General features: G+C 32.0%; 2 protein-coding genes across 2 annotated transcripts; one reads left to right on the forward strand and one right to left on the reverse strand.

The window, feature by feature from the left end:
* Positions 1–5473: 5473 nt before the first annotated feature.
* LOC131849291 (arf-GAP with Rho-GAP domain, ANK repeat and PH domain-containing protein 2) lies at positions 5474–79803 on the reverse strand. The gene is made up of 11 exons (XM_059199331.1): positions 78072–79803; positions 63860–64055; positions 29879–29999; positions 17413–17534; positions 14783–14906; positions 13884–14096; positions 12133–12323; positions 11151–11384; positions 9182–9538; positions 8178–8302; positions 5474–7790 (listed from the first exon to the last, which is right to left on the reverse strand). Exons 1-11 carry the CDS (start codon positions 79532–79534, stop codon positions 7655–7657), a joined length of 3282 nt encoding a protein of 1093 aa, XP_059055314.1. The 5' UTR covers positions 79535–79803; the 3' UTR covers positions 5474–7654.
* Positions 79804–86374: 6571 nt separating this feature from the next.
* LOC131849131 (uncharacterized) lies at positions 86375–89191 on the forward strand. Its single transcript, XM_059199125.1, has 2 exons — positions 86375–87126; positions 89008–89191. Exons 1-2 carry the CDS (start codon positions 86375–86377, stop codon positions 89189–89191), a joined length of 936 nt encoding a protein of 311 aa, XP_059055108.1.
* Positions 89192–101692: the final 12501 nt, after the last annotated feature.

Consider the following 101692-nt stretch of genomic DNA (forward strand, 5'->3'; position numbering starts at 1 on the left):
TTAAAGGTATAAAAACTTTGAGTATAGAAAAAGATTAATGTATTTAATTATAAAACAGAACTGTACAATTTAAATAGATATATCGACACTGTGCCATTTTGTTTTCTATATTTCGTTTTTGATTTATATTCAATTCAGAGTTAAACGAGACGAATATATTTCCTAAAGTTTTGAATTTAGTTAGACAAGTTAAACAAGTTGTCGTGAATCCCTAAAATATTGTGTAAAAATAACACATGTTTGGTGCAGGTATGAGCTAGGAGATATATTTATAAGGTATTTCTCAAGGTTCTTCGTAATGTTGACAATGATTTTTATCTAACGTTCAAGGTTTAACTTAGAAATGGTAACCTAAGTACCTAACTCATCGAAATTTTATATAAGACCCAGTAGCCGCCCTGATGTCGTTATGGGTTTCATATATATTTAGATAATATAATACTAGATCTATTTCAGTCTGGTATCAGGAAGAAATTCGTTAACCCATTGAATGGTACCTTGGTACAGTACAGTGAATGATGAATCTTTATGAATAATAATATCTGCTATATATTTATTAGTTTATATATTATTTATAGTTATTTCTACCACAACTCCACTATTCATTTTCATTTCTATATTACTGAAGTGTGCATTTTAGTATTCATATTTTATTTCAGTTTTCAAACCGATAATGAATGAAGCGTCAAACATTTCATAAATCTTTAAATGATACACGATATATAGGTCCTATATTGCAAGATCCTTTATTTGATATTATTATTAGTCAACTTAACTACAATTGAATTATATTTAGCTGAATTAATTTTAATTAAACTTGTGCAGCATGAATTACGTTCCTCTACTACCTACGCCCTGTGAGATATGACCAGAAGTTTCATATATATCTATCAGTGAACCTTCACTGTTTGTCTAACAGATTTGCATTTATCAACTTTACTGCCAAATATTTTAATGGAACTAAAATACTAAATGATTTGATTTCTTCATTGTTAGTTGTGACCGTTATCTATATACCTACCTGAAGAGCAACATAGATTTTTTTATAGTAGACAATGTAATGGTGCTCCCGCTTGCGCAAAAGGTTTCCGCTGGCATTAGTAAGATGAGCATGAGGTCAGGTTAGTTGGTCCACCGTAACAAATTTACCAAGAATTTATCAGGGGGAACCGTGTGACCTCTACACGGTTCCCCCTGATAAATTCTTGGTAAATTTGTTACGGTGCAGCTCAACCTGACATGGTACATTGCTAGCAATAAGATCATCAATCCACATTACTAACAATCCCCTTTCCCCCATAACACAGACATTATGCTGTCGTTACAAGGTAGGTACACTGAAGCTGAAAGAGAGTTGTCCACGCACTTTATAAAAATCAATCTCGGAATTATTAAAAGGTGACAATTTTAATATACTTTTCTACCGTCTTGTGCAAGTGTACCTATTTATTTCTGTTTGAATGGCGAGATTGTAGTCATTACTACTGAGGCATTTAATTAAATTATTTGCGAAATATTGGTAGGTACAGTAGATAAGTTGGTACGTAAAAGTTAACTTACAGGAATTTAGAATAAGAGTATATGAATCTACATCACCACCACCTTTAATTACTAGAAGTCTATATTTAAAACCAATTCCGATCAATTGACATTGATTGAATCAAGCCATGTCGTCTCGTCGTTTAATAACTCTCTAATTGTACACTATTATTCGTGTTAGTTGCACATTTGTTGATCATTTGAAATAGCCGATATTGTATGCGATATATTTAATTTATTTTTAATTTCAACAACAAGAACATATAGTTATCTCTTCTATCCGTACGGGGTAGTCAGAGTAATTGTGCCTAAATAGATACTTTTTGTATAGTGGTACTGAACTATGTAACTGTATCATATTTATTTAAAAATTCCATTTCGATATACTTAAAATATGATTTGTAAACCAGGTAAACAATATCTCTATCTATCTAAATCGATATTTAGATTACATTCGGAAACAGGACTACAGAAAGTTGTAAGAGGTTGCTACTAAAATATACTACGGGAGCAAAGAAACTAGTGCCACAGAATAAATCTTATACGGACAAATAATATTACTTTACTTTTGCAAATACTAAAGAGGCGTAACTACAAATAGAAGCATACACCAAGGTCAATAGATATTTATAGTATGACACATTTTCTTCTTTTTTCTTCACATTTTTTAAATTGTATCCGGAATGGCAAACAAACTGACAGCCTACCTGATGGTAAGCAGTAACCGTCGTCTATAGAATTGAACATTACCATGTGACACCCGCGATACCAAAATGAGTTGCCATTCTAGAGGACTAAGATAACATGCTTTTTATCCTGTAATTTCACTGTCTACCTTTACCTACCTACAATCAAAACTCAGCTTAAAAAGCAAGCTGCTTAAAATGAGACTGACAGTGGAGTATGTAGGCTAATTTTTATAATCTACTATAGGAATGAGTCTTCCCTTTTTGTTATTCTACACTTTCAAGACTAAAGGAAATATTTCGTAAATATACAGACTTATATAACCTTCAGAGTATAACAGTTGATTTGGAAGTGATATATTAAACAGGTTTAATGGGTCATATATATGATATCATATATACGGCGTTAGTGACATAGGTTGACAGGAATTTTTTATATCTTGTACCTATTTTGTCACTAACGCCGTCTAGTGTTATGAATTATTAAGAATTTCGCCGTTTTGCGGACAATTTAAGAATACTTAATAGTAATAATGGAGTTTTGCAATTGTTACTGAACATGTGTATTAATTAGTATAATTAAGGTTATAAGTTATGTTAAGCAATTAAGAATATATAGAATAAATATAGGTATATGGGTACCCATATAGTATTTTATAAATAATACACTTTGCCGCCAACAAAGGTTTATGTAAAACGACATCTACCATATATATTTTACAAAAAAAAGTATTATATTGAAAACCTCTAGGTATATACCTACTATTACAATCTCAAGCTTCTTCATTACCTATTGATATTTCTTCTCACACTCTCATTTTATTTCATTATAACTTTCAACAAAACTATAATTAATTGTATTTGACTGTTTTTTTGAGATAATGTAAATATATTTATTTTGAGAGGAGAAAATTTAAGATTTTTAATTATCGAATCGCAAGCGTCTAATTACTTGTTAATCTATCCCATGCATTTCTATTTCTGTTTGCTTTATACATCTTTTTAGATAGCTATCTACCTACTTAAAATTTATATAAAGTGATAAATTAAAGATTATTTTGTATATTATGTAATTCTTATTCTTAAAGGTACATATCTAGTTATGTATGAGATAATAACAGTTTCATACTGAACCAACGATACTAAGCGTTTCTATATCCTGATATACCTATGCATTCTATAAATGACAAAGATAATTCAACAACGAATAAAATATACCACTATATGTGTGCGTGTCAAGACGTATGGCGTGACATCAGATAATACGAGGAGCACTCGTATTCGACCGTCAACTGTCTACGAATGCGCCACTAGCTACCTACCCACTTACCCGGCTAATCTCCTCTTCAGTCAGTTGCTTAGACATTTTGCCTTCCAAACAAAACTACTACAAACTTATAATGATGCAATTAACTTAATGATAATGTCAAAACACCACAAAATTAATTAGACATATCTAGAAACTAATTGTAAAGGCAACCGAAAAAAAAGTCAGCCGGTGTGCTATGGAGGTAAAAAACAACTGGTACACAATTTACGGGGACGTTTTCCTGAGGTTTATTAAAAGAAGCAGAAAGTGAAGGCAAATTAGAGCAATATGGTTTATTAATGTTAAAAGTAATTTTGTTCGGATGCGGGGGACAGGCCCGTAGTGGCGTGCGGTCACGCGCGCCCGCGACGGCGCGCAGTGGCACCGCGCCACTCACATCGATTCTATGCATTGTCTTATTATTATATTGCCAATGTTTTGTATGATCTCGTCGGGAACCATATTATTATACACATCCTTATCATTTCAACCCGTAACGGCCACTGGTAAACAAAGGCCTCCCACAAAAATCTCCACAAGAATCGGTCCTACGCTTCTCGCATCCCACACTTTGCAGCGATTTTGACCAGATCGATGGTCCACTTAGTTGGGAGGCCTACCCACGTATTGTCACACTACGCAATCCATATAAGATACCATATCCATATGAAATTTGCTATATTTTTACTGCAATGATTAAATGAGGAACTATTAACATAGACGGCGTTAATGGTTTATGCTGGCGGGACACCACTGGACATCCTCCTGTGGTGTCCCACCATGTGATGAGGATGAGGTCGGATCATCGTGCCAAATTAACCAGGAACTTATCACAATGGTTTCCTGGGGGAACCGCGTGGAGGTCGAGCAAGCAAGGATACTGATAGCAATGGGGACCTTAACCCACATTACTAATAAGACAATTCCCCTCCAAAAATTACTGTTAGCCAAAAATAATATGAAGTGAGAATATTTATCACATTGTGGCGAATTCGCCAGGAATTCAATATTTGACGGCCTCGGTGATCAAGCGTTTTAGTACACCGCTTTTATTCTAATGGTCGCAGGATCGATTTCTCTCACGGTACAAACATTTGTATTCATGTATATGTAGGTATGATTGTTTGTAACAGTCTGGGTGTTTATTATGTATGAATTTACAAAAATAAAATTGATAAGGGGGACTAGTAGTAGTATTACTATTACTTATTCAGTGCTACAGAATTGTTGTGAAAATAGTTAGGCTTCTGTAACTTGCTGTAGTTGTATGTCATCTACATATGGTTGTATAAGTAGTGCTGTGCTGGCTAAAAACTAATTTATTTCTGTTAAGTGATTAGTGCAGCCACAGATAAAAAAACTAAGTCACTTTCAATTTATATTAGTTTGGATATGGCCATTTATTTTCTAAATATTACTTATTTAGAGGGGTGCTCGAATTAATAAAACAACATACACTCTCATCAATATATTATATAATATTACAATTGTCTAATCTACAATAATCATACAATAAACTATACCTGTTATTTTTGTATTATCGAGATAAATTTCTAAACATCACAAAACAACACTGTATAATATATTAAAATTATGCATTGTAAACTTTGGTAATATTTACGTATCACATTGTTTAATAATTAGACACAATAATTACCATTTTCAATTTTGTTACACATGCAAAAGGACTCGTAGATAGGTTTTTTAATATTTTTTAAAGTCTATCACAAAACTCGTGAACAGATATCAATTTAATTTAATCACATAAAATATGGTCGTTTGTAAATCTTACACATTTGAGCACTGTTATTAGGAAAACATTATTTTCTTGCAGTCTAATGATAGCACCTAATAAAACAATGGTACAAAACAAATTATGAGCAATGTAATATAATAATAAAGCAATATTATATAGTCATAAAAGTTATAACGGAAGGTTCTGAAATACAGTGTTAGTATTCATGACCTCATATGGCCGACATAGACAAAGGCGAGAAGAAAACATTAATGACAAAGAAACATAAAACAAGTTATGTTTAAACATCAAATTACATACTTAACGTGACCATTTATTTTTATCAGGACGGTACACTTGCGGTATAAAATAATTAAAAAAAAATAGGATTCATGCCCCTTTGCATCATTGTGATGCACATAAGAATGTAGATAAAATATATTTTTCATTCTTTTAATTTTTAATATTACAGAATATTAATACGCTGTAAAACTTTACATGTTGTAATCATGTAACTAAACATGTAAATCTTTTCGTGTCAAAAAAGTTTATAATATTCTTGCTATACTTTTCTTTGTCTATCGTAAGCGTCTCAATCCTATGTTAGTTAGAACTAAGACGTTTCATTGATATAATTTATATAGATTGGTTACATATATTATCAATATATCTAAAGTTTCCTCCGGCTGAAGACAACGGGACAGTCAGTCTAAAGCAGGTGACATGGTCACGTCAAGCACACTACAATTGTCACCACTCATGCTAATAAAACATGGCAAGTAAAACATACACACTTCAGTGCGAAATCCTTAATATACCTGGGCAAGACTATTGAGTAACAATGAAATTTAGACTGGGATTTATTTATAAATACTTATTTGATCTTTGTAAATAATGCTGAGAGGAACTATATGTTTTTGTGTCGAATTATATTTAAAATTAGCACCAATTCAGACTTAATTCAAATTTTGACATAACTTATTGTAACTTAATTCCTATATCGTGTCAACATGAGAGTGTGGAATGTATATTTTAATTCATTAATTGATAGTTAAGACATTAATATAGAATAATAGATTTATAGTTAAATATAGATTTAAACATTGGCAAGTTATACTTGTTATTTTTCAAATAGTTCATGTTTCATTCTCCATTAGTAAATATCCAACAGTAGGTAGAAGTTTTCTTAAATTTTATACTAGTTGTTAATAATATCTTATTTAGCTCGGTGTTGCACAATAGTATAGCTACGAAATCTAATATTGTCTATAACATATAAAAACAAACATAGCAGCACGAAAGATAATTTCGGTTTGAACTTTTTTCACTGTTGTATAGAATTGTACGCGTTATACATATATATAATGACCATTTGATTTTGATATTATTTAAGAGTTCCTGTTATATCGCCGCTGTTACAAATGACCACTACAGTCGACCCGTGACCTGGAGCTCTTGAATAATATTAACATGGGTAATATCCCATTTGAATAATGTTGTACATTAACATATCACTTATAAAACACTTGTTAAAAGCATCATGAACTTTGAAAACTTGTATTAATGATCATAATGAATGACAATTCGTATATACGATTCAACTCATATTAGCAAATTATTTTTCGCTATTTATGGAATCCCCTAAATTAGAAAAGCGTCAAAAGCTTTCGCTTTTTATAAACATTATGAATATATATTGATAATATGGATTATTACATGTATATTAAAAATAAGTTTTACATCACTCGATGATTTGACAAGGTTACATCAAGACACGACTAAATGCCATATCTACTGACAATAATACCGTTGTAGTTGTTATAAACTACTGGGGACCACGGCTGGTGTCTTCTAACCAAGTCAAAACGTCAAGAATGTAAATATATTAATTACATTATTGATTAGTAATAACATTCGATATGTCATATAATTTTATTTAATTCGCTACGTTTAAAACTCTTATAATTATTATTTGTACGCTCATAAGGCAACTGATTTTTTATTAAATTCATAATATAAAGTCAGTGTATAGTATATATATGATATATTTAATTACTAAAAATTATAAATTTTATATAAATGACTCTATACTCCCGTATATATTAATTAGTAAATGTCTTTCAGTTTATTAATGTTATAATAAACATATAAATTTATAATAAAAAAAATCTTTTCACAATTGTATTTTACGAATACCGTTTACAAAATAACGTATAAAGCGAAGCTTAATTTTCTAATCATTTCTTTCATATTGATTATTATAAATGTCACTTAGTCGTAGGTTCGACCTTTTTATTATTTATCCATCAAAATATCATATGATAAATAAAACGCTGCTTACTCTGCCTAGACGATGTTTCGATTCTAAGATAAAAATGAAACAATTTATTGTGTGTCGATTAATCGAGGTATCGGCATAATATTAGAGTGTTCCGCAAACGTTATAGCAGCCAACCATTTCAAGTCATTTTTGGCCACTTGGCTTGATATCGTGATGCCGAACCATGGTCTCTCTTTACTTCTGCAATGGAAAAAATAATATTATTCAACCTTCATTCAATTCACAAATAAAAATAGGCAAAGCGACATAATATATCCGTTTGAATATATTATGTCGCTTTGTCTATTTTTATATCCGATAGGTTTTGAAACATTAGGTTCTTATTGTTTTATTAAGATACAGTAATTAAGGAATACATTTAATATATTACGAAAATAGTGGTTTGTATGTTCTACAACGTCAACCAACAGCTAGATGATTAATAAATATGACGTTGGTCTATAAAGAGTATCTATTATACCACATTACTCCCTCCCAATGGAAACAAAACTTATGACTCTAGTCTTTATGAACCTCATCGTTCTGGTAGTTTCCGCTAATTTATGAATTTGAATTTGGAATACTTACCGTTTCGGTTTGTTGTTTTTGGGTATAAAGGTTATAGCCCACAGTCCTTGAGGATTGCGCTTCGGCTCATGACCGAGGTACCACAGGTGATCTTTAATTTTCCACTCCTCTGCTTTCATTATACCCTGAAATATGGGATTTCTCTTAAAATATATAACAATTTTAAGGCTAGTTTAATTTTCAAGCTTGCCAAAGAGTATTAGATAAAAGTATAGCAGTCTTGTAGCATTTGCTTGTGCACTTAATTCATTGGAGTTTATTTTAACTAGTTAATTTTCTTTAAATAATATGTATTTATTCAACATAGATTAGTAGTGAATGCTATGCTAAAATGTATCATATAAATAAACATGTAAAATTTGTTTTCAGCAAATATTACAAGATTTAATACAACCGTTCTGAGAACCAATACGAGTTAGAATTCTTTCAATAAATAAAGGTCATAAAGATCGGTATATAAATCGTAAAAAATAGACCGTATTATAACAATATTAAACAAGATAAATGTCCAACTAGAATACACCAGTGGTGTATTTTTATTTTAAGAGTATTATTTTTATTACACCAAAACATTACTTTTTAACGATTTTGTACCAAAAGTTAGATTACAAGGATAATTGTGACGAAATTAGTATCTGCAGAATTGACAAATATAGTATTTATTTCTTGAGAAAAATTATGGAAAACAGTTTAGTATTAGACAAGTGGTGAACTAGTTTATCGTGTGGATCCGTATCGGATCCCAAATAGAGAAAATCGCACTTGATGTTACAGCATTTAACAATGCAATATACCATGTTAATGCGACCACCATGTGGTCCGGAAAGACCAATAGTTAGACGACCTACTGTTACTAGTAGATAGTAGTATCTACTACTCGACTCACTTTCATTCAATCGTCCTCTACAGGTGCCCCGTCAGCGCATGCCGTTAGCGTAGGCGAGTAAACCATCCATTATCTCCTACTATAATATTTCTATTATTTAAGATGTTCGAAAACTTACTTGTTTATCCTTAAAATAACACAAGTTAGTTCCGTGTACACCAAATACGTGAGACTTGAATGTTTTCGTGGTTTCGTTAGCAAACTTGAGAGTTGCATTTAGCTGTGGAGCCTTCTTGTTAGCCTCTATGTCATGTAGCATTGTGTTTTTGGTCAGCAATAGATAATTCTCTTTTCTATCCTCCTCGTCCCAGTAGCTCCATCTTAGTACTACATCTAGAACTACTTCGTTTATGTGGATTATTCTTCGCATAGCATTGCCGCAAACAACCTCTTCCAACATCAGAAGGTGAGAGTATGTATTCGCTTTTTCGGCTAATTCTATACACACGTCCGCACTTGTTTTGTTTGGGGTGAGCTGTGGATAAATAGAATATTGACATGTTTAAAATAGTATAAAATTGTATAGGAGTTATCTTCACTAATACAATTAAATAATACGTCTCATGTAAAGTCAGCATTACATGCATGACGTGGAATTGAACTTTATTTTTCTAAAATAAAACTAGCCTAATTTACACCTTATACGTCAGCTACCTGCCAATAAAAAACCGTCAAAATCGGTCCAGCCATTACAGAGATTAGCCGGAACGAACAGACAGACAGATAAAAATTTTAAAATGTTATTTTGTTGTATGTACCGTATTTATATTCATATGCATGTAATAAAAAACGGTTATTTTAATATTACAAACAGACACTCCAATTTTATTTATATGTATAGATGATAACTGGTTTAAGGTGTTGGTGTGTGTGAATGGTGGAATATATACGTAAATAATTAGTATCCATTTATTTACAGACACATATTAATCTATTGCCATAATATGAGTAAAACCAATGTTACACATACCACTACACGCTAAAAATTATGAATTAAATTATATAATTGCCTGACTATCTACGATGTATAATAAAACGTTTTCTAACTTTGATCCATTTGTAGGATCTAAATAAATTTAGAATTTGATAAGGCGTCATATTTCCAAGTTTTAACAGCACGTGTGAACTTCAGTATTATGATGCTGGCAGTATTTTTTATATTATAAATCAAGAACCGTTTCATTTTAAGTTTTTCCCTTCCACTAGTACAATGGTAACATCTTTGTTATTAATAATAATGAAGGTAATATATATTACTGATTAGGTATAATCTGTATTTATTATTTTAATTGTAGTCGGTGTTAGTGGGGTACACCTCATTCAATTGATATATCCAACCATAATATATTTTTAATGTTACAATATTTTTTCTATAAAAAGTAATGTCTCCTTCAAAACTATACCTGAATAATAGTAATTGGCTTTTAAAATTATTATTTAAAACATATTGTACAATGTTACAGCACTTGTAACTGATCCATAATGAATTAAAGTTTAAGTAATCTGTTTGTAACATAACCATAATATGTCACTTATATGAATACACATATTGTGTATATCTTGACAGAATGTGCGAATTTGTTAGAAAATGCAAATACTTTTAGAATTATGCAATTCAAATGAAAATATGTACTTTATTAATATAAAATATAATTATTTTTCTTAACTTTATTTATTTTATAATAATTTTTTTAATGGCTTAAGAACAATTTTAAAGGCTTGTTTTAAAATTTGATTTACAATGTCAATTGAGACGAAATAATTAGCTACAGAATTAAAAAAAACTACAATTTATTTTTTTGCAAAACGAATCATGAAATACGTTGTAGTGTTAAAGAAACTGCACAGTTAAATTAACAAACCCCATTTTAGCAATCAATTAAAAGATTATACAGAATTAATACGCGTAAACATATTGTCTATGGTAACTGTCGCCTATACAAACGCCTCATATAACTGTTTTAAGGGGGAATAACTCTTATAATATTAAATGTTGTATAATAATCTTTAAGTAATTATTTACCTTAAGAGTATCTCAAGAAAAATAATGGTAACCAATTTAAGATATTAAAATGAACTGGGCTCACCGCCACATGGTAGCACGTGGACTTATCATTGATATAGACCCACGCTCGGAGATCTCCAGCCGCCTTCGGAGCGACCGAGATCTGTGATCCGTAGACCTTCACCAGCACCCTCCTGATGGCAGCCTCTCGGAGCTTCTCAGCGTCAGTGGGCTCCCAGATCGCTTCGAAGTTCACAATCAGATCTTTAATCACGTACAAGCATGTCGTCCACGTTTTCTGGTTTGGGTCGCTAGTCTGTAAAAAATAAATACACATTAAATAAAAAATACGTCACATCCCGGCCTCGGTCTAGTGGTTTAACACATCTCTTTATTTCAAACAGTTGGGGCTTCGATCCCTCGCATAGTACGAACATTTTGTAGACATGAGTATGATTGTTTGTATCGGTCTGAGTGTTTGTATATAATGTATGTATTTACAAAATATATTAGATGGCGTCATGTGTGAATTAAAGATTTTATATGTATTACATATTACATTGTTCTGTTATTTGTCTCTTATTTTCATTCTATGTATATTTAAAACTATATACAATTTGGTAAGTAGTATTATCTTATTAATCATAAGCATGATTAAATAAATAATTATAGCACACATGAGCAGCTAAAATGTGCGCTACAATTATATTGTAAAAATATTGAATTTCATACATATATTTAAGAATATATTAATATAAAAATGTAATCTGTACATAAATATTCATTGGTATAGGTGGAGCGACGACATACGTAGGGTTGCGGGTAAAAAATGGAAGAGAAGGGCTGAAGATCGTGCCCAGTGGCGTGCCTTGGGAGAGGCCTATGTCCAGCAGTGGACTGCAGTGGGCTGATGATGTTGATTAAAAATTAAAGATGCACTGTAAATTCCTTATTTTTTAAATATATACCTAATATTATCAGTATATAAATATTAATAATGTCTACGAAACGCAAAAGTTTATAACAACTAGAATTAAGAAGAACATTATTCAACTTCAACTTACAGTGGCCTGCGGCATTACAGTGGGTGCCCAGACCGCCGCCAAATTCTCCGCTCCCATCTTGTTCGCGTACATCATTGAATGCACAAAGTTTAGGTGTGCAAACAGCTTCCTAGCTGTATTGGATGCCACCAGTGGGAAGGAAGCGAATATTCGTCTATACGTTTGGTGTCGCTCCAACGCGTTCGGTATACCTGGAATTATTATTTTTTAATGTTTATTCTTATAGTAATTACTTATACAGTATCTTATTAGAAGTCAAAAACACGATACAATAAGAGAATTTGTATGAAAATTAATAAACAAAAACCGAAATCAAAATGGGCTATTTAAAGAAGTCCACTGCATATCAACAGAATTACGTATTTTGAACCCTAACACAGCACGTCGAAGTTAATATTAAGGCGTGAATATACAATATTCTCCACTAGTGTGGTTTGAGTAAAAAACTCTATACTTTTTCTTAACTGTGTAAACTCAATACACCGTTCATTTGTTACATTTCATTTACGTATATGTATTTTATTTATGATTATGTACCTTTAGTATTTGTATGTATATGCATTTAGTATTCATTTATTATCTTTTTATAATGCGCCACCTACCTTTCCCTAGCACAATACTTCTATTTCCCAGGTTGTCTGTAAGAGATTGCTTTGAGCGATAATGCCGTCTTTGGTTTCTTCTTTGTAATTATTTCTTTTTTTATGTACAATGAAGAGTTTTATTATTATTATTAATTGTTTTTAACATTATCAGTCTGAGAACTGTCGCTTTATTTGCTGTAAAATAGGAATGGCACCTGTATATAATATAGTCCCGTAACGGCTGCCTTATTAAGGTCTTTTACCTCTTATATATAAAATATTACTGCCATTCGTTACAATGTAACGACACGGTAATAACACTCTGGGATGGATGCTTCCAATATCGCATGTGATTATTAGTGCTCAATTAGCTCTCAATTTGTGTAGAGAGATGTTTATGATACGTAAGAATTTAAAGTACATGACAAATTTACTAACTAAATATTATTGGAATAAAGAAGCATTTTAGTTTTAAAAATATCTGGCAGATGGAGCTATTTGAATTCTAATTTTTAGTACTAAATCTAGACTACGAGAATACAGCGATACGAACCCCTGTAGTAAAATAAATACGAGAGAGTTGAGATGAGGTGGTAGTTCATAGTGACGCTAGATGGCAGGTATAATATTTTTACCCAATAAAGACTTCTCGATACTTCTGCGTTCCTAGTACTCAAATCGAATGTAAAGCGAACAAAAGGGCTTCAATATAAAAAACTAAATGATTATATATTAGATGATTGATATAAGAAATGTATTTGACACATTTATTATAAATTTAAATATTTTAATAATTAAATTAATATTTTACATGACTCTATTCTTAATTGATGAAAGAATATTCTATTCTATTTTTTTCGCTGAGACTGTCTGTATGAAACTTTGAACCTGCACGTAGGATACCTATATAAAAGTTATCCTACGAGTACGTACTCGTGAGGATAACTTTCATAATTTGACAGTAAGATTATTCAGCCGTTTATTCGTGAAAACGGTCAGACAGACCAACTTTCGAATATATTTATATTACAAGTAAGTATTGAAAAGTAGATCCTATACTTGATGGCTCCTAGAATATTTTGTTAGGGTATGACAAGTTGTGTATCTATTATTCTCGCCTTTGAACACCACAATAAAATTAAAAATTCGGGTAACAATATTCCTTACGTAGAGTGTCGATGAGTTCGCCATGTTTATTTTGGGGTATAAGTGATTCTGGTAGTTCCCTAAAGAACCTCTTGAGTGCTCCAGCGACGTCGTGCTCTGAGTGTTGGCCGTGGCAGAGCTGCACTGACCACGCGTCCCGCCGAAACCTTGAGAGCAGGTCGGATATCATGGAGTTGGAGCCCGCACGACGGTATATACCCTCCGAGAGACTGCCTGGAAAATTAAATGGAAAAATATGTATCTTTTTATTAATATTATAAATGCGGAAATATGGATGTTTGTAAGTATGGGTGTTTGTTACTCCTTCACGCAAAAAGTACTAAATGGATTTTGATAAAACTGTACAGTAATATAGCTTATGCATCAAAATTTTCAATACATGAATTAAAAAAAATATAGCCTATGTGTTAGGCTATATTTTTTATTATATATTATATTTATATTTCAAATTTACCGCGGGCGAAAAAAAAATCTTAAAAGTAACAGTTGTAATTAAATTATTATATATAGGTATATATATATATATATATATGCATACTCTTAGTAATCAGATAAAATGAAAATCTATATTTTTTTATACAAAAAAAATAACCACTGTTTACAAAACAAAAAAATATCGGTTAAAAATACTATATTATTTCTTAGAAATGCACATGGGAGTTTAAAACCTGCATATTCGTTAATATGCTCTCATCGGCTCTCATGTCTGAGCTTACTCTATTTTGCACATATGATCATTCACGTCCTCTTCTTCCTTTTATAACATTACATTCATCCCCGTTCATTTTAAGCACTTCTTTAAGACATGTACCTCGCTCCGCATGATATGCCCTATATGTTGTCTGTTGTCTGTTGCCACGTCACAATATATATATATATATATATATATACATACGTACCATGTGCGTACACAAAGCTGAGACATTTGTCGACCACTACTGGCACGTCGTCCTTGGTGAGCTGCTGGTGGTGCAGATATGTGCCGTTGTTATGAGCTGCCAGTCGGATCATGAACTGCCAACTCTGTGACACCAAAGTTAACATTAAGTACAATTTATAATATTATACTACACAGACTATGACTGATTTATTTTTGTAACTCAACTATTTTATTAACCCACTTCAAAAAACAGCAGGTTGTTTGTTTGATTGCAATGTATTATTTTATATATATTCATCGACATCCTAGTTAAACGTAAACCATCGGTCTATAATTTACTAAAATGAAATACAACAAAAAATTTGATAGTTGTATGAAAATTAATTTATTTTGAAAGATATAATTCCTGAAGTGGTTCCGTTGTTACCGAATAAGGATCTGATAAATGGATCCTAAGATAATTAAAAGAAATATTCAAATTCTAGTTAAGTTGTTGCGGTATTTACATCCAGGAATGTCCATGCATAAATCGTTAACAGGTTTTTCGTGATTTGAACATGCGTATAATAGTGATATTTGTTACTTTGTTTCACACAAAACATGGAATCGATATAAATGTACTACATACATGTATGTCCCTATTATATGAAAATAGCATCAGCCTAAGTTCTTTTTCATTTTTTTTCGTTAAATCAGCAAAACCAACCGTAGCAGACTAAAAAAAATACTATTCTAAAACCTTAATTTCTCACCTTAATTTCAAGAAAAATGTATTTCTATAACAGAAAACGAGTTACAGAAGTCGGCGCTCCGATGATTGCTCCTAGAAATATCTTTTCTATTACTAACTTCGTATTGCAGCCACTTTGCAATGCTCTTAGGGTGTATATTAGATATTACGGTGGAAATATTTCTTGTGATATTTTCATATATATAGATCAAAATGTCAAAACTATTGAACGGATTTCAATTGACTTTGTACATTAACAGATGTTTGAGAAAAGGTTTAGGTGTTTGTCTCTTTAAGATCTTTGTAAATTAATTAACATATCTGTACGACGACGTTGTGGTTCGCAAGTTATATATAAAACTTGATATTGAACGCGAGTTACACTACATTTAAAATGTAGATTTAGGATCTTCTATTAGGGCACTTTGTCTAATTAAACTAATTAAATATATACTAATATTATATAAAGGGGTAAAGTTTGGAAAATTAGGGTAGTCTCCAGTACTAATGATTCGATTATGAAAATTCTATTTCATTGAACAGCCCATTGATTGAGAAAGGTTATCCGCTACGATCAATAAGAGCGGAACTGCAATAAAATATACTGCAGAATCTGGCAAAATATGGGGCAGACCTAGTGACCGAGGTCAGTTATAAATTCTCTTAGACATACAAACATGTTTAAACTATACAAAAATTATAGAAATGAAAGGACCAAGATTGGTAAGTTTCAATTTGAATTTTGATTGGTTGAAGCTATAAATGCATATTTAATATATTACTTATCAATTACCTGTCTCCCATTATGACACGCAGAACAATAGATCGTCAAAGGCTCTATTTCAATAATATTACATACTGCATTCACGTTTATTTCCAACAATGGATTCAATTAATTTACTGTACATTTGAGTAATTAAAATTTTGAACAAAGTATAGATGTACTCATATAACAGACACGACCCGTATTGCATCGGCGATCGATTTAGACGTTTCAATTAGCTAGAGGCTGCGTTCGGACTTTTCAAGGACATACAGAGTAAAAGGGGACTGTTTTGTTTTTAATGGTTTATAATGGAACGTTGTAAAAGCGTGGACTGACGTTATACAAGGTATGTAGTAGTCTGGCGGTTTAGCACATCGTACAAGAAATCGAACCCGTGACGTATGGTGGTCGGGAGCTCGATTCGATGCAAGGTTATTCAATAGATGCAAACATTTGTATTTATTTATATTTGTATATTTGTATTGATATGGGTCTTTCTGTTTACATTATGAATGTATTTAAAATATCATGTACATTAAAGTATGATAAAATAAGTTTTCGTCATGTATTGAACAAGTTCAAGTAATAAACCATATTAACTACACGGTATCAAAATGCTTCTTATATTAAACTATACCGTAAAATATGCAAAAAAAAAAACTAATATAAAAATTAAAATCTCATTGCAATAATAAGAGAAAGTTTTGTACTGACGCACTTATCTTAAGTGTATTTGTAATTATAACTTATGACTTCATTTGTTTCGTTACTAATATGGCTACCAGACTACGCTCTATATCTACCTCTCATTAAAACAGTTTCAGTACAAAGAATGAAGTTACAAAGTCCGACTTTAATCTATTTTCCTTTCAAGCCGGTAATAAAAAATCTAATAACGGCGATGCGATGTCAAAAGCATTATACCCACTTTGGACCAAAGGCCGTATTATTGATGATGCTACAGCTGAGTATAGCGTCCAGTCAACGACGACGAAATAAAAAGTGATCATCACGACTGCGTATACCTATGTGTGCGAAGTACCTATTAGCAACGAACGCGGGGTCTAGTTTCCGAAAAACAACTAAATCGTGTCTACGATACTAAAAGCGTCGTATGTATTCAAAACTCTAAGGTATAGGTCATAAGGTTTACCTTAAGCTCTCGGTCATGAGCAAAGTGCAGGTATAATGTGGCTAGTGGATAATCCAGCAACAGATTGTCGGAGCATTCAGACTGACAGGACTTTTTCGTTTCTTCCTCTGTTTCTTGGGAGGCTGATAACAAAACATATAGATAATTTAAAGTTGTGTTCTAAATACAAGTAATATATCATCTAAATTAATAGCTATCGTGTACAATATATATTGTATAATAGTAACCGCATAAAAATACATTTAGTTGTATAAACAAGTGAAAACTTAACAGTATTATGGATATCACAATAGACAGACGGCAGACATCCTTTATAATTCTCATAAAAAAACCTAATAGAACGTGAATGAACTATTTTGGTATAAAGATTATTTTCAAGAGTAATATCATGAACATCTTCTATTTCCCTTCAAATAACCCCTTTCAAAATGCATAAATATTAAAGCGCTCTACAAATGCATGTTAACTATTACTGCAAACTTGTCACTTTTATTAAGAAATAGCTAAGAAGAAAATACTTAAATAGCTTCATAAGTCGTCTGGCATTTTTATAAATAGATAGATCAAATATTTAAAGAAATTCGATACAAATATCACTCTGTCGATACCTTTGTGCTCGGAACAATGAGCCTTTGTTCTACTTTTATTAAATCTTTCATCAGTATTTTCTAGAATTTCATTATCATGTTCATATAATGCAACACGTTGTCTTCATACAATTTTAATGTAACATGACTGTATTGAAATGTATTATGTTACGTTAAATCAGCAATGATATTATAGTCCAGTCATATTAGGCAGAAAAGGGGTCAACCTCTGAATGAAAGACAACAAGGTAAATATTTATATGAACCTTTATGTTGTCATTGTAAATGAAGTCTCAAATATTTTTGTGTCTGCCCTTATATATTCAACGTGATTTCGACATATTAGAGCTTGTTCAGTCTGATCACATCGCCGCGCGGTATGTTCCTTAAATAAATATATACCTAAATGATCGCACAATATGATCACTTAGGAACACGAACTTAAACATAATTTATTTGATTCTATTGAATTCAATTCAGTACTTTCTTTGCATAAACATGGGTACAAATTGGTTATTACAACAGAATATTTCGAACACCATATTTTACCTAGTACCCATGCAAATATATTTACTATAGCACCGGATAAAGCTTAGCAAAAAAATCGCGTCACATATAATATTTAATTATTCGGATTCAAAATAGGTAACTCGTAGAAATAAATCTAAAAACAGACATGACTGACATATTGAAAAACGGTAAGCTCTTTCAAAAAAGAACAAAAGGAAAAAATAGTGGAACGGGAATGGTGGAATAGAATTTTGTTGCTTTGTAATTTTCAGCACCCGTTCATATTGACAGGTCAAAGCTAAAACTTGAACTGCAACATAGTTTTTCAACTACGTCCAAATTATTGAAGCATCAAACAAAAGCGAGTTATATTGAAAAATGTAATAAACTGGCCAATCGAATGTTGGACATGGCAAAGGAACGCCTGCAAAAAGGTTACTTGTGCTGCAAAGCTATTCGCTTTGACTACACAGAGCACAGGTGACATTCGATATTTAGAGATGTGACACTATACTGCACCCTTTCAATGCACCCTATATTGTTGCAGTCCTAAACTATACCTATAATATACTCGGTACTATTAGAACATGTGAAAGTGTCGTTTTTTCAGAGTCAAAGTCAAAATAATTTATTCATACAGAACACTTTGAGCCATTATGCATATTCTAATTTTTTTTCAACTTCTGTTCTTCTGTTAGACGTTTTCAATGGCTGAACGGATCTTAATGAAATTTGACGTGAAAATACATTACGAGAACGGATATAAGAAGCAGACGAAGTCGCGAAGAGGTAGTCAGTAGCGTACGCTAAATTGTTAACTCACTTAAATTTTAATGTTTTCAATAATAAATTTTTTGACAGAACAAATTTGATTTTAATTATTAAATTTAGTATTTGTTGCCTTAAAGAAAGATTATTATTAGAATGAGAGCGCCGTGGCCTAGTAGTTTTCTTTGAATGATTAGCCGGTATCGGTAACACTAAATTCAACAGTAAACTAAATTTATAAGAGAGACGGCGGTAGGGTCGGCTACTAATACGTGAGACTAAAATTTTATAAAATAGTTATACAAATTTGCGGCTTGCGACAAATATATAAATTTATTTCTACATCAATTTTATGCTTCGATATAAAAATAAATGCCAATTGCATATAAATATTATTCACGCAAACTAATTTGTTTGATGACAATAAGACCTTTATATAATAATGAGTATACGCGTCCTTATATTGTTACATCGATAATTTTTTTTTTAATAATAATTAAATTTATTTTTTGAGTTCAAACTATTTTAGTAATTTAAAAGTTTACATCGTGTCTGTGTGACATTGTTATGGCGATATTCGATCTTAGATCGTCTTTTTAATAAGTTGAGTCACCTGTAGTATGTCTGAATATAGTATAAATGCCGACTATAGTACTTTAAAAAGAGCTACGCTGTAATTATTTAGTCTAACTGGCAACGATAATGTTCACAAGAAGTAGCAACTCACAAAATATCGATTTACAAAAACAAATGTTTTTGTGTCTACGTTGAATGTTATTCGATACCTCTGAGTACTTATTCAGAGAACATCCCACTCACAGCCCACGCTATAAGCAGACGCAGACGAGGCAAATTTCTCGCTCGGATTTGACTGTCAATTCAAATTACACTGCGCAACGCACACTAGTCTATAATAATCCTTATAAAACTTTGATAAAATACCACTTACAATTGTGAATTTTAAAGCTCCCTCATATCATTCTTGAATACAAATGTTTCTATCTGTGAGGAATCGAACTAGCGACCATCGGAAATAAGGTGATGTATTTTACCGCTAGACTACCGAAGACCGACCGTCATATCTTAATAGTCTTAATATACAGGTACAGGGTAGGCAGAGACAATGAAAAACCAAATGCTGCTATTTAATCACACCTACTTAGCACCCTATTTATCATCAATACATTCCCGCCAGGTTGTAGGTTACGAGTAGGTACTTTTTACTTGCCCCTTTTACGTTACTTGTTTGGTGGACGTGCATTGCGTCTGTCTAGGGTGGCCCCTACTAATAAATCCACTCATTCTCGCTCAATAAATCATTTCATTACTATTAGTTCGAAAGGATTACGACGAAAGCACGATGTGTAAAATTACGATGTCTAAAGATTTCATCGTTTTGTTTAATTATTATCAATGTAATCGTAATTCCTAAAAATTACTATCGTTTTCTATTTTATATATATACATACCACCTTTTAAAACTTGTGAAGCAAATAAATCAATAATTCCATCTCTTTAACACTGTAGCGAACTTCTTGTAACGTAATTGTATTTATTTTTTACAAATTCTATTACTTACGAGTATTATATTTTCGTCGTAAAATATCGCTCTTACTGATTTTCTTAGAAAACTTCACAAACCTCTTAATTTATTTATTTACAACCTCCACTTGAAATATTTCTTACGATACATTTAATAGATTTGTTTATTTTTGAAAAGGTATATTGTATATGTATGAGTAAATATAGGGAAATACAGTATATACACAGAGAAGGAAACTCTCATAGATATAGTACCTACCTAGATAGTCACTAGCCTGGAAAATATTTTATCAGTTCAAGTACTGTTTATTTCTAAGAATATGAAAATAATAATTATAAAAATTTATTACTATCACTATGCTGTTAATAAAAACAAAAACTGGCCGCTAGAGACAAAAGTAGGTATTCAATAATTATTGCATATTCTGAATTCTGTTTTAGGGAGTCCGTTGACCTTCAATACGCCGTCTTTAAGTCTAGACGTTTAAGTGAACATGACATGTTCAAGGTACACAAAAACGACAGAATAATAACAACTTCTAGTGTTATTATTATTCTAAAATTATGATAATAGGTATCAAGTTGTATCTAAACCTTATCAAAATACAGACATTTTATTCTAAAATGAGGCAACACTGCGGCGTTGAGGGACGGGTACATAAAACATGTTTGAATACAATAATGTCTGGTTCATTTGTCATGTCAACGGGTGCTACTTATAGAAATAGATCCTGCTTATTTTTTTTTTTCAGTTACTATGACTATTTACTTTGTTGTATTTCTAATTGTGTGCAATGGGAGAGGAGGAACTTATTATTGATAACTAGTGACTTATTAGTCATCTATGGTAACCAAGGTTACCATAGATTCGTGGTGAATTCGCCACGATGGACTAATGGGCCTGACTTCATGGTCAACTTATCATCCTGCACAATCGATGCGCCACTGTTAGAGCGTTACTTATTCTTGTCTACAAATATGTTTTAAAATATCTTGAAATTTAACATTATATTATAAGTTATTTGCTATATATATTTATTTATATATATATATATATATATATATATATATATATATATATGACTGTACTAAGTAGGAGACCTAGAAGTAATAAACGGTACTGTTTCTATGACAATAATTTTAATAATAATTGGCAGATAAAAGAAAAATAAATATTTCTAGACAGACAAATACGATTTTTATGATATATTAAAATTAAAAAAGACCACTACTCTACAGGTGTGTTAGTTTATAATCACACGAAATCATAAATATGAATAAAATAATGAAGATAAAGATTGATAAAATTGAAAACTGCACTAGTCGAGTTTCTCGCTTGGTTCTCCCGAGCTTAATCTGTATGCTGAAAGTAATCAGAATTTTCTAGGATTCGCCGCTAGTCTTCGACAACTAGCAGAAGTACAGTTTTAGATTAACAAGATGAACGTAAAATAACAATAATTTTGCGACCGGACCTTTCATACTTACTGTAAATATTTATTTATTCTTTAGAATTACCAGCATCCGTTACAACAATAAGAATTAGCTATATTCAATTTAGTGCCAACATGCACCACATGTTAAATGTAGTATAATATAGGATACTTTTTTCTATAATTCACTTATAGAAAAAATACCGTGATATATCCAACACACACTAGTAGTCCAACCTGACTTTATTCTGGTGAATATAATTTTGTGAGTCTGATATATATATATATATTTAAAATATTAATTATTTCAACGTAACATATGCTATATATATAAATATTTTCTCAAATCAGAGCAGTGCTTTTGGAGTATTTTTTCGCCTTATCAAAATCTACTCTACTTTATAATATTAGTGCAGCTTTCTTTGGATAAGTCAGCAGTTTACAATGATTAATCCCTCTGCCAGCTAGATATGGAAACTGGCGTAAATGATGAAACATTTTAAATATATCGTGCCTATGATAATACATTATCCTTTTAATATTAGTGTAAATACGGCACGTACATGTTGGGATAATTTTAATATTACATACATTAATATTACATATATCTTTACTACTACGTTGATGTGAATTTAACACTTGACATTTTGCTGTGGAATATTTGAATCCAATATGACAACACCGGACAACGAAGTTGACAAGTTCACTCAGATTAATTTGTTTTAATATCAATACTTCCATCGTCGGAGTGTTAACTATATTCGAATCACGATATTTGGGTCAATAAGAAGGGATTAATAAACAACTCGGTCACGATGCTTTCATTTATTATTTTATAATACAGATTTATAGAATAAATTATTCGATACCGATAATAGACATGTTGTTTATCGTCTAGACAGTGTAGGCTGAAATTAGTACGCAAGGGTCGACGGTTACCTAGAGTCGAGCAGACATATCAACAACGCTTGACAAAAGAATTTGGACATAATTCAAGAGTTTATTTAACAAGAAAATACTTGAAATCTTGATCAATTTAATATTAGGTCAATACTAAACTAAAACTATATTGATAATATAAGAATAGATTAACATACTAACAGTTTTTAAGTTATCGAATTACGATGCGTTCGTTGAATAGATTAATTTGATAATAACTGAAAAGTAGTTTCCTTTTTATAACAAACATATACGTCATTTCTTGTTTGGTATTACATGTAATTGACATATTACTTAATGAAAATTAACTGTATCGTATCAATATCATGTGTATATTTAACTTGTAACCGCAATTTACCACATTTCATCATGTGCGTAGGTAAAAGAAAATGAAGCGCATCTATATAAAAACAGTTTGTACCTCCTTAGTATTTCGAAAACTTATTTAATTACCGTTGTATTTGTATACGTAACCCGCGGCGCTGCAAGTGTTCGATTTCGTTTGATGTACAATGCAGTGGAAAGTTATATGCTTTATTGGCTTCACTGCACAGTGATTGAACTTGTTGTTGGTTAAACACTAGCCATTGTTTACATTATTTCAATATTTACACAGATAACTGGACTGAATCTAGAGATATAATGATTTTCATCAGAAACTAGTGAACATTGTTCTCTAACAAGTTTAAGGTATTCCATTATTTCTGAGACAAATCTCTAATTGTAATGTACATAATATTACAATTAGAGATATGCTAAACATATTTTAAGTTCAGAACTGATAATAAAGTTTTTTTACGGCACATTTTGACAAAAGAAATCAAGCATTTATTATAATATCCACTATTTGTGCCAAAAAAGAGTTGATATATAAACAAAGAAAACCATACACCTTGATACATATTATTAAAAAATAATAATCTCCAGATTTGACGAAAATAGACAATATTTTCTCGACTACCCTGTACTTTTTATTTTATTTTTAAAGTAAAAGCTGTATTTAGGCTAATTGTATTATAAACTAATTGCCTCGCCTACCTACGTCAGAGAGGAATTAATTGGCTTTAGTGATTTAAAAAGCTTTCTAAAAAAATCTATTAATATCTTACAGCCATAAAAAAGTATAATGATCACCCCCATAAAATGTTCCATTAAAAACAATGAAATTTTTCCAAAACTCAGTAAATTACGGAAAATTATGTTCGAAACAAAATAATTCGAGCGCGAGTAATGTAACATGCGCTATTTAGTCTACGCCCAAATGTATTTTCAATGTGTATTCATTTGTGGTAAACATTAATATTTCCTGTTTAATGAGCTCGGATCAAGTTTGTACGCAATATATCATTGTGCACGTAAAATTGCTCATCACTATTTAATATCAAATTCTATTAATATGTGAATGTATTTTCCGGTGAATCAAGTTTTCAATTAATTATCGGGAGCCCACCTCCTGTTCAAAATCCATAACAGATTATTATAGAGAGCGCTAAAATTGTATACGGCTAATTATATTCTTTACATGTTTTTGTCAGGGTCATGATGAGTCGTTTGTTTATAATAACTAATTTACTACCCCAAAGGTCTTTAGCCGACACCGATAAACTTTGTGCCTCGATTCAGACTAACATTCCCGTGATGAAAAATCCATAACAAATCAAATTAATCCGAGAGACGGCGGCTCCCCTCGTCACTGACTACCCTACCTGGGACAAGTCTTCTATATAATATATATATATCATTTATATATGGAATGTGACTTATATAAATACTATGTACTTTGCACTGCACTAATACTGTAAATATTCTCATAATGCATGTTATTACATATATTCCAAACGATTATATTGAACGTTATTATTTTAAAACAGTTTTGTGCACTGAACCTTCAACACAACTGTCTATTTGTTTTTTAGGTTCCCTACGTATGCGTTTAGTGAAAAAACGATTTTCGATACGAACGATATTCCTATGGTAACTCCTATGCTACTTTATTCGCTGAAACCAAGAGGGGTGGTTTCTGGGAACAAAGTATCAATAGTATGAAAGTAAATTTTGCAATATTGGTGTCTTTAATATACTATTATAATATAATTTATAGTGTATAGGAAAATATCGATAAGTAATGATAAAAGCTAAGGAACTGTAAATTAAAGCACTTGTTTAGACCATTTACAATCAGTATTGCATGTTGTATAGAATTCCTTATAATTATTATAAGCTATTATAAACATTCTACGGTTTGGCACAAGGATATTAACTCGAATGAAAAGATAAGTCGTTTGTTATATCGAGGCAGCTTATTTAGAGGTTTTCTTCTATTGCGTGCGACTCGATGAACAATGGACAAATACACCGGGGATGAAAGGTGTTACACCTAACACCTTGTATTTGTACTTTGTCACCACACCAAGATATCTTCCTTATAACGTTGTATTTATGCTACACTAATAAAAGATACCTATTTTCAGAAAAATGTTAGCGATATTTTTTACGAACTCGAGTATAAGAGACGGCGAGACAGATACTTTTAATACAATTTTTTACATCATGGAACTCGTGTTTTTCTAACGGCGACTTAATGTAATTGCCACAGAGTAGGTACTTTGTGTTATATTAAATGTAATATGATTTCGTTTTTTGATCTCTTGTACGAAATAAGTTAGTATGAGTTTGTTTTTATTCAGTTTATTAATTGATACGTACTCGTATAGAATATATTGAAATGTCAGAAACATACGTAAAATTTTAGTCTAGGTTTTTTTGTGTTAGTAAAATTGGTAAAACGGGCTGTAGGTTGACTGAAAAATTTGACACAATGTTGCATTCCAATACGTGCGTGTTTTTAGAGTAAATTGAAATGCATTTTATTTACTTTTTCCATTTGTTTCATACTATTCTGCGCTACCGCGAAGCTTTGTTAGGTTTAGCTGGTAAATTGAATTGTGTTATTTATTCATAAAACTGAATGTAGGAATTTTTATATCAAATTTTTGCTTTTCACACCCGACTAAAATAAGACGGTAGCATATTTTTACGGCAAGTTTTATGATCATTTATTAATCAAAGTAAAACATAAACCCCATATATAGTCAAAATTTAAGTAATTTTTTTGATTGTACAATATAATGAATTTTATTCAATTCCTTTCTGCTTCTTTGACTAAACATATCATCTATAATTCTTAACTATAATCCCAAAGAATTGTAAACACTTCTAAGTCGCACCTAGCACATTTCGTTACGTACGTGTCTCTCACTATCTTGTCTCTTGTATTGAAATACGATATATTGGAAATAAAAACCCTCACCTAGGTATAATATATACCTGTATATACCTGTATACTCACTTATATCTGCTGTCGAACAGCGTGCTTTATAAGTTGCGTTCCGATTTTAAGGATGAGATGGAAAGTAAATGTATTTACTTAAATTCAAAACTCACGGGCGTTACAAGACGACGATGATGGTCTTGGTGCTATTTATGTATGTATGTATATAGACGATAACAACAGCATTCCGCCATTCCCGTTATATTAAAGAATAATTCTCGTTATATTAAAAAACGAACACTACACTTTTCTTTTGTTTCTTTTACACAGTAATATCAGTTCAGAATAAAAATATGTATATATTGCGGTGTTATAATTTGTATACACAGTGTAATTTGAAGGAAATGAGAACTTCGATACCTCTATATATTATTTATATAAATTATTATATATAATAAAACATTGTGGCTTGAACATCAACCCTGTATTAAACGTTGCCTAGTGGAATACTACTCTGAATTACTTCCAAGAGGTCCTAAGCTCAAATTTGGCAGACACCAAAAATTATTTAGTATGTCAATTTATATATCTGACTGACTCCCCGGTAAAAGATACACTGTTATCAAACTTAAAATTGATCCGATGGTTGTGGTTAATGATATACGTCGGATTTCAATATACGCAGCTAATTTTGGGCATGTCAAGTGTTCCGTTCAGCACATTGACAGTTGACAATGCCTGTTACTACTCTATGTAGAATAACAGTCGTGATGATATGCCTTGAGTTTAGACTTTCTTTATACATATTAGAAACAAAACCAACATTCAAATTATGTATTTAAAACAAAGCTTTTGTCCCAGGGGTCCGAGAAATCGGATAGCATTGACGGTGTACATGTAAGTTAGAACGATTCCCGGGATCGCCGAGGGCTCGGACATGTCTAGCACAGAGTTGTGTTAATGAGATCATGTAAACTGTACACAGGCATACTTTTGGCCTTCCCTAACGAATTAACAGGGGCCGGCGTCTGTGTTATTTGAACGTAAGCCCCCGTTTATAGCATTTAAGGGTCAGTTATAACTAAATTGTTTCAGTTACTAGTCAATAAAATCGATTAATAATTAAGATTCTATTTCATATTTAATAGAACTTAAATGAAAGAATCTTATTGAAATAAATATGTACCTAAATTTTATTCTACAAAAACGAATCCAATCGCGTGGAAAAAATATGATATCAACTGTAAAAGTAACATAAAAAAACGTTTAGTATAGACGAACACACTGTGTAACATATACACGAATACAGTTGAATTAACAAACTTTGAATGTCGCTTGAAAATAAAACACTGTGGCTTGAACATCAACCCTGTTTTCAACGTTGCTTCCAAAACAAGCGCCCGGGGCAGCGTCTGATGACTTTGTATGAAAATCAATGAAACGATTTTTTATCAAGTACTGCCTTTTACAAAAACGATCACATACAATATTCAGAGTAAAGCGAAACGGCCGAGCGACCCTGCCGCTTTAAAATGTAGATGCGCTTCTCTTGGTTTCATATTGCACATTTCGTATAGAACAATATATTGATACCCAATATACGAGGGTGCGTATTTTAATTATTCGTACATCAAGGTCATTAGTCATATGTACGTCAGGCACTTATCTGAGTTGTTACAAGTTAAGTAACTCTTTATTTATTTACTTAAGAGCATAAACAGGTATACAATTAGAATACTTGTAACTATTTTAAATTAACTCATCATTATCTGCTTCTCCCTTATTCCGTTTATTTGTGATTGGGATGGAATTTAAAAAAACACTATTTTAAACTAACTATGTAATATGTGGTTATAAAATCCAACATTATATTTAAGTATTGAAATATGTGGATTTTATATATTAAGTTACTTTAATCAAACGCGTATAAAGTAATATACGATGTACTTATAACTATGATTAGTAAAAGTAATATCTGTTTGGTTGAATCAGGAAAAGGGTATATGATATTACAATAGGACGATGATTAGTATAAAATCTAAGTTTTATGATAACAGTCATAAAGTAGTGTAGTAATATGCAAGAAAAAATCGCAATGTAATAAAGATATTTACCAAACCAGTAATCTAAATTATACTGGAAGAGACGTCGTCCGTTTACGAAGAGTCCGTGATACCGTAGGTCTGTATGTCGTAAGCGGAGCATACGACGCTTTTATTTTATAGTAAAAAGAAGCCATAACAGAAAAATAGAAAAAGGAAAATTGACAAAAGGCGCCTGTTCATAAGAACCGTGCTCCGATGAGTACCCTGTAGCCTGTAGCTTGAAGTGGGCTTTGAAACATTAGCTCACACACCTTACTATCCTATGTCTCCCTGGGATTATTATCTATTCAAACTTGAAAAAAGAATTATATGGTGGGAATACATTTTTAAATGAAGAAATAAACGGAGTGCTGTTTTTTCGTGTTTTTCAGAAAAAGAAAAACATTTTTCTGACAGTAAAATTAGTACATACTAATTTAATTGTCATTAAAAATGTTTTTCTTTCAGGCTAGCTGGCGAATATACTGAAAAGGAAAATTTAATTTGTATTATTTCCAATTCTTTCCCCACATATCTCTAACCTAAAAACGCAGATATAAGGCCACAGATTTTATGACAGCAATAATTATGTTTAAGCAGAGCTTGTACTATTACAACAGAAAAGGAATGTATGTATAAATCAAATAAAAACAGACCAACTCAAAAAACCCATAAATATTCATTTATGGGTTTTATGAAAATCGAACCGCAAGTATTGGAAGCTGAGCTTTTTGCTAAGTCATTACAGGGACTTGTACTTACAGGGATTACCAATGTGTATAAAATATAATTATTTTTAAGTTCGGAGAAATTACAGCATTTAGGCTGTATAAAGAAGAAGGATCTACTGTACATCCAATACTATCCGTATTGTATCTTCCCTAAAAATTCAGTAAAAAGTTCTACCCTCCACGTAGTGTATAGCTATACACATGGCTATAAGTAGGGCGAATATGGCATAATGATATGCAGGAAAATATTATTTTTTTAATTACATGTCTAAAAATAAATTATTAACTACAAAGAAATTATAACGAAGGTAAAATATAGAATAAAATTTTTAATATTGTATGATCCCTAGTTTGAAAGTACTTCTGTAGTGTGTAGTAAATAAGTAGTATAGTGTATAAGTAATTAAGGTAACAAGGCAGGAATAATATCCAGGAATAGTTATTATTATTAAAAAAAACTACTTCTGTAATAAAAACTAAGCTCCTGCTGAATAAATGAAGTAAATTTCAATGGAATGGACTTCACTTATCGATTATGTTGTTAGACTTTACTTTCATGTAACAAAAGTACGCAGGTATATAAATGTCCTAATGAACTTACCAACACATCTGGTCTTCCTCAGATCGACAGTGCACACGGTAGTATCTCGGGTGGTGTAATAAGCCAATACGCGACGATGTAGTATTAACCAAGCGCCTCTCCATTCTCCTGACACTCCTTCCTGTAGATGATTGATATCAAATAAGATATAATAACATTATTTCATCACGCAACATTGCTAATAATGTAACAAAATATTTAAGATTATCATAAATATAATATACTGTAAATTTTCTCTCGTCATTGGTTGTCATATAACTAATTTTTAAACATGACATAATTAAACATTTGTTGTATGTATAATTAGCAGCGGTTGGAGTTGGGCTGATTTTTGTAATGATATTTTTGCACAGACGCAAGCACCATGCAAATATTTGTATTTATGTATGTAAGTGCTTGTATTAGTCGGGCCGTTTTTATGCGTATAAAAAATATAGTATTTATATGAGTTATTTAGTACCCATGGGACTAGATGGCGCTGTGTTAATTGTCCAAGTTCATTATTATTACTGGAGTATTGCCGACCGCACAAACTTGAAAATCTTAAGTCACTATATTCTGATATGACAGTAACATATGATAATTAACATAAACTCAATAATATGGAATATTGTAGTATGATAACAATAAAATGGTAAGAAATGGAATTATAACGAGATGACTGCGAACAGGGATGAATGGAAGAGAAAAAGATATTACGCGGACCCCAAATAAATGGGATAAGGAAGAAGCAGATGATAAACTCAATAAAAAACATAATCAACACATGATAATCTTTCGGCAAAAAATTCCCAATTAAATTTAAAAACGTGTGTGGCCCACAGTATTCTACAGTCAAGCTATTTCTAATTAGGAAAACCAGAGGATCACATATAGTGAAAGGCACTGGGGATCAAACAAAAAGGTATACAGGCAGCTTTGCTTTGTATAAAATATTCCGTTTGATTCAGGTTTGGCACTGATTTTGTTGATCGATACACTAAAGTTCTATGTATGGCTCTCTATGAAGAGTAAGATAATCTAAATATAGAACTAAAAACGAATATTTTTAATTTTACAAATTTTAATCTACATTGTATTCTTTTATGAACACTTATTGTACATGAGGATGTAATTTAAGTAATGGATGCCATTCTCTATACGTATACTAGTTTCATTTCATTTAAAAATCATAAGTACACTCTAATATTTGCCATATAGTTATGACTTCTGAAACAATACATGATTCATAGTTAATTCACAGAATCAATCTGCCAAACCACTTTAGTAATACTATAGGAGTGAGCTAGTCAAATGCTTGCTCTAGTGTACACTATTTAGCAAGATCATTGGATTAGAGTGACAAACGGAATACATGATAAGGACGTGGAATGGCATAGCTGCAGATCCGAAACCAAGCGTAACCTATAATGTAGGTTTAGTACCACAAAAACTACAAATACACAATAAAATTCATTTCAATAACAATCAAAGTTGACTGAATAATAAGATGGAATAGAAGTAGAAGCTAGATTATGTACTAATAAATTATGTTCATTATGAAACCCGTAAATTCAACACTTCAAAAAATAAATTACTACGTGGGCGATTTAACGAAGATATTTACTTAAAATATATATAACATAATAATACTGACTGAGCAGAGAAACATTTTAATACCGAGAACTGACATGAAACTCAATTAATACCATTCCAAAATCAGACTATTCATCAATACATAATGGATTTCGGTGTAAAAATATAAGTAAGAACTGACAGGAAAATTATTTATTAAACATCTCTGTATTTGTAGAGACATTTAATATAAGGTTAAATTGTTTCAGTTTATTAATTTTATATTCATAAACTTATGCTTATGAATATAAAACTAAAACTTATTAATTCACTTATTTTACTAGACGGAATAACGGTTAATATAGGCAGGTAACAATATTTACACATCAATGAGCGCGACTGTCATATATAGCACTTGAAGCCTAGCGTCGCGTCGGACGCATCGATTCGGAAAACATTATTAATGAGAATCATACTTCACATTACATTATGCCAATACAACTACATTATATTAGAATTGTGGCTAAAAATTTAAAGGAACTAGTTGTTCACTATTGTTCAAAGTTATAAAACACGGTAAAGTAAATTGCTTTACAGATGTTGTTCCCACGAGAGTAATGTTATTATGTTCATTGTTTAATTTCCATTTCATATTATAAGCAGCTTATTGAATCAGATAATGAAAATTTAATATTGACTGTTACATGTTCGGTTGGTTATTTTTATGAAGTTTTAAAATTAACATTTTTACTTGGTTAGTATTTTATTCATCGCTGATTATTATAGACTTTAATTATTGCTTTTTGATGATTCATGCGATAGTAGTATATTAACTTTGTGTATATTGTAGTTTTTTTTTTTTCGGTTTTATTAACCGTTACTACATTTTTTGTTATATTTTTACAAAATTTGATCATCTGCTTTACAAGGATTATTCAATGATGATTCATGAATTATATAAATGGATTCATTGAGAGCGTTGGATTGAAAGTAAATTCCGTTAATAAAATCCTATTCAGATATTTAATATTAAATAAATCCCATACAGATATTCAATACATTTATTAACCTGCTTCTAGCAGGTTAATAAATGTACTGAATATCTGATTATTGATTAACATTGACTGAAAAACCTTACACTGTGTTAAGATCGTTTAATATTTTATTTATCATATCTAGCATAAATATATTAAATTAATTTAGAGCCGTGTGAGTTTTTAGAAAATATATACATCCATACATTACCCAGGTGAGAAATAATCTCTGTATGTTTTTTCATCCCTCGCATAGAGCAATAAGCCCCTGGATTTCAAACAAAATGGACTTTTGTGTTGAGGATAGGGAGGAACCATTTCAATATTACTCGCGTCAGACTATCTTTAAAACAAAATATTTCAAAGATAGTTAGAGATATATTAAGTTTATTAAATTATTTGATTCTATACTGTAGAGAGAGACAGAGAGAGAGAGTGAAACCACAAACCTGTGTTGTGGATAATAGTGATTGTACAAACTTCGTTGTATTTAATTATATTAATATACTTCTATCATAATTGTGTAGTACTTAGCTTTGTGATTCAAGACAAAAGGTATTGGAACTAAAGGTGAATACGATTGAAATTTGAGAAACATATGTACATATATATGTAAATAGAGGCTTTTGTCATTCGACTACAGTAACAAACCTGCAAGTTATTTATTACGAATATGTAATATAGGTGTACCATAACTAGTGGTCGAAAATTTTGCCACATTATTAAATTAAAAAATCGTTATTGCATTTTTAGAGGTAGCAATGTTAACAACCTGACTAATTTGTCTTATATTCTATACAGGGAATTGACCTTTAAAATTTTCTTCACACATTACTCTACAACATATTACATTTATAAATCGTTATTACATCGTCACGACTGCTATCTTGGTTGGGGTAGTTTAATTATCGATGTCATAGTAAACACAACACTTGACATGCACATATCTTGTTAGATATATACAACATAACTGGGGGTGAACCTACCATCGACTATTGATTTTATTTTTGGCTTTGTTATCGGTGTATCAGAGAGTAAGTTTAAAATATAAATTAACACACAAAGTTTTTATTTGGAGTCGACTAGAGTTGAACTTACGACCTTTTTGGTATCGGTGTAGTACGTCCCCGGCCACGTCGCTCTCATTAAATGAAATAGCCAACCAAAAATACACGTGAATTCATTTCTACGAAATTAAAGCCACAACTCACGTACAAAATAAATTGAATATTATCAGCTAATATCAGGTGTCAATCTCTATTGTATTAAAATATTATAAAATTATTTCAACAAAATATTGCTACTTTATCGAAATAATTTTATGGTGAATTAATCGGCACTAGGATGTGTTGCCTAGGTTACTGTGAGCGTGAAAAGGTTTCATATTCATTAAATGATTATTATTTTTGAAATTTTGCCTATTGACCACAGATTTATTATGCAATTTATACTATACTTTATTTCTTTTTTTAATCTTATACTTGCTGTGGTCTAGTATTTAGTATTCCTTAGTAGACGTATAACACAAAGCTATGTATCAGTTCTATAGACTTGGCTGTTTTCGATGTGTATTGATATTAAGTTACGGGTTTTAGTGCGATTTTGTTGTACTTCATCACTTATATTATAATTGATTATTACATACCAAATACATTTATAGTTATAAAAAATATGTTTTACGATCAACTAGCAGTACTTCTCGTCTTTTCCTTTATTGAACAATTACATGGTATATATATATATATATATAACTTATTAGTGGGGTCATACTTTGCTGAATAGGTGTAATTTATATAGCAGTTAGAAAGAGAGTTGCAGATTAGTAAAGGTAAAACTATTCGTCAACACAATCAAAGTGCTGTCAGGACCACAGTCACTTGCTGATGAATTTGTCATGAAGGACTAATTAAATTAACTTCAATGACCTCCCATCGTCTAGTACTGATGTCCCTCTAATGTAAACTATTAGCGTTGGCGAGTCCATTACTAGGTTATTCATCCTAGAATATATTTGCTGTGATTTGGAGACGCTCTACATATACGCATATATTAGTATAGGTTTGTTTGAAAGTGTATTTATTAGTTTTGGAATGGAAATATAAGACCTTTGTCTGGATACTTTACCAACACAAGTATTTTGCTGACTTTATTTAATTTGATGTAATTTAGTGTAATTATATGAATGTTGTAACGTTACAATAAGTAATCTAGTCTATATGACCACATGCACAACTGTTAAATGAGATGAAAAAATGCGGATAATAGAGTATTTCGGCGACTTGATATTTATAAACTGTTTTTTTTATGTCAAGTTTTTTATAAATTTCACTTATTTGTGTTAATATATTATACTATCCAAATCTACGTGTCCTATCCTTTAGACACCAATATAGCCTACTGATCCGTTACAGACCCCAATATATACAAAACATCTCTTTATGATTCTATATCTTCCTAAGCTTCTACTGGTGAGTTCATCTGCTTTATTTTGAGATAAAAGATAGCCAATGTCCGTTCTCGTGATATGAATCTATTTGCGCGTCAGACGGCACTCTTTCACATTTATAATATGAGTAGGGAAGTATTGGGGCTATTTAAGGTCTACTTTTTTAAAATAAATAATGCTTTTTCCTCAACCTGTTCGTTTTAGGTCTGAACTTTGGTAGCCAAAAATGTGAGTATTGTTAACGAACTCAAGGAGTCAAAATATTTTTAAAACATATACTTTTTTTGTTTAGACACAGCAATGATTAAATATTAAGGGGATTATAAAGGAGTTTAAACAATGATGATGATGATTTAATGAAGATATAAGGTTTTTTACAAAATCTAAATATTTAATCACCAATTAAAACACGATTTTAAATATATATATATGACGATTTACAACTTCACTTTATAATGGTGATGCTTACCTACCTATTTACAAATTACGTACCTGAGTTCACATATTTACATATAGCTTTTAGTTATATTGGCAAATGAAACATTCCCCTCAAAGAGAGTACGGCATTAGCGTGATGTTCGCATTCGATAATATATCAAATTAGTTGTTTAGTTTAGTTGGCAAATAATGTTTGTACGTATCTAAAAGCTAAATGCATACTCGCAAATAAACTACAAACTGTTCCCGTGATCGCGTCCGCTATTTTTAGTAAAATATAGTCTAAACCCATTCCCATATTATTATCAGTTAGTTTTCTAAAATAATGTATAAGCTATCATTTATAAAAAAAAAACAGTCGTGGGTAAAAGGGATTGAAATACAGCAATTTACGTAGTTTTAACATACCTATTGATACGTATATTTTTGTGATACCACGCAAAAAAAATATCACGTAATTCGTCGTAAGTAATGATAATAATGTGAAATTAATTTACTTACGCTTTCACGTCTCAAATGCTTCACTAATGATAACGAAATTTTTAAAAATAGCCTACTGCCCCTAATTTGATCCTTCTGTATGTAACACAAGGATCAAATTAGAGGCAGTAGGCTATTTTTAAACCGACTTTAATAAAAGGAGGAGGTAAAGCAATTTAACTGTATTTTTCTAGTTGTGTCAGCATTTCTTCCATATGAAATGATTATAACTTTGAAAGTAGGTATATGCTTCTATTGTCGTCTCAAATATTTTTTTATCAAAGTTAGACCCGTAGTTTTTGAATAATGATTAATAATATAACGGAACTCGCTATTATCGTGACATGATAACGTGTAATTATATGCTAGTATAGTACTAGTTAAATATTATTATTTTGTAGATAATACTCACAATAAGATAATTCTATCGGTATTTCATAAAAGCTGAAAGAGATATCTCTTTCAGCTTTTATGAAAGTATCGTCGTTTCACGCAAAGGGACATGACTATCATTAGATTGACCCCAAACTGAATTCAGATGGGTGCAACTCAAAAGCTCTAATTCAATAGACCGGACGTTCGTTCAGCCGTAACTAAATCAAGTTCAATATTTATCCCCTGTAACACAAAACCGCTTCGATTTTTAACTACCCCCTATGCAACGTCGCAACAGCTGCAAATTGGCTGCCAATCCGCGACGTATGCAATTAAAAAAATTGAAACATTTGGAATATTTTACTGTTCCATGCAGTGGTATATAGTCATACAGTCCTATATACTAAAATGTCAAACATTTATTTTTACAATCGGATAAAAGTAGACAGATTGATGGCTTGTTTATTCTGATTTAACAATCAAACTGCCGTGGAGTGTTGGAAAGTATTACAACCCTGTGGTACGAAAATACTAAATCTCGTTGCAATTTCGTGACTTCGACTTAATACTGAATGCGATGCAAGTTGATGCAACAGAAAGTTGAGAGCAAATTCTTGATTGTTAAGCAACAATTCGAAAGCAAACATTGTATTCGTGATACTGTATAAATAGCTGGAGAGTTAATGTTTCGATCGCTTCGAGGATAGCAATTGAACCGCCTCACTTGTGATGATCGCAGGATAAATTCCACGCATGACACAAACATTTGTATTCAGGAGCACTGGCGCCGATACTCTAGATACTTTTTATATACACACCTATTACTTTTTTATTATTGACATCTTATACAAACAATTTGTTGCTACTAATATCTGATTTATATGGTGTGAGTCGTTTATATTTTTCGTTGATCGTTTATATTAAACGCTTATTGAAAATATCCGTAACACGTGCGTCATATTTAATTTAATTAAATATGTATCAGATTAACTATTAAGCCTAATTGAAACAGTGGGTGTTCTATAATTTGAAATATAAAACAGTAAATACCTTTATATGTACTTACTGAGCGCCCGCGTCCATGTACAACTTTTTTGTTTGTCAACCGATTGAAAAACATAATTCAAAATTTTAAGTGAACTACCTACCATACATTGTTGAAAATCGTATCCAATTTTGGTAAATTATTTCTAAGAATTGTGCGTTTGTGTGACAACGCACAGACAGACAAAAAGATAGTAAAATATTGTTTTGGGTTTAAATATCTATACTAATATAATAAATGCCTGTCTGTTTATTTTCTTTTCACTGAAAAACGTCTGAATGTGTGTAAGAATATTGTGGTAGCGGTGTGGTACAATGGTCTCCGGTTTAGCACATCGCTTTATTTCGTATGGTCGCGGGTTCGATTTCTCGCACGATGCATACATTTTCATTCATTATTGTTTCCATTATTATAGTATTGGTATTTTCAATGTATATTATGTATTTACAACAAAATGTATTTAAGTATTTATATCAATTGTCTTGTACCAATAACACAATCTCTGTTTAGCTCAATATGTATTCAACACGGGGAACAGATAGTATTTTATATTTTTAAATATTACAAATACATTAACTAGCCCCGACGTAAACATAAATCTTGTATAGGACTGATCATAGCATTAAAATGGTTATTCAAACTTTTCCAGTATCTTTAAACAGTTTGAATTCGTCTATTTAATGACCATAGAACGATCAGAATATGCCGATGGCGCAGAAAGTAAAATAATACGATCTGATTTGTTTAATGTTTTACAGAAATTCTACGGCGCATTTGTTATAGATGTCACGACAGTCAAGTGACGCGCGTACTAGCGACTGGGTAAAAAGCGGTGCCTTTATCGTAGCTGATTATTGAACAGGAAAAGACGTGAAGGCAAAAGGCGTGAGATTGTGAATCTGTCTTTGGCATTTAAGCTCCCAACCGTATGACGTAATTTAAATGCAGTTTTTTAAAAAACTAAAAAGAATTGCGTTTTCAAAGCTTTTTTCATTATCTGTATTTATCACTGTCTTATTTAATATAAACGCAAACAGAACTTATATGAACTTATTTAAACTCGTTTCAGACATTTGCATCGAGCGTCTTCAGAATTGCTTATTGATTACTTACTTAAGTTTCCATTGTACGAGGTGTGTTTTAATCCGAGTGAAATTTCAAACAACATAAAATAAATACGATCTCGATAAACTAGCTATTTAGTACATCGCCTTACTTTTCTGATGGTCGCGGGTTAGATAACTGGCAAGGTGCAAACATTTATGAGTACGTTTGTTTGTAGGTCTACATATTTTATATACAAAACTTATTTAAGTATTTATATCAGTTGTTCCGTACCCATAACAGAAGCTGTTTTTAGCTTGGGCTTGATCCACACAGGCCCATCAGGGCCTGTGTGGATTGTCCATTATTATTACTAACTTGTAAATTCTGCTACTTTTTTAATATCTCGGGTTAGAAACGGGTGTGTTCCAGTTGACTCAGTATGCCACAATACCATAATCGTATAATACATATTGACGTCGACTTAATATATTGATGCCATGAATTATTGTTTGGTTGTAATGAAATAAAACTTAACAATTCACACATCGTATTCTAATCCGAAACTAAGGTTGAATATCATGGACAATTCATACAAATACTGAAATACGTTTTTTGTAAAATAATACTTAAAATACATAGGATGACGGAATCCGCGGCTATCGGTAAGTAATGCGGTGTGCGGTGGTAATGAAGTGGATTGTTCTCAGGGCCAATTCTCATTCCAATATGCTATCTTAGAGATCAGTGCGCATCATCCGTTCATCGGTTCCTTTGTTCTCTAGTATGTTCGTATTCAGTTAGAATTTCCAGTGGCTTATGTTATTGATTGCAGCACTGGCGCTGGTAAGCTTCCCTGAGGGCGTAGTCGACACAAAGGGACTTGATGCAATTTAGGTCACTCAAACAGTACTTGCGCCGTAGAACTAGGGCATTCAAACTAGCGTGGGTATAGCTGTGCCCGGGCACGAGCTGGGTTTGCTGCGTCATAAGTATGTACTTACGGTGCGCACGTTCAATATCTTAGAATTAATATGGACCTAAACAATATCAGCATGTATCTATTGAATGTAAACTATGAATGAAAACAACGAATCCATGTTACATTTTCTTTATCATGATTTTGCCTTTGTTTGAATTTTATCTTTATTCAATCCATACTCCATTTATTTGTCGTATCAACTACTAAAAGATTTGATGGGAGATCGTAGAAGGTGCGGAGGCAACATTGACAAGAGCGCAGCTCTTAAATTATAAATGAATAAATCAATTTTACACAACTTTAGGCTGAAATTGGAACTACCAATTTTTTTTTTGCTTCGGCAAACAAGCACGCAGCCTATCTGATGCCAAATGGTTACCGTAGCCTATGGACGCCTGAAATACCAGAAGAGTCACGTGCGCGTTGCCAACCCCTACGATACCTCAATATATCCTTCTTGACGAAACTCGTATGGCGAGAAAATCTCGGCAGGTAGTTCATTTGACAATCTAAATGTGCGAGGGAAGAAGCTCCTCTGAAATCACACTGTCCGAGACCACTTAGGTTCCAGCGTGTAGGGAAATGAATTGCCGAGATTTTCTAGACATATTTCTGGTATATTGAGGTTTCTTAAGGGTTGGCAACGCACACATGACACCTCTGGTCTTTCAGGCGTTCATAGGCTACAGTAACCATTTACCATCAGATGGCCAGAGTGCATATTTGCCAGCTATGTAGTAAAAAACAGATCATATCCCATCGACATGCCCATTTATGTTATAACTATATATTACCCATTCCTTTTTTTATAACGTTTAATACATCACACGTAATAAAAAAAGGAGTTGAACAAACAGTTATATTGGCGTCAATATTGGTCCAAGTAATCAGAGATATATCGCCACATATTACACTTTGTTTCCCGTAGCCGAAATTAACTTCAGCATACAGTAACTACTACGATAATGGGTAATGATGAGGACAAAGAACAATAGGTATTCTACGAACGAGTAAATAAAATACAATTGTATTATTTAGGATATGATAAGGGGTCAATATATGACATGTTTGCATATTTTTTATGCATATTGATCTACAGGAAAGTGGATTACAAAGAACAAAGAACATCCAGGCCAACACCCATGTAACTGTAACTGCATTTACAGTGGGTGGGGTATGCCATAGGTCGATCTAGGCTTTCCCGGGAAACTAGGTCAGTATGACGATGACGCAAAACGTCGATTGCCCGCCCTTTTGTTGGGGGTGTGTGGTGGAGGCGTGGCTTTGGGTGTGTCTTGAAAGAAGCGGCACGCCCACCGTATATTGTTAACTAAGCCCTATATACATGTACATATATACTTTACAACATCCAACAATATTAAATTTAGTTGGAGCAGCCTTTGTGCATATACAACTTTGTATGTTGGTACCCAGGAATATGTTATATAATGCAAAATTGCAATATTCCGCAACATGCAATTTAGATTAAGTTACCTCTATAAGCAAGTTTTGTGCTAGTTCGACTGAGCTATGATTAATCAGTTACAATCTTAGTTAGATATTAAATTTGAGATTGAGTTTATAACTTTGTTTGTTTATTTGTCTCCACGGTCTTTACAGCCACTATATATGTACTAAATGCAAAAATGGTATACATACATATATATATATATATATATATATATATATATATATATATATAGTAAATACCTCAGAAGACTGCAAAATGTAGAACATTTGCTGATTCAGAGATTAAAAGAATCTCTGAATCAGCAAACACGTGTCAGCGAATGCCCACGAGTGATTTAATCAGGAATCCAATTTATAAGCCGTATCACAAATAGACCCGCAATATAATATGACTAAGTTAATATGTGTTTAAGAAATAATCCCAAAAAAAAAACAATTCACTTCATGTTCAAAATTTATGGGACTACTCAGGAATGAGTCCTGCCGACTGCAAATAAGTGTCATCAGAAAAGATTGATAAAGAATCGATATTCTATCGCAACTTAACACTAATAAAAAATACAATCACATTAAAATAAATATTCGCTTCCGTTATTAAGTCGGTTGTGAATTCCTACCTATAAACCTAAAGTTATAACAACTTCGTTGATCTGATTAAGGTACAGAACATGAAAAAGAAATCGTATTAGTCTATTTTGTTTTATTCTAATTTAAACCATTTTGTACTTAATATGTACATATAGATTATACACTAATTTAGAAAAATAAGTTAACCAATGACACGACACTGCATTATATTGATATCAGCGGTTATGCAACATTAATTTAAATTTATTTTAATTTCGGTGATGCTAAATCGCGCTGGATGTTCTTCGCTAGCAATAATAATTAGATATAAATAATAAATTGCCAAAAGAACAAGAAAAATATTCGCTGGAAAAATATAAAATCGTAGTAGTTAACTGCCAATTCGCCTGATTTTTTTGGTTAAAACGATGATGCCTATGTCCGTCCTCTTGATGCAAACTGAAGAAGATATCGTTAAGGCGTGAAAGGGTGACAAACATATAGATTTAGAAAGATAAATCTAAATGTCGCCAAGCAAAATCAATCGAAGGGAACGCAAAAAAACGCAAGCAGTAAAAATACACAATTGCATTTTACAAGAAATAAATATATATAATAATAATAAGTTGAGAAAACAAAACACACCAATAATAATAATAAAGTAAATAAAAAGCTAAAAATTCGCATAGTACGCGAAAAATAAATAAAATCGTAGACAATGAAGTCTACACTTCCAACGCAATTTTTATTCATATTAAATTACATTATTATTATTTATTACATAATTTATGTAGAAATTTAAAATATATATTAGCGTAAGTAAATGTAATTAAGGTTCAAAGAAAATAAATATGTACACAGACTGTGCTACCTACGCATATTTTATATAAAAAAAACAGGTCCCAGACAACCTCGAAAACGGCTAAAACTAATTACTGAAATTTCTACTTTTATATTTTACATTTCAAGTATTCAAATTCACGCTCAATTCCCTGGAAAATCGTATTAATAATTTCGAAGGCGCCTATAACTATTTAACGAAGGTTGTACTTCTGTAATGTTTTACCTTTCAAGTATTCATATTTCTCATAATTATAGTTCACTACCCTGGAAAATCGAATTTGTACAAAAAAATAATCGTAGGAAATATTATTAGTCTAGGTTCATTGCTGTTAAAGTAGATCAGACCTTACATGTTACAGTCGTAGGTACGACGAAACAGTAATTAATTAAGGGAGACTAATAACTAAACCCGCGCCGTGTTCCGCTCTATATACCTAACTTGATACACTAAACAAGGGTGCAAAGCCGCAGTCGCACATAGTTCTGAAGACCTAGCAAAATACAGTTCGCCACAACTTGAATAGAACCATAGACAATGCAGCTAGCGCAGTAAATTCTGTCCGTAAAATTATTAATTAGGGTGCATGTTATACTGTATATAACAATACTTTATTTGCCAGTATCCGCATTTATACAATACAATACGCAAAAATAGCGATCCGCCCCAGCTTCGTGTACTTTCAGATTTCCAATGTTATATTTAAATTAATTAAAGCACTAGCTGCTGAAAATGTAGCTCTGCATAAATGAAATATGTTTAAAATCCATTCATTATCTTTGAGTTTACCATTAAAAATAAATAATTCAAAATTTTCCTAGTCCTAATATTAGTGTTTAGATAAAAAAATATTCTGGTAAATTTATATGAACAAGTGACGCGTAAATACAATTTATTTACTAAAACAGGACACCCTAAATAATCAAGGTCTCTGTGTCAATAGCGACACAGACGCACAATGGCTTCGATATATACATAGCTACTCATAACCTAGTCGGGGGCCTGTCACCAGCAACCGCGCGTAATCGCTGCGACACCTTCGCCCACGATTAAATATTGTGTATCGCTAGTCAGTCCTGTAGTATGTACTTACTCAAACCACACTATACATTAGGGATTAAAGCAAATCAAACACTATAACATTTCGAATGTGAATTAACTAAATAACTTATGCAAAACAAAGTATCAAGTATTAATTACAAGGTTGAGAGGTTGCTATGCAAACAGCGTTTGTAGTATCAATTCTGAGGCAAATAGTTCATTGATAGTTTCGGCGTTCGTCTAAAATACTACGTCTAATTAGTGCACAGACGCCCTATTACTAGGTAACATAGTGCTGATAAATTAATCCCAAGTAATTAGCCATGTGAGTGATTCGCATTCAACAATTTCTATCCTCGATAATAGAGGCATACAATTGCAATTTCAATTAGGTATACCATATACTGAAAGCTATGTACACAAAGTTAAGTTGCTCATATATATGAAACGCATTAAAGCATTTTCTGCATAAGCAAATATTGAACGACAAGAATAACAAAAAGTAAACAAAGAATATATCAAATGTGTACACGAATTAGCAATATCATTAAACCGTATTGAATTCACGAATAAAATAGCCTAAAAGAAAACATTTCCATTGTCCATAAACTTTTAGATAAATAACTTCGATCTTAATTTTCAGATTGTTAAAAATCCCTGTTATAAAATATGTGTCCGTTGGTAGCACAGTAGGATTTGTAGTAACTAATTGATTCTAACTTGCAGCAACAGTTATTTAACTTGCTACGTTCGTGCAGCATTCCGTCCGTACACAGTGCCTTTCCAGTTCAAAATTTATAATCAATTCCTGAGAACTCAATAATCCAATTAAGCTAAAGTTCAGCATACCTTGTGTAACTTCTTATAACAACTGATTCTGTGACAGTACTGTGGTCTGTGTCTACTGTTGGGGCCGGAACGTGGTCCTAAGAACTTCGTAATAAAACAATGCAACTTCGCCAAGTTTGCTTTTGTTTAATTTGTATCAAAGAGTATTGGTTTACAGATATTAACTAGTCTCTAGTCATATCCTGAAGATTTACACAAATCTAACATTGTATACATATATATATATATATATATATATATATATATATATTATTTTTCTGAAGCAACAACTACTTTTTGACCTGAAATAAAATATAAAAGAAAAATGACTGAACAATTCAAGCATAACAGACAGCTTTAACGCGAATGCCATCTCTACATGATAACCTTTATTGTATGATTTTAGGTTAGAGTTTGTAAGTTGAAATAAGCATACCTAAGCTAAAAATAAACTTAAATAAGACAGATATACTGTAGTGAGTAATGTTTATCATGTAAGTATATTTAATTACGTATAAATGTAAACGAATACCATTACTCACTTAAAAAAATCATTTCAAACACAAACGCGTACAAAATTACGCCTAATATTTATTTAAATGCTGTTTTTAAATAGTTTCTTAACTGTTGATTTTTTATTGTGACGGAAGTCGGAGGTCGCTTGTTTCGAGAACTCATTACAACTTTCATTTGTACCTAAGTCACTAACGGAAACTTAAATCTACAGATGGTTTTTGTTTCCAGTCAAAGTGCTTTTAATTAAGAAAAGATTATTATTTCATTTCTGAGTTACAATGCCTATTTACTTGAGTATAAAAAATATACTTAATGAATTGAGATAGTTGAAGGTAGGAAAATATGTGAAAAGATTAAAGATATTTTATATAGATATAGATTAAAATAGATAGTATAATATATACTATCTATTTAACTAGATTCAAGAAGGGCAAATTAAAGTTTCAGGCGTTCATAGGCTACGGTAACCATTAACCATCAGATGGGCCGTATGTTTGATTACCATCATCGTAGTATAATAAAAAAGATAAACGGCAAGTTAAAAAAATGTATATATAGCATAAAACGATAGTGTATATGATAATTAATCTTTGTATCCAATGCGTTAAAAGTCTCTGTATCTCATTCACAATCAATATTTCAATTTATAGAACGTGCAAGAAACGTACGAAATAACCTTAAATGATTGTAAAATATCCTAAAAATTGCGGTATGAAGCAAGAAAGACGTAACACCTTTTTGAAATCTATTGCAAATCAATACACAATTAAATAACATGTCCTGCTAATATTTTCAAATAAACATACAGTCTACATTAGAACATCGTTTTTCCCGCTTTCAGATTAATTGAAAATAAAAATCCAAGCGTCGAGACGACTATCGTCTACAAAGAAATATGTTTCTGTCGCAAGTTTTTCCATCTAGAGAGAAGCCAATTAACTTCTGTTGCATTTATTACTTCGAAGTAGCGCTTTTACGCATTTCACAAATATTATTTTATTACTAAGTACTATAACTTTGAAATGAGTATGCTGAAAACTACCTTAATAAACATAATAGCCATATTACATAGCACTGTGCGAATCACATTCACAAATAATTGTTATGGATAAGTACTACATACAAGCCGTCCAGTAGTTCTTGCTTGAACAAACATCTATGCATCCACATAAAAAAAGGAAAATCCTAAAAAAAAGTTATATTGTAGACGTAAACCGTTTTACGATATTACAATATTATTAGACGTTTCCTTTATTTTGTTGTAATATAAAACGTATTGCTCATCATTACATAAAAAATAAACGTAACGAAGATACTCTTTTTAATCTGCTCTCACTTCAAACATACTGCCCTCTGCAGACTGTTTTATAAAAGCACACCCTAAATGGCTAGTGTTAAAGCCCAGACATTTTGAATATAGGTTCCATGACGAAAGCATCCATTAGGCAAGTATTTCTCGATATTTTCACGGAAACAGGAAATAACACGTTCGATGCTTTGATGGTATTAAAAATGTATAAACATTTACATAATACTTTTGCAATTGATGCGATACTCAGTAGTATTAACTTATCATTTATTTTCATGACTGGTATCAATAAAACTGGTATTTTCACACCCAAGCAGCCACAGATATTTTCGCTATGACATGAACATTTATTAATGTCGACAATTTTACTTGAATACAGTGAATTCAACTATACAGGTAGTTTTTAATAAGTTATCCTTTTTTATTATTTTTCTTTTTATATCAATACTGGTACACATTAAACAAGTTATGAAAATTATAGTTATTATCCTTAAACAATGTTTGGTAATCGGATATTCATATTTTAGGGTGCTAACTAAAAGTTAAATAGAAAAGAACCCTTACTACCCGGACCTTTGTTTCTTGCAGATTAATGAGCGTTGATATAACCTTTTATTCTGCTTCCGTTTTTTATATGTGTATAGTCAACTATTTACAGTTATTATATATACATACCATAAAGATTATTGTATCGACTAATATTATATATATTTTTGTTTATATTAGACATACTTAAATGTAGTTAATTCATTTTAAAAGCTACTACTGCTTTCGATGATGGAAAGCAACATTATCGTCGACTTATAATAAGAACTAATATTATGCTTAAACCTGTTTTAACCTGTGTGAATAATATTAACTCAGGACAATTCACACATCGCCACCTAGTCCCACGCATAGCAGAGTGGTAATTGTCTAGTTAGTATTCATAACACAAGTATAAATACTAGACAATTAGTGATGAATTTTTAGATATATTTTATGTGTAAATACATACATAATACATATATCTTCTAGACCAATATAAACAAGCTCATTCATGAATATTAATATTGATTATATTTGCATCGTGCCAAGAATCGAACTCGTGACCATGAGTAGAGACAGCGACTCGGAAGTAAAGCGGGGTGCTAAACCTCTAAATCACCGAGTTGCATCAAATCCAAGATGGGTCACAGTAGAGAAAGTTACTGCATCAAATGCACTCGTCATCTTTACTTCGCCTGATCATAATATCATTCGCAATAAATTTTATACTAATAACATACATACACTCACACGCATGCACTCATACACGTACACACACACACTAGTACATAATAAGCATAATCATACTTAAAAACAGTTAATTTAATTTTTTTTTATTTAATTATTTATATAACTTTCGTGTATTATTTTGCATTCCGTGTTTGCCTATAAATAATTGTGCAATTAGATCATAACCCATTACATATAATTAAATAAATCGTATGATTGTAACATTCGTTGGTGATCTTATATAAAATAAAAATAAATAAATAAAATAGGACAAATAATTTACTAGTGAACTGTTAAGTAACCAAGCATAAAAATAAAAGTAATAAAGAACTGAGGCTGACTATTTGTACATTAAAACTGATAATACGAGGTAATAATCTAATCAAGCGGAGATATAGTATTATCTTATTTTATAATCTATAAGTATATATTATATGGAGATAAGTCCACGTTGACTGACTAATCATTTATTTTGCCGACCTTGGTCAATTTAATACACTGCCCCACATTCCGATGGCGGGTTCGATCCCCAGCGATACATACCTTACATTTGTATAACTGTTCGTATTGGTTTATGTGTCTTACCAAAACCATATTTAAAAAATATTAAATAATTAGAAATAGAACTGATAACATAAATAAATAGTGACAAATAATCTGGTTGGAAATTATCAATACTTTATAGATTTTAACTAAAACTATTGTAAAGTAAACTGCTAAATAGAACTGAGTGAGTGAGTCTAATTCACTTTGTTGATGATAAACATCATTAACAATTGAAATTAACCTGACAGAAACAATGGGCTGGGGCGGCGGGACTGTAAAGCTGGTATAATGTAGGGTGGTGGTAAGTGGTGCAAACCCCCTGTATTACGTTGACAAGATTGGATTTAAAATAGCGAGATATGAGCTTGTAGAGTACGTTATAGTACCTATATTGTAGTACTAAGCTCACCCCAACAAAAATCGATTATTGCGTCTGGCTATCCCATCTAGAATTACAGTACCTAGTTGGTATAATCAATCATACAATCTGGACATGTCTATCTACCTACAAACAGTGTATAAAACGAACAAATATTAGCAATGAAGCTTTTAAAATTATTACTTTCGTAAATATCAATTTGCTTCTGTACATTATTACTTTGATATAATAATATACAGATGCAACTTGATATTGTACAACCAAGAACCTAAAATTAAAAAGCTTAAAAAAATATATAATATGATGACTAAAATATATTATTAAAAGCGTTCCCTCTTAATAGAATAGCTAGACTAATTCTTTGTCCAAGGTAGCTGCCAGCTCTTCGGTGTTCTGTGATTACTTGATATTTATAAATACAACATACAATTTTAATAATCTGGTCTTACAATATTAAAAACAATATTTAAAATATATTCACTTGATAAAACCGTTTCAAAATTGCTCAAGTACGGAGTCGACTGGACCAATTAATTAGTCCACATTTAACATTATTGGAAAATATGAACGCAAACACAATTGTCAGCGAGTGATACGCAAATTCCATTCTCATTCATGGGCCACTCAATTTTGTGATGATAATGTTCATAAACCCACATCAAAAGCATTCCATTGCTTTAAAAGTGCTTCCCAAATGCATGACAAATTTAATAATACGATAATACAATTATAGCCTTAATTATATTATACAGAGTATAAAATATTTCACATTCTGCAGATATATGTGTATTAAAACAGAGATTACATTAACAACAAGACCAGCTATTATAATTTTTACTTTTACGGTTTTATAATCTTTTCTTATTTTCTCTCAATTATCAATATAATAAAGTAATCTAATAAATAAAATAATAGTTGAAGATTTAATAGTTAAATATTACATTCCTACATATGATTTTATTTCAACATACAAAAACTACCTTTCCTCGCGCACGGATTTCGAAAGCAAGGAATTTAGCTTAATATTTCCACACTCGCCAGACACCTTGATATAGGGTTTCGTTCTACAACGAAGAATGTAATAGGTGTTACACAGTAGGATTGAAATGTCCTTTACCTTGCATCAGAATATTTATGTTTATTCCCCTATTCGCTTCTTAAAAGAGACTTGCGGAAAAATAATAAACGTACTACTTATAATTTAAGTTTAAAATGCCTCTTACATATACAAGTATAAAAGTACCATACATTTATACTTGTAAAATTACAGTATAACAGGCATGAAATCTTAGTGCTCTGAACGAGTGGTGTTACGAATGGTACATAATAATGTAATGTAATGGTACATAATAATAAGTTTATTCTCTAAAAAATATATAATATTGATTTTCGTTGCATGGTTGTAAATGTGGTATATTGTGTCAATGTCCATATGTAATACTACATTATATACTATGATTGACGCATTATTTTGGGATAACAGAAATAGTGATATGTATAATGTAATGTTTTATTAAAATGGCGGATGATGTAATTTTATGTTTTATTAAAGAATATCTTGTTGTTAATGTCAATATGTATAGTGACTTGATTAAAAGAAATAAACACCGTATCTATCGGACGAATATTTTCAAATATTTTATTGGTACATTGAAAGAAGCAGTAAAAAAGTATAAAATACTAAAAATTGTATACGTGACTGTCAATAAATTTAGAAAAATAGATTTCCTGAAAGAATTGGTGCCATTATAACATTCAGTATGTACTGAATATTTATTATTTTTTTATACCATTATTCGATACCATAAAATTCTTCAATATAATTTAATAACAACCTAAAAATAAAATGCGAGAGTAAAACCACCTTTTAAAGACTGTAAATAGTTACTCTTTTAAAAGCTTTACTAACGATTCCTTTAAAAGGTTTATTTTTCAGATATTACAGAATTTGGGCCGAAAGCTTTATATACTAAAAACTTACCTGTTATTTTCTTTACTTATTTTTTATAGCACTGCCCGAGCAGAAAATATTGTCTCCCTTTTTTGTAGATATTTCCATATCGCCTTTCTCAGTACTCAATAAGATCTTGTTAGTAACTTTTATAGAAAGTTCTACGTTTTTATACTTTGCCGCTTTCTTTGTATAAAGCACATATTCAGTTTCTCATTTTATAATTGACTTACAATTTTAAATTAGTGTTTTACCAAATTAAGATCATATTAAGACTTTCTTAATACACAATAGTAACGTATACTTTCAGAATTTTTGGCACTAGCAGTGTTTAGTGTTCTGAATATCAAGATATAGGTTCGAGATAATTTATTACGAGACTAATTGTTCGACGTTTCTGTTATAATTTCTACATTTTTTAAATATTTTATCAAGATGTTATAAATGTATTCAAATATGCTTTCACACGTTTCTGCGAAATATGTTTTGTTGGAATAAAAGGAGTATTTATCGAAAAAAATATTTTATGGATTCTGTAGCTAGGTGTACATACTACTAATATCCGGTACGCCAATAGCTATGGCCTGTGTGAACGGGATCTTGTACTCCACATCGTTCATACACTCATGACTCATACAATGGGAAACAGCTACTCAACTGCAATCATAACATCAGTTGGCTCGTACATTCACACTCGCAATAGTATGTAATGTAAACACTTTAATACCTACTGGGCCCCAATTCGACTCATTTACAGAGTTTTTTATACGACTTGATTACAAACAAGCTAACAACCCACTGACATGACAATCGTGGTACCACCCTACAGTGCTATGTATAATACTAATATCATGAGACCATAATGTAGAATTTCAGTTCTATATGCTTAAAATACAAAGCAGAAACTAAACAAAAAAGATAAAAAGTAATATAATAAACTGACATATGTGCATGCACTGTAAAATGTTCTATGAATTAATGCTTTAGAGCTGGTGTTTGAGTTGGAACATATCTCACAATGCAGTTGCTGGCGGCAAAAATAAGTTGAGACGGAGTACAGATAACAAACAGATGCACCACAAATATGAATACCAATTATATATAAATGTATATATAATAATAATAATTATAATAAAATATAAATGTACGTAATCACATTTCTTTGCTAGTCAATACTTGTTCTAGCGGCACACTATACTAAAATTTGTATAATACGTTGGTAAACTGTCCTAAAAATCAAGGTCTACCTACTATTAATAATATAATTTATACTTAGTCATAATTTTATTCTAATAAATAAACTTTGAAAATAAATGGATATCTTCATTAGAAGTTAAGAATGTAAGAAACTTAAATTGACACTAGTAAGTTTAGGTACTATTACGACCGAAACGAACCCTATGGTCGTTTTCGGTCGCTCACTCGGTTTGTCATGCTGAGATATTAGAATTATGTCGGCCTGACTACACTCTCGAGACCCAATAAATTAGCGTCAATAGCGAGACCCGATGGTACTTTTGCACAGTATTGCCACAAATTGAATTAATATTGAGTGGGCGGTTCGATGCAACGTTGCCGAGCGTTAGTTGCAAAATTCTGTAGTGGCACTTTAAAACACCTACATTAATATTACATACATATACAGAAGGCCTGTTTTCTTTTATATAAGGTAAATCTCGGTGATGTTCTGAATTAAAATAAAATAAATATTTTATATGTATAAAATATTTTTCTTTGTCATTATTTGCGTTGCACAAGCTGATATGTACAGTGGCTACCGCATCAATGAACAAATAAATAAATTTCCTTTTACCGATTTACATGAAAGCTGATGCAAAAAACTACATTTGCTTATGCAGCATAAGCAAACTTAGTTGGTTTGTCCATAAAACCCCATATTTACATTGTGCGTTCATAAAAGCGAAATATCAAACGTGCCTCGTCCGTATGTACAAATATTGTTTATTTGAATAGTGGAAATATGTTCGATATTTCTCTATATTTACTGGACCGAATTTTGCGAATACCAATCTCGCTAATATTGTAAACTAGGTATTGCCGCGATTTCGCCTGAATGAATCTGAAAGGATTCGGAACGTTAAAAATACCGTATATCATTCTCTCCAAATACTTCCTAGGAAAGGAGATGACAGGATTTGGATGGAAAACAACAATGAAATAGATCCGACTTAAACTTGTTATTGTCATATGAAATTGAAACTGTGAACAAAATAGGAAGTTGTTTCCAACAGTCGGGGCTTACAGGAATGATTTTAAATCCCTAAAGGCTAGAGTGTATGAGAAATAAACTATATTATATAAAAAGAAGATTATTACTAGGTTCTAACATGGTGGCGGCAATACTGTTTGCGAACGAACGATACAATAGCTGTAACGTCATAAATCCGATTAAATTGAAATAACTGTGCAAGTAGGTGCACGGGCGACGGACGACGGGCTACATACGGAAATCTGTGTTTGTTTAGAACAAATATTTTGTTGGTTACGAATACGTGAATTAATATTTAGGAACAGCTTAAATTAATTATTACATTGAGGTACAATGGAATTATTTTAACAGTGTATGGATTTTACGTCGGTTTGCTTGCATATGGAATATAAAAGCGAATTTTAAGTCACTTATACAACAATGAATAACGAATTAAGTCTCTATAAAATTATTCATAGTTTTCAAATAGTTTCGCCGCCCATGTTTTTAATAACTACAAATATCAACCACCGTGAATATATGTAGTTGTCGACATATTAAACTTTTGTGGACGTTATTAATTATTCATACGAATTTATTACGTAGGAGTACGTTCATAAAACGGAGAATTAGTAATAATCATCTGTCTGAACTTCCTCTGTCTTAACTTCCTAAGTGTGCTATCAAAAGCTTTCTTTGATAGCTGTAATCGGGTTCAAAGCAAAACAACAGCATACAAGACATCTATATTCTCAGTCGTACTTATTCCTGCGAATATAGATCTCTTATCTATATTCCCAGGAATAAGTACGACTGTAAGTTACGAACCATGTTAAGAATATATTTTGTGATGACCCACATTCCATCAAGTATACTGACAGCATAACCAGTAATTAAATAAGAGTTAAATTTATAAACATTTTATACACAAACATACAAATAATACATTATTATTATCATATTTTTGTTTCCTATTACAAAATAGAGCCATAAAACATTTTTCCTAGTAACTACATATAAAATCAATATTTGAAATTCTGTATTAGAATATAGTGAAAATGTAACAACCCTGGGGCTTAATATCTAGGATGTAGCAACACAAAGCTGCTGCTAGATGCTAGATATTAAGCCCCGGGCGGTTCGCTATTTTCAGGAGCGAAAATCAGGGTACAGGTCGCTTACAATCTAGGTCAGACCAGCTCTCAAAGGGCTGCCTGGCCGGGATCTAGATCAATCAGGGCGCATGCGTAATAACATTCGATTAATAATCACTACAGCACAAGCTCTTTTACGCAGGTCTATCAGAATACCGGAACGTTCTTTGTTCTTGCCCGCTCTCTCCGAAAAGGAACATAAATAAAAAATATAGCTTAACACAAACTTTATTTTATTTAGGTCGTTCTTTTAATAGTAGGAAATCATTTTATAGTCTTGAATATCTTTAGAAATTGGATCAATAGTTAATTGTTATGTTATACGTCAAGATGTATAGATTTATTATAGATGCAATAAAGCTAGGTCTAACAAAGAAAACCAATTTCCTTTGTTCTCTCCTCAATTCTTTATTTATGATAGTTTTTAAAAATATTTTTCAGGCTTTCTTAATAACATTCTTTAGATGCTTGAGACTGAATTTAGGAAATAAGTTGTTATTGTTTCTATTGTCAACAAAACTATTTTGTTCTAACTACGATAGATTGAAACGACCGGTAAGCTATCCGATACTCATATCGGAAGTACCTCAACACTTTTCCAATTATATCTCTAGCTCCCGTGACGTTATTAGTTACAATCAACTTTTAAAACCTCAATTAATAAAGTCAATGTGGTTACGAACCTATTTGATTTAAACATTAGGGTTTATTTAGAAGTTTAACGGCCTTATTACAAAAAGATAAACCTGGTTTAGCACTAGTAATAAACCATTCACCAATGTATTCCTTATTACAAAATGAAGTTTATCTCTAAATCGTGATTCGTCTATGGTCTAAAGTTAGACCTGCGATGCCCCTAGTTTAACAGTGGTCTAAAGGCAAAATATACTAATATAATACAAACTCCATTTTAAAAATTCTATTGTAAGTTGTAGTTGTAAGACCACGTTTCGTCCGAGTTTTAACAGATATTTTGTAATAAGACCGTAAAAGTTTAAAGAAGTTCTAAGAACATTGTTCTAAAATAAGTAATAATGTATAAGGTTTACATAATAATCAAAATATATTTATACATTCAAGTTTGAACTTGCACGTTTAACATAAGATGGAATTTAATATAAGACGGAACTCCGTCTTATATTTTTTTCAATTTTATTAAACATATGTAATGAAATGAAACTTGTCACACTTTGACTTTGAATTTGACAAACAATCATAGATAAATGGTGAAAGTTTATAAAAAAGGTACAAATTAGGGAGATGAATCGGTATAGAACAAAAGCTAAGATTCTCCGAATAATACGAGGCGAGTCAACAGATGTACGCGAATATAATAGTACCTACATAACATATCAATAGTAGTAAGTACAGATATAGGAGAACACAATAAAATTAAAGAATACAATTTCAACACTCCTTTTTATCCGAATCAGATTTTCATGAAATGTGCGGAATCAAATATCAAGTGAAACACACATAAAAGATTTGAGTGTGCATGTACACACTTAAATCGTTGGCCAGCGAAGTAACAGTAATCTAATATTTTACTTAAAACAATACCTATATAAAATAACAGGTCAGCACACAAATTAAAACTTCATTAATTTAATTTGTACTTTGTACATATTATAGTAGTACTTGCACAATATATTGTAAGTATATTAGAAACTAGCTGACCCCGCGAACTTCGTACCTAATAAATAATATGTCAAAATTGACATAATTGTTTCTTGTCTAATGTACAGTGTGTTCAGAAATGTATTAGTACAATATAATAGTAAATAGTATAATAGAAAATAATAGTAAAAATGTATGTCTTGATAATAGTTAATACATGTCTTCATAACCTTGGAATTCCACAAATATTTATAAATAAAAATTAGCCAAATCGGTCCAGCAGTTTCAGAGTTTTAGCGAGACTAACAAAGGTCATTTAATTTGTATATATATAGATAGCAATGAAGAGGAGTATTTGATCTGATCAGTCACAAAGGTCAACATAGAAAAGGCTTTCTGTTTTACGTACTGCACCCATAAGGAATGCCTTACGGGCACTAATTGTGGTGTAAAAAAATCACTCGAGCGTATCCTCGACGATTCAGGTTTATTCGTTTTGTGCTTATTCAAAAACGAACATTGTGAAATAAACGAGAGGAGGAAAGTATTACGCTATTCTATAGAATAGCATTATACGTAACAGGGAGGTAATGATGTATGATTCATCTTTTTATTTTATTAAACATGAAGCATTGCTTGGTTTTATTTTAAAACATTTATGGAAATATTTTTATACGAGTTCTTATTAACATTATGTGAGCATGTCAATATAGTTATATTATCAATATATTACTTAATATGGTAAACTGAATATTATTCATACAATTATTAACCCTGACTAACATATAGTTATCACAATATACACATAGCTTCGAATCGTTTATAGTAGTTGGTATATAATTATGATATTTTTACAATACTTCCTTGTAATGTAAATTTTGAGAAATTATTTAAATTTCTTCCCCCATAAATAAATTTGGATATTGAAACATAAGTAACGGCCTAGATTATCATATAACAAAAGAAGAAATTTCTAATTAGGGTGTTGAAAGTATAAGAAACCCCTATTTATTCATCTGGGACTGTCACAGACACAGATGAATAAATAGATGTTAATATGAGTAGAATGCAAAATGTACAATACAACATCAATTTATAACAAATTAGATTTGATATGAATTCAACTTACACAAATAATATTGTGGTTATTTGCTCTTATGAACAATGCTGGTAATGGAAATAGGAAACTAAATGCATTCATGCAATGCATTTAGTTTCCTATTTCTCCTCCCCTTATACAAATAATATATATTAGTATATTATATTTATAATATTTCAGCTGCGACATTTGTCGTAGTCGTATCGTATCGTCGAATATCTAAAAAGGTACAGGTTATTATTTAACTGGTGTTGCCCTCGTTTTCATCTGCGTATACTTTTTATAGGCTAGATGTAAATAAATCATTAAACGATCAACGCCATCTATTAATTTTCTATAAACTAATTAATGCCGATGAAGTCACAAGAAATAACAAGAAAGTTATCCTAAATCCTAGTATGGCATGGGTTAATTTTTCTTAATATCGTCGTTTCCTTCACCAGAGAGTCGGTCATAAATATAAATTGATACACAAAGATTGTTGGTCTTCCTTATTGAACTCACGACATCTTGGATATGAATTAGGGTAGTAATCTACTGGATTACGATGTTGTCTAATTCTATAAATAACTTCTATAAATAAATTTATTACAGTATTTACAATTACAAAGACAGCTATAAGCTAATAACTGTTTAACGTGTCAAAATAGTGATGCGACGTAATAATAAGCTTCGTATGGGGCAAACTAACTCCATTTTGTTATTAATTATCAGTCAGTAATTAAATTCGATTGTTTTCCACATGTTAGAGGCTGCGTATGCCTGCAGCCATGAATTTGAATACCATAATAACCGTAGTGCAAGAGAATAATAAATGAGCGAACACGTACGATTGATGGATATTGTAATGATATCATCTCTTGTTACAGATGTGTGGTTAATTGGCATTATAATGATATTTATTGTCTAATAAACAAATCATTATAATGTTTTGCATATATTTGTTTAAAACTAAAAGGACGCACGTTATCGATATTTAAAAAAAATTGAATTTATATTTAATTCTATCAATTTCACGCTAGACTAGTCTCGGACAGTGCGGTTTCAGAGGAGCTTCCGCGCACATTGACGATACGAGGAATGAAATACCTGCCGAGGTTTTCTCACGATACTACAGCTAGGGGTTTTTCAAGAAAGGTATATTAAGGTTTCTTAAAGGTTGGCAACGCGCACGCAGCACCCCTGGTGTTTCAGGAGTCCATAGACTACGATAACCATTTACCATCAGATAAGCCGTATGTTTTTAGCCATTATGGTAATATAAAAAAACTATAAATAAAATTAAAATAATAAATGCCAGTGATGCCACTATGGTACTTAAATATATATATATATATATATCATATCATCTATAGTATACATATACATTTAGTATTTCTGCATTAGAAATTTAGGTCGATTTACCTGAAGAAAATAAGTTTCGTCTTCTTGACGGGATGTAATTACATTACAGTCATACAAATCAATCTATTTTACCTTAACCATATATAAATGCTTCTTCTTTCTATAAATGCATAATAAATGCTTCCCATGCTTCCCTTTCTAATCTCTTCTCAATCATTCTATTCCGTTCTACCCAGTTCCACCCTAATCTACTCTATTCTACTCCGTAGAGCTAAATGAAGAAGCCTTGGCTTATTTTGCTGTAGATTTCTGCTTAGTAGTACTAAATCTTTTAAATTCAAGTTAATAGGATATTTTTTGCTTGGAATAACCAAAAAACCATCCCGATAGTCATCAATTAAAATAATATAAGTCGCGATATCTATACGAATTACGTAATAATCATTTTCAGATTTTCTATTTTAATGGGTTTCTTATATTTTTATTATAAACCAGCCCGCCCAAGTGTACAAAACATAAATATATTCAAATTGATCCATCTATTTTTAAATTATATCAGCCCAAATGAATAATAATTAATATAAATATACTAGACATACAGACTTCAAAAGTAAAATATCAGCAAAACATCAATTTAAATAAAAACTAGTTAAAAAACTCAATTTCCGTGTTCATTTGAGCGGCGAGTCTTTGACAGGATTCTGCATTATAACGTCGATACTAATAGAGTACTGTAGCTATTACCTATTTGAAAATTGAACCAATGTAACAAAGGTTAATTAAAGTGGCAGAGCGTTACTATAGAAACCGAGCTAAATACTATTTCAAAAGCATTGGCACCGAAGCCTCGCATCGACCGATTGAGACATTCGATATCAAAAAATGAACAATACTTACTTCTGAATAAACATAAAAAGTTACTCATGCAATATAACAAAAATAATGTACTCTATAACATAGGATAATAATATTTAGACGCAAAATACGTATTTTGATTTTTTTGTATTCCTATTACGCTTTAATTATACTGAAAATACAAAGCAAAATGCATAAAATACAATTATGTTCCATTGTAAAATTACTTTCATACATTTTATTCATTAAATTGTTAATAGATTTTGTTTCATTGTCATAAAATAGAAATATTGTATAGCATCGATCTAAAACTGTACAAAAGTCTACCCATAATACAATTTTTTCCGCAAGTAATTATACACATCGCGCAGAAGAGTCCATTTATTAAAAATAATGACTGAAATATAATACCTAACTTTGCTAAAAAAGAATATTGAGATTGTTAACCTTTAAATCTAGTACTTTAGTCAAACATTTTATAACAACTTAGAATAGAAACGAGCTGACGGCTGATGGAAAGTGATTTTACACAACGAGGTGTGTGCAAAATAAGAGCCGTCTACATCCTTTGAGGAATTATGCGCTGACGTTATTACGGGAACAATATGATGGCAGGAAATATTTCAAATAAAAGTCAATATTACTTTACAGTTATAAAATTTTCTTATCTTATATATGCCCCTCACCTATAAGTTGTCGATTATTAAATCGAAAAGAATAAAGCATTCTTTATATCTTCATTGTTCTTATTTATTCAACTATAATTATTATAACTAATTTTTATAATAATTTAGAACTATTAAAATTAGTATTAGGTTGTAAAATTGAAATTGTGGGTTTTGAAATAACGCTCATGGAAGATGAATTTTTATAATACCCATTTCTTAAAAGTATACTAATATTACATACGTATAAAAATCTTTACTATTTAAAAATTTACATTTCGACTAAGTCATAAACTGCATTACAATTCTACGATTTCTGTACTTCCAGCTTAACACATACATCTGATACCGTAGCTATATTGCTTTAGATGTTGCAATATTGATTTTAATATCGACGTGCCGGGCTGTTATGTGCAGTTATATAGATATAAGTAGCCACTGGGGTTGAGGGAAGGGGAGCGTTTTACTAATGTGAACTAATGGGCGCAGTAGGGTGCACGGTTACATTATCAACCAATAAAAAAAACTACTGCGGTTATGTTTTGCACAAGAGTTATGATATTTTCTATATACTATACACTTTACGAAAATAACGATTGATACAAGCAAAGTCACGGAAAATAGACAGTGTAATTTCCAATTTTGTGTTAATCTGTATCTTATTGGTTTAATTGGACGACTAGACTAATGACTTGTTATAAAAAATTCCGATAAACATAAAACACTCGATGCAACTAAAATGTATTGCAGAAATTCTAGGTTTTATGTTACAGTAATTGCACTAGATCTATTATTTATTACTAATTGGACAATAAAGCTCAAATATACAAGAGCAACGTAAAACAAACATCAAAACTGTAAGCGATATCGCTGTTTAGACTATGTCTAGTCATCCGACGGGCACGCAGGTATTTACAGGGGTGTTATCGATTTTTTATACTCTCTCTCTTTTTCTTTGTGTTTATAGTCAAGTGTTTTGCTACTGTACTGTGTTTATTAATGAAAATTTTATTTATTTGCTCAAATAATCGTACATATCATAAAATAATGACACTACCTATTTGTCCGTTTATCTGTTTGTCGGTACTGATTCAGATCGTGACAAAATTGGTAAGTACCTACACTGAATAAATCATCATATTTATAATTTTCAATATATGTAGATAAAGACTTTTATATATTATTGATACATTTTGTTCCACAGATTAATTATATTTTATTTTTATTTTTATAACCTCCGTTCTTATATCTATAATAAATCTATAAGGATTTATTTACACACCTTTTTCATTTTATATCATATAACTATTCAAAATAAGAGAGCTGTGCAAAATCCTGCACAAAGATAATGAATATCGGTTGCATCACTATAATACATGTAGAACAGCAAATACCTTATATGATCTTACTATTCACTGATGCACGAAATACCAATATACTGACAGAGCTGGTTACAATATGCTACAAGATCAATAGACAAATCTTCAAAGCCCAAACGTCAAAGTAACATTAGATATATTATACGTGTATTTCAGCTTCAGTATTGCATTCTGCAATCAATTTATTAACTAAAGCAGTATGGGCTGATTGCATTACACGTATACGTAGATTGCAAGTTTGCAATCATTGTACCTATTACTATTCTACCTCATGTTAATAAAGTTATTCGTTCTGGGATATTAGTGTATTCAAATTATAATATTTCTATACATATTGTATTCCAATTTTAGAAACTCATAAATGGAGAATATAGTTAAAACCGGTGGACTATCGGTTTAGCACCGCCTTACTTCCGATGGTCGCGGGTTCGATTCCTCGCACCGGGCAAACATTCATTAGTAAAATTGTCTGTATTGGGCTGAGTGTTGTCTGTATAGATACATCATGTGTGTATTCATAAAAAATATATTGTTGTATCACTTGGCTATCTATGTTGTATCCATAACACAAACTCTGTTTAGTTGGGGTTAAATGACGCTGTGTAAAATGTCCAGGGTTAATATTATTATCTACCTCATCCTTCGCAATCAGTATATGTTGGTACACTACTGAGGTAGTCTATACTATACTTCTTAATATAAAAGAGTGACAATCATTAGCATAATATGCAACTAATATAATAATGAATATTATAATATATTATTAACTTTACAATTATATTACTATAGTTTGTATATTTTATACATAAGAAACTGTAGACAATATGTAGAATTGATGTAATGGGAATGTACCTGATGGTAAGTCGTAACTGTGGCCTATATACGAGTACAACATACATGTACGACGATGCTCGTGATGCTACTCTAGTGTTGCCATTCTAGGGGATATTAAGCATTGTATTTGGGAATTTTTCTGCCTTAGTTCATAGATTACAAAATTAGCTGCATGGAAGCTGAAATAGGTAGACAGGGATGGGTATCTCGCACGCAGACTACATTTTACAGAGTTTACTTATGTAAAATTGTATACTTAAGAATAGAATAGAATAGAAATCATTTATTCAAATAAACTTACATTGAAGCACTTTTGAATAGTCATTACATTTTTTAATCTACCGCACGTTCGGAAAGCTGTCTCATCACAAGAAGAACGAGCAAGAAACTTGCGTGTTGCTCTTTTAAATAATTTTATTATTACTTTACATTTTGAAGTTTAAGTGTAATTCAAACCACCAATTAGCACTAATTCAATTAAATACTCAAATAGAAAAAATATTGAGTATATAACCAACTGGTTAAACAATTAATAAGAGGAAATCAGTCATAGTGATTAGAGCAGACCGGTCCCTACAAGCAGCACCCGTTCACGAGTATGACGGATGAGCCAGCCATTAATAAAGTTTTATTACAATTATTGCAACAGATTCATTGAACCATTGAAATTTTAATAAGCTGTCAACTTTTCTAACTGCATTGTAACAGGAGCGCGCAGTTGTTAGGAAAGTATCATATTTACCGACAAGCACTGTACCTTGGGGAAGTTACGCAGTTTCACAAAGCCGCTCTATAGATTTCATAACATTATAAGAGAACTACGAAGACATCGTATAACTAGTCAAGATGTTTTCATTTTAGATTTTTTATACTTTGTTATTTTATTTTATTAAATAAGTATATACTAATATCACGGAATATATAAAATAAAGACTTTAATGTCAGTGTCTCTTAAACTAGAAAAGAATATAAAAACATATTAAATGTAAATAAACGAATTTTCAGTTTATTGTAATTTCATTCAACAATGGTACTGTTCAAATATATATATATATATTTATTTATTTATTTATTTATTTATAAAAACTTCATGCACAAATATAAAACAAAATGAAAGTGCATATGGCGGACTTAACACCATAAGGCATATAGTGGTAGGCTAGTGGTTTACCATGCCGACTTACACTAAAAAGGTCGGATCAAATGTGCAACGCCCAGCAAAATGTAAACATGTCAAATTTTGCACTATGACTGTCATTAATCGACATCTAGCAATAAGATAGAACGTCACTAGCCGTAAAAGGAAGTTGGCACATCACTAGTTGTCGATATATATATATATATATATATATATATAGTGGTAGGCTAGTGGTTTACCATGCCGACTTACACTAAAACGTTCGGATCAAATGTGCAACGCCCAGCAAAATGTAAACATGTCAAATTTTGCACTATGACTGTCATTAATTGACATCTAGCAATAAGATAGAACGTCACTAGCCGTAAAAGGAAGTTGGCACATCACTAGTTGTCGATATATATATATATAGTGGTAGGCTAGTGGTTTACCATGCCGACTTACACTAAAACGTTCGGATCAAATGTGCAACGCCCAGCAAAATGTAAACATGTCAAATTTTGCACTATGACTGTCATTAATTGACATCTAGCAATAAGATAGAACGTCACTAGCCGTAAAAGGAAGTTGGCATATCACTAGTTGTCGATATATATATATAGTGGTAGGCTAGTGGTTTACCATGCCGACTTACACTAAAACGGTCGGATCAAATGTGCAACGCCCAGCAAAATGTAAACATGTCAAATTTTGCACTATGACTGTCATTAATCGACATCTAGCAATAAGATAGAACGTCACTAGCTGTAAAAGAAAGTTGGCACATCACTAGTTGTCGATATATATATATATATAGTGGTAGGCTAGTGGTTTACCATGCCGACTTACACTAAAACGGTCGGATCAAATGTGCAACGCCCAGCAAAATGTTAACATGTCAAATTTTGCACTATGACTGTCATTAATTGACATCTAGCAATAAGATAGAACGTCACTAGCCGTAAAAGGAAGTTGGCACATCACTAGTTGTCGATATATATATATAGTGGTAGGCTAGTGGTTTACCATGCCGACTTACACTAAAACGGTCGGATCAAATGTGCAACGCCCAGCAAAATGTAAACATGTTAAATTTTGCACTATGACTGTCATTAATCGACATCTAGCAATAAGATAGAACGTCACTAGCCGTAAAAGGAAGTTGGCACATCACTAGTTGTCACACACTGTAGTTTGATAATTGTAACCATGTCATTGTTAATAACTTAATAAAATATAATAGTATCAATCTAATATTATTGGGGAAAACCGAAACACATGACAATTAACAATACCTTTGACTACCTCGTCCACAATAATCGTTACAGTATATTTATTTATGCAAAATAATTTCGCTATAATAGCCTATTTTACCTATATCTGCATAAACACAGAACGCAACAAAAATTATCGCATCGTCCGTAATATTATTGAAATAGTTCATGACTTCGATGTAACTTAAGATTAAATACAAATGATAATACACTATTATTATAACGAATGTCACGAACTAAACTCACTCTCCAAATGTGATATTACTCATTGAACTCTATGACGCATTAACAGTACATCTAATATAATTGTTGATAGATAATCAGCACTAACCTTGAGGTAGCACCAGCCGCATCTGGTGAAGTCACTGGTATATTTGACTGGGAAGGTAGTCATGTGCGTGACCAGATGATCGGTCCAACTCCTGCGCAACGCCGCGTTGGTGCAGCTAAACACCACCTTCCGCGGCGTGTGCTTGTTAGCGCCCCCAGAGATCATGATCTCAAAACAGAACGAGTTGCTCGTTGTGCTGTTGACAAAATGAATATATTTTAGCCATTTAAAGCAAAGGAAGATAATTTGTGATCCTACGTGAAAATCATTACAGAATTTAATTTGTAAATCGGACACGAAGTTGTTTCATTTTAGTCAATGAATAATATAAATTGATGTTGTATTGTATGCTGTGCTTGATCACCTCTGTACAAACTTAGAACGATTTTGATAGAAATACATTATAACAAAAATAAAGAGAAATTGTATGTAAAATATTAAAACATCAGTACGGAGAAGTTTCAAATGTAATGTTGTAAATGTATGTTCAGATGTACTCCATCCTACTAAAAACATTGTATTTAAATTTCTTTTACAAAAGAGCCTCTCCTACTAATTCTCTAGTGGAATAAAATTTTAACTCGGGTAACCCTATCTATACACACACCAAATAAAATGTCTGTATTTGCAGAAACGTTTACTGAAAACACTCGATCTACATTTTATATAGACAATGGTGCCAAGATATTTTAAGTAGATCCGTTGCTTTTGGTTTCGAGGTTGAATCACATTTATTTTAGTTTCATGATGTCGAGAATAAATCACATAAGGTAAAATTAGTTTTTAAAAAACCCTATTTAAGATTCATAAAAAGTATACAGCAAACTAAAACGTTATTCATCTAATGAATAGTCATTAAACTATCACTGACAGCTTAATTAGGTAAAACAGTATCTGTATACATCAAAAGCCAAATATTAATGAGATGTAAAATTATCAGTAGATTTATTAGTAACTTGATCTCTAGTTTTAACTACATAATTATGCACAAAATACTGCATACTGCAATTACAACCATAAATTAATTATACATCAATTACGGTACAGCTGCACTGAAATCTAATATTTGTCTCGCTCATGGAGTCAATATATTTAGGACATGATAAATACAATATATTCGGTTGACCACTGAATATTTTGGTGCATTCTCTTACCTTATATTTATTTAGTAACTTTAGTCAGTTTTTTCTGAGATAAAAGAGAGACTGAGAGACAGACACACATTCAATTTGTAATATTAGTATATAACATGTAAGTATGTGATGAGTGTAGGTATACCAAATACGTTGTTACATCAGGTGGCTACGTCAAACTGAATCGTAATAAATAAATACCCATCAAATTCTTTAGGCTTTTGTAATCTTTTATTTCAGGGTACGCGGTCCCCAGGGGTTATATATATAGGAGTCGCATATGGAAGACACAGTAATAAATTTAATAAAAACAAGTAAGTATCACAAAATTAAACATTTCAATAAAATGCGACAATTGCATTGATGACTGTTATGAGTAATGACAATGGTCAAAGGGTTATCAAAGTTCAAAAGTTACTGATAATAAATGCAAGTATAAGAATATTGGATGATTATACAACATGTAAATGAATTAATACAATTCCTTATCTTTTAGTTTTACGTACATATATAATATAAGTGCTGGTAGCCCAGCCAACGGTGGGTATAAGAAAAAGGCATAATTAACAATAATTTAATATACCAGCAATAGGCAATTTCGTTTATCTTTAGAGGGTAAATATGCCCATGTTCATCCTCATGATATCCTCATGACCTTCGCACTAAATTTCATAAAGATCCATTCATATTTTCGCATTTGGTATATTAGTATCGATAATAAACAAAATACCGAACAATTCTACTAGGAAAAAAGAAATAACGATTAGAAATAATAAATAAAAAAATGTCCCAAAAGATTTGTGGAATAAAAATAGAATACAAAAAGAGATTGAGAGTAGGTGGCAGCCAGCCCGAGGCCAAGTAGTCCAACGTCAAATACGGTACACGTATCATCTCCGATTGGCAGAAACAATGAAATGGCAAATAGACCTGGTTGGAACGTCAAACAGATCGCTTTCGGTTCGTCCACATGGAATCATACGAGTACTGTTAACATGACCCTTTGTCTTTGTCCCTTTACGACGTAGCTCGAATTCGATCGTTATAGTCTTTTTAGATCGATTCCTGTCATTTCCACTCATTCGCATTCAATATAATTCTCTTTCGTAATCATTTCCTATACCATGTCTATTGAAGTTAGAAATGAAATACTATTTATCACTTAGGTATATTTTTTTTAGTATCCGGAGAACAAACCATTTTTAGTTCATTGTTGTACTTCATAAACATCTGATACCGTACGGCAAGCAATTAGCAGAATTCAATGGTAAAGTCGTCATTATACGACAGAACGAGACGTTTGTGAATCATACGCATACACACTAGTATACAGGTGCTCTGATAAACATTACAAAGGGGCCGACCAACGAACCCAACCTACCACGAAAAATCGGTCCGAAAGTACACAATAGTTCACTTCGATTGTTTAGGTACATGAAACATTTTATCAGTTTATGAAGTTATTAATGCATTTTTAAAGTCTTAATAATGTTTTATAGTATGTTGTACAGCTTATATAGCATATAACCGAGAGACTTTGTAAAGTCGTCTACATTGTTAGCTCTGACTACCTATGCCGTCAAGGAGTTTGCTTTATAAACTTTTATTTCTATTAAAATAATAGGCATGTTATCTTAGTTCTCCGGAATGGTAACGCTTGATCCGTAACACTGGCATCACATGATACTGTAATAAAGTTCATCCATGTATATAAGCGTCAGCTTGATTGACATTTAAATTACATAAAAATCTCTTTCACCCTAAAATGTAGATATAAACCTATATATTCGGAGTCGTAGTAATTTACTTAGTTCTCTAAAATGATTACCCCTCGTGCATTTTTATTTCCGAGAATTAAGTGACACACGGGCATGGCGGTGTATTTTACGACATGAAATCGGTGCTGTTTATATCTACAATAAACGATGGGCCTTCGGTTTGCTATTCCCTGTCATAAAAATTATCGTATTTAATCTTCACACGAAATTACAATACCTAATACCGCAATTTGTAACGTGGTAGTATGGTTCACAAGTTTTTCGACCTATTGAGGCATTCTATTGATTCGTGTCCTCGGTCTCCGTAATTAACCGTTATGTCCCAGATACTGTATTGCGGAGAAGTGAGTACATTAAACAATTCTCGTCTACAAGTCGATTAGCGAATGAAAACCTGACGCATAACTAATTATTTGACGTGTAAAATTTGTGTAATAAAATCTACTTTTTCGCATTAATATAGTAGCAAAATTCCCAATGTTAAAAATATACAGTATTTTTAGCGTTGACAATCTTGCTACTTCGTCTATACTTACAGCGTCTTTGGGTCTAAAATAAGCATACAACGATACTGCACACTAGCTGAGGTTTTTTCCGACTTGTAATAAAGACACTTACATGGCCTCACCTTAACTTAGTAGATCGAATGAACCTTGTTAGAAGAAATTTCTAAAGAAATTTTTCCAAAGAGAGCTTTCGTTACGATAAGAAATTCATACTGTAAGTTTTGCATTCGTCCAACAAGCACTAACAGGATGACTTTATTGAGTTCATTGAAAGTTCATATTTACAATACAATATGCACTGCAGTTCGATATCTCCGTACAACATTTTAGTAATGATATACCTAAGTAAAATAATTACATGCTATTTTCACTGGGAATAATGATAGAATTCAATTTGCATAACCAGCCGAATTTAATAGAGCTCTCACATTGCCGACGTAATATTAACGTACTAGTACTCTTTCAGCGCCGGGTTACTAAAATTAATCCTATTACGGTTCATGTAAGCGTGGTTGTGCATTTCTCGTTTCATCAGGTCGACTTTTGACATGATTGAATCGAATAGGGTTCAAATGAAAATTGCCACGAGTAAATGACATTCGATGCTATTTCCTTTTGATGATGCTCTTTATGGTATTATTAAAGGTATATCTCATGGTAATATAGATATATATATGTACACACTCACACAGTCAACACAGCCATTTAATCCTAAACTATGCAGAGCCTGTTGTATGGGTACAAACCAGTATTAGACACAAATACATACTTAATATAAATAAACAGCACTTAAAGCAGTACAAACAGATATAGTTATAAATATAAATGTTTGGATTGTGGAGGGAACCAAGGTGAGGCAGTTGTTACTGCCAATGTTAGGACCAACAGCGTCCAATATTTGAGTAAAGTTATGTATTTGATATTTTATCGCATAGAATATTTTTGAGTCTACTTTTGTAAGCGCTGGTTAAATAAATCTATACGTAAAACTCTATACTGGGCTTGGATGATTGTCATGTCTTTCAAATTTTCGACCCAACAACTATTATACATTTTCGTTCACCACGATTTCAATGCCCATTAGTTAATAGCCTGTATGTGACATCAAATGATGGGCAATGAGAAAAGCCAATTACTCAGTAAACCATTATTTAGGAGACGCCCTTGTAGCGTTAGTTGTCCAGACAAGGTATTTTCGATATTTTAATTATGTTAGATACACACTATTTGAACGCTATATTATTTTCTAATGTGGAAACGGATTACATAAAATAATATTAACATAAAAATTTATCAATTAAGTTTCTTGTCAGTTTTTCTTAACAGAAGTAGTTACTTAGTTAAACTGGGAAGTAAGAAAAGTTATGTACAAAATAATGACTTGCATAAATGGCTAAAATTTTCCTACATGAATAAATAATTTATACTGACGATTTTAACGTAAACTTATTTATTACCATAAAATCCTTTCTTAATAACCATAAAAAGGAAACACTTCTCTTACACATACTATACATACATATGCTACATATACGGCCGGCCCATTTCCTCTTCAATATCAAAATTATTGTTCGCTTTATACAAATATTTTTTTTAACACGTAATATTTTGTAAAATACAATAACATTTAAACCAATAAAGAACACATCAATTTAATTTGTTTACGACAACTCAAAGTATATTTCCCTCTGGCAATTTTTATTGCGAATAATCCTTTTACTGGCAATTCAATTAGTTTAATGCAGTTATATCTGATAATGTACCCATCATTTATATTCCTTTTAAATGACATTCTTTAAGCTTACATAGAGAACAATGTCATTATATATAAGCTGCTTTTCTCAGCTTCACCTTTTGTCTTCCATTCTACTTTGAGATTCTTAGAGAACAGTTTCGTCTTAAAAGAATTGTACTAATTATTCTTAAAATAAATAATTATCAGCTTTAAATAAGTTCAAAAGTACAATGCAAAACTTAACAAATAATCAAATTGGAAGTTTGGGTTACAAACAAGGATTTTTGGACAATTCATTAGAATATTAGATATTATTCAATATCTAGTTTTATAAAAACGTAAATAAATTCATCTCACAATAATTGGCCTTCATTAAAGATATTAACTTACTATAGCTATCAAATTGGATCATCTATTTTTTCGAGTCGAGCTTAAGCCTTAATCCTTTTTATCCTTATTAAAATTGTTTATTTGTCTGCCATTATTTTGTGCTTTACCAGCCTAATTAGAGGTATTTGATAAAAAATAGGAAAATTTTAGAATATAAATAGTATAAATAAAAATTATAGTGTAGTTGTCTTTTTAATAGATTACTAGATACAATATTACACTTTGATCTTTATCAGTTTTGCATAGAGTAATTAAGTTTCCCTACCATTTGTCGAGGACGACATTTTTGGCGTTCAAAGCTAAAAGGTAAAACAGAGCTCTTATGATGCACTTTGCTCTTCTTTCTTCTTCGCCATCAACCAATGAGCTATATTTCAGTAGCTACTGATAATATAGATTTTTAAATTTGATTTAATGGAAATAATAAATAATAACTTTGAATGAATATTTTTCCCAAATCTATATATAGAAAATATTGCTATCAAAATACTATAATCCTACTTAATTCAGTCGGTTACATGAAATAGGTTCATTTGTACATACCAAAACCTCTTTTATATATAGCTACTATAGCTTTTAATCTATGTGGTTCCAATTTATGTTAGAATATGGGAAAATGAAATTTTAATGCAAAACACAATATGCTCGTGTCACGTCTCAAGTCTTAGGTCACGTCTTGAGTCCTTAACGGCTTTACCAATCAATACAGAATTTGGTAAACAACTAGTCCTACTTGCTTACACTGTTTGTCTCTATATACGATTTTCTTTTTTAATTTAGATTAATCTACTCGTATCAGTCAGTCTGAGTTATTGATATTTAACTAATTTATGTTCAAACATAAAAAGTAGTATTTTTTATTGAATACACTGTAAATATCAGCAAACCTCAGAGAGAAACCTTGACCGAAGTAATTAATTGAATTAAACAGTTGGTTTAGACTGTTTCCCTCTTGTTTGTGAGTCTCTCTTCGACTAAGTAGTTCAAACCTAATTGAGACAATTACAGATACACGCTGATTGCGATGTTGGTAGATATTATATCGTTTAGAGCGATGTGTGTGTATACACCGATACGTAAAGGCCGGGTCATCTCAATGCCCGTTTGTTATGCTATCTGATCCATCTACTTGAACAACAACACGATTGGTTAGTCTCTTGGACTAGAATATGCTGAATCATTATATTCTACAACGCTATATATTTATAATAATAAAATATGAATACAATATTTTATAGTATGTGCATTTATTAAGTATAGGTATACATCCAATATATTAATTTGATTGATTCCAATCATTACAAATTAATAATTATTAAAAAAGTAATCGTAATTATATTATTAGCGTTAGTTATAAATATAGACATAAACAATTCTGTACAAAGTCGTGGATATGGTAATTAATCATATTACGAGTTCAACTAAGTAAGAAATTACAGGATACGAGGTATTACGTCTTAGTACTCTGGAAAGCCAACGACGAATGAGTGTTATCGTAGTTGTAACATTATAATAGGACGTCCGTAGTGCTCTTTATGTATATAGGCGAATGATACCATAAGGAGGATCTCTTTGGGTGTGGTTTTCACTAATGTACTGTGGTAACGTTATTTAAAAGCATAAAATTAAGTTCTTGTTTTATTCCAATTAGATTAAATGTTTTTTTTAATCCAATTGGAATAAAACAAGAACATAATTTATTAAGAATACCACGGGTACAAAAAAATTACAAATCTCTATGATAGTTAAAATAGATTAGTAGGTTTTAGAGTCAATGAATAAGGGAGGCCAACTAATAATATGGTTAAAAGTAACGCAAGAAAAAAAAACAATTCCTCACAACAATGTACTGTCTGTCCCACAGGCTTTAGGAACTGTTGCTAGTTAGGTATACTATCTAGCAAAAGTTTCTTCAATTATATAGATAAATAACAGATCCCAGCTACATTGCATTTTCGCGGTTTGATGCGCATGTTAATTAACAGGATGTTACCACGAGAGTTTTACCACAAAGGATTACATGTATAATACAGAGTTAAAGCAATTCAGCCACTGTTCATTCAGGAAGTTGTAAAATTTTGTGGACACCACGTTTGAATTCTTGAAGTGGAAAATTTAATGAACATTACCTTAACAATATGTTAACGTTTTTGTGCGGCTAATACTACTGTCTAGTGGATGAGCAAGTGCTCAATTTTATACTGTATATGATGTGCTAGTCCGTAGTTTTATATTTCGAAACATTCTGATAGGTATATTATTTGGAGTCTATATGTTGGTTAACTTTTAATGACTAAACGGTTGAGTGGATTTTAACCAATTTTAACGTAAAGTTCGATTGTATTACGCGAACGGACATGGTCTGTGTTTGTACTCGTAAACTAATCTGGGTATCGATCCCACGTCCAATTATCGAATATAAATTACGACAGCCTGAGCCCAGGTTCGAACCCCTAGCGGTGCTATCAGATTAAAGTCGTATCCGTCGAGCGTGAGTTGGCCCTCAGCCGCTTCATAAGTCCTTCCGTGGGTTTGGTGTGCCATCTGCATTCGCCCCCTGTCGTCCGGCGAAGCAGCAAATGCCAGCTGAGGCCAACAGCATTAGAGTAGTCCGATAAAAAAAAGTGGTGATACAGATGAAAGTTTGTAAAGAAATAATCGCTTGGTAACAGTTATTATACTAGATTACGTTTTCTGTTTGTAGAAAAAAGAAAAAAGTTGTATGCTATATAAAGTAGAAGTGTAATGTAGTGAAGTGGCTCAACTAGTTACATAATATAATAATATAATGAAGCACTGCAGTGAAGATAGAATATAATATACTAAAAAGCGTTCAGTTAAAGTATTACCAACCTGTCATGTACATCTATTGTATTGTACCATATTTGCCAAAAATACGAGTGTAAGTATAGGAGTAAAAAGTAACAATTTAAGGTTTTGTTCCCACAGAAAAACAAATTTCATTGTGACAAAGTTATATGAAAGCAAAAACGGATGGTTTTTATCAAAATTAACTAACGGATAATTAACGGATGTTTTTTCATCAAATGAAAAATAGCAAAATAGAGAAAACTAAACATATTATTTTTATATTCGTATAAAATTATACATATTTTTCTGCATTTTTAAATGCATACATTAAATCAATCAGCGCCGTAATTGTTGATTCACAATTTAACAAAAAGTTATTTATATCCAAATCACCCATAAACTAAACGACCATGACCGCATACTACTCATTGGGTGAATCAATATTAAAATCCATTCTAACACAATATTACCAGTACCAATGCATGAGTAAGGACATTAAGAAACCAGTAGTACCTAGTTAAGTAGTATATTTGTAGTAAGTAGTAATGAATGTTATCTAATCTTAACATATAATTAAATAGTAAAATCGTGATCAGTAAAAAAGCGGAAAGCTGAGGACGAAAATACCGTCAAAGGGACTAAAAGATAAGGAAAAGGAACGAATAATAAACTTTATGATTAGTACGCCACAACACAATTTATTATTAAAATGGACAACAGTCATTCGATTTATCAGCAATAGATGGAGATTTGTCTATAAAACTTAACGCATACAATCTCTTTCTATTTGCAGAAAGAGAAACATTGAATAACGTTCAATAACTGAAATTATTCATGAATAATCCGCAACCTGACGAATAGTGATAATTCTTTTTATACTACCACTGCCATTCCGATCCGTACCTATACCGCTAACATCGAAAGGAGTGCAGATTAATGTAATCAGGAATTATAGCAACAGGTTAAATTTCCTCGACGTACCCACTTTGAGGTATCGTGAATAAATCCGGGTTAATTGGGCACGATGTGTTAGCTTTAGACTCATCCTTTCATGCTTTAGTAATGGCTTAAACCGGTATTCGCCTGAATATCATTGACTGGCTTTAGATTAAGTCTTTCATTCAGACAGCAAGTCATAGAGTTAGATCTCTGAGTTATTCGCATCGTTAGTATTCATAAAACCAACATATAGACTACTCAGAAATTCTGTGTACTTCTAACTACAAATTCTAAATACAATATAAAATCAGGACGAGGCGAAATCTACCTGTTTGTATGGTAAAGTTTCGCGTAAAAATCGCTGGAGGTATTACAATGAAACTTGTTAGAATATGTTGTATTAATCAGCATATATTCTAATGGAACATATAGCCAACAGAAAGCTGAGCAAAACACCCCCAAAGGATGACATAGCCTTCAAATGGTTTTAATACGCCACCTACGATTTATTTATTACTATTTTCTAATTTTAATAGAGTGTGATTATTTTTAATTCTCAATAATAGACAGTGTTTACACATGAACACACGTAGTAAGTCTAGGACACCACGAGTAATAAATCTTTACATCATATAAAACAAAGTCCGCTACTGCTGTTCGCTTGTATCTTTTGAATTGTGCAACGGGTTTTAATGCAGTGTTCAGCAATAGATAGAGTTATTCAAGAGGAAGGTTTATATGTATAATATACGCGCGTTATAGTATAGTACAAACCGAGAAAATAAAAAAAAAGTAAACCACCTGTGCACAGCTGGGACGGGCCCCTTGTATAATATAAATAAATAAAATAATACTTTTCGCAAAACAAAAATTTAATAGAAAAATATAATACAATAAATATATTATACCTATTTTAATTGCATTACACAATTAAAGAAGACACATGACAACAAGTAAAACTTGTAAAAGTACACTTGAATAAATACAATAAGTAAATAGTTGTAAACTGTGTCAAAAATATGGGGGCAAACTAATATTTCACTATTCTGTGGTCTGTGCAAAATGCACGTAATCTCTTACAAGAAAACTGTATGTAAAATTATATATTCTATTGGCATGAACAGTTTTTCGTCGCTTCGCCTTACACAAGGCTAAAAACAAAATGACTATCTGTTGCTTGTGACTTTGTTGAAGATAAAAGGTAGCTTAATTTCATCCTAAAATCTATCTTCACTAAAAGTATCATTAAAATTCGTACATCCATTTAGTAGTGAAAAGGTAACAAACAGACACACTTCCACATTTATAATACTAACGATTACCCGGGATTACCACAAACTTTCTCCCTTCCTTAGGATACCCTTTCATATTCTTTTTTGAGTAAAAGACAGCATAAATTATTGAATACATATCTATTCTCGTAATATTATATAAATTATTGAAAATTTTAAATAAGATTAGTACTTATGCATAGTATAGTTTTACAGTACAAACCTTTTATAAAATAATGTTAATACACAATTATAGTAAAGCTCGAAGAAACAGAAAAAAACTGGAAAATCATATTTGCTTCTGGCATGGTGATCAATCTATTAAGTCCGACTACGAGACTCTTGGACTCTTTTTATTAATTTATGATCGATATGAATTTATCATATCGATCGTAAATTAATAGTTTATTACACTTAAATACTATTGATCGATGACACAATTAATTATTTTATAATTTAAATTAAATATAGCAACACTACAAATGTGAATTTATAATCTCATATTCTAAGTTGCAAGACAAATACCAACGTGTCGTTCTACAGAACTATAGTATAAGTACAAGACTTTATTATAATTAGTTACTGGTCGCCACGTGGTAGAAATCCTACCATAATTAGTTTAAATTAAAAGTTTGAACATTATTAACGTTCTATTTTCAAAGACTAGCCTCATATTAATTACTTTGATAACAGCACAGAAACAAACTCGTTTCGCTGTATTGACAAATAACAATATTGACATTATTTAACATTGACGTTTTGTTATCAGTCGTGTAATATAATGGTAGTGTGTGTTTTTTTATTGATTTAATAATGTATGTTTTATGTATAACTAAAAATATATATTAGTATTCTGCACTTCTCACACGTATTAATGTAATTACTTTATGAAGTGTTAAGATAAAGACAAAAAATGAACGTCGCACAGTGTGGTTGACAAGTTGTTGCAGTTGCATCCCTAAAGAATTGTCGCTCATTCCATTCAAATCTAAATTAATAATTATATTTAAACTCGCATCTACCGATTATATAAATTCCTTCGTAAGGCACTTGGATAACCTCATTCCCACGTTTTATTAAAAAATCACTTTAATCACCTATTAACATTTTACATACGTTACGTTACGATTTTGCATACGTATGTATTACAAATTAATATTGTGGTCACTAAATTGGTCTAATGACTCTAAAAGGGTCTAGAAAGTGAGCATGGCAATGATGTAGCGCGGGGTAATAGAGAATTGTTAGTAATGTGGACTGATGACCCCATTGCAAGCAATGTACCATGTCTGGTTGACTCTACGCGGTTCGCCCTGGAAATGAACATGATAAATAGTGGAACTGACCTAACCTCATGCTAACGTCCTCCACTGGTGCCCCGCCAGCGTAAACCGTTAATGCAGGCGGATAAACCATTCTATTATCAACCATTAAAGAAAATTATGTAATGAATAACGCATACCCATTGAGTTCGGTTGATTTTAATGTAAATAAATCACTAACAGTAGTTAATAAGAGTTACATGACCTATTCAGAAATTTAATTCACACTAATATTATAAACGGGTAAGAGAGTCTATATGTTTCTTTCCTTTTAAAACTAAAAGGCTAAAAGGATCTTATGTTAGTTAACATGAAAATAAATAATATCACTATAGACTATCTTTTATCTCAAAAATAATCTGGAATTAGTGACATAGGGCCATCGTAATATATTCAGTAGGTAAAGACATAGTTAATGCATAACAAGTCGGGGGGAACAGTTAGTATACAATCTTTTTACTATATTATATACATCTACTCAATGTTATACAATATAAATAGAGAAGATGATTCAATACCACCTCTGTGGTCAACTACCGATGTTCTTAGCTTCGATCTCCACACACAAACATTTGTATTCATGATAACATCCGGCTTTCCGATAGAAACTCAAAAGTTGCTGGCAATAGTTAACTCCCTATTAAATATTGAATGTAGAGGCCGACACGAATATACTTTTTATATGTATGGTGACAAGTATAACTGCTACATGTATCTGTTTGAATGCTTTCCTAATACATAATATATACATATAAATAATAATGAATTAATGACAAAAAATAGGTAATAGTGGTCTAGTACTCACAGGATAATAAGTATCTGATCAATTTGGGACTAGATGGCGCTGTGTAAAATAATCAGGGTCAGGTAACAAAGCATTGTTTAAAAAAATATATTCATATTCAGATATGTACTTATAGTGAGAACCTGTATATAATATATACATATCTATGAGCCACAGGTTTATTAAGATATTTTAAATGAGCATGGATATAATGTGGTTTCATTATTTTAATACAAAGTATCATGTCCTATTTCCTGCTTAGTAATTATCAGACTTGTTATATATTCATTATAATAATTATTATAATATTGCAATATATAACTTGTCAATTTTCAGTACATTGGGATGACAGTATACATAATAAGTAGACAGCAAACACAATATACAATGCAGTATAAATTTTTTGTATATTGTTTATGAAATTTCTTACTAAGTACTGGAACTAAGAAAAATATATATATAATTTGTTATATAAATTGAGAAAAGAGTAGGGGCGCACAAATTTTCTTCAATACAAAAAATAAATACCTAGTTTATAAAATTAGACACCCTTCTATTTTAATTTTTTTACAAATAGTTTTTAAACACATGTATTGACTATAAAAGTGTAGTTTAACACTATCTCTGTTTACAGAAAGCTTTGAGAGTATAGAAAGCTTTATGAGTTGTTGAGAGCTATTTGTTATAATTATAACAATAATAATGTAAATTATTTATCTTTTAAATATAACAATGTTAATTCTAAGAAAAGTCATTTAAATTTTAATGTTTCAGCCTGAACCTAATTTAAATCAAAGAAAGTGTTCAATAAGATAACTGACACTATTTATTGGGTCTGTCAATATGAATTCAGGAAAAATAAATATCTATCTATCTTTATATCTTAAGATATCAAATAAATTTAAATACCAAACTTCTTCATCCATTCAAGTATTTAAATGTCAATATGAAATAAACCTTTAATATTCACACATTTTTACTGACTGTAATGCAATTGAAATACAAATATAAGTAGCACACATTACATATAATATTCAGGTCATTAGTTATTATTGGTTGTTCATATTTAAGTTACAAGGATTATTTTTGTAACTTTTCAATTTATCCTTTTAAATATTCAATATTTCCTTATAAAAATAGATATCAATTGTTTCTGTAATTTGAATTGTGCATATGAAAATAAATACAAGTATTTTTTTTTATATATATTATACACAATTATAACAAAGATTTAGTGTAACCTTTAGTACACAAGGAATTCCACATAGAAAACCATCCCATAGTATTTATGTTATTATAAATGTGAATGTTAGATTAGATGAGAAATCTATTTTATGAAAAAAGTAAGTAAGTATATGTTTGTTACTAAATCATTCATTTTTAATTAAATAGCTATGTATTATAATAGTAGACTGACAGACAATAACCTAGATTACTACTTTGTATACTTTTATCCTAAACCAAATTAAGTCACAAGACATGAATACACTAAATTAAACTAAAATTTATTCAGTTCAGTTTAAATAAACATTTCAAAACTTACCTAGAAGATATAGGCAGCACTAATTGAATAGAATACACATTGTCCAAAGTGTAAGCTTCTTTCAAAATAGAATTAGTTGGATCTGAATAGCATATGAGTTTTTTATTGGAGAGTACACAGTATCTGGACTGTGAATTTTTGAACAGATCCTCACCAACGCTTGCTGCAATCCGAGTTATTATACCACAAAAGTATGGACCCTCCAATGGACTTATTAACGGCCTCTCCACAATGTGTAAATTCAAGTTCTCTTGTTTCGACTGCTTGTTCAAAACATTATCCAGTTTTAATATTTGTGAAAACTTGTGCATAACAGACTGTGGCTTTTTAGTGTCATTTGTGGCAGATTTTGTAGTGTCCTGCACTGAATCTGGGACTGGTATTTCATTATTATTTTCATTTGTCGATATAGTTGGGAAAAGGCTATCAGATCTTTCTGGTGGTGTTGGTGGGTTGAAATAATCAGATTCCCTATATTCTGATAGATCATCATGGTTGTCCGTACTTATTATTGAACCATATGTATCTTCTATTAGGAATGATTCTAACAGTAGCAATTCATTACTAACACCATCATATTTCTTAGTTGATGATGCTGTATTTAATGGATCAAACAACAGTATTGTACTCTTACTGGGCCTGTCATCCATTTCAAATTCATAGTTGTTACTAGCTTCCTCTGTTGAATGTTTCTTTGTATATTCAGTATTGTTTTTGGTTGAATTTGGCAGTGACCAGTTTTCATATAGAGAATTATTCCTCATCATGCTTATTTCACTAGTACGCTTCCTCCTTATCTCTGGTGGGTCAGGAGCCACTCTCTCAATTATACTATTGGTTCTAGATTGTCTGGGTGTATCATATGTCATTCGTTCATGTTCCACATGTATACTATGGTTCTGCTCAAATTCTGAACTGTCCCGGGAGAAATCGCTCAAAGTCTCTGATTTGGAATCTGAATTACTAGAAAATAATGAGAGGTCATCATAATATGTTGCATTGAGTTGAAGTGATGGTATATCATTCACATTTTCCTTTCTAAACTGTTTTTGTTCTAACATTGGAGACTGAAACTGTATATTTTCAAACATTCTGGTATCAATACAAGGCATTGACACATGCTTATTAGCATTATCATCAGTGCTGAATTTCCTCAACCTACGCAGTTTTAAACTGGACTTGGTACTGTCTATCACAGACCTAGATGTAGACAAGGTCTTCTCAAGTGTTTCTTTAGCAAACTTGGAACTGTCCTCTCTGGCTGTTTTCGTGGTAGTCGCCACTTTGTTCGCAACATCACCCGTAATTTTCGAAACAGTATTGAGGGATTTCATTAAACCCGTAGATAAAGATTTCTCATTGTTTTCAGTGATCTTAGTCCGCGGGAGAGGTATAGGTTGCTTAATATGGTCATTTGGTACGGTTAAAACACTCCGAGGCTTCGGAACCGGCGGTGTATCCATATCCTTAAGATCTCTTGAGCTGACCTGGTACGACTATTTACACATCGATAACATTATGATTCTACTCATTTAATGTAGCACACAAACAAAAAGTTGAGTCACTACGAAACTGCAAACGTATGGCACAATTAAAACAATGTAACGTGCAGATATAACTTATAATTCACTTAACACAACTTGAAGTTTTATCGATAACACAAACAATAGCAAATAAAATTGAAATATAGAACAAAAAAACACTGAGAAACAATGTACGTACGTTTGTGATTGTAAATGACATACGACTGAATGTATTGCCATTATAAGAATTTGAAAGAAGACACAATTGGTAGCAATATTATCGTATTTGAATACAAAAACTAGTTTTTATTATTTGAGTAAATTCTAAAGATACTTTGATAGATTGTTTTATGAATAAGGTTATGTGAATAATTTTATATAGAAAAAAAAACATAATAAAAACAATTATGTATCGTAATACTTATTTCCTAAATAACTAGTTAAGACTCCTTGTTCTAGCCATTATTAAAATAATATAAAGCGTTTTGTTAATATTGTTAAAAATATAATGTTTAGACTGCTTAATATGTTAAGAAAATATTTCAAATCCTTATTATATACAAACTAACTTTATTTATTCTTATATCATTACATAAATTAAATAAAGATAAATTACGTTAAATAAGTTCATTTAAATATATCGAAAACATATTAATCGACATAAAAATATTTATTTCAATGATATACCTATTCTATACATATATGAATCGAATAAAAAGATATAATAATATACCAACAGAGTGCATATAACAATTTGGCCATTATTTCTGAAAGTGACTGTCTGCATACTGTCTACACCTTTTGCATGATGCCTGATAATATGAAGATGACGGTGATATTCATCATAATCATCGTCATATCATGATTGATGATGATGATATAAAAAAAACTCTCTCGATCCATAGCTAACATTATGTTTTCCCCCATAATAATTTATTTCTGAATCTATAGACTTAGTGCTTTAATGTAAAATTTATTCCTTATCCCCCGTAACTTGTGCTAATGCTCAGGCATTAGTGTTTTCTGTAGATGGGACTTCTAGGTCCCGTCTTCATTAATAAAAAACTTAAGAAAGTCTAAACAAGATTAATTGGACAATTTTGTTTCACATAAGTTACAAGTATAAGTACATAGCTGTATTATTGTGTATCTAATTATTATTTGTATCTTACATAATATAATAATTAAATATTATAATAATTAGATGTGGCCTACTGTGTCTTACTTATTGGAAAGGGTTTACTACAACAATAACAAGCATTTCTTCCGTATTTTCTTATAAAATTAAGTCACACATCGTGATGTGTGACCACTGTTAGTTTGTTCATTTCTACCAAATCCTACAGTAACTTTTTAGAATTCTACCGAAAATTTATTATACTCTGTGGAAAAACATTTCCAATTTAGTTTAAACATGAACTGAAGAAACATAAGACTTTTCATTTAACTTGTTTTATATTTAATGTTATGTAGTGTGTATATTTATGGATAGCCTCAAATCTATACTAACATTATAAGCTGACGAGTTTCTTTATTTGTTTAGTTCGACGCGCTAGTCCCAGAAACAACTGAAAAAATTGTATTGGAGCAGCGGTAGATTTTATTTTTTTTAGTACTAGCTGTTCCCGCGACTTCGTTCGCGTGGAAATTAACTTTATTTTTCCTAAACAAAAGTAGATTAAGTTACTCCTTATTACATCAGCTACCTGCCAAAAAAAAGTCCCGTCAAAATCGGTCCAGCCATTTCAGAGATTAGCCGGAACAAACAGACAGACAGACAGACAAAAATTGTAACAAATGTTGTTTTGGTGTATGTTCCGTATTTATATTCATATGCACGTAGTAAAAAACGGTTATTTCAATATTAGAAACAGACACTCCAATTTTCTTTATATATACGTATAGATTCAACTCACGAGGGGGGGGGAAGGATCGTTTTTTTACATGGATGATAATGGAATGACAAATGACCGGTCTGCGCTAACCATTTACCCTAAATTCATGCTCATCATATTATCCTCCACTGGTGAACCATCAGCGTCCCCATAAAACTAATACACACACATACACATACACAAACACTAGATACGTCATTCAAACGCATATCGGTTTGTTCCTTTGCGATTTTTTCTACAAAATCTATTTTCTAGTAATAATAATAAACATAATAATAAAAAACCAGTTAATTTAAGATTTTATATAATTTTTGTGTGTTACTCTGCATGTCGTGTTTACTTATAAGTAATGATAAGTGTTACAAAAACGAGGAAAATTGATTCCTTTTGAGATTTTTTGCTACGTGTGCTGGGGAAACGGGTAATCGCTCCATCTCTCTCTCTCTCTCTCTCTCTCTCTCTCTCTCATGTGCGGGATTCAGTTACAGTACAATATATTATTACTGCTCTACTTATTAACTCACTTAAAATATTCAAATTAGGTTTACGTATGAGTTTTCCGAAGATTTTTAAGAATATAATTAGGTATTTGATATAAGAGTACGAAGAGTTTTAAAGTATATATATATATATGTACAAATTGCTCTTCCGTCGCACATAACTGATTTTAAATCAACATGTACCTACATTAGGAATATAGTTTTACGATTTTTATAAACATTACAATAATAATAACTGAACGTAATTCATGCATCGCTGTTACTCATAAAACTAAGAACCTACAGCATACACCTATTACGGCAATAAACAGCTGATAGATAACTTAAATACATTTTAGTAAGCATAATTATAGTGTTTGTACATCAGTCATAGCTACATCAATCACCCATATCAATACAAACATAGGTACTCATGAATACAAGTGGTTGGGTCCTTGTCTGACAGACTCGCAACCTAGTAGACACATTTGTCACCGAAAAATAATCTAGAATAAGGTGATATGGAAGGAGAATATGAACAAAAAAAAGATATTCTATGAAGAAGTTGCGGCTATCATCATATATTGTATGGTTATTACTAACACATAATTGTTGCAAAAAGTCTCATTTCAAAGCGCATTCTATCAAACTGAAAAGTACATATATGTATATACACGAAAAAATATTTTTAATGTTATCATGTCACTAAACATATCTAATTTTCGGAGTTCTAATGTTAGATATTTATAAATAGGCGACGAGCAAAGTTTCAGAAAAAAGTACCCGTTCCGAATGTAACGAATTAACAATTACATATAATTACTGAACTTTACATATTACGAAGAACTTACCTACATCTGAAATATATGTACATTATGAAAAGTAATATTCATATTCATACTGTGGTGGTAATCCAATTCTCATTTACGCCGTGGTTATATGCAAAATTTAATTGAAAACCATTTAGTCGTCTGTATGCCGAGTTAGTTAAATATATGAGCATTTATTTTTGTAATATTATTTGTGTTACAATAATTTCATTCGTGTAATACGTATTTTATTGTTATGAACTTCATGTTGATTTAATCCTTTTTTTACTCTCCCTCATTAAATAACTTGATAGAATTCGATTTATTTTTTATAATAATTGAATAACAATGCAATCTAATCTGAATGAATAGTTTTAAATACTAATAAATAGGATTTACGAGATTTATATCCGACGGTTACATTTTATATCAGACGGCCCGACGGCTTTTACGTAATTCCAACTTAAATAGATTCTTTTAATGAAAACTTTATATTCAGAACTATAATTGACGAAACTCGTATTACATGAAATTAGGATGGAAGATATTTATATAACTACTATATGTTAAAATACGTATACATATCTCCATATTAGTCATAAGGTTCATTCCATTTTTGTACAAAAATATTAACGCTAAGGTTACTTGCTTGTTATATATAAATATAAGCACGAAAATACATAGTCGCTAATTGATTGAAACATTATGAAACCTAGAAGTTACTACAATATCTAAAGTCATTGTCAGTTTTTTCGCAATCCTTATATCATTATTTTGTGATATATATGTAATTACTACAAGTAGTATTGTAATCACTAGGAACTATTAGTACCAAAGAATTACAGAATTACAAAGAATTACAAGAAGTGACTCGGAAGTTCATTTGCGTGTTTCATAGTCTACTATCTACATTATATCTTCACGTCAAATTTCATTATAATTCGGTCTGCCGAATAGTTCTGAAAAGCTAAAAAATTAACAGCTAGGTACAGGCTATTGTACATGCTTTCAATAAAAATTTACTTCCTCTAAGGTATAGATATCGTGATTTACCTACCTAACATTATCTAACAAGTAAATATAATCTGATTCCAATATCATTACCAAATTTGTGATTCGACAGAAATAGTAGGCTACATGATTACCTTTTATTAACGCTATAGTTTGGTATCCACGTGTAAGCCATTCACAAGAGGCATCACATTGAATTATGTGTTACGTATATAAGTAGGTATATAACCTATTTATTTTGTAGAATATATGTAAGCGACGGAAAACGCCGTCAACTGTATGAGCCGTCGGTTTTTGTTAGTCTTGCAGTTATGTAATATTACTTGGAGTTTTAGTTACTTGTAAGTTTAGAACATTGAATATGTATTATTGTAGGCTCTTTATCAACATCGTTTAAGCTGATGGCGTCTATGTAACCCGTCTCTCTTTTTACTTGATATTCGGAGGTATAATACTCTATCACAGGAGTTTGTGAAGATGATCGCAATTTGCATTATATCTCAATTTCTCTAATGAAAACTATTACTTACAAGCTAGTTATGTATATATATATATATATACCAACTAGTATGATATATACCAACATATATATATTTATATATATTACTATATTAACATTTACAAGAGTGGTTCTGCGAAATGCATGGGTACGCCCATTGGGCGGGAGTAGATTTCGACGATCAACAGGTTTATGGACTGAGGGTAACGCATGCGCGCCAGAAAACCTATAAATAGAAGGGTTGTGAGCCCTCGTTCGTCATTCTTACCACTTTGGGGCGCCCAATCAGTTCACTTGCATCTTAGTGAAATCAGTCTACTGCTTCCATTCCTAGTGGTCGCTCGCTTCTCATAAATTCAGTGAAATATTAAAATAAAATATATTCCTTTTTTTGCTTAAAAATTGTGCACTAAAAAATTAAATATTCAAAATTCTCAAAATAATTCAAAATCAAGTTTTATTAGTGTTTTCCGGGAGTTAGTGATTTTTGTGAAATTTTACTCAGTTTTGTTCGGGCACAAAGAAATTGCAATGATGTAATTCCATAAGACTTCCGAACTTTTCAGTCTAGTTTTTATTTACTTCAATAAAGCTGGTGAAGATTTCCCTTGCTTTCAAAATATCTTGAAAATTTATTAGTTATCAAGTTTTACGTACGTACGTTAAATAAAATAATATCATTTAAATTACACACAATCTAAGTAAATAGTAATAGTCACCATGACCGCGTACATGATGATGTTGTTCGTGCTGATTTTAAAATTAGTAGTATTTTACCTCCTGACGCTGTTTAAAGAACCACCAAAAAAATGACATAGCTACTGCAAATGTGAAGATGACTCGGACGACGAAGATGTTGAGAGGGGGCTACACTTTTAGATGATCCAATATGTTCGTATTACAAAAATACTGTTTTATTCGTAATGCGTTTTTATTATCTGTGCTTAATTTTATTATTATTTTCAGATTTTGTTCTGTGCGAGTATTTCATACTTAATAGTACAACTCACTTTGCAACATATTTTAATTTCCTATACGCATGCGTCAATGTTCAAAGTTTTGTTTCCGCGAAGTTTGGTTTCCACGAAGTTTCATTTTTACGAAGTTATTTTTCCGCGTTGTTTTGTATCCGCGAAATTTGGTTTCCGCGAAGTCTCATTTCTGCTTAGTTTTTCTATTGCGTAATAATTGTTTCCGCGTTATTTCGTTTCTACGAAGTATTTTTCCGCGTAGTTATTTTTTATATATATAGTTTATATATATTTCTGTTTAGTTTTATTATTCCGTAATTTCGTTTCTGCGAAGTTTTTAAGCGAAATATTGTTTCCGCGTTAATTCGGTTTTACTACATTTTTGTCCGCGTAGTATTGTATCCGCGAAATTTCATTTCCGCGAAGTTTTATTTCTGCGTAGATTTTTTAACTGGGTAAATTCGTTTCTGCGAAGTTATTCCAGCGAAATATTGTTTCCGCGTTATTTTGTTTCTGCGATTTTTTTTTTGCGTAGGTACGTATATGTAAAGATTTGTTTCCGTAACATTTTGTTTACGCGAAATTTTACTTCCGCGAAGTTTTAATATCTAAATTTAACTTGCTTAACCTTTTTTTGCCATCGTTTTTGCTATAATTTTTCTTGTTCTGTTGCTACTATCTCAATAGTTTATAATATAATAAAAAAAAAGTTTATTACCAGATATTTTTTTAGATTATTAATTATTTATTACAGAAATTTGAAAATTTAGGTTACATTCCCTTAGATACTCTGCATACTATTCAAAACATATTATTTGGTTGCTATATTTATCGCTGGTATGAATTATGATAAGGGAAAAGTAACGTTATGACAAAAATAATTCGGGCCAACAATCAATGAAAATGAAAAAAAACCTCCACCTTTTTTTAAATCGGTTAGAAAATATATACAAAAAAGACATAATAATAATAAATATTGAAAAAATAACATAAATACGATGTAGAAAACAGTTGCCCTCATTTTTTATTTTTTATTGTTTTTAATTTGTATAAATAACTTGGTTACTAATACGTTTCTTCATTCGCAGGTATCCGTAAAAAAAAAAAACAAACAAAATGGGTGAAACGGTAAGACCCGTTTCACCCGACGACGACTCCAGGCACTCAAATACATACAGCTCATTGCAATCCTCGGTTCAGTACGACTCGGACTTATCTCCCATAGTAAGTCCATGTTGTATTGATATAATATGGACTTACTTACTTGGGAGAAAAAGTTCCGGGGATACTAGCAGCGAGGTCTCTGAAATTGACAACAACATCGATCAAGGGCCTCAAACCATGCCTATGACAAACTCAACGGTAACATCTGACGATATCAGACCATCGGATACTACCCAAACACCTACGGTAGAGAATCGCAGACATTACGAAAACATCGACTTCGACAAAATAAGTCTTGCACCTATACAAACGCCGCCCATACCATCAACATCTAGGAGGCGGGGCTTACTGAGCAGCTTATGTTGCTTCTCTTCGTCAACTCAATCAAATGAGAGCGCAATTGAAATGACGAGCAGACGGGGAAGTCGGTCACATGTCTGTCCTTGCAAATGTAAATGCAAGTGTAATGCATCATCTCTCGATAATTGCTTAGAGAGTAAATTTGCTGATTCAGTAAAACAACTAAGTCAAAGACACTGGTGTAAATTAACTGACCTTAAGATACCATTCCCCGTCATCTATTCGATTTCAAAAAATTTACTAGCTCCATTATCTTCTGCAAAAATTTGTGTGAGACTATCCGACTTTCCTGTTTTTAGACAGCCTTATGTAACTCAAGCTTTTCTCCTGCAATACGTCACCAGGTAAACTTCATTCTAATATTGATATGGTTATTTATGTAACTATAATGGTAAACAAGATGACGGTAATCATCCGGTGGCAAGTGGTAACCGTCGTCTATATACAGGAAGACCGCCATGGACCACGTAACCATATCTTCCTTAGCGGTGTACTAATAGATGCATTTCTATTCCGTAGGACTGAGAACCCCCACGTATTTGTGATAAGAGTCGGATGGCTAGTACGACGACGCAATTCGATTGGCGTTTTGGTTGCTATGCCCCGCCCTCTTTAGAAACAATAATAATAGAATTTTTTGGACACATTTCATATAGCGCCATCTAGTTCCAAGCAAAAAAGGGTATTTGTTATGGGTACTTGACAACTGATACGAATGATTAGATTCATTTTTAAATTACATACATATTTAAAGCGAGACTTATACAAACAATTATTCATGTCATGAATACAAAGTTTGTATCGTGGAAGGAATTGGACCCATCAGAAATAAAGCTGTATCGATAGACTACCGTCGCGGATAAGTACCAATCGAACGGCGTTGGTACGGGCCGTTCGGTCTGTATTTGATTATGCGAATCCAGGTTTAGATGTTATGCTTCCGTATCCTGAATGTTCACTGCAAGATTGTGTACTTATAATCATCAGAGATCTAGTATTGAATACATGTTGGACGAACTTGTTTTTCAGATTTTAAATGTTCTATACATCTAATTGCCGGCATCATGCTAAACGCAACAAGTGGCATGCCCATATTTTGCTAGATAGGATTTGAATTAAAATCAGTAAAGAGTATTCAGTATTTCCATAACGGCATAGTTAGTCTGAAATATAATATGACACACATAGTTTTTCTTATGTCGGCTAGATTTCAACTTTCGAGTTTTATCATATATCTTTCATATGCATACCACGATCGGCTACACTTTTATTAAATGTATAGCGGTCACCAAAATTCGGTGGTTACGCTCGTTGAAATTCTTTTTGCGTCTTCGCCATCCAATACTTTTTACCGGTCTCTAGTTTAATAATCAATTAAACCATAAAAGTCAATATGTTTCGGTATTAGAAATCGGGATTCTTTTTATCGAATTTATTGGGTGTCAATTAAATTTTTCGTATAGTTTCATAAATTGACATATTGCAATAAATTTCAATTTATTTTCCGTAAATAAATAATTATCTACAATAGACATTATACGCGAGCATTTAATCTACATATTAGGTACATGTATAATGTACATATATCTCACACAGTCAAGTCTTTTATAGCTCTGGATGTTTGTTTCATATTAAAATTCGCGTGTCATCCGTACTGGCTACATTCTAAAGCTTTGTTAGGATTAAAGAAAAATTTTATTCGGTAATATTTGAATATTTGAACACACACATTTTTGAAATGCCTGTAGACTATCTTATAAATTTGTGTTTTGAGTGAGTGAGATGAGTGAGCTTTATCCTAAAATCTTAACAGCGTGTAGGAGTTCGTAGAACGTATGCGCAGCAAAAGGGTCGGGCGTATCAAGTGTGCGTAGCGCATGCGTAGCGCTCGGCTACTATGCGTAGCATCTCTTTACATACTATAGTTTGAGGTTCTAACTATTGCCCGCAATTTTAATAAATCTCTTCAATGATTAGTATACGCAGTATTTCCGTCGTCCCTGGTTTTGTTTTAAATAATAATTTAAAACAAAACCAGGGTTGGAACTGAAACTGGTGAAAAAGTTTATTGTTATTAAAATCGTTTGATAGATAGATTCCCCTATTCTAACTTATACGCTTTCTTAGAAAAGTTCTTTAACATTATGGGAATATACAAGTGTATATCTGTTTATCAAGTATAATTTACTAGAGGTTTGTATGCTACATACATTTTTAATTTGTAGGTTCCCTGGATTTCTCAGCCTACATCCAAGTGTCGACATTGGCAACGTGGTTTACGTTGAATACCGCAGCGACGAGCAGGTCAGGAACGCTGTTTTCGGCCTGAACGATTTGCCCGTTACCGATGACCATGTATTTAAAGCTTCCTATATTTCCATAGACCGCACTGTTGAAGCACTAATATAAATGACATATTACTAAAAATTGACTATTAAATGGCGTGCAAAATCGTTCAGTGCAATGCATATCTAAATTTATCTACTGTTATTTATCTTTAATATCTGTGATAATTATCATTAACTTTATAACTTAGTTAGTTAATTATATTACTATGTTAAGTATACTAAATTTAATTATATAATTTTTCTACAAGGTTATTGTTATCTTCAATATTTTTATGTCGTATTTATTGTATATCTTTGAATACCAGGGGCTTAGGGTTTATTATTACAGAAACCAGAAACAACAAATACTTAAACAATCATTTTCCGATTATACTTTGTCAAAGTCATATATAGCCACTTCGTCGTGTACAATAATGGAATAGCGGGTATTTCTGCGCTTAAAGTGCAACTATCGAACGCTAATAAAAATCTTTCAGACGATATTGTATATTAAATTGCGACACATTTATTTATTATTGGCATGGGCCAATCAAAACTCAGCTATATATATATGAAACAGGTAACTTGAGTCAGTTCGTCTTCTGATCATCATCTTAATTACAATTTATATTTACATTATATTATAATAAATTAACTATTTTAAACTTAACATTATAAAACCTATTTCCCTTCCCTCCTCTTTTCGTCTCCTCTCGTTATTCCGCATTCCTTCTCGTCCAATCTACTTTATTGTATACTTTACTCCATTTTACTCTATTCTATCCTACCTCCTTCGGCCTCATTCTACTCCGTTACGATTTATTACTTATAGAGATTTTTATAAAGCCTTTATAGCACTGCTATAGTGGGCTTATAAAGGCTTCTTAAGTTTTATGAATAAGACCGTTAGTATTTAATAACATTTTAGGCACAATTAAGTAATTTTCTAACACTGTCACTATATTTACATATACGACATTTTGCTAGTTGGGCTACTTTACATAAGTTAGCCGAGAGTCTCTTTTCCAATCTAACTTTAAAAAAACCGTTCGAAACGGAACTGTTTTATCTGTAGTTGCGCGCTGATTCTATATATTTAGTAGTTACTTTTTCCTGACATTATATTAATCAGTTTGCGCGGGTGGGTGGTGGGTAATCAGTCATACTAATACATATAAATATATTTTTTTCTTCATTACTTCCATATTAATAGTATATTACAATATTCAGAAATATTTTTACCATACAAAAATAAAATAATTGGTTAGCCGTGTGGTGACCGGCATAGAATAGTCCACCCCATTTCTTCCCGTGGGTGTCGTAAGAGCCGACTAAGGGACAATAGTGGGGGAAGGGTACCAACGTCCACTATAAACATTAATAAAATGGGTTGTCAACCGAATTGCCAACCGTGACAACTTTTGGCAAACCCCCGTATGATCGGCACCAATAAATACATATTTTTTTTTATTTAAAAATTACCACTAAATTTAAAGATGTGAGTCTTTAAACGGTGCGTATTGTTAAGTTATAATGTACGGAACAGAAACACGATCTTACACTGTTAGCTGCATGTATGACTGAATAAAATCAATAACAGCAATTCACAGAGAAACTAATAACAACAGTGTGAAAAACAATTTTGACACGAAATGTGAGTAGGTCTATATATATATATGGCCTTAGTATAAAGCAGTATGGAGAGACTAGCGTCCCTGTACAGGTAAACATAGTGTAAGACAAGTGAGATAGAGCGATGACCTTAAATTATGTAGGGAGTCATCGGAAGCTTAGGTGAGGTCAGCAGTGGACGGTAGATAAATGGTGCCGAATATAAATTATAACTATATATTATTTTCAATTTAATAGATATTTCTTCTTGTCTTCTATATTTTTATTCGGTGTTGAACTCTAGAGTTTCCTCGCAGGTTTTATATACAAAATATAATTGAAATATTACGGTGTCTTCATTTGTTTGATGTTAATTCTTGAGCATTTCTATGGTCAAATACCGAGATTGCTAACTGCTTTCAGTTTGAGTATTCCACATATTAAAACATAACTGATCTGAATTTCTTTGCATCTTGGCACCCGAATATGTTTGTGAACTATCTCTCCTTATTGTAATATTTAATTTTAATTTATCCAAATACTACCCTACACAAAATTATTTTTATAAAATTCTTTTTTTGGCTGACTGTTTCCTCTAAAGCCAAAACTACTAAGTATACAAACTAACGGGCGGCCAGCCAGTCCGTTAGTTTATGATTAGTTCGTAGTTACATAGTTTCAAATATGGAACAAGTTATTTAAAATATATCTTAATGTTGATGTATAGTATAAGAAATTAGGGCCTGTGTGCCATTTAAAAAACAGTATATTTTTCTTGAATTCAAGTCATTCTTAATAGCCGTTCGTAGATGATTGATGTTCGATTATAAAAAATAGAAGATTACTTCTATATATTTTGATATATAAAATTATAAAAAAAATAAAAAAGAAATATAAATGTATAATATAAATTCTTAAAAAATAAAAAAAAAACAAAAAAATAAATAAAATCTTAAAAAAAAATGTGTTTTTGGACAAATAATTTGTCAGGTTGTAGCAAGTTTAAACTTTTAGAATTTAAATGTTTACTGTTAGAAATAGAATAAAAATACACCTTCGTATAACTAAAAATACTGTTCTTAGATATTAAATAAAAAAAAACTTATTGTCCATTATATGAAATCTACTTAGGAAATTATTAAATCATTGGTTGTTGGTAGAAAATAGAAAGCTATATTAAATACGGCAATATATTAATCATATAATGAATCAGTTGTCAGTTACTTTTGCAGCTCGTTTGTAACTGTGAAATGGTTCATGCATTAAAGATAATTCGGACATTTGAAAAAAATAAGTGTAGTTTTTTAGAAATAGACTTAAAACTCATCTTAAATTAAAATAAGTAACTAGAACTACACTGTGATTAGCCTTGTGATAGGCGATTTTGATATCAACTCCATAAAATAGTAATATACTGTTAGCCTCATAAGGACTACATAGAAAGTACAAGTTCTCAAGTCATCAACACAGTGAAATGAATTTACTCGAAAGGACATTGGGTCTACCGTAAGGCATAAGTATAATTAGTAGGGATACTATAGGGAATACACGGATGCGTAGGTCGATATATAGGTTGTGCCAAATATACATTATAACAGATTGGGGGTGGGAAGAAGGGAGAGTGGGAGGGGGAGGGTTAAGGACAGTTTAGTGCATCGGCGGTTGCGCGGCCGCATGTACAATTTTTTTAAGTAAACATGTTTTTCCCGTTTTTCAGCGGTTACTCTTTTTTTGCATTCTATTTATGAATACGCGTGGGTGGGAGGTGGGTTATTTTTTTAAATTATTAATGTTAGTATAAATTTATAAATTTTTAATTTTAATTGTTAATCTAGTTGAATTTAATACATTATACTTTTGTATTCGAGAATAATAAAAACTAGGGATTCTCCAAGTAGAACAGCGAAGTGGAGATTGAGTCGATATCAGAAATAAACAGACGAATTAATTAATATTCTTTAACAGAAATAAAAGTATTTGTAATATGAAATGGCATTGGGCTTGTACGGAGTAAAGGCACTCATAGTTGAGGTCGATAGATAGGTTGTGCCAAATATACATTTTAACGAACTGTGGGAGGGAGGGAGACGAAAGGGCAGATTAGTGCATCGGCAGTTGCGCGGCCGCATGTACAATTTTTTTGAGTAAACATATTCTTCCCATTTTTCAGCGGTTGCTCTTTCCTTGCATTCTATTTACGAAAACGCGCGGGTGGGAGGTGGGTAATTTTTTTAAATTATTAGTGTTAGTATAAATTTATAAAGTTTTCATTGTTATTCCAGTTCAATGTTGACACATTATATTTTTTTTATTCGAGAGTCATAAAACAACTAGGGATTCTCCAAGTAGTACGGCGAGTTGGAGATTGAGTGGATACCAGCAATTCATAGACGAATAATTTCATAGTCATTGACACAGTGAAAATATTTATATTGTGAGTGTAGTAGGGATTTCTAATTAACGAAGAAGAGATTTAAGTTCCAGGCGTAAATTTTTGGTTTTCTGTAAGTGGTGGTGCATTCTATTTATGAGCTTTCTCGGGTGGGTAATAACTTACTAGAATAAACTACAATATAAGATTAGAACTAATTCACATTGCGTGTAATTTTTCGAATCTAACATTAGTAGTAGTTTTTATCTTATTTTATGAGGGCCAATTTTTTCGATTTTTCTAACCATTATCGAATTTTCTAAAGTATAAACAATAATGCCATATTATTCAAGCCTTTGTCGAGTTCTAAGCACATTTTTTATACACTGTTGCGCGTGGTATTAATATATTATATGAATGTGTCTCCATTTCCTTACTGATTCTTGCGGGTTTCTTTATGTCAAGCAGATATATTTCTAAATTATGAACAAATCTATACTTAGGTATTTCATAAATTGATTGATACAGCACTTTGCAGAGATAATTATTGTTTTAAAAACTTCCTTGAATTTTCTACACAAATTTGTGTAATATATAGAAATAGTGTCCATTAGTTAGTGGCAGATCCCGAAGGAAATCTGGTACGCCTACCAGCACGGCAATGTTGATCGCCTAAGGCGACAGTGGTGGTCAAGGTGACTATCGGTCAGAAACAATCATCCCCTTATTGTGGTTTCCTTACATATACAGTGTTTTACTGTTTCGGCGGGATAGGCGTCGTTAGCATTGGTCTGCAACCCATCTAGGAGACGGTAAACTCCGAAATCAAAACCCATTACGGAAATGTGGCCACCTCTCGCATCGTATATGTAAGTCTGGCTCGGCGGTGAAGGCAATCCACGCTGATAAGCCTCGGATAGTGGCAGATCCGGCGTGCCAGCACGGCAATGTTGATGGCCTAGGGCGACAGTGGAGGTCAAGGTGACTGTCGGTCAGATACTATCTTCCCCTAATCTTGGTTCCCTAAAATATACAGTGTTTTACTGTTTCGACGGGATGGGCGTCGTTAGCATTGGTCTGCAACCCATCTAGGAGACGGTAAACTCCGATATCAAAACCCATTACGGAAATGTGGCCACCTCTCGCATCGTATATGTAAGTCTGGCTCGGCGGTGAAGGCAATCCACGCTGATAAGCCTCGGATAGTGGCAGATCCGGCGTGCCAGCACGGCAATGTTGATGGCCTAGAGCGACAGTGGAGGTCAAGGTGACTGTCGGTCAGATACTATCTTCCCCTAGTCTTGGTTCTCTAAAATATACAGTGTTTTACTGTTTCGGCGGGATGGGCGTCGTTAGCATTGGTCTGCAACCCATCTAGGAGACGGTAAACTCCGAAATCAAAACCCATTACGGAAATGTGGCCACCTCTCGCATCGTATATGTAAGTCTGGCTCGGCGGTGAAGGCAATCCACGCTGATAAGCCTCGGATAGTGGCAGATCCGGCGTGCCAGCACGGCAATGTTGATGGCCTAGGGCGACAGTGGAGGTCAAGGTGACTGTCGGTCAGATACTATCTTCCCCTAATCTTGGTTCCCTAAAATATAAAGTGTTTTACTGTTTCGGCGGGATGGGCGTCGTTAGCTTTGGTCTGCAACCCATCTAGGAGACGGAAAACTCCGAAATCAAAACCCATTACGGAAATGTGGCCACCTCTCGCATCGTATATGTAAGTCTGGCTCGGCGGAGAAGGCAATCCACGCTGATAAGCCTCGGATAGTGGCAGATCCGGCGTGCCAGCACGGCAATGTTGATTGTCTAGGGCGACAGTGGAGGTCAAGGTGACTGTCGGTCAGATACTATCTTCTCCTAATTTTGGTTCCCTAAAATATACAGTGTTTTACTGTTTCGGCGGGATGGGCGTCGTTAGCATTGGTCTGCAACCCATCTAGGAGACGGTAAACTCCGAAATCAAAACCCATTACGGAAATGTGGCCACCTCTCGCATCGTATATGTAAGTCTGGCTCGGCGGTGAAGGCAATCCACGCTGATAAGCCTCGGATAGTGGCAGATCCGGCGTGCCAGCACGGCAATGTTGATGGCCTAGGGCGACAGTGGAGGTCAAGGTGACTGTCGGTCAGATACTATCTTCCCCTAGTCTTGGTTCTCTAAAATATACAGTGTTTTACTGTTTCGGCGGGATGGGCGTCGTTAGCATTGGTCTGCAACCCATCTAGGAGACGGTAAACTCCGAAATCAAAACCCATTACGGAAATGTGGCCACCTCTCGCATCGTATATGTAAGTCTGGCTCGGCGGTGAAGGCAATCCACGCTGATAAGCCTCGGATAGTGGCAGATCCGGCGTGCCAGCACGGCAATGTTGATGGCCTAGGGCGACAGTGGAGGTCAAGGTGACTGTCGGTCAGATACTATCTTCCCCTAGTCTTGGTTCTCTAAAATATACAGTGTTTTACTGTTTCGGCGGGATGGGCGTCGTTAGCATTGGTCTGCAACCCATCTAGGAGACGGTAAACTCCGAAATCAAAACCCATTACGGAAATGTGGCCACCTCTCGCATCGTATATGTAAGTCTGGCTCGGCGGTGAAGGCAATCCACCCTGATAAGCCTCGGATAGTGGCAGATCCGGCGTGCCAGCACGGCAATGTTGATGGCCTAGGGCGACAGTGGAGGTCAAGGTGACTGTCGGTCAGATACTATCTTCCCCTAATCTTGGTTCCCTAAAATATAAAGTGTTTTACTGTTTCGGCGGGATGGGCGTCGTTAGCATTGGTCTGCAACCCATCTAGGAGACGGTAAACTCCGAAATCAAAACCCATTACGGAAATGTGGCCACCTCTCGCATCGTATATGTAAGTCTGGCTCGGCGGAGAAGGCAATCCACGCTGATAAGCCTCGGATAGTGGCAGATCCGGCGTGCCAGCACGGCAATGTTGATGGCCTAGGGCGACAGTGGAGGTCAAGGTGACTGTCGGTCAGATACTATTTTCTCCTAATTTTGGTTCCGTAAAATATACAGTGTTTTACTGTTTCGGCGGGATGGGCGTCGTTAGCATTGGTCTGCAACCCATCTAGGAGACGGTAAACTCCGAAATCAAAACCCATTACGGTAATGCGGTCACCTCCTGCACTGTATATGTAAGTCTGGCTCGGCGGAGAAGGCAGTCCACGCTGATAAGCATCGGATACTGACAGATCCGGCGAGCCAGCAAGGCAATGTTGATGGCCTAGACCGACAGTGGAGGTCAAAGTTTCTGTCGGTCAGATACTGCCTTCCCCTATCGTAGTAACGGTTTTCCATTTCGCAGCGATACGCAGTGGGGGGGGGAGGGCAAAAAATAATTGTACTTACAAATGACCTTTTGATAATTGTCTTGGTTAATTAATTGCTATGTCTATTTTGTTTATATTTTAATATGTCAAATGTTACGTGATGGCCTCGGTGGTCTAGCGATTTAGTACAACGCTTTACTTCCGATGCTCGCGGGATCAAATCCTCGCACGATGCAGACATTTTGTATTCATAAGTATGATTGTTTGTATCGGTCTGGGTGTTTTCTATGTATATTATGTATGTCTTTACAAAAAAAGTATTTATATCGGTTCAACAGTACCTATAACACAAGCTCTGGTTTTGTTATTATTATTATTAAAATATGTTCATATATTCTAACAACAGACATTAGTCAAAATAGAAAAAAATGTGTCGCAACTATATATAATACATACCTAATGATATTTTCAATACTGTGTACTGTAATAGTAGAATACCATCATAAGGCTGCAAATTTATTTAATGGTGAATCGTAGAATGTCGTATAGTGTTGATTGCACTTAGCATAATACAACTCATTAATAAAATAATTTACAGCGTTACAGAAACACCGTTGTTACGTAATATCACAGTTGCCACAATTGCGATCGCTATTCCATTATTATTTCACTGATAATTATTATCCGAATTTTTAATGATCAAATTTATCCTTTTAATTTATCGTAGTAGGCGTAGCATTCAGAGGAATTTAGGATTTTAAGTGGAGCATGTAACACTTACTAAGTGTTAGTCTCTACGGGCGCGATACATAATCGTATCTTTCGTGTCACTTAAACCCTTATGTGTCTTTATGCTTATGTGACTTATGTACTACTTAAAGCTCAATAATAACGATCACTGCCATATAACCAATATGAGAGATAAAATAAGATTGAAATATAATGCTGCCAAAAGCATGTTTGGTGAGATAGATAGAGTTTATGAAATATCTGGGGTGCTAATAATGTACTTAGAGTAAAGTAATGTACTTTTGGCAGAATTTGAATAAATCATTATCAATGACTGACTTGTAATACAAAATTAATTATATGACATAGTAATAATAAAATTAGCTTAGATCTAACTAAATAGTTTAAATGTTGTATATACATATGTGTGTACAACATTTAACTACTTAAACGATGACTTCTTAGTGAAAATCATAGTAGTTGTAAATATTGATGTTAATATTATAATTATTTTGCAATAAAACAATAACACGTAGAGATCGTAACACTTAATATTCCCAAGTTTATCTGGGTATCTCTGAATACAGAGAAATAATTACGTATCGCTACTTAAAAAAAACGTACCTTAGTAAATTATAAAAATAAAGCAGAATTTTTCCTCCAAAATTTTTTTGGAGGAAGTTTTGGAGGGGCAATTCGACAGACATATAGACATACTTTATGGGTTTCATGTAAATAATAGATTGTAACACCAAATTAGAGTTATATCCATTGTAAATATAAAGGAAAGTAAGTTAAGCAGAATGGAAAAATCCATCGTGATATCGCAGGACTGTGCCACAGCACTGACAAATTGGGCACTGTCCTTATAGAGGTTATTTAGTTTTAAAATAAAAATTGCTGAGGAGTATCATGCACGTCGCAGTTTGACGCGTGATGTTCGTGCTGCTCTATTCATGTCAATAGGCTTCGTTTGTAATTTTTTATCTGCAACCATTCTTCTGCTTTTTTTTATTTACAGATGGTTAGTTAAACATGAATATTTTTTCCTAAAAAATTTACTTAGTTCCTCTTTGCTTATTTAAATACAATAGTTACCTTTCTGTATATCCGAAAGATTTTTCCAATTTGCATACTGTTATTGTATACAACTATGTAAATAAATATAAAATGTATAAAGTTAGTGTTTTTTTACAGAATTTTGTATTTTTATAAAAAAAAGAGTAATATTTCAGAAGGGGTCCGGTTGTCACGACCTGTAAATTATTATTATTACATGTAAATTTTAGTTACAGAAGAGATCTTTATGCGAGCCCGTGAAGATACTCTTAGCGTATTGGTAGTAGTTCCTCTTAGGCCGACTACAGTCTGGCTGGGTCGTGAGTGATCGCGTAATTGTTTGAAGCTTTGTGCTTTGGTTTGAAAAGAAAGGAAAGAAGTAAGCAAGGGGAACTATACCATGCGGGAGGCATGGCCTCAGAAATGGCACATCATGAACGCTGCCAGGCGTTATAGAAACTCCTGAACTTCATGTGTATAGGTGATTGTTACCACTTTCAATCAGGTGGTCATTCATCTTGATTGCCATTTCAAAAAATTAAAATATATGTATATGTACGTAGGTTTAGATATTGTTTAAGCTTGTCAAAATAAAGGCCGTTTGCTTTAGAAATACTCTGATTACTCCTTATGAACGTAGGGATACCTGTGTATATAATAGTAGGTAGGTGGATAGTTCCTAGTAGTAGTTTATTTAAAAATAATCTTTTCCTTATCGTAATCTTAAATATTTTACTGCAATTTAAAAGAGCAATAATATGATAGTTTATTACCACCGAGATAGCAGAATCTAGAAAGGAAAGATACACTGAGAAAGTGAGGTGTTCACCTACGAAATGTAACGTGTTATAAGCTGGGATTCATCTTGTGTTGTTGACTTAAGTTGAAGGCGGTTACCACTTATGTACTATTAGGTGATCCGTCAACCAGTTGGTCATAGTCCAAAACGAGGAAAAAGTATGAAAGCAGTATATTCCGTTCAATGTAAATATTTTTAAGGTGTATATATAATTTTAGTATTTATAGTGAGTACTGATCATCGCATATGTATAGGAGTGATGCGAATTAATAAAAGGCCATGATAACCTCATTAGCAATACTTCATGTCAGTTCGGTTCTGCTGGAGTGGAACTCTTCGGCCTAATAATTAATTTCTAATACATTAGCCATAATTTGCTTTACAAAGTGTCCTTATTTCATTTTCATCATTCACTGATATATTTCATTATCAATCACTATCTATATTTACTTAGATTTAATGGAACTTATCATAGCCGCGTACGCACAATAAAATTAAATAATAGGAAACGCACAATAGAATTAAATAATAGCTAACGCACAATGGAATTAAATAATAGCTAACTCACAATGGAATTAAATAATACCTAACGCACAATAGAATTAAATAATAGCTAGTATCATTATTATTAGGTTTTATGCTCATCGATATTACACTCATTATTTTATTTTGAATTCTAAATTTAGATTTTTTATATATATATCACGTCACACGAATTTTCCTTTATTCTGCAAAATTCCAATTTTCTTTACTGCAACCAATGAGAGTCATAATCACCCGGAATTACTTACTGATCGTCTGAGGTTAATCTTGTATTTAATGGGTATAAAAGCTTTACTATAATAGTTTTTACTGTATGTACCTGAAGCCTTATTATGGACAACTTACCTAGTTACTCTATTAGCAAATGGCTTTTGTTTTGATATAGATTTTAAGGACTTAAAATCTATTTTTATATTGTATTTATTTACTTAATTCAAATTTCGTTATTTAAATTTTGTTACTTATATAGAGTTTAATAATATTTAATATATAATAATAATAAATTGTATTTACCTATGTTACCTTCATATACTTATATACTTTTATTTCATATTCGTACGACGTATTAAAATTAATTTTGTCGGAAAAAATTTTACAGATAGAACAAATCTTACCAGAGGGAGACTTCGTACAAAGTCGAATGCGTGGGTACCTCTATTATCATATTCAGATCATCTAAAACAATTAACGCAATTTTGGAAATACGTTTTAAGTTATTGAAATAGTTATGTTAATAAAAATATATATATACGTGAAAGTACTGTACCTATTATAAAAAAATCCGCCGAAACAATAGATCAAGTAATAGTTTGACCATACCTTTGGCGTCAGTTAATTTATTATGAAAATATGGGTTTTCTATTTATGTATAAAAAAATTGCGTTGATTCTTTGAACATTATACTTATACCGACGGTACAGCTTACTTTCAATATGATAATACGGCAATTATATTACTGTGTACAGAGGCATAACATCTTAGTCCTCAATAAGGCATGTTTGGTACTACGGACGAAACAGTGTATTCCGAGAAATCCGTAATACTATGTATGCCTATAGCCGTTGGTTTCACTTACCATCAGGTGAGCTGATGGCTTACAGAACTCTGATAGTGAAAAATGATTTATTAGATGATGATGACAGATAAGGATTCTACGTCAATTTTCACTGTAAGAAGTACATGATTAGGTATATCCCGAGATAAAACATCGCTAAACGCATTTTCTAATGGAACCATTTTCGCTTACTCATAAATCTACATATATACATGTAGCTGAAAGTGAAACCGGTTCCATTACAAACGGGATGGATGGACGGTGCCACGGACGACACAGTCTAATCTGTGAATTCCGTGGTGATATTCATAATTATAGCCTTTGGTTACCACTTTCCATCAGGTGGACCTGGGCTTATTTATCGTATATAACTTAAATAATCTTGATGTTAAATGTTCTAATCCAGTTTTCATTACAAGATAATTTTTATCATATCTTGTAAAATAAATGGCAATTAATGAATGAACTTAAAATATACCATCTAATTTAGTTCAACTAGTAATCTGGACAATATGTTATAGGACGAGATTTGAAATCTTCTTGCAGTAAAGACTGGAGTTAAGGTTAGGATAGGTTAATACGATAAAAAAAACGTTATTTCACGATGCGTCATGAAATCGGTTACTTTTCAAAACCGAACGTTCATGTTGGAATATAAGGGCACAACTGAGCCACTGAATGTGGTTTAATAGGACTATTTTAGCTCGCAACTGGTGGCATGCCGCATCCTAAAATAAGTTTACCTATGTCTTAGGTTTGGTTCTCATTAGTAGGTACAGTATCCCATCCACATAAGGTGAGATAAATTGCTATACGTACTAAATTAGAATATATTCAAGTATTTATTATGGTTTAAGGTAATGCCAATTGTAGGCAATAGTTATAATCTGGTAGTCTCTTACTACGCTGACTAGCCGCTATAGTATGAGTGAATATTAATGCTATGTTATCGGGCAATTAAATTTCGTCAACTATTAATAAAGCGGCTAGGCAGTTTAGTGTAGAGATTCCTATAGAATATATTCCCTCTCTTATTGATTACTTATGCCTTTAAATACAGATCATTTCCTTTATGACAGCATATTTATAAGTAAATATGTTGTCATAAAGGAAATGATCTATGTA

The sequence above is a fragment of the Achroia grisella genome, unplaced genomic scaffold (genome assembly GCF_030625045.1).
Source record: "Achroia grisella isolate CSIRO2021 unplaced genomic scaffold, CSIRO_AGI_Agris_v1 utg640, whole genome shotgun sequence".
Taxonomy (NCBI): Eukaryota; Metazoa; Arthropoda; class Insecta; order Lepidoptera; family Pyralidae; genus Achroia; species Achroia grisella.

Bases quoted from the DNA above. Each gene is read 5' to 3' on its own strand.
- LOC131849291 (XM_059199331.1), bottom strand. From the start codon at position 79,534: ATGGATACACCGCCGGTTCCGAAGCCTCGGAGTGTTTTAACCGTACCA. The intron at 11,385-12,132 runs GTAAGTTGAAGT...TATTTTTTACAG, and splicing joins CTGTAATGCCGCAGGCCACT to ACTAGCGACCCAAACCAGAA. The intron at 9,539-11,150 runs GTGAGCCCAGTT...ATTTATCCACAG, and splicing joins CCACGTGCTACCATGTGGCG to CTCACCCCAAACAAAACAAG.
- LOC131849131 (XM_059199125.1), top strand. From the start codon at position 86,375: ATGGGTGAAACGGTAAGACCCGTTTCACCCGACGACGACTCCAGGCAC. The intron at 87,127-89,007 runs GTAAACTTCATT...TTTAATTTGTAG, and splicing joins CTCCTGCAATACGTCACCAG to GTTCCCTGGATTTCTCAGCC.